This window comes from Lissotriton vulgaris, chromosome 12, assembly GCF_964263255.1.
Source record: "Lissotriton vulgaris chromosome 12, aLisVul1.2, whole genome shotgun sequence".
In the NCBI taxonomy this organism is placed as follows: Eukaryota; Metazoa; Chordata; class Amphibia; order Caudata; family Salamandridae; genus Lissotriton; species Lissotriton vulgaris.
Window position 1 is genome coordinate 736,510,923 of NC_141700.1, and position 121,896 is coordinate 736,632,818.

A 121,896-nucleotide genomic window follows, 5' to 3' on the forward strand; every position below is an offset into this window, starting at 1 on the left:
TAGTGCACCAGGGGGGCGCGTTTTCATAGTAGAGGAAAAAGTTGGTGTGACTATTGAAAACCTCTCAGCAAACCCATTGTATGGAACCTTCTGAAGATAACAGGAGGGGTAGTTGGCCCCCAAGTCCCTCAATAGCCATGGGCACTTCCTCCCCCTACTAGTAGTGTGTCAGGAGGTGTATTTGCAGAGTGGTGGGGAAAGGGGTTCTGGCCTGCTGTCAGATCTCATCAATCCTGCTGTATTGACCTTACTAGAGGTAATAGGAGGGGTAGTTGGCCCCAAAGATGTCCTCGGGGCCAACTACCTCTCCTTGGACCTCCAGTAAGTCCCACACAGCAGGATTGCTGAGAATTTGTCAGAGGCAATGCCCCCTTTCTCCACCACTCTGCAAACGTGCCTCCTGTCTCACTACTAGTTGGGGGATAAAGTCCCCTTGGCTCCAGAGGTACCTTGGGGCCAAGAAGCCCTCCTGGTACCTCCTGCAAGCCCTACACAGCAGAATTCCTGAAATCTGGTCTGATGCCCAGCCTCCTTCCACCACCACTGCGCAAATGTGACTGCTTGTTAAAGTCCTTAGAAATTCACTAAAAGGTTGCAGGGCATTATAGTTAGGAATTAGCATTTAAAAATATTAGAAATTCACTGCAAAAGCCAAAGATTACAAGGACGTTGTAGTTAGCAAATACAATTTAAAATAACCTTAGAAATTCACTAAAATCAAAGGTTACAGGGACGTTATAGTTAGGGTCAGGTTTTACTCATGGAAAACCATAGAAATTCAGCTGTTATAGTTACCTGAGTGAACAATAACTTGCTCTCCCCGCAATACACTGCTTATGACTTCATTTATTACATCACTCATGACATGGTCAGTGATATCACTGATGACATCTCATATGAATCACTGATTACTTCAGTGATGACATCATCCAGTGGCTGTCTTTGAAAAGTTTATGAGTGTTCAATATATACAATGAATGGGTGTGTGAAAAGGTGGGAAGTAACCTTCGTTAAAAAGTAGAACCCTCAGTCACTAACAAAGTTGATGACATGCTTCATCATAGGGTTCCACCAAGGAGACCGAATGTCTCCCTGGTGTGCTACCACGCCTGAGTTACAATGGAGCTGGTGTGTAATGGACATGTGAAATGGTGCTCAAAATAATTGATTGAATAGTGAGTTAAAAGATGGTGGACTGATCTCCAAAGAAACTTTAATGAAGGGTCAGACCACGATCATTAAAAACCAAGTGAATCGGACACTAATGGTTATAAATTCAAACCAAATGTATCCTTTGAAGTGAATAGGTCGACATATTTCTGCTTTTAAACGCTAGCTCAGCAAAGCTTTCATCAGGACCAGAATAAAATAAAAACTCCCCATGCGGTATACGCACCCTAAGGCGTACCCTAACCTTGGGGATGTGTGTGTATGTATAGGTAAACTCACGGTGCTACCAAGTGTAGGTTCTCTCAGAATTTTCAAGGCCTACAGTTTTCTAACGTTGGATTACAATGCTACATGGGCACAGCGGCAGGGGATCTCTTCACGTCAAAGGTTATTTGCGCCTCGACGGCTCCCCACCGGCAACCTAATTATGGCACTTCCGCGGCCCGAACGATCGCGGCTCCTGGCGCACTGCTGGTGGGGCGATGAGGTCCTCTTGTGTCCTAAGGACACAAGTGGACTTTATCCTCTGAGCAGTAATGTGCCAGGAGCCGCGTTTGCAGAGTGGTGTAGAAAGGGGGTGTGGCCTTGGGCCACCTTTCTGCAATCCAGCTGAGTGGGTCTTACTGGAGGTACCTGCTGGGCTAATTGGTCCCCATGGACCCTCAGTTTTCAAGGGGACTTATTCCGCCAACTTAGAATGCGCCAGCGGTTGCGTTTGCAGAGTGGTGGAGAAGGGGAGCATGGCCTGTGTCCACCTCTCAGCACTCCCACTGTGTGGGGCTTACTGGAGGTAAGAAGTAGGCTGGTTGGCCCCTGCAGGACCACCAGCAGTGAAAGGGACATCAATCCCAATCCAAGAGCGCACCAGGGAGAGCATTTGCAGAGTGGTGGGCAAAGGGGGCGTGGCCTGTTATGAAAACTTAGCAATCCTACTGTGTGGTACTTACTGGAGGTAATAGGAGGGGTAGTTGGACATCCTTGGGGGCCAAGTACCCCTCTTGTTATCTCCAGTAATCTCACACAGTAGGATTGCTAAGTCGTCTTCGGACGCCATGCCCCTTTTCTCCACCACTCTGCAAACACACCTCCTGGGGAATGAAGTCCACTTTACTCCTGAGGGACTTTTGGGGGCCAAGAAGCCTTTCTGTTACCGCCTGTAAATCCTACGCAGCAGAATTCTTGACCGCTGGCCTTGTAATGAAGACAGGGCCTTGCTTGTATACATTGCTATGTTAGCATAAGCTTATTAGAAGTTTAAACGCCATTTTGTCACTTGGCAGCCTTTGCACATGCCACTACATTTAATTGTTGTTGTAAGTGAAACTGCTTGATTTTCCTTGCAAGAGAAGGGTTTGTTTTTCACATCCCTAGACTTACACTGTGACCTTAGTCTGTACATTGCATGCAGAAGTGTTCAAGGTCACCATAACAAGGTATGCTGTTATTTATGTTGATTAGCCCAGGCTCTAGACACAACATGCACACAGCTGCAACCAGATGAAATTCTAGTGCCTTTAATATTCCACTGCATGCATGATTTGGGCACTTGGAGAAAAACCTTTTCCAGTGACAGAGAGCTTTGCTGATCCTGAGATGTGATTCAACTCTGCTGATGTTGGAGGTATGGGGTTCCCCATTTAGGCCTAAGAGACCTTCTATTATTATTAAAAAACCTAGTTCCTAGCAGGGGTGGGTGGTTCACAAGGTGCTATAGGACTTGTTTCCACTATCATTGTAGCATGATTTGTCCCTTTGTGTTTTATGGAATTGTAACAATGCTGATTGTATTATTTCTAATCATATTCCTGCTTATGCTATCCAAAATACTGTATCTTAGAGCACATAGTTAAAAATAAACATTTTAAACTTTTCTGAGTCTCGGATTACTCACGTTGTGGACTGGTATGAGAATAAAACGAAAGAGTGTTCTTGATTCCCACAATCAAAAAAAGAATTTCCTTTCTGTGTAATACAGTTTTTAAAGCGTTAATATAGCTTGTAAACAATGACATTTATTTTGATCAATTATACCCCCGACTCAACATACATTACATTCAGACCACAGCAGAACATTGAATGTATCTAAACAATTTTTATTAAAAAAGTTATTTCCATATACTTATATAGACACTTTATCACAAGTAAAAATGGAAATCATATAGTATTTTTCCGAAAGACAGTATGCATATATTTACTAGACATAATACATGATTCTTAATACATAAAAAATATAATCAATTAAAAACAGTTTGTCGACGCGTTTCGATGCTTCGATGTTTGAAACACCTTCCTCAGGACTATATTAAAATATCTTCTTTATTTATTGCAATTTTATTTTGCGGTACCAGTTTTAATCCGGGGGTTGAGGTAATAGTAGGTACTCCCCTTCCACTCAGCTGTATCGTCAGAGGATTTAATAATATGTGCAGGACAATCCGAGTTAATAAATGGACTCCGTTAGGCTTTGTATTTGTTGTTTCCGTTATTTTATTTGGTCAGTCCAAATCCTTTGTTCCTTATGGACTTGCACGATGATCTTCCCTCTTCATTAATTTGAGGTGATCAGCAACGTCTTTCAAAAAAGACGAACGCTCCGCCTGCCCGATCTCCCTGGTTGCCCGTGTCAGATTCTGACACGGGCAACCAGGGAGACCGGGCAGCTGAGTGGAAGGGGAGTACCTGCTACTACCTCAACCCCCGGATTAAAACTGGTACCGCAAAATAAAATTGCAATAAATAAAGAAGTTAGTTCTTATGCACCTTTGGAATGAAATAAATATTAGGCAACACTGGAAAATCCTTATTCAAAAACATAAATTCATCTTTGGAGATAAGACCTTCCCTTCTCCATACATTCAGTTCGTTCTCATAGTTTTTTTGTATCCTTTTTACTTGTGCAATATTGATTTTTCAATAGCAAGCTGTATCGTTAAGGTGTCGATATGCCTCTTTTACATATTCATTTTTTTTCCATAGTACGACGTTACCTCCTTTGTTTGATTTATTAATGCCAATGGCATTGTTGTATTTTAATTTATTCTTTCGTTCGAAATATATATATTTATACTTTTTAATTCTTTTTTATTATACGCAACATCCAGTAGACATAGTTCTTCCAATACGCATACATATTCAGTAAAACAAGGCAAATTACAGTCCCAATGCATTGTCTCAGTGATTATTGAAGCACCACATTCGCGAACAGCACCCTACAAGTCTGAACCATCACCCTCCCTAGAAATCCTCTCCCAAACCTTCATCAGTCCGGAGGCTCACAAATATTTACCCTGAATGCATTCCAACGCCCCCCAGATCTTACTCCATTTTCTAGGGCAACCTCGATTGAGAAATACCGCTCTTTCTGCCACCATTGCCGTGTCCATGTTTGTGCACTATGCGGTGAGTGTCGGCACTTCCCCTGCCCCCTACTTCTGTGCAATATTTCGTTTAGCAAACATTATCCCCAGCGTGGCCCAATCTTGCCCAGGGTGTGTAAGGTCATTGTGTTTCTGAAAAACAAAAGGGACCCCTACTGAACATATGGGTTTGCTATGTGTAGGGAAATAGCACAAGTTAGGAAAAATAAACAATAGCAAACATACATTAATTAACTAACTCTAATGGGTGCAAAAAATGGATAGTGTACAGTACGATATTTTAGAAAAATATATCTTTATTCTATTTTCTGATAATTTTTTTAGGATATTTTTTATTCTTTACCATTTATAAAAGTGTCAGATGCATTTAATTACATTATTTACAGTTACTATTTACATGTATAATTCTAAACACAAAAAGCGGATATGTATGATGATGGCTAGCAGCAGAATAGAGACTACGCGCGTTTCTGCACTGCTGCCTTCATCAGGACAACGTCTTTTAGCATCATTTTTATTTAAAAACCAATTGTTTTAGCTGTGATAAAAGGCAAGAGATCAAATAGCACATATGTTGATTGACAGTATAGTTGAGTATTCAGTAATATTCGATCATTCAGTTGGTTTTGGGTTTTTCAACAGTCCCGTGTTTAGTTTGAAGTGGATTTCAATTTATCATGGGCGGATTAGCGTATAAGGTCTGAACGTAATTTAGGAAGGCTTACTATGTTGATATCAGTTGATTTATCTATGTCAGCGTTTTTAGTGCTTATCATCGATTGATGGTCCTTCTATATTTGCTCGGGGACGACTGACAATGTTATCATATTACGCCAACAACGTATATGTCATGATTTGTACCGCACTTCCACAGAGCTGAGCAGTCTTATAGCGGGCAGCTATCGTTTTGTATATGTCTAGCTCGCTCCGCGTATCTCGGGCTCCAAAACCGGTCATTGGGTTTCCACATGTTTAACAAACATCTCCTGGGCTCTGGTGTCAACGACACCTCCGTTGATAGTGAAATCGTCCTCATCACTTTTGCCCAGTACTCTTGAATCTTCGGGCATTGCCATATGGTATGGTAAAAGGTATCCTCCTCCCCGCAGCCCCGCAGGCAATATGGGTGTGACGACCTACCTATTATGTACAGGGTGAATCTGGTGTAGTAGGCCCGATGCAGAATCTTAAGCTGCACCAACCTAAGGCGTGATGGAATGCCTACCTCTCTTGGTGAAGCTAGCGCCTCCTGCCATGCCGTGTCATCAATGTCACCTAGCTCGTGCAACCATTTTTCCCTAAGAGTTGCTGTGGGATCTGGAAGGTTGTTAATTAATTTACGGTAAGTGAATGATGTGGCCTTCTTATACATACATTACGTCAGTAATCTATCTTCGAGAGGCGAAGCCTCCAGGACCTCGGTACCGGGTGGTAAGGCTGCTGTCAAAGCATGCCGTATTTGCGTGTACCTAAACTTTTCTGCGGGCACTAACTCGTATTGTTGTTGCAAGCGTTCAAATGTTACAACCTCCCCCTTGTGCCACATGTCCCCTACCGTGGAAGTTCCAATAGCGTCCCACTGAGTGAAGCCCTTGCTATTCCGAAGTCGTCCCAATTGTTTTGTGTCCCAAAGGGGGGTGAGTTGGGTTATTATACCTTGCCAGCCCAGTCTAACCTGTGCTGTATGCCATATAGCAACTGTATGTTTTGCGGGTCCTACTAGTGACTTAGCTTGCTTCTTGTCATAGAGGGCAGACAACATATTTCCTGGCCCCAGTACTGATCTGTCTGCCTTAAATGCCGGTCTGTCTGAGGTGCTTGCTTCCACTGGTTGAGTACTTTTAGTTGCGCCGCCCAGTAGTATAACTGTATATTCGGGAGCGCTATCCCTCCATCGTACCAGCCTTAAACCAACTTGGCTTGTGCAATGCGTGCCGGTTTATGTCCCCATAACAGGCTGGAAACCTGGGCCGCTATGGCTTTAAAATAGCTTGGAGGCACTGGGATTGGCGCATTTTCCAGTGCATACACAAAGCGAGGCAGCGCCATCATTTTAAACAGCGCTGCCTTACCCAGCAGCGTTGATGGCAATGTTCCCCAGTGTGCCGTATCCCGTTTAAGGCACTCGAGCAGCAGCGACAGGCTTCATTTAAAGAATTTGTCTGGGTTAGGAGTGATGTAAACCCCCAAATATTTAAATGCTTTGCTTGTGAACAAAAGTGGGCAGTCGTTAGGTAGCAGCGGAGGTGGGCCGTGTAAGACATATAGTATGGATTTGGACCAGTTAATAGTGTGGCCCGACGCCCTTCCAAAGGGCTCACATATGTTCAGGAGGACCAGTATGGAGCGCCTGGGAAGCGTCAGATATAATAGGACGTCGTCCGCATATAGCGAGATACGATCTTCCCACTCTACCGTCCAACGAATACCCTTTATCATTGTCACCCACAGAATCCATGCCACCAATGGCTCAAGTACCAGCGCAAATAGCAGCGGAGACAGGGGACAGCCTTAGCGGGTGCCCCGTGCCAGAGGAAAGTCATCAGAGATGTGTTCATTAGCTCTTACATGAGATACCTGATTGGTGTACAAGAGACGAACCCAAGCACAAAATGTAGGGTCGAAGCCCAAGTGACGATGCACTGCGAACAAGAATGGCCACTCGACCATATTGAATACCATTTTAGCATCCAGAGAGAGTAAGACAGCTGGCTCCTGTGAATATGGGAACCATGCCATAACTCTGTGCAGACGCCTCAAGTTTAGTGCAGTATTCCTGCCTGACATAAAGCCAGACTGATCCGGATGGATCAGGGTTGTGAGATATGGTGTGAGTCTGATCGCTAGCAGTTTTGCGAGAATTTTTGCCTCCACATTAATCAATGACATTGGGAGATAAGAGGTGCGCTCCTCAATAAGCTTTCCTCGCTTGGGTACCACCACTATTGTGGCCATTCGCTGATCCAGCGGCAACTCGCCTCGCTGCAAACAGTCAGTATACATGTGCAACAGATGTGGGGCAATAGTTCCCATCGTCATCTTATAGAGTTCGACTGGGATGCCTTTAGGTCCCGTCGCTTTGCCCGATTGTAATGTCCCAATTGCCACCTGTAGCTCCTCGATCGTGAGGTCCACCTCAAGTGTGAGGGCAGCGTCTGGGGCCAGCATGGGCATGTTAATATCTTTTATGTAGGACAATGCCTCTTCTACTGTCATCCCGGAGGTCGACGTATAAACCTGTTGGAAATGCTGTGCCAGTCCGTGTACTATTTTGTGCGGGTCTGTTGAAATTTGCCCGTCTTCCATCCGAATCCCTGCTATCCACCTACCACTCTGTTCCCTTTTATCTAGCACGCCAGAAGCTTCCCTGCTTTATCCCCGGTTTCATATATCTTATGCTGGGTGGCCGTCAAACGCAACCTGATCATGTCCTCGAGGAATGCTCTATGCTGTTGCTGCGCTAGATGCAATTTCTGGGATGTAGCCGGTGTTGGATCTCTAGAATGTTGGGCTTCAGCTTCATGTAATATCAGTTCTAAGTCATGCAGTTCCTGTTGTTTCTCCCGTTTAGGCCCCGCAACCGAGACAATGGCCTGCCCCTGAGGACCGTTTTATATGCTTCCCACTAAGTGGTTGGGGAATCGACTGACATTGCATTCTCCTGGAAGTAGTGTTTTGTCGCTGAAATGACAGCTTTTTTGATTTGTGGGACCCGCAAGTAGCCCGGAAAGATGGGGTAGGGACGTCGCCTAGTCGTGTGATGGTATGTATACTGCAGTAGTACTGGGGAGTGGTCAGAGATACCTCCGGGCCTTATCTCTATATTGTCAATATTCCTTAAACAATCCACTGAGGCAAGGAAGTAGTCTATCCTAGATAAACTATTGTGTACCCCTGAGTGAAAGGTGAATTGTCGTGTCGTGGGGTGGTACCATCTCCACACGTCAGCTAGCCCAAGCGGTTCTATGAACCCCCAAGGCGGGATACGCCAGGTGCATGAGCCTTCGCAGGGTGCTGGTCCAGCTTACCATCCACAGTGACATTAAAGTCCCCTCAATCAGCAGTTCCCCCTCCGGAAGATCAAGCAGAAACTCGCTGAGAGCTGGAAGCGTTATTCCATGCAGTGCGGGGGGAATATAGACAGAGACAATGTTTATAGAATGCTCCTCCCATTGGCACATTATGGCTGCAAAGCGACTGTGTTTGTCCGTTTTTGTATTAATCACTATCAGCGTGGATTGTTTCTTAACTCAGATACCCACACCCCTGGAGCCAGAGGAGAATTCAGAGTGTACTATCATTTTAAACCCCCATCTGTCCAAGGCCGTACCAGTGAGGTGTGTTTCTTGCAAGAGGGCCACTGCTGGGGAGCACCGCTTCAAACTCTGCAAAACTAAACCTCTCTTAATTTTGTCACCCAGTCTATGCACATTCCAAGTAAGCAGTGTCAGGGGCGTGGGAGATTGAACGGGGTCAGAGGCTGCTTGAGGTAGTGTTATCATACTTGAGAGTAACTGCTACTAGCTCTGGGGACTCCCATATGCCCCATGAATGCTGGACAATGTGTGAGAATGCGGTATGCCTGAAAGTGCCACTAGAAACCAAAATAAAAAACAAACCTAACTAAGAAAACAAACCCATTTCCACCTCCCCGACCCCTGCCCCCCCATCAGTTGTAAGAGACCATCTCCACCTTTCATTTTTGGCCAACTCCCTCCCCAACTCCGAACCTTTCAGAGTTAACAAAAGGGCTACAAAGAGGAGCCCTTTAAGGGTTTGCTGCTGGTGTCTCTTAGGGAATGCATTGACCATACAAGATACATGCAGTCGAGTCATCCCACCTAGTACTGAGTGGGAACAGGACCCCCTCCAGTGTACTTGCAACTGTTCAAACATTACATTTTGGGAAGCCCATAAAATGTACAGAAAACCACAAATAACCAAAAAATTAGAACTTTCCCCCGTAGCCACCCTCCTCCCTGCCAGACGGACTCATAACTGCCTGCCTCCCCAACTTAGCAGAGTGCTCAGTCCCAACCCCTAAAGAGTACTTGCGTGTAGGTGAGAGGTCCGAGGACGGTCATAGTCCTTTCCCACCCCAAAGACTGCTCTGTCTTAGAGTTTTTTCCAGTTCTCGCTGTAGGTAAGTCTGTGCGTGTGCCGCCGCACCCCACCCAATCTCAGTGTCCAAAGTTCCCGCTCAGCTTTACTCTTCGGCCTCACTTTGTTGCAGATGGTCTTCACACCATTGTTGCTGTTGATCCCCGGGATCGACGGTTATCTTGCGTCGTCGTTGGTTCTGCTCCGACCGCTTGGGTCCTCCCACCCAGCGGCATCCCTCGATCTAGTTGTGCGTCTCCTCTGGCGTGTCGAAAAACCATGTTTTTCCATCCGCTACTGCACGCAATTTAGCCGGGAACAACATTGAGTACGGCAGCTCCCTGGCTTTTAGCTCCGTCTTGACCTCTATGAAGCTCCTGCGGCGCCTGTATAGTCCGGGAAGAAAGACACTGTTGAGTTCTGAATCGTCAGCGGCGGAGCCACCCTTGCCGTTTGTAATATGGCGTCTCTGTCTCTGAAATTGAAGATGCGAGCCAACACAGGTCTAGGGGGGGCCCCGGGCTTGGGCACACCCCCGGCACTCTGTGGCCCTTTCGACCGAGAAAAAGGTTGACAACCCCCTGGGTTGTAGCCGCAATTTTATGAGGTCCTCCACATACAGGTCCATTGCTGGGCTCGCTTCACTTTCGGGAATTTCCGTAATTCTGACATTGTTGCGGCAAGAGCGTCCTTCTTGGTTGTCCAGTTTTGCAGCCATAAGTTTGTTCTCCGTCTCCAGACGCTGCTCAGTTTTTTTCAGGTCCATAGTGTCTCTCGCTAGAGATTTTGTGACTTGCTTGAATTCTGTGACCCTGCCTGTGATTTTTTAAAAGTCTGCCCGCAGGAACAAGACATCTGCCGATATCGTACCCAATGTTGATTGTACACTGGTGAGTGCGGTCATTATATCCTCCAAAGTCATTTTCGGGGCACCTTCCCTCCCCCCCCCCCCGGCCCTGCTTGTTGGGTCCCGCCGCTCAGGTGGCAGCGGGAAGTCTTTTCTGTAGGCAAATTAGTCCAGTTTGGACTGGGTGGTCATTGTTTGTGGGCCTTTGCCCCCCCATATCCTCTCAGACGACTGGGGCGCTCTCCGGTACTGGCCGCCACTTGCCATGAGATCACCTGCTCTGCGTGGCCTGTCGTGTTCCCAGTGCGCCACAGGGTATTAATACAATGGCGCTGGTGAGCCAAACCAATAAAAGTGGAGCCGGGGGGCTGTTCTCTCATGCAGTGTCTCTGCACTACGCACTGCACATCTGTGTGTCTTCAGCAGCCACTGCATCAACATCTTCAGCTCTCCTGGTGAGCGTGTTTCCTGCCAACTGCTTATTTATAGCCTATCCTTGCTGGGACCCCCAGTTCCTTCCTTTTTTTAAAAAAAATATCTTTATTCTTCAACAAATCAGCAATTTCCAAAAAAAACTAGCGGCAGGATTACATGTTTCATAAAGCAAAAGAAAGGAAAAAAAGGGCACAAAAATGACATAAGAAGGGGAAAAGACACAACAAGAGGCAGTAATTACATAAGTAAAAACACTCATTCCTAATACCAAACTGAAACTTTACAATATGAGTCCCCATATAGATTTTAATTTGTTCATAGCTAGTAACCCTTTGCATTCGCCAGCATATTTTCCATTGAGTATATCTCCTTCACCAACGTCCACCATTCGTTAATCTTTGGAGGGTACAAGCTAATCCAGGCTCGAGCAAACACCAATCTTGCTATTACCAGCAGAATCAGTAATAGCCGATTCTGTTTATGACTAAACATAACAGCTACCAACATGATATCCCTCGCTGTAGGTGAAAAATTGATCCCCAACTTCAGAGAACAAATTTGACCTATCTGTTTCCAGAAGTCATTCAGCTTAGGACACTCTACAAACATATGTTTCAAATTCACAGCGAAAAAAATCACATTTAGGGCATTTTGTACGTGTACTAACTGTCCCAGTAGTGACCCATTTAACTATTTTCTCTGGTGTGTAGTACAAAGTACATATAGTACGAAGCTGCTGCATTTGTAAATTAGTAGCATGAACAGATTTCTTTACTGCCCCTAAGCTTTGCTCAATACTGTTTTCCGTAACCTCCTCCCCCAATATTATGCTCCATTTCTGGGCTAGTCTTTTACCGTCCCCCTTTCTAAAACTCGCGAGGATCTTATATATACGACTGATCATAGATTTAGCTTTGTCCTGATACAATAGATCCCATATCTCTGACTTAGCTACATTAGTCAATCTTAGGTGGGTCAACAAAAAGCTCTTGAGTTGCAAATATTAAAAAAACATATGACCTGGTAGCTTATACATGATTTGCAGCTTTTCAAATGAAACAAATTCCCTGTGATGAAATAGATCCCCAAGTGAAGAGATCCCAAATTCCACCCATTGTTTTAATGTATTATCCTGAGAAGTCTCAGGGAAGATTGGATTTCCCCACAGAGGAAGTTTATCATGGTAGTACGATAGATCATGGCTAGTAAGAATAGCTTTCCAGATGGAAATAGTGTCCCGCAGAGTCTTAAATTTTACCCGTTTGAAATAGTTTGGGTCAGTAGTTTTATAAATATACATCAAACTATTTTCTGCCAATAAGAACTGGTGGAAAAAAGTGGTACATGAAGGAATTAATAAACTCTGAAAGCGAGCTGCGAATGCAGACCAAAATTACATTTTAAAATCTGGGAAGTCTATACCCCCCTGTTCATAAGGGCACTTCAGTAGGTCCATCGCTCTACATACCTTCTTATAGCCCCATAGAAAACTACTAAAGAGACCATCTATTCTTTTAAAAAAGGTATTAGGGACCCGTTGAGGGATGGATCTAAAAAGGTACAGAAATTTTGGGAGTATTTTAATTTTAATTATGTTAGCACGGCCAATAATACCGATAGGTAGTTTATGCCATTTTTTTAACAGGGTAGCTATTTCCTTAAGCAATAATTCGTAATTTAATGGTATTATTTGGCTTATCTGTGATGATATTCTAACCCCCAGATAGGTAGCCACAGTGCATACCCCTCTAGTATATTCCCTAGTAGTAAAGATTACCAACATCTGCGTTTTATGTGTGTTGAGTTTATACCCGGCTACTGCTCCAAATCTAGCTACTTCTTTTTCTATTTCTTCCATTGCGCTAATTGGTTCAGGTGAAAATATAGCTACATCATCTGCATAATCAGGTACTTTTAATGAAATTCTGCCCTGCCTAAGTGGAATGATTTAAGGGTTAAGTTGTAGTGAAAAAAGAAATGGTTCAATATAAAGGGCAAATAATAGAGGAGAAAGTGGGCATCCCTGTCGTGTACCACGATAGATTGAAAATACTTCTGACTGTGTTCCTGAGTACATTAATTTTGCTTGCGGTTTACCATATAGAGCCTGGATCCACCTTTTAAAGTTTTCCCCTATTCCTACTTTTTCCAAAACATCCCATAAAAACTTCCAATCCACCCTATTGAACGCTTTTTCCACGTCTAAAAGCAGCATACCTAATTGACTCCCATATTTTTCTGCCAGATCAAAAGCAGTGATTGCAGTGTTTATATGGGCTGTAGTCTCCCTACCTTGAATAAAACCATGTTGGTGAACTGAGACAAGATCTGGCATAGCCGGTGCCAATAGAGTAGCCAAAGTTTTAGCGAATATTTTTGCGTCGGAATTAATAAGTGAGATAGGCCTATAAGAGCCACACTCATTAGAAGGTTTATTTTTCTTTAGGAAGAAGACAATTCGTGTAAAGTTCTAAGATTCTGGTACTACACCGTTATAACCAATATACTGAATTACCTCTCTAAATAGTTCGATTAAGTACTCCTTAAAAACTTTGTAAAATTCCAAAGGTATTGAGTCTTCTCCTGTTGCTTTTCCCGAGGGGATCGCAGATTTTGCTGATAGTATTTCATCATTACTAATGTCTTGACCCATAATAACAGTATCTTCTTCTTTCAATTGTGGTAAGTGTATATTTTGAAAGTACAATTGTATGTCTTCTTTATTAGATATAGTTTAGGAAGTGTATAGTTTCTGATAAAAAGAAGAACATTATTCTAAGATCCCTTTTTGATCCATATACCTGGTCCCATTTATGAGTTTGATTTCTTTAATGTAGCTTTTAGCCCAATCATCTGCTACCTTATGAGCAAGAACTTTACCCATGTGTTCCCCAAACTCGTACTGTATAGAATGATATTTATTATATCTATTAATCATTTTTTCCCTAAATACCTTTTTAGCTGCCGTCCTCCGATCAATTAAATCTCGTAAAAGCTCTTCCTGGTTGGGTAAAGCAGACCATACCCCCAGTTCCTTCCAAGCGTTTCAGCTGCCACCAGCCTCCAAATTGCGTGGGGGGGTGTATCCGACCCTCCATCGGTTAAGGAGCCATTCTCCCGTGGTGTCAACTCACTGGGGGCCCTCCACCCCTATGTCCAAATCGACCACCGGGCCCTCTCTGCAATTGAGGACCCGGCTTCACTTCAATGCGCGGACCGCACTTCACACCTGTCCCCCGCGGGGCCCCTCAGCCGTGAGAAGAGGTCCTTCCCACTTCTGATCCTCATGGCCGGCCGCCCCCGCTCCACCGCACTCACCGGCACTCGCAGCGCAGGATCACTTCTGCCCCAGCTGATTGCGCCCAGCGCCTCCTTGCTCCGGAGGGCGCCGGGGTGGGGAGGGGAAAGACGAGCCGCGCTCCTCACTCCCGCACTCCCACGAGCCAAGGCCGGAACCAGCCCTCACCAGCAATGCAGTTTCGAGGCTCCTCTCTGCCCCGTGGGGCACGGCACAGCGCCGCTGACAGGCTCACCACTAACTTTACATCCCGGCTTCAGAAGGGCTTCTGGGCCACCGCATCTCCGCTTCCCGTCCGTCCTGCCAGATATCCGATTTGGTCCAGAGTTAGTTCTACAGATTCTGCCTGTATTAAGGCGTCAGCAACAGTCTTCGGGTTATAATTGTGTCACGGATTATGAGCCGGATTGGCGTGGGAGCCTACTGAGTCCTCAGAGCTCTCTTATGCAGCAGCCATCTTGCTCGGCTGCAAGCCATGCCTCCTCAAAATATTTTTTTGTTTGATACTTAGGGTTAATTAATTGTGCTTGAATTTTTTGTTGGAATTTCTTTAGTTCTTCCGTGATGCGGTCATGAACGATGTTAGTTGCATCTCGGGCATTAGTAGGGACAAAAGTAGCGACTGGTTTGAAGGGACTATAACCTGGTTTAAGAATGTTAATCGCCTCCACATTGGCTATCTCCTGGGTGTTTACAGTTACATCATAGGCTTTACAAAGAATATGCAAAGTTTGAACAAGCGGCATGTCTGTAGCTTGTAATCGACTAGTGTGAGTTGTGTTATTACGACATTCTTCTTTCTCGTTAATAGTATCTTATAGGTTGTTTTAGTTGGTAAAATATTTTCTTAATTTGGTTTTCCTTACAAACTTGTAAACATCAACATATATATATATAATTTTTGTATCATTAATAATGCTCAAATATGTAATGTGTTTGAAGTGAAGTACCTTCCATAGGGTTTGATAGACTGGAATGGAAATAGTAGATTTATCCCTGCCAAAGTCCAATGCTTTCCATACTGCTGCACTCACAGGAGTGGGAATACTGAATTGAATTCCTCCGAGGTCCAATGCTTTCCATACTGTTGCACAGACTGGAGTTGTAATAGTAAATGTAACCCCCTCCGAAGTCCAATGTTTTTTCTATTGTTGCACAGACTGGAGTGGGAATAGTAAATCTTTCCAATCTGAAGTACAATGGCTTCACTACTGTTACACAGACTGGAGTGGGAATAGTACATTTTATCCCTCCTTAGTCGAGTGCTTTCCCTACTGTTGCAAAGACTGGAGTGGGAATAGTAAATTAAATCCCTCCTGAGTTCAACACTTTCCCTACTTTTGCAAAGAGTGGAGTGGGAATATCAAATGTTACCCCTTCTGAGTCTAACACTTTTCCTACTGTTGCACAGACTGGAGTTGGAATAGTACATTTTACCCCTCTTTAGGTCAACACTTTCCCTACGGTTGAAAAGAGTGGAGTGGGAATAGTAAATCTTACCCTTCCGAAGTCCAACACTTCCCTTACTGTTGCACAGACTGGAGTCAGAATAGTAAATGTAACCCCCTCTGAAGTCTTAAGCTTCCCCTACTGTTACACAGACTGGAGTTGTAATAGTAAATGCTCCGAAGTCCAATGTTTTCCCTACTGTTGCACAGACTGGAGTGGGAATAGTAAATCTTCCCTTTCTGAAGTCCAACGCCTTCACTACTGTTGCACAGACTAGAGTGGGAATAGTAAAACGTACTCCCCCTGAAGTCCAGTGCCTTCCTTATTGGTGCACAGACTGGAGTGGGAATAGTAAATGTAACCACTTCGAAGTCCAATGTTTCCCCTTCTGTTGCACAGACTGGAGTGGGAATAGTAAATCTTGCTCCTCTGAAATCTAGCGCTTTCCATACTGTTGCACAAACTGGAGTAGGACTAGTAAATCATATCCTTCTAAAGTCCAATATTTCCCCTACTGTTGCACACACTAGAGTGGGAATAGTAATTTCAACCCTTGCACAGATTGGAAATAGTAAATCTTTTCCCTCTGAAGCTTAACACTTTCCCACTGTTGCACTGACTGGAGTGGGAATTGAACATTTTACCACTCCTGAGTCCAACGTTTTTCCTCATGATGCCCAACCTGGAGTGGGAATCATAAAATTAACCCCTCTTGAGTCCAACACTTTCCCTATTGTTGCACTGACCAGTATGGAAATACTAAATGTAACCTCTCCTAAGGACAACACTTTGTGTACTATTGCACCTACTGGAGTGGGAATAGGAAATGTTATCCCTCCTTAGTCCAGTTCTTTCCCTACTGTTGCACAGACTGGAGTGGGAATAGTAAATTAAAGCCCTACAGAGTTCAACACTTTCCCTACTTTTGCGAAGAGTGGAGTGGGCATAGCAAATGCTACCCCTCCTAAGTCCAACACTTTTCCTACTGTTGCATAGACTGGAGTGGGAATATTAAATTGTACTCCTCCTTAGGCCAACACTTTCCCTATGGTTGCAAAGGGCGGAGTGGTAATAGTAAATGTTACCCCTCCTGAGTCCAACGCTTTCCTTACTGTTGCACAGATTGGAGTGGGAAGAGTGAATTATATCCCCCCAGAGTCCAACGCTTTCCCTAGTGTTTCATAGACCTGAGCGGGAATAAATGTTACCCCTCCTGAGTAAGCATGGGCGGAAAATCCGTTTCGCTCGCGGATTTTGCGGATTTTCGGTAAATGCGCAATCCGCGAGATTTGCGAATCTCCCGCAAAATCCGCAAATCCGCGAGCAGCGGATTTCATGGCTTGCTCGCACTGTTCGCGTGAGTTCGCGGCTTCCCAGTACAACTTCGCGCCCCGCGAATAAGCGCAAAATTGCAGAAATACGATCTTAGCAAAACTGAAACTACTTACCAGGTTCAAAAGTTCAGGCTCATCATTAGTAGCCATTTCCTGTAGTGCTTCCTGAGGGGCCCCTCCAGAGTTCAGTTGCCAGTTGCAACTATTATGTGACCCTGCTCTGAACCTCAGAATAGTTACACATATGCCACAAAGGTCCTGAATTACAGCTAAGGGAGACAAGCAGGAGCCAGGCTGGAGGTTCAAATCCATTAATCAGCCCCTAATTCATTATTGTCAGTTGGGGCAGGGCAGGTGTTGTAACTAATTTTGCAACAATGAAAGCACTTAGCAAGTGCAAAAGATCACTAATCAGGAAGCACTAAGGAAGCAGGTGCCAGCTAAAAAAATATTCTGTGACACATTAATCAGCCCCAAATTAATTCAGGTCACTTGAGGCAGGGAAGGTGTGCTTGCGTTGCCACAATAATGTACACTGACTGGACAACCAGAGGGTGCTGTGATGAAACAGAGGGAGGCATGGGTGGGCCAGAGGGTGGCATGAGTAGTCAGAGAGTGGCAGTGGTGACAGAGAGTGGCAGTGATGAAGAAGAGTGTCCCAAACAGGCTGGACACGTAGAAACAACAAGTTCGCGAAACTTGCGACCCGACAGGTAAGTTCGCGTTTTGCGAAATTGTACAAAACCCTCGCGAACTGGCAGAAACCCGCGCGAACACAAAAAGAAAAAAAATCCGCAAATTCGCGAGAATTCGCAGATTTTGCGGATTGCGAGTTCGCAAATCTGCAAAATTCGCGAACGCGAGATTCGCAAAATTCGCCCATGCTTACTCCTGAGTCCAGTGCTTTCCTTCCTGTTGTTTTTACTCGAGTGGGACAAGTACATGGTATCCTTCAGGTGGTCAATGCTTTTCCTACTGTTGCAAACACTGGAGTGGGAGTAGGTAATTTTACCCATTTGGTGTCCAACATTATTTCTACTGTTGCATATACTGGAGTGGGAATTGTATATTTATAATTCTTAGTGGTTAATAGTTTTCATATTTATCTATACATTTATGTGATTTTTAAAACATTTTTTGTAAAATGTATTTTTATCCATTGTTCGCTTTTTATGTACAATTGAATTGGAAATGCTTTACTTTTTTTGCAGTTTATTAGTTATATGGATTATTTATTTGTGTGTATATGTAAATATATACATATGTATAGTTGTTATATTAGTATATTTAAAAACATTTGAAAACTAAAACAGATTATAATTAATGTATTTTTCAAAACATTTTATATTATATATGTGAATGTAAATATATACTCATTCAAATATATGTGTGTGTTTTTCATAAATAAATATATATTTATATATATATATATATATATCTTTAAATATTAACTTAATATATTTAGTGTACATGATATTAATGTTATGTCTTAAATTATTTAATATTTACTATTTTTACTGTGTTAACTATATATATATACATATATATTAAAAAACATTATTTTTGTATATATTTTTCTATATTAGTGTAAAATGATATTTTTCTTCGATATTTTTGTAGTTACCAGTATATGTTTTAAAAAATGATATTTTTGACACAATATTTCTATATCACAATATTTTTGGCTTTGATATTTTGTCAGAGAACCGCTGTGATCATGAATCATAAGGAATTATTTATCCCCTGGCGTACATGACGAGGATATTACAAGTCACCTCAGAGTTCCATAACCTTATAAAGGAACTCAGCCTCCAGACACGTTCCTTGATATGGTTATGGTACTCCTCAGTTACTTGCAATATCCTTATGGTGTACAGCAGGCGGGATGTTATTCTTTATATTATAATTTTTTCATATGTTATGTTATCCTACCTTATGTTATGTTATTTTGTATAGCACACTATTCACCTGAGATGGTATCCAGGTTCTTGGGTTCTTGGTGAAATGTAGGAGGATGAGCGACATCCAGTTTTGCCTTTGTGGATGCGGAGACTGTGTGCAAGTGAGAGTGAGGCAGAGTGTAACTATCTGGTGGGTTGATAAAAGTGTTTAGGTATTTTGGTCTTGTGTTGTGTAGGGTTTTGTTTGTGAGCGGGTGAAGTTTGAATTGGCTGTGCTTTTGTAAGAGGAGCTGGAAAAGCTTCCTGAGGTGCAGTGTGATGTGTTCTGGATGGTCTGGAGTCTGTGTTTGAGTTGTTTGGAGATTCTGGCATAGACAGTGTTGCCATAGTCCCAATGAGTGCTTGTGTGACGGTCCATTTGGTGCTCTGATACAACCATTTGAAAACCTTTCGCAGCATGCATAGGATGTTGATGTAGGAGGTGCACACTGCATTGGCTTGAGTGGTCATGTTGAGAGTGTCACCTAGGATGATCCATAGATTTCTTGAATAGTCTATAGCTCCTATAGCCACCAGGTGGGATCCTATGGATAAGTCTTGATGTGGAAGACCGGAATACCTGTTCTGTCGGAGTTCAGCTTTAGGCAGTTGATTCTCATACAGTCTGCTACATGGCCTTGTAGTTTGCGAAGTTGGTTCTGGTGATGTTTGTCTTGTCTGTAAGGAGAGGATGAATAGGGTTTCATCTGCATAGGAGATGATGGTGATGTCTTGGGATCCGATGATGTTGGTGAGCGGTGTCATGTATAAAATGTTAAAATGGGTGGGGCTGAGGGGCGATCCCTGTGGGGCACCGCATGTCCGTTTTTTGTTCTCTGATGTGAAGGTTAGCAGCCTGATCCTTTAGGTTCTTCCCATAAGGAATGACCTGATCTATTTGAGAGCGGATTCTTATATGCCAATCTTGTGGAGTCTTCTGGTGAGGGTTTTGTGGGAGACAGTGTTAAAGGCCACGGAGAGATCGAGCTGGAAGCAGGCCTCTTTTTCTCCTCAGTCCAATTTCGAATGTCGTCGGTGGCCTCAATGAGTGCCGTTCAGGTGATGTGGTACTTTCTGAATCCTGATTGAGTGTTGTCTAGTGGATGGTGAAGATCGCGGTGGGTTGTGTTTTGCTTGTTGATGATCTTCTCAAGCACTTCAGCTGAATATAGAAGCAGGGACATGGGTCACAAGTTGCTCAGTTGATTTGGGTTCTGTTTGGCCTTCTTGAGGATGTTTTTCATTTGTGAAAATATTCATTCATCTTGGAAAGTGAGGTAACTGATGTAGTTGTTGATGTGGATTAGGGTGGTGCTGATTTGTGAAGTTCCCAGGACGTAGATGTGGTAGTACATGGGTCCATCGGGGCACCTGAGTGAATGGTCCTCATGATTGCCGCCGTGTCATTTCTAGTGAGGGTTGTCTATTTGGACAGCAGTTGGCTGTCTTGGGTGGGGGTGGGTAGGTTAGCAAAAAGTTATTTGGGGTTGGTGTGCAAAGTTACTGTAGATGTTTGCGATTTTGCTGGTGAAGAAGTTGGATAGGTTGTCGCAGAGTTGTTGGGAGGCAGACATTTTGTTAACAGTGACTGAGGGTGAGGTGAAATCCTTTGTGATCTAGAATATCTCCATGCATCTGTTAGATGTTCCTTCGGTGTGGTCCACTTGTTATTTTTTCTTGTCTTCTGTAAATATGTAATATAGTCATATGTAAATTTGTTAGGTTTCTATGTGCTGATGTATTGGTAATACAATTACTATTACGTAACTATTTTGAAGTGGGATTTTCATGTTGTTGTGTTATTGCATATTTAACTATGTTGATACTTCTAAATGATTTAGAAGTTTACTTAAAGTTAATCCAGTCTGCTCTGTACAATAGCTACCAGGGGAGAAGAGGTTTAAATTATTTAAACCTTATACAGGATTTAACAGGATAGTGACTTTTATTACTTGTGGTCGCACCAATTCACCACAATTAATATATCACTTTCTTGCAACCACCTTAATAGTGCAAGTCTTGCACATATTCATAGCACTAGCTTGTGAGTCGTCTTTTATTTTCCATGGAAGCTACAAAATAAATTGCTACAGAATCAAGTCAGAAATTGTGAGCAGGGGTTCCCTCTCTCTGGATTCAACTTGCTCTGCCTAAAGTTCATTCATTAACTCAGAGAAATTCAAAGCTATATTTTCGAATTATAAACACCTCGCACACAGAAAACAGGTGCTTCGCAGATCATCATGTGCATTGGCAGTGATGTGTTGGGAAATGATCCTATAAGAAAAGCAGAGACTGTTGCAAATTGACCTGTGCAGTTACTCCAGGCAGCCCCCTGTGCATAAGTCATCACTTTGATTCAATTTCCCCAATTAAGTCCACATTTTGTAAATTAGACATTGCATCAATCATGCTAAGCACTAGCAATGAGCAATTATATGCCAAGTGCCTTCTTTTACACCCACAGGGATACTGTGATGCCAATCCCTGCATAGGTCAGAGACTTTATAAATGTCAACTAAAACCAGAAGAGATTTGCTCTGTGCATCTCACACTACAGGAGGGCAGACTTCAAACCCTGTAACCTGACCAGGCTTTTGGTACCAGGATACTATTCCTGCTCCTGGAAGAGCTCTACTTTTGTTCACACTGTCCAGGTAGGTCTGCAATCAGGGACAAAAAGAAGGGACAGTGTTTATTGTAATAGTAATACTTCTGCAGCTTTTACTCCCAATCATTGGCTTACATCCAGAATGAAGCCCTTGTAAACGTGGTGCTCTTGATACCTTGTTTTTCATGTTCTACAGAATGATTGCAAGCAATGGTAGGTGCACTGTTTTTTGCGGTAAGTAGTTTCATGTGTTAGCATAGTCTTTGCGAGATAGCTTCTAGTGCAGCACTTCGCAACCCATGACCCACTTTGTAGCATGTAAACGTTTGCGACTCACCACACTTTAACAAAGATGAGGCGGGTCATTTTTTTATGTAACTAAAGCATTGTGTGGTAGCGTACTACTGTTTATAGCCAGCACACTTGCCAGTGAAATTGCCACTAAAATGTGCACCTAGAGGGGCATATTATCAAGGAACGGTGTTAAAATTATCGCCGTTTTATCGGCAGGAAACTGCTGATAAAACGGCGATAATGGGCTTGATAATACGCCCTTGTTAATTCCCATAGAAGCCCAGGTTAACATCAGAACATGGGCTTCTATGGAAATTGCCAAGGGCATATTATCAAGCCCATCATCGCCGTTTTATCTGCAGTTTCCTGCCAATAAAACTGCGATAATTTCAACACCGGTCCTTGATAATACGCCCCAGAGTTTTACTGATAAAACAATATTACACACAAGTGATAATGCTTCCGTGAATGTTTAACACTTGCGCATCACCGAGTAAAGATTTCTTGATCTATTTTGATCCGAATGAAATCTTTGTACCATCACATTTCAGAATTACAAATAAAAGTGCTTAAATGTTTGCTTTTTTAACTTCTGAATGTGTACAGTTTATTTACAGGTTTTTACATTTCGTTAAATGTTACACAAAATGGCATCCTATAGCCTTTCCTTTCAAAAACTCTGTACCCCAGCAAGATTGACACACCATTAATTTTACTTGTCTTTCTCTGACTGCAAAGTGAGAGGAATTTGTAAACTCCAATCCACATATTAGAAAAATGGGCATCAGTTTGCAAGAAGAAATGTTCTTTATTTGACCTCTGTCACAGAAGCAGCAAATGTGACAAGATAAGCACAGAGTTTAAGGGCATCTTTATTCATTGCTTGGACTGTCATGACTTACCAAAAATCGTTTGGCGACACACATGTTGGTGCAACCTAAAGTTGGGAAATATTGGGGGATATTAATAATGAAATGGTTCAGCACTGCACTGCAAGCAAATTAGCTGCGCCGAGCAACATAATTAAAAAAACGCAAGGATGCTCCGTATTAACCCCTTCGATGCTGGTGACAAAGCCAGCTCGTCATGGGCATTACCTGCGCTGCGCGCATGACGAGCTGGCTTTGTCACGTAACGCGCGATTTTCAAATTTCAGCGCGCAGCGGGAAAACCCGCTAGCGCGCATGCGGTTCATAAGAATATGGCGTGCCCCTTTGCTCTCCCCTGTACCGGCACTAAAAAAGCTGCATAGCGCATGGTACAAGGGTGCCTGAATTGAATGGATGATTGTGTTTGTGCAGGAAGGAGCACCTTCCTTCAAAAAGAACAACCATTGAAGGTGAGTTGCTCCTTCTATGTGTGCTGCATAATGCAGCACACACAGAATGAGCAAAAACAAGGAAAAATAAAAATATTTCCCCTCATTGCGCCACAGTAACCCCTCCTTTTGAAAGGCATTTGTTTTTGGCCCTGCGTAGGAACACCCACAGAAACACCAACTGCATGCCCCTTTGCCACAGGAAACTGTGTTGAGCAGGACCATATTTAGAAGGCAACGTTAAGCTATGCAAGAGTCTTGTAAATAGAGAGCAGGGAAGCGCACCACCGGAGCATCGGAAAAAGTGATGTTACAGTGGTGCAATGCCCTTGTAAATATTCCTCATTGTTATAGTGGATTGGAGAACTGGGACTGTTCTCTATAGAAGAGCCAACTGTTACAGTTGGCAGAGCCTTGGGCCATTACATTCTGGTATTTTCAGGTGCCGGGCAGGTGTGAGCTCCTGTTTATAAGCTTCCAAAAAAGTACAGTGAATTCAGTAAACCTGAGATTTCTTGGAGTTAGTGCTTTATTTTCAGAGAGCAGAGCTCAGAAACAGAATGCAGAGTACAGAGCTGAGAGCCTCTTTTATGCACCGACAAGGCGTACTGTGAATTATTGTAACCTGATTTTTGTGTGATTGGAGGCCATATGTCCAAAGCATTTTTGGAGGTCCCAAATGGGCCAATTCACAGAGTTTGGCCATTGGTGGCTGCAGAAAGGTATTTTTAAATGTACAAAAGCCAAATTGTGATTCGTCATTTGTTATCAAATCACAATTTGGGCTTACAGTTTGGTACTTGGAAGGGGCATGTTTGGGGCATCCCTTCCAAATACTGATTCACATGGTATATATTGATGTTTTGCAACTGAATTACAATTGAAAAGCGTTTTGGGCCATATTATGAGTTTGGAGGTGCTTGGAGCGGGACTGCCCCACACTACCAAACCCATGTTTGAACCACCCGCCAGATTTTTCTCCTGTCTGGTGGGGGTGGTAAAGTGGCTGGACCTTCTCGAATTTTACAAGACCTTATCTAACCTGCTTGTTCTGGTCCTTCAGGACCAGTTTAACCCCTACCCTGCTGATGACGGAACCGCTCCGTCATCAGCTGCGGTGGCGCTGTGCTGATGATGGAGCGGTTCCGTCATGGCCCGCCCGACGCTCCTGCATGGCGCGAATTCCGCGCCTGCGCTGAGCGTTCTATTGTGCGTGCGGGGCCATGATGGAACCGGTCCGTCATAAGCACAGGGCAACCGACGCTGGTGACGGAGCGGTTCCATCACCAGCATGCGCCCACCGCTCTTCCGCACCGCCCCCTTAGCACTGCGGCGGAATAGCCGCCGCAGTGAAGGGGTTAAATATTCTGACTCCTGGGCAGGGTCCATTGTTCCTGAGGCAAAACCAGATTGGCTAACTTCCCTAAACAAGGGAAGGATACAACGAAATGCAGTCCCTATCGGTCAGTCTCCTTGCTCAATTCAAACTCACAGATATATACACAGATTCAAGCTAATAGGCTATCAGATGTCATGTTCGATCTAGTGGATCTGAACCAGCATGGTTTTATCCTGGGTAGGAACACAACTGCACATGTAAACACTATGATAACCATACTGGAAGTGGCATCAGTGGAAGAGGCCCCGCCCAAATGATTCTGGTGTAAAATAGTTTCTCATCCATCCCATTAGGAGCTCTTCCTGAAGGTGGAAAGATACACCAAAGAGCCAACAGCATGAGGTAACTGAGTAATACGTGCATGAACAACAATTCACCAAAAGGCCAGGGGTAGTGGAAGTAACATTGCATGCCATTTCATCTTTTCATTCACTCACACACACATGCTTGCACACAGACATACAAACACTTGCTCTAACTTAAACAGACTCTCACCCTCATGCATGCACACAACATATATTAAAAAGCATTTTTACTTACCTCAGCAGCCAGGGAGTTCATATTCCAGCTAATTGTAATCCATTCTTTATTACACTAATAGTGAATAATATTACTCACTATTAAGGAATTACCAAATTGACAGAAAACAAGAAAGTGGACCCCCAAGTAGACCCCAACCGACGTCCATAAGGATGAGTTGCCTGTGTGTTCCTGGTACTGATTTTGCCACCTCTGATGCCAGGAGTCGCAAAGGCAGTGGCATGGATCACAAGGGGCAAACTAGGGGTCGCAGCTGCCGATCCTGATGAAGGTCTTGCACACAAAAGACATAAAGGAGACAGAACAGCAACATTTTATTCAGACATTGCTAGTATTGAACAAACAGTTCCATGGAACCATGACCTAGCTTTTTAATACTATGCTGAGTTTGTGTTATCATACACAATTGTTTGCATAGGTGCGCCATATTATATAACGTGCCCCGGGGCGCATAAGGTGTTTGTTCCAGCTTTGCTTGCTCCCCGGGGCACTTTGGCAGACGGGGCCGCAGACACTTGTGCAACCCCTTCTGTAATACCAATAGCGCTGGCACACATAAAGCGCCAGCACCATCTTCAAGGGGGCATTCCCTCTTTTGCATGGGGTCTGAGGTAATCCCTTTGCCTCTGCACCCGAGCCGTATAACCAACAGGGGTGCAAAGTGGATATTGGCTCTGCATTTATGTTACACAGTTGCTTAAATGAGCCATCCATGTACATGATTCATGTCTGCTACTATGTCTTTGTGACACAGACATAGATCAATTTTATCCTCCAAAGTGTGTCCTGCAGAAATTCAGTGAGGAAGTACGTCAGTTTCGTGCTCGTAAGATATTGCTCTCCTGGTCAATAATGAGCCATAAGTTGCCAGTTGTTTTGTATAATTATGTTGGACAGGCCACACTAACATCAAGCACATGACCAACAGCATCCCCATTGATACCATACCCACACACCAGATCCCAACTACATGTTCCTCCTTCAAAAAACCTGTCATACTTATCAAACCTACTTTAGTGAAGGCCATGTCCTAAGAAAACAGTTTCATTCCATATTCACTGGAAAAGGAGCTATCCAAAATGCCCCACCAGAGAAAAGGCTAATCTTTACACCAATGACGCCTCAGATTTTATCAGAACTTGCCATTACTGTAAAAAAACACTGATAAGACCATCACCACCGAACTATAGAAAAATATCAGGAAAAACCTTCTTTAGGAGGTTTACCAGGATGAAGCGATGCCTCATTGTGGAGAGGATGTAGCCTAATGGCTACAGCGGTCACCCTCAAATCTTGGGCTCCCAGTTCGAGTCTCAGCAACAGTGCTCAACATCCTGTAATCCTGGGCAAATCACTTAATCTTCCTGTGCCTACCAAAAATGAATGTGCCCTCATGTAATGCAACTGGTGTGCGTGTAAAGTGCTCTGATACCCGATTTTAGGTCAAGTTTGCGCTATATCAAATGTAAAAAATATAAATTGTAGGCTACAGTACAATCCGTGTGCTCAAATATGCTCTTGTGTTCTTTGACAAGAACAGACCTTGTTTTCTTGCCCTGCTTGATCTTGTCTCACCGTGCAACCCTATCTAATAGCGAGTGCTATGTGGAAATGAACTAGGGACATCGCAATTTGGGTAAACTCCTGTTATTTAGGTACAACATTATCAACCCCATCCCTGCCAACCTCCACTCTGTTTGATTGGGAACATTCCTCAAGGGAGCTTTCCAAACTTACCAATTCTAGAACCTCACAGGACCACTATAAAGGACCATGTGCAACATACTACACACCTCCCCCATTACTATAATGAACAATTAGAACTTTTATAGTTTTTTAAAAACTTTTTTAACAAAGAAAGCTAATACATGCTATTGCTAAAGCCAGCAGATTAATCGCTATATTAACATATGTTACAGCAGGTTTCTACGGTACACACAATACTGCAGATGTGCAGACCTCTTATGCCAACTTTTCCTTGTGCCTGTTTGAAAATTGCCTGATTCAAAAAAGGGGGTGGTGATGAACAGAGTGTCTGAATTAAGCAGACCACTCTTGCCCAGTCCAAAGATCAGGGCTTGATCCATCACCGTTTTTTAGCTCACTGCACCATCCCAGCTCAGAACTTGGCTATATGCAAATTAGTCTGACCCTGGCCCAGTGCATCATGGGAACAGGGCAGACCAAACTACCAAGCCAATTCTTATACTGGGAAGGAAACAAGCTTCCGGGGACCGGTTTCTGGCATTTCAGCCGTCTTCGGCCCGGCTTGCTTGAATCCTGATGGTGCAATGAGCAAGGGACTCACATCTGAGTATACCCTTCCACGCTTATGGTGGACAAAAATGATTCAAAAGAGGGGGTGGTGATGAACAGAGTGTCTGAATTAAGCAGACCGCTCTTACCCAGTCCAAAGATCAGGGCTTGATCCATCACCGTTTTTAAGCTCACTGCACCATCCCAGCTCAGAACTTGGCTATATGCAAATTAGTCTGACCCTGGCCCAGTGCATCATGGGAACAGGGCAGACCAAACTACCAAGCCAATTCTTATACTGGGAAGGAGACAAGCTTCCGGGGACCGGTTTCTGGCATTTCAGCTGTCTTCGGCCCGGCTTGCTTGAATCCTGATGGTGCAATGAGCAAGGGACTCACATCTGAGTATACCCTTCCACGCTTATGGTGAACAAAAATGATTAAAAAAGGGGGTGGTGATGAACAGAGTGTCTGAATTAAGCAGACCACTCTTACCCAGTCCAAAGATCAGGGCTTGATCCATCACCGTTTTTTAGCTCACTGCACCATCCCAGCTCAGAACTTGGCTATATGCAAATTAGTCTGACCCTGGCCCAGTGCATCATGGGAACAGGGCAGACCAAACTACCAAGCCAATTCTTATACTGGGAAGGAAACAAGCTTCCGGGGACCGGTTTCTGGCATTTCAGCCGTCTTCGGCCTGGCTTGCTTGAATCCTGATGGTGCAATGAGCAAGGGACTCACATCTGAGTATACCCTTCCACGCTTATGGTGGACAAAAATGATTCAAAAGAGGGGGTGGTGATGAACAGAGTGTCTGAATTAAGCAGACCACTCTTACCCAGTCCAAAGATCAGGGCTTGATCCATCACCGTTTTTTAGCTCACTGCACCATCCCAGCTCAGAACTTGGCTATATGCAAATTAGTCTGACCCTGGCCCAGTGCATCATGGGAACAGGGCAGACCAAACTACCAAGCCAATTCTTATACTGGAAAGGAAACAAGCTTCCGGGGACCGGTTTCTGGCATTTCAGCCGTCTTCGGCCCGGCTTGCTTGAATCCTGATGGTGCAATGAGTAAGGGACTCACATCTGAGTATACCCTTCCACGCTTATGGTGGACAAAAATGATTCAAAAAAGGGGGTGGTGATGAACAGAGTGTCTGAATTAAGCAGACCACTCTTACCCAGTCCAAAGATCAGGGCTTGATCCATCACCATTTTTTAGCTCACTGCACCATCCCAGCTCAGAACTTGGCTATATGCAAATTAGTCTGACCCTGGCCCAGTGCATCATGGGAACAGGGCAGACCAAACTACCAAGCCAATTCTTATACTGGGAAGGAAACAAGCTTCCGGGGACCGGTTTCTGGCATTTCAGCCGTCTTCGGCCCGGCTTGCTTGAATCCTGATGGTGCAATGAGCAAAGGACTCACATCTGAGTATACCCTTCCACGCTTATGGTGGACAAAAATGATTAAAAAAAGGGGGTGGTGATGAACAGTGTCTGAATTAAGCAGACCACTCTTACCCAGTCCAAAGATCAGGGCTTGATCCATCACCGTTTTTTAGCTAACTGCACCATCCCAGCTCAGAACTTGGCTATATACAAATTAGTCTGACCCTGGCCCAGTGCATCATGGGAACAGGGCAGACCAAACTACCAAGCCAATTCTTATACTGGGAAGGAAACAAGCTTCCGGGGACCGGTTTCTTGCCATCAACACTGGAATCCAAAGAGCAAGATACTACCTTGTTCTTGGCTACAGTGCCACTAAGAACATGCTCAATGATAGTAGGGGAATCACTTGCTTGCTGAACTGCGTTGGCAGTAGAATGACCGTCCATTTTTCTACACAGTAACCCTGCCCAAATTCCAAATCCAGTGATCATCATTTTTTATTGCATTTCTGAAAAGTTTAATAACCCTAAAAGTTAGTAAAAAAGTTCTAACAGACCCCTTATCCTCAGGTTTGTATCCTGACCCAATCTCCAACTTTGTCCTTAGTCTCCTTTATTGCTATTCTTTTGTCAAAATTTTCTTTTCTCTCTCTCACTACCTCTTTTTCCTTATTCACCATTATCTCTTCACATAGCTCTTCACATCCTCAATTCAATTTGGACTCCTCTTGAGGAATGAGGAGTCAAACTGTACATACAGACCTTCCCCTTAGGTTTATCTACCCAATTGATGCCATTTGACACTGCAAGCTGAATGCACTCCTTTACAACCTTGTCTAAATGCTCAATCATGCCATCAGTGGCTGGATAATATAAGGATGTGGTCTTCTCACTCAAGAATTACTCCAGCACCTTAGCTGTAAGTTGTCAGATGTCAGCTGTACTTCATAATTGGTTAGCAACGACACAGAAAATCCTTTCCTTCCAAACATCTCTTCTAAAAACAGAATCACATCACAAGTTTCTATAGTGTTGGCCACTTTGAGTTAAAATCATGTCACTTCCATTGTATTCCATACATTCACATACCACCCTCTCAATCAATAAATCCATGCCTGGCCACCAATAAATCATTCTCACCTTCTCCTTTATATTGCATATTCCTGGATTACTCTGATGAGCATTTTCGTGCTTGCATCTGTCCTTAAAATAGTTTTGACACCAGGCTCAAAAATACACAGGTTAGATGCTTTTGACAGGTGTTCTTTGACATTCCCAAACTCCTTCATACATTCTTCCATCCATGTAAACTTCACTGCCCTGTTCAGCAACTCTGCCATGTTACAACAACTCTCGGCAAAATCAGGGATGAATTTACTATAGAATTCCGCTGTTCTCACAGATTTACCTGGTATTCCTTAGAATTGGGAATCAGGATCTCTTTGATCACACTAATGAGGTTAGTCTTGGGGTTAATACCATCAGCGGTTATAAGATGTCTGAGCTATGCTGTTGCCGTCCCGCTGAATCCACACTTCTCAAGTTTCAGGGTCAAGTCACTAACACTCAGTCTTCTCAACACCTCACATACCTTGACATCGTGCTTCTTGTGAGTTCTGCTATAACTTAATATATCGTCTTGATAGACTTTTACCCCATCAGCCCCTTGCAATATACTTTCCATGGCTCTTTAAAAGACTGCCAACATAGAAATGTAACCAAAAGGCACCTTCATGTACTTGTTAGTGCCAAAACAAGTAATACATTAATTCAATTCCTGTGATTGGGGATGCAACATTATTTGATTGTATGCTGATGTGAGATCCAATGAGGTGAAATACTTTTACTAAAAACTGTACAACCTCTCTGTGAGATTGGGTAAGGGATAACGAACTGCTACCACTGCTTTGTTCAGTTCTCTCATATCCACACACAGTCTAGCTTTTCCATTAGCTTTTTTTAGCCATGACTATAGGGAAAACCCATTCTGTCGCTTCCACTTCTTGAATCACACCACTACACTGAAATTTGTCCAGTTCATTCTTTATAGCCTCCATTACCATTAGAGGAACACTTCTTGCATTCCCAGCCTCAGAAACCACTCTTGGTTTTAGCTTAATATGATGCACCTAGTTTTTAACATACCCTAATACCTTTTGGAATACCGAAGAGAAAAGTGATTTATAATCATCAAATACATGCGTTCCTAGTACTTCAGACACTGTGATTTTCTCTTTTGCAACCCAACCATCTCTTAGTTTCACCAATGGTGTTCCGTTTGGATCTAAACAAATTACAGTTAAATCTCTCTGGTGAAGCCAACTAATCAAAGAGTCATCCCTATATGACACCTATATCTTAGTGGAGATTAACTTGTTGCAAAACTCAATCGTTACCTAAAAGTAACCAATAAGCTTGATAGGCTGTCCACTGTAAGCTTTAGGCTTGACGTCTGGCTTCCTTAAAACAACTGAATTCTTTAGGCATTCCTCATAGAAATGTATGTGGAATCAGTATTATTTTTGCCCCAGAGTCAAAAAGCATTTTTACAGAAGGACCGTTTACATGGACTGTCTCAATTGGGGCATCCGTTCCCCATTTCCTATTTGCAAAACAATTTTCTCACACTATGGATCAGAGTCACAAATGACATCTCTCACTTTCTCCGTGCTCCGACCTGACCTGAAGCAAGATGTAAAGTGACCATTTTTACCACAGGTTTGGCATAAGGGCTTACATCCTTGACACTCTTTGAAGTTAGCTATATGCCCACTATTTCTACATCTAATTCATTTGAATCCAGGTTTCTTTGTCACCTGTTGTTCTTGCTTCTCCAAGGCAGCAGTGAAACTCTTTGTTTTCATACCCTGTACTGCTTCTTTCCTTTCGTCCCCTGGCTTATTATTGCATATGGCATTGACACATGCTAGAGAATGCTTACAGGCCTTAGCTGTTGTCACCACCACAGAGAGAGCAAGGTATTGCTTCAACCAGAGAGCTTCCCTTGCAACCTTTCATCAGTTGCCTGCCAAAATTGCATGTGACTGCTAGTTTTCGCAATGCTGTTATATACGTCTCAACCGATTCTCCAACATGTTGTATTCTACGACCAAAATGATAGCATTCAAAAATAGTGCTGATTTTTGGCAAGTAATGGAAGTCAGGTTTTTTAAACACACTTCATATTCGTTTAGAGGATTTAGACCATTGGCATCCTCTGGAGATAATTCTGGCAGGAGCTCGAACACTTCTTGTCCCAAGCAGTGCATAAGTAATGATATTTTCCTCTCCGCTCTCAGGGAAGTCCCACACAACCTGGCATAGTGAGTGAAAACATTCTTCCACCTTTGTCACAACAGTATTGGTTTACCCTGAGGAAGAAAGGCGGAGCCGTTGCATTCTGCATACTTACAAAATGAAATGGTCTAGAGCAAAATTATGCAAAAAACTCACAAACGAGATTGCTACTGGCAATCAAACACAAAATATAGCATTTCTATTGCTGAGTAAGACTTTTGGGTAATACCCAGATTCACCCCAACAGGCAAATAATAGCGGGCGCTGATGAGAATCTTTCAGCATGCACGCCACACAGCTTGCCAATATGCCAAGACTTGCCTCAACAGGCAATTAATTGCGTGCCTGTCGCTGACAAGAATCTTTCAGCGTGCACGTCACACAGACTGCCAGTTAATGCCAAGACTTACCTTAACAGGCAATTATTAGCATGCCTGTCACTGGCGAGAATCTTTCAGAATGCACGCCAAACAGCTTACCAGTAAATGCCAGGATTTACCTCAACAAGCAATCAATAGCATGCCGATTGCTGATGATAATCTTTCAATGTGCTCATCACAGAGATTGCCAGGAGCCTTTCCAACTTCACAAACAATCAGAAATTAAGTGGTGATAACCGATAGACTGGTTTGCTTTCCCAAAAGATGGACTCCCAATGTAAACAGAACTTGATTTCTGCAGCAGATAAGGCTTGTTGAGAAGTTAGAGCTCACACATCTGTTGCATCACAAGAGGGGATGGAGTCACCAGAGGATATACCTGAATAATGCTGAAGCAGCACAAGGCATGCTGGGGTGCATGAAATAGCTGGGGGCTCGAGGGATAACGCTAAGACATAGCGTGACCAACGGTTTGTGGGAAAGCTCTTCAGGATTCAAGAAGTGGAAGCAACAGAATAGTTGTCTCTGTGGTAAAAATCCTGTGTGTGAATATGATAGAATTGAACAAAGGATTGGTGGCAGATCGCTAGTCCTTACCTAGTATCACCTACTACTTTGTAGTACATGTATTTCTCCCTGTCAAAGACTGTCCTCTTAACAAGTGGTGTGCCCAGAGAGTCCTTCTGGCAGGAAAGATACTAGTATTCCTCAATATGCAGATTATAACCACCTTTACCTGAACCCATTGTCTGGCCATGATATCTACTGACTATTGGACTGCCTCTACATGACCGAAGCAGACATATCCAAGGCCCGTCTCAAGCTGAGCCCGACTGTGACAGAATTTATGCTCTTTACCAATAGAAATTGGCAATAACAGATTCAGGAATGGCTTGCAGGTATGCTACTCGATGCTTCACTCATAAATTAAACACAACCAAATCCACGGGCTTCTACACTAACACCATTCTCAGCTTCTGGGCCCACTGGCACTGCCCTGTCATAGTAATAAATATAGAACCCTTGCTCCCAAATTGAGGCTTCAAATAGGTTGCCTTATCCGATGTCACCTGGCCCTCTGAGAACCATCTGACAAACTGAAAGGCTGAAGTTCATGCCTTGGCGGGTCTCATAAAATTATTTGGAAAATACAACTGGGTCAAAATGACTCTTCTCACCCGCACAAACTTCAACCCCTTGCTGTAACCCAGATGAGGTTTTTTGGACTCTGCCTGGCAGAGATGAAGCATAGGCAGTGGACACAGCATTATTCTTTTTACCTGGGTGCAGGCTTACTATCAAAATTGATGTATTTTTTACAAAGTGCAGAAAACTGATGGTTCAGGCTATGGTTATTTAGGGAGAGTGTGAACCTTGGGTGGATGTGAAGGGGAATTATTGTGCCAGCGAAAGCTACACAGAGACTATGCCATCATCACAGAATGTTGGACTGTTGCTGACTCTCTGTGTATGTTTGTGAGACTAATGGGATTCAGGCAATCACTAAGAAGAAATTATTACCAACAATTTGGCTAAAGAGCCTTCATGCATGCATCCCCAGCTAAACGTTTGCTGAAAAATCAACGTAGGGCCTCTCTCATTCTTGTTCTGGAAGAGGACCCACATTCCTAGAATTTTGAGCACATTTCAGTGATGTCAAACCCTTATGTACATGTATTTATATATAGCGCAAATCACTGACCCGGTATCTAAGCGCTTGCTTAGGGAACCCGTCCTGGTATTCCCCTGTGAGATAACCCCGGCAGGGTATCCACAAGGTGAAAGCCAGGCATCCCGCCACGAGGGGCCGTTGTGGAGATTAAGTAAGCTATTGCCCAGAGTCACAGAGTGTGAACCCATAAGTCGAGTAGGCACCGGAGCGAGAAGTGTCGAGTCCGTGGACATTTTAGGACTCAAGACCCCGCAGAGACGGGAATTGAACCCTGGTCCCGGGCTGACCTCTGCTTCCAGGTCTGCTTGCTCTAACCAGTGAGCCACACTTCTCCACAGTGCAACACTAATGATGGGAAGTGGAGTCTGTAATTATTGGTCAACAGGTGGACCATGGTGATGCTACTGTGGCACTGTTGGACGGTTTAAACCCCTGACTCTGGATACATGAGTTCAGCTAGGATTAAATGAACAGGAAAATACCTGGGGAACACCATTCAAGGATTAAGCTCTTTAGAACTCTCATTAACGCTTCTCCCTTCCAGGGACATCATTTTATCAGACTATGGTCAGTATACCTGTTTTGTTTGTCTCATAGGAGCCATTTTCCCTGTTGTAAGCTTTTCTCAAACTTGGATTGTACCTTGGTGCTGTATGTTGAGAAAGATCAGCCTACCATATTCTATAGGTACTTAATGGGACTTGACTTATGTTCCTTTATCATACAGCTAGACATGCTCCCAGTATGTGCTGCTAATATTATGTTTTCATATCTCTGGAGTTGTCCAGGGTAGTTTGGATATGCTGCACACATACTCAAAGCTTTGGCTGTGCAGGGAGAGTTATGATGTACTTCTAGCAAGTCTGTCTGTTCTGGATACCTGGAGTCTGAGTTGCCCTTGATCCAACTCCTCCTGCTTATTCATCCAGTTATAGACTGCATTACTATTAGTGGTTTGCACATACATGGTCCCTCAAAACTAGTGGGCTGCTACCCGTGGAACTCTGTCCCACCAGGACTCGTGTATGTGCCTTTTTCTGCTCATGGGTATGGTGATGAGCTGAGAAGTTGAGTGAAGGTTTGAAGGAATTTTGTATGCATCTGCAAATGTAACATGGCATCAATTGTGCTCCTGTGCATCATCACTGGATACTGGAAAGAGAGCTGTCTCTCAAGTGTGTTTTAGTCATATAGCACCATAGGCACTGCCAAGATTTACCTCGGGTTATGTCTACCTTGCTTCAACGATATCTCGAAATCTCTTGGTTTTCTCTCTGGGGAGTGTCAGAGTGTGAGTGTGCGTGTGTCAAGAAGGAATACTGGGGACGATTGAGCCACAGGAAGAAGTTACAGTGGGAGTGTTTTTCCAACAGAACTTGACATCAAAGCAGTGCCACATTGAAGATATGCATAGGCATTAACCAACTTTAGATGTGATATACCATGTCCACCACTGCATTGCAGGAGGGAAGCTCAAAGCACTGCTGGAAGAGGTAATGGTAGTTCCTCAAAAGGAGTGGAGTCTGTCAGTGAAAACGCTTAAGATAGAGTATAATCTTCCCCTCTTAAATGATCTTGTCCTTTGTCTAGAGCTCAGAGAAAATAGAGGCTCAGAGGCCATGTTCATGGTGCTGATAGAGCGCGGGTTTACCTGATCGAGATTTTGCCATACTCACCTGGGCCCATAAAAAAAACATTACATACTTTGAACAGGTAAACCTACGCTTTGTCAGATTGTTTTAACCATTCAGGACCTATACCATTTGACTTACCAATCCTAGTCACCGGTACCTAAAGTCCTAAGGGATCAAGGGTGTTAGCATAATCACTCATAAAATAACCACAAACTCAGACAAAGTTTTAAACATTTTATCTATGTAATTTTAAGTATCAAATGTCCATACTAAATCAGTCAAAGTTTGTTAGGATTTTAAAGCAAAACTGATGCAAAAATATTTAAGGAGACTTTCTTTAAGCATAGAATTATGGGAAGGGGAAGAAAAGGAAAATAGTTCAATAGTTGTGTTCACCCTATTTCATATTTACCTAGAATGGTGTGAAGACCCACCCTGGCCATGGGCTGGGATAAAGAACAGGAGCCCCCCGATAGTACAGGTGCCAACAGGATAGAACAGGTGCAGACCAGAATCAGGACAGGTACCGACCAAATTCGGATCAGAGCAGTACCACCGCAAGTCAGGACGGGCACCCACAGCTAAAGTGCAACGCAACCCTCTCTGCAGCTAACATTTGGGCCCTGATTGGGTTATCGAATCTTCTGACAGAGTGCTCCGCCAGCACCTCTTTGCTCGATCGCCTATTGAGTGCGTTGGGTCAGTGACAGGTCAGCTATTCCGACAAGTCGGACACACTAACTAGCTAAGCCTACCTTAGATATACCATTTTCCAGGGCAGTGTACCACCCCCCAATGTTGCAAATGTGTAAATCCCACAGTTTGATTGGACAAAAGACGAGGAGAGGTCATCACACCATATTGATATGAGGTAACTTGTATTCCGTATTCAAATTACGTTCCCTCCCATAACTTTATCTTCCCATGCACTTTTATTCCACCCGGCAGTGAATGTATGAATATCTATAACATTGTAATAATTTTGTACATTTCAGCTTCCTCTGGCAGGGTGAAGGGGTCATGTTCCCATAGTTTTAACAGTTCAAGTCTGATGCTTGCATAGATGCAATGCCAATGATTCAGTAGTTTGAGTTTCTGTGCACAGGTGCAGTTCCTTCAAAGATGGAGTTCAGAAGTACATGTCAGGCCCAAAGTACGATACATGCAAAAATAGAAGAGAAACAATTTTAGAACAAGAAATAAATGAATACACTGTATACCACTTATCTCTACTCTATTCCCAATATTTTATTTTAACTATAGTGTTACGGATTAGGCAGAACAAACTATTTAACAAAAGCAGCGATGCAAGCTTTAGCACATTTAAAACATAGAGAAGCCATCTTAGTTCTACTGCACAGAAGCAAAAGTTTCCCATCAAGAGGAGTAATACGTCATGTCAAGTGAGTGTGACATACGCATGCGCAGTAGAAATCCTGCGTTGCGCGGCCATTTTAGTGCTATAGAGTTACAGTTAGTAAAAAGCTCATAAACAAGCTTCCCCTAGATACTATACATGTTGTGTAATGCAATTATTAGTAAACAAAACATATTAATTAGTATGTTAATATTATTTTCGAGAGGGCTAAATACAAACAAGTTGCTTTACGAGCGCAACCTTGCTCCATCCGTGAAACCATGTGTCAAACATGTTAGCACAATTTTAGTGGATTAATGACGGTCAGCATCATCTGCCAAAGATATGGTAGATCATACAAGCAGCATCATACAAGGGGTTCTGTTTGAATCAGGTGTTATTCATTTATTTTAATGACATAGCTGGACTAGTTTGTGTTCAGAGACGTCTGACCCAATCTATGCAAAGATGTTGCACCTGTATCAAGGCCCTCATTAAGAGTGACCCAGAAATGGGACGTTATTCCTCCACTTCAGGAGGTACAAATAACAAGGGTACCAGACCCTCAAGGGCAAAGGAAGGTCCCACCCTTATTGCTCTGTTCATTAGCCACTGTTAGATTTTACTTTTGATACTTGTCTTAGACTATTTGACATTTTTAATAAAACTTTATAGAGTTGTGCTGTTCTTTCTCTCCACAATAGAATCAATAAATCATGTATTATGTAGTAAATATGCCTCTATTTATGTTATTTAAAAAAACTCAATGTGTTTTCAATTTTATTTTAAAACAAAGACATTGATTTAAGGTCTGTTTCTTTGCTTGAACACCAGAGGCAGAGATTCAACTCTAATATTATGCTGACAATTGTAGTAATTTTAGTAGATGTGAAAACAATTTACATGTGACAAAATCCCTTCTCCTACACCCCCTGATTATTAGGGGGCTTCTATTCCATCAACCCAGTGGAAAGGGATTTTCTTCTGCCTTTGACTGAAGGAAATCTCTGAGCATTTCCTAAGAGATAAATGGTTGGTAAGGAGCTTCAAGTAAAATTTACCAGGTTGAAATAGATCTATATCTTGTAGGTCACCTTTTTTGAATACCCAGTAGTCATGCATTCTGTCATTTGTTGTTCTAGTACTTGCGGAACCTAAGTAATTTTGCGTATTAGGACCCATGGATTATAGAGCTACTCTTCCAGCATCAATTCATCAGTACATAATCAATACTATTACTACAACAGCTGCTACTACAACTACAACTACCACAACCAACACTAATAATAATAATTTTATTATTAATAATAATAATAATAATAATAATAATAATAATAATAATAATCATAATAACAACAATTATAACAGCAATTATGTATTGCTTTATTTCTTTCATTTACAGCTTCTATGTTAGCTGCATTTTGTTAGAGGGATACGCAGGACAATGTATGAGAACTCTTTCTCATTGTCAGGACGCACTAAAAATATGGATCCAACAGGAGCAATGGTAGTTTCCATAGTACAGCCAACTCCATACAGATATAGTGGAGTTATACAGTAGGCTTGGAGAAAGGGAAACATGATAAGAGATACACAGGATATCATCCCATAGATTTCTAGTAGAAATGCGGTTTAAACATTGAAGTATTGTCTAAGATGTGAATTGGCTGCTGACACTCTCTGCACTTCCACTCTATTTCATAGTTTTAGGAAATGAACTTTGTTTTGGTTGAAATGCAATTAAATTATGCAATAGCAAATACATTGCAATCAGGACTGAAATATATTTGTTTGATAATGAGGGCTACCTTTATTGTTAGGAAATCACTTTTCATGCTTGATTTAAGTTCAAGGTTACAAATCAATAATGTTACCATGAAAAACCTTGTTGTTATTGTGCACTTAGTTTTTGTCTCTGGTCACATACGTATTAATTATCTTTAAGGTCAGCGTATCTTACGACAATACCTCTGTGCTAATGTACTTCCATTGGAGTGCACAAAAAGTTCTTAACCCACTTGTGTAATTGCTTGTGAAACAATCAGTACAATAGTGTCTGCAATCCCACACTCGACTCTGGATTAAAACAACAGGTGTGATAAATTCATAATCTTAATTGATGACTCTTTGTGAACAAATAAGTGATACACAGTTCATAATCCCTATTTATCACTCTTTGAAAACAAATTAGGGCAAGTGATGGGATTCCAACAACAGTTCCTGCCTGTTGTAACTACACGATTTAGAAAAGGGGGTGGTGATGAACAGAGTGTCTGAATTAAGCAGACCACTCTTACCCAGTCCAAAGATCAGGGCTTGATCCATCACCGTTATTTATCTCACTGCCCCATCCCAGCTCAGAACCTGGCTATATGCAAATCAGTCTGTCCCTGGCCCAGTGCATCATGGGAACAGGGCAGACTAAACTACCAAGCCAATTCTTCACCAGAAAGGAAACAAGCTACCGGGGACCGGTTTCTGGCATTTCAGCCGTCTTCGGCCCGGCTTGCTTGAATCCTGATGGAGCAGTGAGAAAGGGACTCATGTCTGAGTATACCCTGCCACACCTATAGTGGCCAAAAACGATTTAGAAAAGGGGGTGGTGATGAACAGAGTGTCTGAATTAAGCAGACCACTCTTACCCAGTCCAAAGATCAGGGCTTGATCCATCACCGTTATTTATCTCAGTGCCTCATCCCAGCTCAGAACCTGGCTATATGCAAATCAGTCTGTCCCTGGCCCAGTGCATCATGGGAACAGGGCAGACTAAACTACCAAGCCAATTCTTCACCAGAAAGGAAACAAGCTACCGGGGACCGGTTTCTGGCATTTCAGCCGTCTTCAGCCCGGCTTGCTTGAATCCTGATGGAGCAGTGAGAAAGGGACTCATGTCTGAGTATACCCTGCCACACCTATAGTGGCCAAAAATGATTTAGAAAAGGGGGTGGTGATGAACAGAGTGTCTGAATTAAGCAGACCACTCCTACCCAGTCCAAAGATCAGGGCTTGATCCATCACCGTTATTTATCTCACTGCCCCATCCCAGCTCAGAACCTGGCTATATGCAAATCAGTCTGTCCCTGGCCCAGTGCATCATGGGAACAGGGCAGACTAAACTACCAAGCCAATTCTTCACCAGAAAGGAAACAAGCTACCGGGGACCGGTTTCTGGCATTTCAGCCGTCTTCGGCCCGGCTTGCTTGAATCCTGATGGAGCAGTGAGAAAGGGACTCATGTCTGAGTATACCCTGCCACACCTATAGTGGCCAAAAACGATTTAGAAAAGGGGGTGGTGATGAACAGAGTGTCTGAATTAAGCAGACCACTCTTACCCAGTCCAAAGATCAGGGCTTGATCCATCACCGTTATTTATCTCAGTGCCTCATCCCAGCTCAGAACCTGGCTATATGCAAATCAGTCTGTCCCTGGCCCAGTGCATCATGGGAACAGGGCAGACTAAACTACCAAGCCAATTCTTCACCAGAAAGGAAACAAGCTACCGGGGACCGGTTTCTGGCATTTCAGCCGTCTTCAGCCCGGCTTGCTTGAATCCTGATGGAGCAGTGAGAAAGGGACTCATGTCTGAGTATACCCTGCCACACCTATAGTGGCCAAAAACGATTTAGAAAAGGGGGTGGTGATGAACAGAGTGTCTGAATTAAGCAGACCACTCCTACCCAGTCCAAAGATCAGGGCTTGATCCATCACCGTTATTTATCTCACTGCCCCATCCCAGCTCAGAACCTGGCTATATGCAAATCAGTCTGTCCCTGGCCCAGTGCATCATGGGAACAGGGCAGACTAAACTACCAAGCCAATGCTTCACCAGAAAGGAAACAAGCTACCGGGGACCGGTTTCTGGCATTTCAGCCGTCTTCGGCCCGGCTTGCTTGAATCCTGATGGAGCAGTGAGAAAGAGACTCATGTCTGAGTATACCCTGCCACACCTATAGTGGCCAAAAACGATTTAGAAAAGGGGGTGGTGATGAACAGAGTGTCTGAATTAAGCAGACCACTCTTACCCAGTCCAAAGATCAGGGCTTGGTCCATCACAGTTATTTATCTCACTGCCCCATCCCAGCTCAGAACCTGGCTATATGCAAATCAGTCTGTCCCTGGCCCAGTGCATCATGGGAACAGGGCAGACTAAACTACCAAGCCAATTCTTCACCAGAAAGGAAACAAGCTACCGGGGACCGGTTTCTGGCATTTCAGCCGTCTTCGGCCCGGCTTGCTTGAATCCTGATGGAGCAGTGAGAAAGGGACTCATGTCTGAGTATACCCTGCCACACCTATAGTGGCCAAAAACGATTTAGAAAAGGGGGTGGTGATGAACAGAGTGTCTGAATTAGGCAGACTACTCTTACCCAGGCAAAGATCAGGACTTGATCCATCACCGTTATTTATCTCACTGCCCCATCCCAGCTCAGAACCTGGCTATATGCAAATCAGTCTGTCCCTGGCCCAGTGCATCATGGGAACAGGGCAGACTAAACTACCAAGCCAATTCTTCACCAGAAAGGAAACAAGCTACCGGGGACCGGTTTCTGGCATTTCAGCCGTCTTCGGCCCGGCTTGCTTGAATCCTGATGGAGCAGTGAGAAAGGGACTCATGTCTGAGTATACCCTGCCACACCTATAGTGGCCAAAAACGATTTAGAAAAGGGGGTGGTGATGAACAGAGTGTCTGAATTAAGCAGACCACTCTTACCCAGTCCAAAGATCAGGGCTTGATCCATCACCGTTATTTATCTCACTGCCCCATCCCAGCTCAGAACCTGGCTATATGCAAATCAGTCTGTCCCTGGCCCAGTGCATCATGGGAACAGGGCAGACTAAACTACCAAGCCAATTCTTCACCAGAAAGGAAACAAGCTACCGGGGACCGGTTTCTGGCATTTCAGCCGTCTTCGGCCCGGCTTGCTTGAATCCTGATGGAGCAGTGAGAAAGGTACTCATGTCTGAGTATACCGTGCCACACCTATAGTGGCCAAAAACGATTTAGAAAAGGGGGTGGTGATGAACAGAGTGTCTGAATTAAGCAGACCACTCTTACCCAGTCCAAAGATCAGGGCTTGATCCATCACCGTTATTTATCTCACTGCCCCATCCCAGCTCAGAACCTGGCTATATGCAAATCAGTCTGTCCCTGGCCCAGTGCATCATGGGAACAGGGCAGACTAAACTACCAAGCCAATTCTTCACCAGAAAGGAAACAAGCTACCGGGGACCGGTTTCTGGCATTTCAGCCGTCTTCGGCCCGGCTTGCTTGAATCCTGACGGTGTTGGATCTAGCCCTGATCTCTTGACTGGGTGAGAGCTTTCTGCTTAATTCAGAGACTCTGTCCCTCACCACCCCTTGTTGTAAATATTGTTGTAACTACACATCACAATTTACTGCAGGGACACCAAGGGCCGGATGTTCCCATTTCTCATGCACCGCAGTGCCGCAGCCACAGAATGTGTGCTGCGCTCCATTAGAAGGAGAGAGCCAAATTTACTGAAATATGGCACTCTCCTCTCATATCCCTTGCACCGGAATTAGCTGTCTTTCGCCATGGAGACACTGTTGCGCCATAGTGCAAGGGTGTCCCTGTGAGTCAATCATAGGTTTTGTACTTCCAATACAAAATACTATGCTTAGACAATTTAAAAATGTTTCCTACTTTGTGAGTGTGCAGTACAGTGCAGCACACGTGCAATGTGCTGGCTGAAGGGTGCTCTACTTTCTGACTCTAAACCCTGTCTACTTTATTTAGTAAATTGGGTTTAGCGTCAGAATCCTTGGGTGGTTACGTGGAAACACCCATGCACCATTCATGGCACGCCCCCTTGGAGCTAAGTAGTGCAAAGCAGCTGTATGAGCGGCTTCGCATTACTTTCATGGTATTTCCAGCGCTATTCAGCTTATCACTAGAAAGAAAATCAGACGAAAAGATTTTGCACCAATTTGAGTTACATTTGTGGCTACTTGGGGAATTTAGTCATTCTTGTGTTTACCCCAGATGTTTCATGACTGCAAGGCTTCTGTCTAGGGAGTGCCCAAACCTTGAGCACCCTTCTATGCTCTTCTGTTCCTGCCTTCTTGTATTTACAAAGTCAATAAAGAAAGATTCCCTTTGGGCAGATACACGCTAAAACATTCCTTTGTACATATACATAATAAATTAAAAGGCAAAAATATATCAAATAAACAAATGAAACAAACAACAAATAACAAATACAAAAGACGACTTATATAAAAAGACAATGCAAAAAGGCAACATGTATAGAATTCATGTCTCACAGTTTATTAAAACAAATGCAGTAAGAGAGGTCATAACCAATATGGTTTATGCTCACTAAGTCTTTCCACAGTAAGAAGATTACAATTTTTGCATAACAAATAAGGGGATAGATCAACATAAAGGAAAGATTAGTTCCTATTTGTAAACAAGGAGATACATCAGTGAGATCAATTTAGCTTCACATCAAAATTGTTGTCTCTTAATGTTTAAGGTTTTCCTCCTTATATTTCAGCATCAAATTCTTGTATTTACCCCAGATATTTCATGCCATGCATCCTTCTGAGATACAAGGCTTCTGTCTAGAGAGTGGCCACACCTTGAGCACCCTTCTATGCTCTTCTGCTCCTGAAGACATGCATGCTCATGAGCATTGGAGTAGCGCACCCTGCATGACTAGCAGGCAATGCTAAGTGAATCTTGTGTAGCATTATGACCGTGCCCCCCAAGGGCTGACATCCTAGCTGTGGAGCTCCTGGTGCATATGGGTGAAGCATGAATAATTTATTTAGCAGGCAGACAACTTTACAGTTCAAGGCTGGGTACCAGGACTGTTCCTCTGAACCACACCACTTCTAATCAACCAAATATTGAAACTATCTACTTACAGGTCAAGGCCCTTAATCTGCTGTACTTCATACACTTTCAGAATGAATCTTGATTGTTGCATTTTGTGCGCAAGGTGTGTTTTACAGAATACGTTTTTAACACGTATAATTGAAGCACAGGATGTATATCTTCATAGACTGTGTCAAATTCAAACACAGTCACTGGATTCTCCAAATGTTCATTGGTTAATGGAACCTCAAATATAAGTAGCAACATAGGGGCTGATTACGATGGTGGGGAAACTGCCACTGGCAGGCTGCCGGTTTCACTTCTCTACCCTCCATATAATGAAGGCGGTGGTGTACTGGCAGACGCAAAGTCCGCTCGCCACACGGGTCCACTACAGGCAATCATTATGATTGCCTGGCGAACCCACCTGCATCTACAATATGGTGGTGGTGCCTAGCAGGCAACGTCCGCTATATTACAATGCTTTATCCCCACCAGCCGGTACATGGCGGTGAAACCGCCATTCACAGGATGGTGGGGATTGCAATTGGGGGCCTGTTGCGGGCCCCCCTTGTGTTGGGGGAGGTGGGTGTGCAGTCGGGGGTACCTAGAGTACCCCACTACATTTCCGCGTGGTGCCTGCGACATAGTGCAGGGAAAGACACAACATGATTTTTTAAGTTCAAGTACAATTTTATTAGGAGAAACAAAGTTGATATTACAAAAAGCAAAATGAAATACATCATCATCAAAAAGGATAATAAACTAGGTTATCACAATAAATATCATATGATAAAGAAGGCAGGGGAGGAAAAAGAAAAAGGAAGAAAAATAAAAAGCAAATGAACAACATGATTTTTTGACATTGCGGCGGGTACTGCTGTTAGCAGCACCCACTGCAATGTTAACCATGCACGATGCGCCTGCCACGGTGGCGGTCGCATTGCAATCAGGGGTGCAGGACCGCCGCCTTACAGGCAGAAGGTCTCAGTTCCTGCCTCGATTCAAGTCCACCAGCCATTGTAATGACCCCCTTCAGATACTCTCTTTAAATACACTTCTTTAGTGAGTAAGTAAAAATTTCTACTAATTAACTATTTAAGTGCTGGAAAAATGTGTCTTTTCAGAATAGAGCTTATAGCTAACTGGGTACTTCTTGTATAACTCCTGTGCTGCCTTCCGATCTTTTCGTTTATTTAAATGCTTATTTCTGCGTTCCTGTCTCTTGTCTGAAGACACTGGCATGGTAGAAAGTAGTATTCTAGGCTAAGTAAACTTAGAATTGTATATTATGTCTAATTTCTGCTAATCACAATATCTTTGAGTTTGATTTAAAAAAAGAAACATTTCTATAATACTAACATGATACATCGAAATTCTCTAGGAACAGCTAATAAAATAATAACAGTAAAATATTTTAAAAAGGAAAGCTGCAATCCAAAATAAAACATATAAGCAACACCAACTTATTATAATTGCCCAAATGAAAATTATTACTCTGAAGAGTTAGCACGAGACAGTTACAGTGATTAGATTGTAATAGAGTTAATACATATTACTGTGTGACTCATATATTCCCTGGTAAAATATGACCAGTTGTTAATACAGTCTTGTTCATAGTTCATTTCTAAGTTAAAATTGTCAGTTCATAACACGCTAAGAGTTTGCGTTAGCGTGCTTTCGTATGTTATTTATATTGTGGACTATATGTTTGTTAAGCTTATAGTTTAATATTCTCTTATACTCATCATGTCTCTGTGTATTATACTCTGCTGCTAGCACTTCACACACTTTGTTTTTTTAGTTGATTGGATTTTTTTTTTTACCTCTCCTTAGGTGATTTTTTTCTTGGGTTGATGCCATTTTACCAGGACGTCACTCTCTGGTCATGCTTTTCTTAGCTGTCTTCATGTCAGTGCCCTCGGTTCTGTTCCATGTGGACGCCTTGCAGTGCACCCTGAGGAGCCTCCCTGAGAACCTCTACAGAACAGAAGGGGATATACTGATTGGAGGAATATTTGCCATTAATGCTCAGTGGCAGGAGCCAGCCAATCCATTCAGCGAACCGCCTCAGACTGTCATTTGCAGCACGTGAGCTCCTAAGACCTTTCAATACCAGATATACATGTTCTAAAGAATTAGATATTTGATTTTAGATTTTGATGCCCAGGTGGTTTAAAAATACTTGTAACTGTGTGCTGCTTTTACTTCACCATGTCTCCTTTTAACATGAATTGTCGTTTTTCTGAATTACACTTGAAAAGTTGCTTCAAATCAATCTGGTTTAGGTGTGATTGAAATAATTTTAGATGGAGAATAATATTGTCCCTGTCATTGATACCCCAAAAGGAACAGGGTAGTGAAGATGACACTTCACACTAACACCTGCTGATATCCCAAAATTGACCCATTGTATATTCCTATGGCGCTAAACAGCCCTTAGAAGGAGGTATTTCATGCTCCTCGAGTACTGCTATTGATTTCAGTCTCATCATTCTCCACTGTTATGGCTTTCTCTGTGTTTCATCTGTATGATCATGGAGGGAGGATGCTAACTTTGATGAATGGGAAGTGAAATGTGTAATGTTACGAGAGGTCGAAATCATTTAATGCTTTTGAATACACATTTTCTTTGATTTTAATAACATTGTCAGCAAAGTTGAGTTACAGAAAATTACATTCCGTGTAGCACAGTGGACCTTTTGGCTAAGTGACCATCACTTGAGCAGAAGGTTTAACTTCCTATAAACACCTTTGAGTACAGCCTTCTGTGTAGAAATCCCTATATCATTAAATCAGAGACTCCTAGGGGAACACAAATTCAAGAAAGACAATAAAAAGACTAGGAAAGTCATTACTGACATTCAGGTGCAAAATGAGGCAACAAGAGGACAAACCCTGAGAACCCCACCAAAGCGCACAAGAGATGTTGACCACATTACAAATAGGTTCATTTGAAGTACTTACTCATTTCACAAATGTTAGGCGACAATATTGCATTTGTTGGTGTAGAATTTCCCCCAAACCATTCAAATTTACATGAAATATACTTTGCTAGTATCCTGTGTAAAATTTGAGGTGTAGTCAAATTTGGAAATTCAAAAGTCACACAAAATACTGGCAAAGAAACACAATACTTAGCACTGTCTTGTATTACCCTATGTCAGGAAGAAGTCACATGCTGGAGAATGCATGTACTGCAGCCTCACCACAGCCTCACTACTCCAGCTGGGAGCACTGCATCATTGTTGGGGACTCGGAGTCCCAGCATCCTTTGTGCTGCCAGCCTCCAACGCCGCGCACAAAAGCGCACCAGGAGTCCCATGGCGCTGTAGCCGCAGCCTCACTACTCCCACTGGGAGCACTGCATCATGGTTGGGGATTCAGAGTCCCAGCAGCCCTTGTGCCACCAGCCACCAACGCCTTGCACAAAAGCGCACCAGGAGTCCCGCGGCATGGGACGCGCATGAAGCCGCGCCCAAACCACGCACAGGCGAAGCCCGGGTCATCGGCGTGCCCGTCCACACCCATCAGAGCCCAAAGGAGGCTGGGCTGCAACCCCCTCTAATGTCCTGCATCTGATTTAAGGTACTGTTTTCACTTCTCCTTCTATCGGTTCTTCATCAGTATGGTGAATGGGAAAGTCACTATGGAGTAAGCGGGTGAAGGGACTGGAACAACACTTGATGCGTTCTTGACCAGAGAGAGTGTCCTCACTCATGAAATCCAATTGACAGAGAGACGCTTATCCATGGAACCTCTTCTTTTTCCCCACAGGTCACCAACAGGGAATGTCCATGAGAACGTTTTACATACTCCGTTGACACAACAGGTAACACCTAGCGCCCTTCCGCCTGGCCAACGGGAACATTCAGCTGCTATTCCAGCCCTACCCATCACTAATAGGAGGGGCGCCGTGCCTTCACCCCATACTCCCTCAGGCACTAACCCTCCAGCAAAGCAACCTAGGGGTGGCAGTACTTCTAAGCCCAAGCCAACTAAAACCATTCGTGCTCCCAAAGCCAAGGCCGCTCACCCCAATGTCGTCATAGTTAGTCCATCAACACCATCAATGACATTAATTGCAAATACCGCACCCCCACACACAGTACTGGATGACGCATTATGGGCAGAAGTAAGCAAAATGATGACCCCCTTACTGGACCCTATCTTATCTAAACTAACACAGATCGAAGAACGATTAGCCAGTCTAGAGTCACAGAACATACCTGCCCCACCTCCGATGGAGACTCAGATTGCTGACCCTATATCTTCAGTTGCAGATAAAATTCCATCTCTTGCCCATGATGACCGGGTTACAACTGATCTATTGTCTCTGGATATTCCATCTAGCATTGTCACTCGGGTGGGTTGTTCCCTACAGTTCACGGCCATTCCAACATACAGCCGGAGGTTCCATCACTACAACTTTTGGACTTAAGGGACACAGCACACCAGGCACCAGTAGGACTGGGGGAACTAAGAACGGCTCTCCAGCCATTAGGAACACAATATACTCCTGTGGTCGTTGTGGACAACCATTCACACAAGTCCTCCACCTTCCATCAGCATCCTACCCCCTAGTGCTGGTGCTGGCAAAAGTTCCTCCCCTGCGGGATAAACAGTATGAATTTACTTTGCAGTTAATGACATATGCCTACATTGGCTTTTACATCATATTCTGGATTTGGGAATGAGGTGCCATCAGCTACCTAACAAAATCATTATGGCTAGGAGAGTGGGGTGGGTGGGCAGCTCCACTAAATCCATTGCTGGAGACTGTGTGGTGATAAACTTTAAGAAAGTACATATGCGTACCTCTCTCCTCAAAAATCTCCAGAGAACATCTGTTAGGAGTACCCAGAGTACACAGTGGTAAAGTAATCCTTTACCACTGTAGCATTTCTTTAACAGGATGTGATGTCAGGAAATGGTCAGAGGGGCAAGATAAGATCAGGCAAGTTCACTCCTAGATATGCAGAGGGCCCCAGCACTATTCTGGGGATTAGGCTAAATAACAGACTTGCTCCCCTTTCAGATCTGGAATCTTGCAACTGACTACCACCATCTATCCATCCACCTGCTAGGAGAGTTCCCATACCAGCCAACCTGGTGCTTGTTACACAGGAGCCCCCTATGATTTTTCTATTCCAGAGAATAGCTGACAGAAACAAGATTAGCCTAGCATTGAGGAATGTGGCGGGAGATGCCTCGAAGGACATAACAGGGACATAACATCCAGCAATCGATGGAGATTATTTGCTTCCAGGAGACATGGGCCAAGGAGCTAGTTTTCTTCCCAAGGCTGTTTGGCTCCCTGAATAACCATTTCCACATTGTCCAACTGGAGCTTATAAATGAAGGACATTGATTTAAATTAATTATTATGATAACGAATTTGGGGGAAATATGACATCCTATATTGCCTGGCCAAGGTGTCCTCTCCCTCACTGCTAGTCACTCAGTCTAGAGTCCTTATAACAAAATTAAAAGTGGTACTCACTCATCTTAAGCAGGTAAATAGCATTCTTCCCAGTCGCTTGTTCAATCCCCCATTTTTCTTACCTACAAGAGCCCTTATCAATTCTTTTAAAATCCACCCTAGAGACACAGCATTGATAAATCACTACGTAGCGACCATAAGCATGCCAGAAGTAAACGAGTGAAGGATATAAGGGAAAAGGCCTGGGATGACCTTGAACAAGCTGCCTGCTCAGGCAACAGCAGGGAGTTTTTGGAAAGTTATAAATGCCCCTTATTTTAAAGACTCCAAGGATCCGTCCCTGGATTCGCATGTAGATGAGGATGCATGGGTGGGACACTTTGAAAGTATTTTTGGACTAAACCTCTCAACCTCTTTCAGGAAAACTATGCCATATGGGTACCCCTACTAACAAATATGTTTAATAGCATTGCGGTAGAGGCCCCCACAATCCTGGAATTAAAGTGAAATAGTTCCAAACTATAAGAAAGGAGATAGGGCAGCCCGAAGAACTACAGACCCATCTCCCTTCTGGACACCACTGCCAAGCTCATGGGCCAGCTGTTATTAGCTAGGTTGGAGGAATGGGGGCAAGAACATAACATCCTGATGCAGGTGCAATATGGTTTCCAGAAGGGGAAGGGGACTGTGGATCAATGCCGCAATCTCTGCATAGACAAATACACTAAAGCAAAAGGCAGGAAGATCTACATGGCCTTTATGGACCTGTCAGCAGCCTTTGACTGTGTGTCCCATCAGAAGCTGTGGCATATGATGGAGAGGATGGGGGTTGACTCCCTTATCATCTGCTTCATCAGTCAGTTATATGTTAATGCCACTGCCTGTGTTTGATATGGCATAAATGGGGAATGAACATGTTCATTTAAGATCAAGAAAAGAGTCAGGCTGGGATGCGTCCTTGCCCTGTTTCTTTTCTCCATCTATACAAAAGGGGTAGAGGCGGCCCTGTCTGGTTCGTCCTTAGACCTGCCTAAATTTGACAACATCCCCCTCCCAATATTGGCGTATGCTGATGATGCAGTCCTTATTGCTAGGACAAGGGTAGCCCTCCAAAGCCTTATAACTTCATATGCTTCATTCATGGCTTCATTAGATCTTAGAGTGAATGAAACAAAATCTTTCATCATTAAAGTTGGAGCTCCTAGATGAGCAAAATCCCCTTATTTCCATCTGGCCTCAAAGAAAATCTAAATGATTGAGTCCTTCTCATACCCGGGAGTCATGTTCGATAAAAAAAACTCTTGTACAAACCGGGTGGCAGAAGAGTCCTAGGTATTTAAAGAAGTCATCAAGCCATAAAAGGCTTTGCCAAGAGCAAGGAGCAAGCCCTCTGGACACAATTGAAAACATCTATCATGCAAAAACAAAGGCTGTGGCAATTTTTGGGGCCGAAGTCTCAGGGATGGCTCACATTGATCAACTCCAGAGAATGGAAGATAGCTTTTTCAAAACCAGGGTCTCGCCACCACATTCATTCCCTAACTACATCTTACACCTTGAACTAGGGCTCCCTTACCAGTCTGGCTCTATTAGATTGGTGCCAATCTTGTTGTGGCTTTCAATCCGGAGCAGGACCACTGTTAACTTAACACAACGTATAGTTGGCGACTATGGAGGGTCATAGCAAGATTGGCTGGCTCAGATATGTAGAGGCTGAACTGAATGCAATCAGCCAGAGAGAACTATTCTCTCCTGCAGCAGGGTCTCAAAACAGAAAATAACTTTCATTTTATATGCCGAGGGCTAATTTCTCCAGCAGGGAAAAGAACCAGCGCCAAAAAGCATCTATTGCATATGACCTTATCCCGCCAAGACCAAAGGAAGGCAACTCATATCTCTCCCGTACTACTATTGCCCAGCACAGATTTATCCTGATGCACTTCCGTCTGAACCTAATGTCCAGCTACCGCCAAGGAATAACCCACACTGCAGAAGTAAAGATAAGCCCAATCCCCTCCCTTCGACTTGGCAGCGATTCCTGAAAAAGGTAATACTGAAAACACCCACCAAAAGCAAAGGGAGAGGGTGGAAACGAAGAGAAGAATTCCACGTCTAGACCATCGCTATGTGTACTTCTCTAGAAGGCTTCTATTCTCCACCAGAGGGCTTCAATTCCTAATGCAAACAGAAAAAAGAACAGGAAAGTGAGAAATGTCCCCCCTGATAGAAAACTTCTGGATCAGCATGAAACAGAGCATCCCTTGATGCTTGGGTTCCCAGAGAATAAATTCAAACACCAGTCCATGCCTATGTGACAACCTGGGTTTGCACCAAAATGGTGTTCCTATCCGACCTTGTTGTAATGAAGAGAAATATCTTTATTTCTTCTGATTACTTCAGCACACATACAAAGAGGAGTAAGCCTGTAAGGATTGTTTTTGTTCAGGAAAATATTCCTTCCTACACAAAACAAATCTACCCACAATGCAAACAACATTTCACCAGAGTGCCTGAATTTGCAATAGGAAGCCACAAGTGTGTCAGCACAGTGAATGACCTGGACAGAATCCCGGATTTGTGTAAATTGGTGAAGTTCAAGATCTCTCCCCTTCACACAAGGCAGCACAGCAACTTTCCCTGCTGCATCATGTTGTGTAAACGATTAGTAAAACGAAGCATTCTGCAAGACAATTTCTGATATTACCTGTCTCTTGGTAATGAGAACACATCCAATTGGGACCAGAAGTTGCATATTCACTCCGTTACTCAACCCCAATGGTGAGACATATGATATTGATGAAGGTTTGTCCCTCGTTAGGTGACCAAAGCAAAATGTGAATCAGCTTCAGTTTTTGTCAAAGTGCTGTTGTGTCATAGGCCCTGAATATGGGTGCCCCAGGGGGATGCAATATTGATAGCATCTGACAAAATCTGATACCACATCACAATAAATATTCAATATTATATGGTAAGACTTTCAAAATGGGGATCAATTTGTGGATTTTAAAACATTATTTAAACAAAGTCATCATGTCCCACAATTGTCAATGCATTTTCCCCAAATAATTTTTGGCGGTGCAAAGACAGAATATCGAGTAAAAAATATCGAGTTGCACAAATATCGAGTCATTAATGTCGTGGGTCCGAAATATCGACAGCAAGAATATCGTGGTCAAGAATATTGACTTAAAGTAAGTAATATTAATTTAAAAAATATCGTACTGTTTGATATTGTTTGCAAAAATATAGGGGCCCATTAGCATATCGGGCAGATCGCCACCGCCGTGATGGCGGTGGCCACCGCCAGCCAGATTCTCCCTTTGCACCCCCTGCCAAATTAGAATGGTGAGAGGCACCACGGTGGGCTGAAAGATGGTCCCCCGCATTTCCTCCGGTCACATTCCTGGCTGGGAGGAAAAGGCCCTCAAATGGCACCGCCATCCATATTAGGATGTGCATATTTAGAATCCTTACCATGGTAGAGACTCTTCCATGGAAAGGCATGAAGTGATCACTTTTGGGGGCCTGTTGTGGGCCCCTGGGGAGCTGAGGGTGTGGGGGGCTGCACTTGGGGTATACCAATAGTACACCCCTACATTGGCATACACAAGTTGGCAGGCATCTCACGGTGCCTGTCAAGTTGTGCATGCCAATGCACAACATGCATTTTGTGCATTGCGGCGGGTGCTGCTGACAGAACCGCCCGCCGCAATGCATAATATGCAGGATGCTACAGCCAGGGTGGCGGGCGCATCCTAATTGCCACAGCGGGACTGCTGCACCTATGGCGGTCGGTCCCGTTTACCATTATGGTTCTTCCGCCCACCATCATAATGAGCCTCATAGTTGTTAAAAATATCATTTTTTTATTAATGTTATGTATTTTGGTATTTATTTATATGTATGTGATGTATGTTTTTTATATAAGAATTGTTCATATTTTTAATAAATGTGTTACATTTTTAGTAGTTATTTATTTCTTTTTATTTGGATTTTGCCTTTTCTAGTTCTGTAGCGGGTTGAGGGTTAATAGGGGAAGATGGTGGGAAGTAATTTAATTATATTACATTTTTTGATTATATTGTATTTATTAATATTTGTTTAATTGAGATGTTATAGTGATAAACATGTAAAGTAATTTATTATTAAATAATACATAATTGGTTGTTAATTCATTTTACTTAATAATTCGTAATTAATTATAATATTTGTATAATTAATTTTAGGTGTGTGTTGTGCTGTTTATAGGTATAAAGCGTGGAAAGTAATTTACTTTTTAATTTATGAATTCATAATTGGTTGATCATTAATTTTAATCAATTAATTAATTGGTAATTAATTATTATTAATGTGTAAATAATGTTAGGTGTGTGTTGCGATGTTAATAGGTTCAAAGTGTGGGAAGTAATTATTTCTAATTTATGAATTAATAATTGGTTGTTAATTAATTTTGGTGATTGTGTACTAACATCTAGGTGTGTGTTGTGGTGTTATAGTATAAAGAGTCGGAAGGTTGGGAAGTAATTTATTTTTAATTGATACATTAATAATTGTTTGTTAATTGATTTTAATTCATTAATTGGTCATTAATTATGGTAATTGTGTCATTAATTTTTGGTATGTGTTCTGGTGTTTATAGGAGTAATGGGTGGGAAGCAATTTGTGTTTATTTAATTACTATAAAGTTATTAATTAATGTTAATTATTTGATATTTATTTTGAGTAATTGTTTATTTTTGTGTGTGTTGTTTTTACTTTTAAAGGGGTAAAGAGTGGGCAATAAATACATGTTACTTATTTAATTATTATATGTTAATAGTATTAGTTGTTAATTTAAACATTCGTTTTAATTGTGTTTTATTATTTTATAGTTCCATTTAGGTGTGTGTTGTGGATATTATAGTGTTGAAGTGTGTTTTTATTAATAACATTTTTTATTGATTATTAATGATATTAATTATGGAAATACATTTAACAAAAAATGTTGAAGTGTTTTGATATTGTTGTGGTGTTATAGGCTAGGAAACAAAATAAATATATTGATGTTTAATACATTTTTTTTGTAAATATTTTCTAGTTTAAAAGAATGATTTTTAATTGTTTTATTTATTATTTGATTTTATATAATATTTGTTGGGTTTTTTTGTAATTCATAATAAAATATGTGTGTTTTCTATATGTTTATTATATTGGCTTTTTTATTTTTTAATATTATTTATTTATTTGTATGATTTTTTTTTCATCTTTTTGAGTGTGAATAGTATTTTTGTTTCTCCGCTATCCAGCACTTTCCCTACTGTTGCATTCACTGAAGTGGGAATAGTAATATTTACCTGTCTGCTGTCCAGCACTTTACCTACTGTTGCACTCACTGGGGTGGGAATAGTATTTTTTTATCTCTCCGGTATCCAGCACTTTCCTTACAATTGCACTCACTCGAGTTGGGATAGTTATTTTTACCTCTCCGCTATCCAACACTTTCCCTACTGTTGTACTCACCAGAGTGGGAATTAAATGTTTTACCCCTCCGCTATCCAACACTTATCCTCCTGTTGCATTCAGTGGAGTGGGAATAGTAATTTTTACCACTCCGCTATCCAAAACTTTCCCAACTGTTGCATTCTTTGGAGTGAGAATAGTCATTTTTGCCCCTCCGCTATCCAACACTTTCCCTATAGTTGCTCTCACTGGAGTAGGAATAATAAACATTACCCATCCGCTACCCAAAACTTTCTCTACTGTTGCACTAACAGGACTTGGAATAGTAATTTTTACAACTCCGCTATCCAGCACTTTCCCTACTGTTATGCTCACTGGAGGGGGAAAAATCGTGTTTACCCCTCTGCTATCTAGCTCTTTCCCCCTCTGCTGTCCAGCACTTTACCTACTGTTGTACTCACTGGAGTGGGAATAGTAATTTTTTATCTCTCCGCTATCCAGCACTTTCTCTACTATTGCACTCTCTCGAGTTGGCATAGTAATTTTTACCTCTCCGCTATCCAACGCTTTCCCTACTGTTGTACTCACCAGAGTGGGAATGAAATGTTTTATCCCTACGCTATCCAACACTTATCCTCCTGTTGCATTTAGTGGAGTGGGAATAGTAATTTCTACCCCTCCGCTATCCAACACTTTCCCTACTGTTGCATTCTTTGGAGTGGTAATAGTAATTTTTGCCCCTCCGCTATCCAACACTTTCCCTATTGTTGCTCTCACTGGAGTGGGAATAGTAAATTTTACCCATCCGCTATCCAACACTTTCTCTACTGTTGCACTAACAGGAGTTGGAATAGTAATGTTTAAAACTCCGCTATCCAGCACGTTCCCTACTGTTGTGTTCACTGGAGTGGGAATAGTAATTTTTACCTCTCTGCTATCTACCTCTTTCCCTACTTTTGCATTCACTGGATTGGAAATAGTTATTTTTACCCCTTTGCTATCGAGCACTTTCCCTACGTTTGCACTCATTGTATAGGGAAATGTAAGTTGAAATTTTTTTCGAATAGTTTAATGTATTAATTTATTATAGATTTTTCGTTTTCTTATATTTTAAATCATTAAGATATATTTTTCTTTTTTATATTACTTTAAACTTCCAACATAAATTAAAAATAGTAGTTTGTTAATTGTGGTGTCCGATTCACACAGGGCTCCCCTCAGAGGTGGGGTGCACCTGTAGTAGAACCTCATTCCACCTCAGGTGGTTCTGCTGAACTTGTTCCTTTGTCTGACCAAACTGGTCTTGTGTAACCCAAATCAACGTGCACTGGACATTGTGCCTCAGGGAGGTGCAGAATTGGTGAGTCTACATTTTGTGGGATCGAAATTGCCTGTTCAACCTATAGCAACGTGTAGCAGTCATTGTGCCACATTTTTTGCAACTCTTTGTGTGTGTGACCTGAAGTTCCCAGTGTGACTCAAACCATTGCGCTCCAGATCATGTGCCCGGACTGCCTGGGTATGACTCTGATAAACATGTACCTTACTGTATCCGAACGGCTCTCCTGCATGATTCCCCATTCATCATTGCTACCTTCTTTATTTTCATCATGGTGGAGCAAATTGCCTCTCCTCACATGGCCCCTCTCAAAGACATCATGGTGTGAGGTAGTAGCAAGAGAGATTGACTGGGCTGGAGGGATGCTTCCAATGCAGTTCGGAAGTGGGTCAAGAGACTGTGTGACTTCTTTTTGTTTTGACACCTGAAGGTGATTTCCTGAGTGGCAGCCAAACCCCTGTTGTTCACATCTACCTCTTAATTAAAACTAGTTACTTTTTCAACTTGTTCCTTAGAACCCAAACTAAGTGGGACCTGGGGTCCTTCTTTCAGGGTAACAGGGCAGTCGGAGTTAACTGGCAGGCAGAGGCAGGTACGGACCTGGGCAGGGTTGGGGTCTGCAGAGTGTTATCACTTGACCTGCTGAGTATGAGCTCACTACATTAGGGTGTTGAGTGCATATGAGTGTAAGAACATTCTGTACAAAATGCTGATACCAGTGGCATTGCGTAGTGGTGTGGAATGAGTGAGTGTGTGTATGCGGGTGCGAACATACGTGTACCGCCGGTGTTTCACAACATTGGCTGGCAGTGTGGTTTAATGCATGGCTTTCATACCAAAAGCACTTTACATTTAACCTGGCTATTTTTAAAAGCACAAAGACATGAAAAACAGGGCATGCACATTATTGTAGGGGTCGCAAGTAGTATCAGCTGCCAGTCCTTTCCCCCTTTATGACCTCTGGCACCTATCATGTGATACATGGCTCACCCTGTGCCTTAACAGAACGTAAATATGCTCTTTTAAATTGTCCAGTAGTCCAAGCAGTCAATAGGAGACTGGAGGTGGTTTGATGATGATACAAGAGGAAAGAACACCCTATTCTTCTTTCACACTTAGTCCCTCAAAAATCACTTTTTTCCCCTATCAATTTCCCCAAGAATTGCTCAACAAGCTCGACACAGAGAGGACAGAAGTAGTAATCTTCAGCTCCCTTTGACTCCACGTGGCAGCCTGTTCAACTGAGACTCCCACCCGGAGTTTGAAAAGTGCCTTTTTGGTGGATTGGGTGGCAATCAAGCTTTTGAGTCTTTGAGTTGTGGGTGATATGAGTTTGGGGTGGGAGAATGAGAGCGAGCTTGGCCTGATGAATTCTTGGGAAAGTACTGCAAGTGTTTATCGAGAACCATTCAAAGATTTTCTTGAGCATCTTGAATGTGTGAAAGTAGGAGATTGTGTTCACTTGGACGGTCATGGTGAGTTGGTTGTTGATTGCTATCACGAGGTTCTTTGTGTAGGTTGCCGGGAGGGTTGTGAGTTCGAGTTCGGCAGCCCACCAGGTGGATTCACAGCGGGTGTCTAGTCTAGTCTGGTCTAGGGTTTTTGTATAGCACATGGCTACCTGGAGGTCTCCAACAGAGGTTCCTTTATTGTAGATTGCTATTTCTGGCTTGTCTGTGTTGAGCTTGAGGCAGTTGATTTTCATCTATCTTTTAACTTTAGTCATGCATACAGAGAAATTAATTCAGGGTTTCGCTGTCTTGTCAGATATGGTATCGTCAGCATATTATATGATGTTCATTCTGTCAGCGCAGATGATGCTAGCAGATGGGGTCATCTAGGCATTAAGAAGCGTGAAGCTGAGTAAGGATCCTTGTGGAACTCCACCGATGAGGTTGTCAGCGTCCAAGATGAAGGGTCAGGCTGACCGAATGGCTGTGGCCTTTCAGGGAGGAAAAAATCCTTTGATGCTGACATCGAGCAGTGTTGGATAAGGATGGGGTGGGAGATGGTGTCAAAGGCTGCAGAAAGATCTTGTAGGATGAGAGCCATGGCCTCATATTTCCAAGATCATCCGGATGTCATTTGTGACACTTATGTGGACGATCTTTGTACTATGGATTGGACTGAATCTGGAATGAGTGATGTCAAAGAGGTGGGGGTTTGGTATTTGTTTAGCATCTTTTCCATTACTTTTGCCAGATAAGGTAACAGATAGATAGCTGGTAGTTGGTAAGCCTCTTCAGATCGGAAGAGGGTTTCTTGAGGAGGGGTAGCACTGTGGTGGGTTTCCAGGTATCTGGGAAGGTGACTGTGATGTCCTTTGATGAAGACGTGGTGAGGGCAGGGATCTGAGAGTCTCCAGAGCATATGGAGGTCAAGGTCATTGTGGTTTCTTGAGTGGTGATGGTAATCCATGTGCCAGGGTGGGACTCTGGGAGTTGGTAGATGGGCAACTGGGCTGCGAGGGTGGAAGAGTGTGGGCAGGGCTCAAAGTATTTATAGATGCTGGTGAATTTGCTGCTTAAGAAAAGGGACATTGGCCACACAAATCTCAATAAACCTACCAGACATCTCCATTTAAATGGACTCCTACTTGCACAAACAAAACCAGATCAGGTGGTCGTGCCTTCTCCTATGTCGTTGCTAAAGACTAGACGACCTGATCCTGCACAAAATGAGCTTCCTCCTCAGTTCCTCGTAGATAGCTACACACAGTAGAGACTTTAGGTGTGGCCGGTTGGGCCATTACTGACAGGATGAGGAGGGAAGAGCTGTGTATATCTTTGTTTACACGTGAAATGGCTGTGTCCTGCTTCCATACAAAGAGCTGCACAACCCCTGTAGTTAGTCTGGAACCAGGATAGGTAAGGCAGGATGCCTCAGAACTGCAACAAGAAACCTCTAACAGCTTATCTCATCTTCAAATGACACAACTGGGTATAAATATTGGACCTCTGGCACCAACTTTTACGTACACTTCCGGAACTCTGGATACTCTGCCAGGATAAAGGCCTGCCACTCCGCCGGAATGCTGCTCTGGAGACCTGCTGCCTTACTTTGCTGATCTGCTGCCTAACACCACCACAGACCACAACCTCTTCTAAACCATCGCTTTGCAACGCATGCTTGGAGCTGGCCCTGACATCCCTCATTGATGGAAGCCTTGCCAAAGTCACCAGATTTTGCAATGCAGCCTCGCGCATTCTCGGAACCGATGCATCGCCTCGACTGCATGACACATTGCCGCCGGAATTCGCATCGCAAACCCTCATTGACAGAATCTACAGCAATGACAAAGATCTTGCAATGCAGCCTCAACACACCTCGGAACCAGTGCATTGCCTCAGCTGTGTAATGCATCTTCAATACGGATCCTCGTTCTGCGAAGCATATCCCAATTTAATGTACTTTGTTCATCAGGCCTAATTGGGTTCCTGTAGAGGTCAATTGCTTCATCACAGTTGGACTGAACTTGTGACTTTGACCCGGTCCAGTGTGACCAGATATCCACAGTTGGCACTTGGTGATTTTTGGCTCTATTTTTATTCAAATCTTTAAAATGTAATCTCTCCGGTTCTACTGATTGGATTCAAGTTATTTTGGTGTTATTCTATTTAGTAAAAATGAATCTATGTTTCTCAATCTGTTCTGGGTTCCATATGTGGTATGTCTTCACTGTGTTTACTGTTTGGAGTGTTGCACAAATACTTTACACATTTCCTCTGAATTAAACCTAACTGCTTTGCTCCCCGAGGGTTGAGCTCAGGTTCATTTAGGGTTTGCTTGTGACTTCACCCTGAAAAGAATTGTGGTTGCTGCTTGGGAAGGGTTTCACCCCCCCTCATCCAGTAAACCAATTTCTGACAGAAATGTAATTGAATAAATTTGTCAAGGAGGATTGTAGGCTATGCCACAGTGGCATAGAGGATGGCAATTTGTTTTAGTAAACTATAACCCATGCTTCAATATGCCTAATGTATAATGCACAATGTTCATAACTTTACTTTGAATTAAACTGAGAGCCTATGATAGGCTGAACAGGGTCCCCCTGCCTGATTTTGCACTGTATGCAGCGTCATAATGATTTTGTTTTGAATGTCAACTACATGTGCCCTCTCGGGCCAGGAGCAGCCCCCCTTTTTCATGGCAGGCTCACTGCCATGGAAAGGGTTGTGGTTTGGCAACTACTTATATACTTGGCGGTGCCGCCAGGGCACCACCAGCATATTACTATGCCTCACCACTGCACAACCGCCGTGGGATCCTTGATACCTGGCGATCACAGTGGTCCTGTTGCGGTATTACCACCACACTCATAATACTGAGGGCGGGCCCACAGTGTGACAGTATTAGGACTGCCACCACAGGTTTGACGATCTTATGGATTGCCATACTTGTATTAAGGCCCTCAGTGTATTTCACAAAAAAAGCTGTCTTAGACCAAACCTACAAATTAATTGGTACCTGGTGTGATCCCTTTTATTGGTCCGACAAAAGAAGCTAACAAATTGTGTGGTTTGCACCCAAAGAAAATCTCATTTTAGCCTTTAAAGCTCATGCATTAATTAGTATGTGTGTGTGTTTTCTTGCTACAATAAATGGCATCACAACTTACAAAATGCAGAATTTCAGTTCAATTAATTATATTTGTACAGATGCATGCTATAGCATGAAGCTGATCAAGCACTAAACTTATCACACCCTAGACTAGATGTCTAACATCCTTACTACCCCTCTAACTTCAGCTCGGTTTACCGCTGAACATTTAAATTTGATTATATACCACCAGGCAGGTAATAGACAGTTAGGCCAGGCTTGCAACTGTTGATTCTGTTGCTTACTATGTTCTGTATTTTTGTAGGATTTTATTTATTCACATATAAATAATTTTTTTATTGAAGGTTTTATGTGCCTTTGCCCCTTCAGGTTTAGTGTATGGTCCTATGGTTTCGCCCTTGCACTGGTCTTTACTATCAACGAAATCAACAGAGAGCAGTTACTCCTCTCAAACATCACATTGGGTTTTCTTATCTATGATACATGCCAGTCACTGATAAGGACTATGCAGGGCACTCTTCAGATGCTGACTGGTCCGGAAAAGCCTGTCCTGAACTACAACTGTGAGCAATATTCACGTCTGGCAGCAGTGATTGGGGAAGCCCGTTCCACTGCATCAATTTCTATAGCCAGACTCCTGGGACTTTACAGATATCCTCAAGTAAGTGATAGGGAGCAGAGAATATTGTTACACTAATGGGGAAACAAGCATTTATAAAATTCTGTTTAATGTGACATGTATAAAGCAGTGGTGTGTGTCAGTCGATCATTGTGCAGTACATAATTGAGTAAATATCTATGCAAGTCCATGGAAGTGTAAGAATCCACAACGTTTCTTTTTTTAATAATAAAAATACGGGCCAGCTTGAATGGCTCTTTTTGCCCACAGGAATGCATCAAGAGGAAAGAGGAAAGAGATGGACTTGGTCTACTTGGTCTACTTGGCAGACATTCCCAGTGCTCTGACCCGCATGATGTCTCCCCATGTTCATCAGCCTGCATCTGTCAACTACCATATCAGCCCCTTATCCACCCCACCAGGTTCTCTGAGTCTCACACAGCTCTTGTGCACTGTCCCGAACATCCAGACTCCTAAAATCACATAATAAGCTTGCCCAATTCCTAATATTCATTTTGTCCCAATGCTGCTTTCGAGTCACAGAATATCCTGTGATGACACATCCAGTGCACCATGTGCATTTTAGGAGACTGCAAAAAAAGGACAGAATGCGGCTGACCACGGTTAAGCACATCAATTCCCAGGTAGAGATAAACAATTAGAGAGTCTGTGCAACTACTTCAAGAGCTCGCCACACTTCCACTCCACTGGAAAACTGAGAAGCAAATTTGTCTAAGAGGGAAGGTGCACCAGAACAAGGTCAGTGAACTCCAAGTACATCCAAAGTATCTTTATTGTTGTTGAAGTTAAAAATTGGACATCAGCCAACGTGTTTCGTTCCACAGCTGGAACTTCATCAGGGCTGAAAAAACATATATTCAAAACAATACTTAAGTCACGCTTAAGTGACGTAAAACAAGAACACAGAAAATACATACACCATATATATATGAGAAGCATACAGACAAATCAATAACATTAACTGAATGGCACAAAACATTTAAGCTACACAAAGCATGTGTATAAAAAAGTGTATGTTCTTGCAGCCCTGATGAAGTTCCAGCTGTGGAACGAAACGTGTTGGCTGATGTCTAATTTTTAACTTCAACAACAATAAAGATACTTTTGATATACTTGGAGTTTACTGACTTTGTTCTGGTGCGCCTTCCCTCTTAAACACATTTCAGGAGACTTGATTCTCCCAGTGTGATGGCGGCTCCCTGCACTGCATCACTTATTCAAATGTACCACCTTTCGTCTACCTATTGTCCTGGTTTTCCTTTGCCTCAGCAGAGGCAAGAGCTTCCTGCAATGACTTAGCAAGTCCATTGGTCAGATTCCAAGCATATCTTTACTTTCCTTTTCAATGTATTTCACATCCTACACATTTTGGAATGATTTAATTATTTTCTTTAAAATAGGAAACTAATCCATTGGCACAGTATGTAAGAAAAGTGTGGTGGTGCACACGTGATTCTCAATTCAATCTTGTATCATGTTTTAATAGATTATTATTTTTTATTATCCAATATTAAACATTATCCATGAGTGTCGAATCCCCATGTGCTTAACTTAGCATCACCACCATCCTTCTCCACCTTTCTGCTGATCATGGCCAGATTGGCCATAGGGGGCATCGGGCATTTGCTCCGGAGGCTGGAAGGGTGGGTGCCGGTTTTGGAGGGTGGGAGCTGGTTTCACTACTGGTGGACGGTTTTGCAACAATGCTGTAATATCAGCCCCAGTAACAAAAGCAGCAGTGCTGGGGTCTGGTTTTGTTAAGCAGTAGTGCTTTACTCAGAATGACCGAGCCGTATGGAGCAAAACCATACGTCTCTATGGGCCGTGTTTCCAAATGACCGAGTACAATGCTGGATTCGGACAGCCTTTCCTAATCATGCCTTCAGACTCAAATCAGCAGTTGTAATCAGACTTTGTTGGGCCATAGTGGGCCCCCCTGCACCCGTAGCCTTCCCATTCGGGCCTGTGGTGGTACTCATGGGTCTCCCTTTATCAGCCATGCACAGGGTGGCAGGCAACAGGGATGCCCGATTTTCCCCAGCCACTCCTTTCTTCCTGTCTTCAATGGGAACCTATGCATTCGGTAGGAACAAAGGCTCCCATTGAAGTCAATAGGAGTCCAACCCAATCGTATCTGGAAGCATCTGGATGCATCGTTCTCGGTTGGTCGGACTCTCCCAATCCGAGTAGGTCGGAAACCATAACCAAATTCATTCGGTCAGGAAGATTTCCAAACCTCATCAGTATAGGGCCCTAAGTCTGATATCACCAGCAGCATCTTGGTTTTATTTATATCAATATCCCTGTATTGTAGATTTCAGGGGGTTGGACTGTGTTCTCAAGAATGGCGCGGTAGCCCTGCAGCCATTGAGTTTTGTCCTATTTGATATTCTGGAAGTTTTTTTGACATATAATTTATATCTTAGGAGCTGAACGGCCCCATTTTACCTATTTTAGCTTTAAATTCCCTTTATTGTTTTGCTTTTTAAATTCTCTGTGAGATTTATGTTCACATGGGCATGGTTATTTTGACTTTGAGATCGTTATTTTAGGTTTCTTCATTGCATTTGCATTCAATTAAATTTCGATTCAGTAGTCCTTTATTCGGTTAAAATTATGTAACCATAGAAAATAGATAAACACAATTCATTCTTCCGACAATCTATTAAAAAATTTCATAAAATAGAAGACAAAACAAAAATGTTATAAAATCGCTCAGTACAATTCATAGACTGATGTGAATAATTAAGATCCAGTGTGTCCCACCAAAGGTCTTCTTTGTTTAAAAGCAATATCTAAATACACCATTGAAAAGCATGTGTGAGCATCAGTCAATAGTTGCAAGTACAATAAGGCTGGGTGAACCTGGATAAAACTCTCACACATCATAAAGTGCATTGTATCTCGAGGGAACATGTGATCACAAACACAATTTCCATGATCTCTTTCGTCCTTACTAAGATTTGGTATCAACAATAACTGATGTACCAAATTACGCCATAAGTTTGTAAAAAAAAATGGTGATAACCATTAGAGACAAATAAAAGATTTGGTGCCATATAAATATTTTTATGCAGAAGGACATAACCCCTAAATGCGGGTATAATAAGCTTTTCATCTTCTCTTAATGTTGCCACAAAAAGAAGTGTTTAGGGAACCACATACAGTCCGCCTTCACAATCTCATTAGGCTTATCAAAAAGTTCTCACTCCCCATTTGACAAATTGAATTGATGACATACCTCAGCCAGGAAATGGATTTCCATCTTTTCAGGGAAATATGGTCCCTTGAGACCAATCTATTTAATTACATTCTGGTCTAGTCCGGATTGTGAGCCACCTCATGAGCAGACGAAAACCTACAATGTCTGAAAGATATTAGAGCCCTACCTCTCCATGAGCTATGTAGAATGGAAATACTGAGGGACGCTTAGCAGACTTCTACAAAATGTTAACACACTACACATCACCACCATGCATTGTGCCCAAAATGCATTTTGCTTGGTACAGTTTCAATAATACTCCCAAAAGCTTCTTACCTAGCCTAGACACAAAACTATACATAGCAGTGATTGACCTTGAAAAGGTGTTTTTCTTACTCGTACTAAGCGGTGAAAGGTTACCTACACGATCAAAGATGACACCTAAGTAAGGAAAGGATGTAACCCTGGCCTTTGATTTAAACTGCCTTGTTTTAGTAGATTTGGGGCCCAAAACCATCAGAAAGGACCTATTATGGTGGATAAATCCAGAGCTTCCATAGAGACCACAAAGGAGTCTAATCGATGCGGTTCTAGATATTAAAACAGTGTCATCCTCATATAATAATGTAGTTATAGGGTACCTGTCCACCGTCAGAAAGTCAGCTTAATTCAATAACAGGTAACTTCCTATGCTATTAATGTATTAAGTAAAAAAACAACTCTGATATATTAGAATTCAAATCTGTAAGAATTATCACAATATGATAGTCCACTCCCATTGATAAGAGAATGCACTATAGCTTCACTCAATTGACTCTATGAAAGACTCACATAAGGTCCATGAAGAACAAATGTAGTGACCCTGACCTAGCAACCCCATATTTACTAACAATAATGTTACAGTTCAAGCTTTGATCACTCGTACATGAGCCGTGACTAAACCCAAACTTTAAGTCAGACAAAATACCATTCTTCTTGACCCACACTGTGAGCCTGGTGAGGATTACCATCACCAGCTCCTTCACAACAGAATACATTAATGAGATTTAACAGTAACAATAAGGGGAAGCCTTATCAATCTTTTTAATAATGGGAATAATTGTGGAAGTTGGCTATGAAGTTAGAATTACCCCCACAATGACTTTCTTGATAATATGGAATAACAACAGACCCACAGGTCTGGTTTACTAAAAAAAAAAGAGATCTGCCGGAATCCCATCAGGACTGGAGACCCAGTTGAACAAAAGCCCTAAGATAGCCAGTTTCACCTCCTCGTGGATGACTACCAAAGTAGACACACCTTCTGGCTAGGGATCTCAGCATGCCAATCTGCACAATCAAAATTATAAATCCCTTCAAATTGATTTACCCAACTATCTGGGTAAATGTGAGTGGCAAACGATCCCAAAGCAGTGATGACAAAAAATGTATAGTTAACTATGTCCAAGAACATAGAGTGGTGTTGTAGGTATTTTCCTTGAAACAACTCATCCCATTCCCAAACCTCTTCGCTGATCACTATCTTCCTCTTTTCGATCTCTATTTTATGAATTATGACCTGTAAAAGTTGGGGGAAGGGCACTTAGCTAATCTAAACTCAACACTTGTGATTGTGATTGGGTTCTTATATAGCGCGCTACCACTCCAAGGAGTATCTTGGCGCTACGACTCCAGGATGTTAAATAGATATGAGAGGTAATGATGTTTTGGTGAGCGTGCAGGGAGGGGATCATAGCAATGCTTTATAGTCTGATTCTGACAGGGAGTAGATCCAGGTTTTTAGGTTTTTCCTGAAACTGAGTTCCGTTGTATTTTGGCGTAGAGACAAGGGGAGGTTGTTCCAGGCCTTTGCTCCGATGACTGCAAGAGATTTTCCTCCCTTGGTCGTTAACCTGAATCTAGGGACTTTAAGTTGGTTAGTGGTAGATGACCTGAGGGTTCGTTTCGGCTGATATGCTTGAAAGTACTTCCTCAAGTACAGCGGGCCTAGGTTGTGGTAGGCTCTGTAGGTGATGGTGAGTACTTTAAAGAGGATGCGTTTATGCACCGGGAGCCAGTGCAATGCATCCAGTGCTGCCGATGCTGAGGACCTTCTGGGTAGTTTCAGTACAAGCCTGGCTGCTGCGTGTTGGACCATTTGCAGTCTGTGCAGGGCCGATTTATTCAGCCCTGCATACAGACTGTTGCAATAGTCCAGTCTGGACGTTATGAGCGCTACAGCCACTGTCCGCCTGGCACTTAGGGGAAGGAAATCAAAAAATTTCCTAAGGCTTTTGATGGTTCTGAAACAAGTCCCAGCTACTTCTTTGGCTTGTAGACTGAAAGAGAGGGTATTGTCGAACTTGATGCCCAGGTTTCGAACAGAATTAGTTGTCTTGGGGGGGGGGGGGGCTTCCACCATTCCCGGCCACCAGTCCTTTGGAGAGAAACAATTATTGAGGCCAAAAGGAACAATCTCAGTTTTGGCTGAGTTACATTTTAGATGATTTTGGGTCATCCACTCAAAGGTTGCTGATAAGCACTCTTTCAGAGTTTGTTCAGCGTCAGTTTGATTTTTGTCAAGGGTCAACACGAGTTGGGTGTCATCGGCATAGGCAATAGTACTGATGTTAAAGGTGGAGATAAGTTCCAGTAGCGGTACCATATAAAGGTTAAAAAGGGTTGGGCTCAGGCTTGAGCCCTGCGGCACCCCAGATGTCAGGAGCTTCTCCTCAGAAAGAAAGTTGCCTAGCATGACAACCTGCCGTCTCTGCTCCAGATAGTTCTTAAGCCATTCGAACACGGTTCCTGCTATGCCAGCTTTGGTCAGGCGGTGTAGCAGGATAGCATGTGACACCGTGTCAAAAGCCGCAGAGAGGTCTAATAGGATCAGGACAGCCATTTTTCCCTGATCTAAGGCTGCTCGAATAGTTTCAGCTGAGGATAGTAGCGCTGACTCAGTGGAGTGGTGAGCCCTGAAACCGGCTTGGCACGGATGTAGTATATTGTTGTTTTTTATGTGGGCCATCAGTTGTTTGTTGACAAGGGATTCGGTGATTTTGCATACTGCTGGGAGGAGGGAAATGGGGCGCAGGTTAGACAAAGTCGTGGGGTCTAACTGCGGCCAGTTTCCATTGTGAAGGAATATCCCCTGTTTGCAGGGACGCATTAATAATAGAATTAATGCAAGGGTTGTCCTCGTGTATTATAGTTCTCAGAAGTGTTGGGGGACAGGGGTCAAACGGGGAGCCCGATTTGGTGGCCAATATCCTTTGGTGGGATTCTTCCAGCGTAATATGGCTGAACTTTGTTCACCAAGGATGGGCTGGATTGGAGCCAGGATTTGCCTCAAAGTTTTTTAGGACTGGTTGTGGGAAGTCTTTCGTCAAGGTGTCGATTTTTTGGGCAAAGTAGTTTGCGATGTCGTTGCACAGGGTCTGGGACGGTGGAATTTCTCGTGATAGAGCTTTAGGTTTGTTGAAGCTGTTGACTATTTTAAAGATGTCCTTATGTTTGTTTTTGGATGCTTCAATGTATCATGTCCCAGGTCACCTGTAATCCAGTTATGCCATACTGAGAATTGAAATCAAGCTAGATTGTACCCATTTTCTTATTATTTCACCCAGCAATATTTCAGTTAATAAACTTAATGCTTCATTTTGGCACAGTTGCTTAAGTGGGAATTGAGGTCAGTGCAAGAGTGGGGGAGAAGTTAAATAGAGGCAGTTGCGAGAAAAATAAAAAAAATTCTCTTAGCAGAAAGCAATACTGGTATTTTACTGACCTCTGCTGGTGGTTTTCTATCAAGACAGTTAAATAGAGGCAGTTGAACAGAAAAAAAGTTTCTAAGCGGAAGTAGACAAGTCCTAGGGCTGATTTCCAAAGCCCACATAGTACATTTATTTATTTTATCTATTTATAATGTTGAAGTTTTATAGAGTGCGACATGGCCCGTTAGGGTTTCAGAGCGCTTTACAGGGATTAACATGTTACGTAGAGGTTAGGCATAGGCAAAATACAAGGAATGGGGTTAAGGGAATTGAACACAATAGGACAAACGCCAAAGTTATATAACAATATTCAGTGCAGTACCAAAATCAGCGAGCGACAGTTCAGCGAAAATGATCAATTGTATACTAGGGGACACAATCATAGGAAAAGGCGGAGAGACCCGGCAGAACATATGAAGGGGTGAGAATTGGTACACAGGGAGGGCCACGCAGTACAGGAGATTATCCACAGAAACAAAAGCCATGATAAAAGGCGGTATTCATGACAAAGGAGAGTAAGAGGAGGAATTTGCTCTTTAGGAAGCTTTTAGCTTCCTTTTTGAAGATTGACAGAGAAGGCATTTTTCTGATAGAGGATGGTAGCGAGTTCCACATTCTTGGTGCAGTGTCAGAGAACACTTGGTTATATGTTTTTTCCTTGGGGAAGTGGGGTGGCTGGAGCACAAGGTCTCTGGTGGACCAGGTACCACATTTTTCTGGGTGAGATATGCCGGAGAGTTCATATACAGGGCTTTGTGTGTGATGCAGGCCAGCTTGAGCTGAATTCTGGCCTCAAGAGGAAGCCAGTTCAAGGCCTTCAGATGTGGAGAAATGTGGTCAAATTGCTTTAAGCCAGATAAGATTCTAGCTGCTGCATTGAGGCAAGCTTTAGAGGGGCCGTGGAAGTCTTTGGCAGGCCAGATAGGGTAGAGCAACTGTATTCAGTTCTGGAGTTAGCTAACGCCTGAACATACACATATAAGTATATAATAAGGATATACTAAAGTATATACTAGAGGTCTTGAATGCTCGAACTAAAAAGGAGATCTTCAGACCCTGACACCCAGATGCCCTTCTGCTCAAGGTCTGCGCTGCTTGCTGAGATGAAGTCCTTGGGGGGGGGGGGCAACGACCCCTCCTGTTACCTCCAATAAGTCCCATACAGTGGGATTGCTAAGAAGTCTTTGGATCCCACGCCCTCCTTTCCCCACCACTCTGCAAACACTCCTCCTGGCACACTACTAGTTGGGGGATGAAGTCCAATATACTACTGAGGAGCTTTAGGGGCCAAGAAGCCTTCCTGGTATCTCCTGTAAGTCCTACGCAGCGGAATTCCTGAGCGCTGGTCGGAGGCACAGCCCCCTTTATCCACCACTCTGCAAACGCGATTACTAGTTAAAGAAGCATTTCCAGTGTAATAGGTCTTGCATTTGTGAAAGTGACGGCTATTGGTATTGTAAATGTAAAAGTTTTGTACTAATGTTTTTTGGGAGTGGAGTGGATGTATGTTGTGTTTAGTGAAATTATACGGTATGTTGTGCAGTGAAATTATGTTGATTGAAAGTACGTGGTATTTAGTGAATAAGAATTATATAGAGTGATATTATGTGGTATGGAGCGTAATTATGTGGAATGGTAATCCGTGTTGTGTAGTGGTAACCTCAGGTTTAGTCTTCTTTATTTCCATAGAAGATAAACTATGAACTTGATTAGACAAAAAAAAGAAGGAACCACTGAGGAGCACTTCTGGACCTAGTCGGAGGTATGAGCATTTGACTGTTAGGCTGCACCGATTTTCGCATAATTATACAGTTTCCGCATTTGCCACATTATCCATTGTCTGCTGCATAATCTGCAGATTTGAACCAAAAAAAATAGTTTTTAGCTCAAACGGCTCAAACGTTACCAAAAACGCAGCGACAAGTTTTACAGCGTAGTGGAAGGCCCTTTGCAAACCTGGAATGGTCACCTGTTACTTATTGCTAAATGTGGGTGTTAAATTGGTACTAATGGTGCACAAACCACTCTTTCTGCTTTCTGTGCCTCTCTTGCCTCTTTCTGCATTTCTCTTGCTTCTCTGTGCACCTTTCTTCCTTTTTCCGTACTTCTTTTGCCTCTATCTACACATCTCTTTCCCTTTCTCTACCTCCCTTCATTCTGCACCTCTCTTCCTTATTTCTTCTGCACCTCTCTTGCCTCTTTCTGCACCTCTGGTGCTTCTTTCTGTATCTCTATTGCCTCTTTTTGCACCCTCCTCCCTCTTTCTGAACCTCTCTTGCCACTTTCTGCACCTCTCTTGCCTATTTCTGTACTTCTCTTGCCTCTTTCTGAACCTCACTTGTTTCTTTCTGCAGTTCCCTAGCTTCTTTCTGCACCTCTGCTGCTTCTTTTGAGATTGACTACAAACTTTATCGCGCTAACGGGTGCACTAGTGACGCATTTGGGACTAGTGTTTTAAAATTGTAATTTTTTTAAAATACAGAATCTTTTAAAATTGTTTGAGCACTTTACTTGAATAACTGAATTACTGTAATTGGTCGCGCTACTCCCCGGTCCACCGCAGCGATCGTAGGATGTTTGCGTGGAGGGAGGAAAGCGCTAGTGTTGCCGGATCACTTCTTGGTGGGTAGACATTTTACCAAGGGCGACGGTCTAGTCTCCCCGCACCTCCCTGACTACAAAAGGGCGGGACTCCTTAGCGCTCGAGAGATTGACTACAAACTTTATCACGCTAACGGGTGCACTAGTGACGCATTTGGGACTAGTGTTTTAAAATTGTAATTTTTTTAAAATACAGAATCTTTTAAAATTGTTTGAGCACTTTACTTGAATAACTGAATTACTGTAATTGGTCGAGCTACTCCCCGGTCCACCGCAGTGATCTTAGGCTGTTTGCGTGGAGGGAGGAAAGCGCTAGTGTTGCCGGATCGCTCCTTGGTGGGTAGACATTTTACCAAGGGCGACGGTCTAGTCTCCCCGCAACTCCCTGACTACAAAGGGCGGGACTCCTTAGCGCTCGAGAGATTGACTACAAACTTTATCGCGCTAACGGGTGCACTAGTGACGCATTTGGGACTAGTGTTTTAAAATTTTAATTTTTTTAAAATACAGAATCTTTAAAAATTGTTTGAGCACTTTACTTGAATAACTGAATTACTGTAATTGGTCGCGGTACTCCCAGGTCCACCGCAGCGATCTTAGGCTGTTTGCGTGGAGGGAGGAAAGCGCTAGTGTTGCCGGATCGCTCCTTGGTGGGTAGACATTTTACCAAGGGCGACGGTCTAGTCTCCCCACACCTCCTAATCTTTATTAGCCTCCATCCCCAGCGCAGCGGGAGCACCTTAGACGCGCCGAAGAGGCGCCAAAGAGAAGCCAGTCTGCGCCAGTCCGTGTTCAGATGCTTCGGGCTTCTTGGCCAGGCATTATGGTAGATCTGCGCATTTCTTACAGTGCTTCATCGTTGCACGCCCTACGACCCACTTTCAATCATTGTTGCATTAATTCAGTCCCTCCTTACCCCACTAATATACGCTCCAAATCTTGTAATTGGAGCTTACCTCCTCCGAGCACAGGCAAACAAGCTAGTAAACATCAGTCCTCACATATTATAAAAATGCTGCTTCTTAACTGTCGCTCACTCCCTAAACATCATATAGAACTGGCACTATTGATCGAGGAACACAATCCAGAGGCCCTTTTTTTAACTGAGACTTGGTTCCAGTTTCAAAACGATCCAACTGTAGTTTGGGCCATCCCCCAAGGCTATACCATTAAACGCCTTGATCGCCAGTCAGGAAGGGGTGGGGGACTGGCTATTATTTATAAGGACATTTACAGCTGTCGTGTTATTCCCTCGACCTCTTTAACATGTGAAAGTTTATATTTTTCTTTATATTTTTCCCCCACAAGCACCTTCTCTGGAATCTTGGTCTATCGACCACCGGGCTCTCCCGGCGACTTCATTTCCGACATAACAGACTTGGTCGCTAATTCTGTGCTTACCTCAGCCAACTTCACTCTGTTAGGTGACCTAAATTTATATTTAGACGATCCCCTTGATACTGCTGCTAACAATCTTCGCCTAAATCTTCAGGCTATTGACCTGACTCAAAAGGGGTTTCAGGCGACACACAACAGGGGTTATCTCTTGGATCATGTTTTTAGCAACCTGGATAAGCTTTCAGTAGAAATGCCGGTGCCACTGCCTTGGTCGGACCACTTTTTAGTCCCCCTCACATGGTCTATTAACACTCCTATAACCGGTCAAACCCACGACAGGCATTGGGGTAGGAAATGGAATGCTCTTCCGCTTCCTATATGGGAACAGGCCCTCTCTGAACAGCCGCCCCGAAAAACTACGAATCCTGATCTAGCAGTTCTTAATCTTCACAACTGGATCTCAAGTACACTTGATTTAGTCCTCCCGAAGTGTTCTTTGCAAACAATAAAAAGATCTAAAGTCGCTCCATGGTACTCTCCTGCCCTTAGGCTGTTGAAGCAAGCCTGCCGGAAAGCAAAGAGAGCATGGAGGAAAGACCGCTCTCAACCTAAGAGTTCAGAGTACAGATCAGCAATAAGGCACTATAAGAGCCAGATAAAACTTGCCCAAGCTGAGTTTTATGAAATTAAAATTAATATGGCAGCCAACTCCCCGAGGGAAATTTTTAAAATTGCAAAATCTTTGATATCCCATCCATCTGAAAGACCACCATCAGAGAGCTCACAGGCCCGCTGTGAGGATCTTGCCACCTTCTTCTCTCAGAAGATTCAGGCCATCTATTTCCAACTAGCGATAAATGGCGATGGCATATTCTCCCCCTCTGTTTCAGACTCTGACTCGCATGTACCATGCTCTTTGGTCACGTTTCCACACCTGGATTCTAATACCTTAGATACTTTGGTCCAGAAGGTCACCTCAGGATCCCCAAATGACCCAGCCCCGCCCCAGACCTTAGTAAAAGCAATGGACGCCATTCGCCCGTCTATGCTGGAGGTTCTTAACACCTCCATTACCTCCAACTCTGTCCCATCTACGTGGAAGTGTGCGTTGGCCAGGGCTTTGCTGAAAAAGCCGAACTTGGATTCTAACAATCTATCCAATTTCCGCCCTATCTCGCTGCTTCCGTGGATGAGTAAGTTGCTGGAGAGACATATCAACAAAACATTAGGGGACTACTTGGAGTCCAATAAACTTCTACAGGTCTCCCAAACAGGGTTTCGTCCTCAGCATGGCACTGAGACCGCCCTCCTGGCGGTCACAGAGGCTGCCAGAGCAATAAAGGACCAAGGTGGAAAAACTGCTATCATACTTCTGGACCTCAGTGCCGCGTTCGACACTGTTAACCATGCCACACTACTACATCGTTTGAAGGGCATGGGGGTGTCGGGCGCGGCCCTGAAGTGGCTGACCTCTTTTTTAGAGGAACGCTTTTTCCAGGTATTTGAAGGCGAGGTGGTATCATCTAAGCATCCGCTCAGCTGTGGGGTTCCTCAGGGCTCCTCCCTGAGCCCCACATTATTTAATGTTTATATGCAGCCTCTAGAGAAGATAGTTCTCCCTTTTGGTGTGCGGATTGTCACCTACGCTGACGACACCCAACTTGTGGTCTCTTTGGACCACAAGGAGGGTTCGTCTAACACCCTGGGCCCGTGTCTAGAGGCTGTTGCTGAGTGGATGCAACTCTCCCATCTCAAACTTAACGGGGAGAAGACCGAGATCATGTTACTAGGTAACCCCTCTCCTACTTCCCTGTTGTTGAACTAGCCTTCGTGTCTCGGTGCTCCCCCTCCCCCTAAAGACCAGATAAAGAGCTTAGGAATCTGGCTGGATAGAGCACTGGATTTCTCGGTCCAAGCCACTAAAACAGCCTCTGTATGCGTGGGGCTAATGAAAATGCTCAGGAAAGTGCTCCCCTTACTTCCATTCCAGGCGAGAAGGGTCATGGTACAGGCCCTGATACTCTCTCGCCTGGATTATGGAAATGTTTTATATCTAGGGGCTCCGGCAACAGTGACAAAAAAACTCCAGGTCACTCAAAACTGTGCCGCGCGCCAATTGTTTAACATCCCTCGCTGGCAGTCAGCGAGAACTGCCCTAAAAGAGCTTCATTGGCTCCCAATGGCTGCCAGAACACTGTTTAAGGCTATGTGCATTTTGCACAAATCTTTTCATCAAACTGGCCCGGCAGTGCTGTACCCCCTAGTGTTGCCTTATGCGCCGCCTAGAACTCTTCGTTCGGCTTCATTGCATTTGGCAACTACGGCAAAAATCAAGAAAGCCCGTTGGGGTGGCCGTTCATTCACTTGCTCAGCGGCGAAGGCATGGAACTCCTTGCCTCTACCCCTCAGACAAAACGACAACCTGATGTCATTTAGGAGAGACTTAAAAACCTACCTGTTTTCAAAAGCGTACTAATTTTACCCTGCAGCCGAACACAGTAACTGCAAGGCCTCCGGGTAGTTATGCGCTATATAAGTGGAATTTTTCATTTCATTTCATTTCTTTCTGCACCCCTTTTCCCTCTTTCTGCACCTATGTTGGTTCTTTATGCTTCTTGCTAAATTGAACTGTAGCACAGAGGAATAATTTCAGAAAGAGAAAACTATTATGTTCAGGTGGTTCAGTGAGAGAGGATACAGCAGAAAAATTATAAAACAAGCAAAAATGATAGTGGAGGCAGCCTTGAGGAATGAGTTACTGTCAGGGTTGTCAGTAGCACAAGAATATAAGATATGCCACTAACCTTTCTCGGGTGACCAGCAGAGACGGTGATAGATGAAAGCCCCCCAATTTCCTTGAATGCAACCCCCAGCAGAGGAAGGGAAACCTGCGGCGTGAGATCGTGACCAGGGGAAAAAGGGAAAAGGACAAAACAACAAACTTGCGGAAAAGCCTCTGGTCTCTTCAGGGTATTGACTTGGAGACTCTACGGCACTCTTGGACATGTACCTGTAGATCAGGATGACAATACAACAAGCATGAGGAACTCACTCTGCTATCTAAACAGGTTCTGTATATACATATAACTCTACACCCACTCACCAGCAGTTCTGCCGCTAAGATGATATAAATAAAGAATGAATGACTTCCGGGACTAGTAAGGCACTCTACTAGTAAATTCCTAGAAACAAGAGACTAGGACGTCTCGCTTTCAATATGCAGTGACAAGTAATAGGAGACTGTTTAAAACATACTTTATCTCTAAAACTCCACAGTCTTCATGAAGACTCTTAAGTGCCAGGTAAATGTCTAAGAACAGACAAGGGTCAGCTACAGACCTCAGGAAAAAAACAGCACTCGTGTGCGGGAAAGAATATGTCAAAAGCCGAATTTCTAAGTCCAGAGCTCATCAACCAGGTCATTTGTTGCTCCTGGGGGATACTTGAGGCAGGGGGAGCCACAGGAGGAGTGGGTGAGATGCTGGTGGAGAGGAACAGTCCAATGAGACTCTGCGTGGGCTACTGGATCTGCTCTGGTACTATCTCCCTGTATCAGAGGCACACTGAGAAACGACCTGTGGCCCTTTGTGGCTCTGAAGGCCTGATTGAGAAAAGGCTTGTTAGAGAAAATCAGCACGTTGGAGGTAGCGCTAAAGTTGGCAGCTGTCAGATGGACTGAGTTGGGAGAGCAGAGTGAGGGGGTGCACGTGCACCTTTCCTTTGAGCAAGACGATGTCTGGTGGAGCCATATTGTCTCGGGAGGCTAAAGAAGCATGAGAAGCCAGTGTGGGTCCACCTGGAGTCTGGCAGCAGTAACAGCTTAAAGACCACAGTCTGGAGTGACACGATGGCACTTGAAGAAAGACTGCACCACAACAATTGGAGACAGGTGTTAAGACGGGATCGAATCCCCCCATTTTTTGGAAGGTAGCATGAGGGAGCATTGACTGGAAAATGGAATGAGGGGCTGGTACTAAGAGGAGATGGCAGCTGGCGCCATCTGGATTGGGTCTCCAGACCTTTTGACCACAACACAATTCATAGCCCAGGATGAAAGAATAAAGGTTGGAGAGAGAAGGCACATACAGTGGGGGACTTGCCCACAGGTAGGAGAAAGGCAGAGATGACAGCTATTGAGCCCTGGGAGACGAGTCCCTGATACCTTCCTGACTGTGGGGGGCTTACAGGCCTTGCAGGCGAGTAGGTGGACTTTTGGGTAGGAGCTGGTAGGCATGCAGGTTTGAGCAGAGAATGGGAAGAGTTGGGCAGAGGCCAGGGACGATGTAGAGGTCGACCATGGGCAAAGAGACAGAGCCCACGTCCACCCAGGGGAACACTATGATCCAGTACACACCCCTGCAGTTTGTCACACAGAGGAATATGCACTTGGAGGAAGCTCAGAAGTTCCAGGGCCAGCAGTAGTCGCTGGAGGAACCCTCAAGAGCGAATCTGCTAGTGCCGATACATGGTTACTAGACGGCCCTTGTTGTCAACCTCCTCCATGCTGATCTATATAAAGTTTTAGAGAGAGTCTACTCAGTTGAGGACATGATCACAGAATTGCAAAGCAAGGTAAAATTATTGAAAGGCCAAATGATTAGGCTGACTACAGTGACGGGGACTTTATAAGAAAGGGCAAAGTATGCAGAAAACGACTCCAGCTAAAACAACCTACGCTTTTTGGGGATTCTGTAATGGGTGAAGGGGGATGACTAGGAGGTCTTCTTGGAGAACTGGATGAGGAGAGAACTTTGACCAAAGTGCTTCTCACAGTGGTTCACTGTGGAAAAGGCCCATGGGGAGTTGGCACCTTTGCACCCTCCTGGGGCCCCTATGAGAGCCCTGATTGCACAAATCCTGAACCACAAAGATCAAGGCTGCATTTCAAGAACTTCTAGACAAGTGGGACAAGGCACCTCAGAGAACCATGTCATGTTTAAATTGAATGTATGACATTACAATGCATACAATTGCTACGCATGCTTTTACAACTCAGTTGTTACATCGCAACATCCTTTACAACTCATCATTTTACATTGCATGCCATTACAAAGCATTTTTTAAAACTACACGTACAACGCATTCCATTACATCACATCATTCCATTACAACGCATACCATTAGAATGCATAGCATTACATTGCATTTAAGGTAAGTGTTAGCTAGTGTAGGGGTATAAATTACTATTCTAACTCCAGTGGGTGCAACAGTAGGGTAAGTTATTGTTATTGTTATTGTTATCTGAGGTTTGTATAGCGCCACCTCACTGTCAGGTCTCTAGGTGCTCATGACAGAAGCAGTAACAACAACTGAGTAGGTAAACAGGAGGTACAGGTATAACAACATTACTCAAATTGAACAGAAAGCTTCCCTAAACAAGAGTGTTTTCAATGACTTCCTAAAATGAAGAAGATTTGCTTCTTTGCGGAGGAACTCCGGTAGTTTGTTCCACATCTGTAGGACTTGGACAGAAAAAGATCTCCCACCCTTGGTTGTCATTTTGAAATGCGGACAAGACAACAATTGGGAGGTGGAAGACCTCAACGTTCGTTTGGGATTATAGACCTCAAGCCGTTCTTTTATATAGGCAGGCGCGTGCCCATAGATTGCTTTATGGGCAATGCATAAACTTTTAAATTCCACCCTTTGCTTTATAGGAAGCCAATGTAGCCTGCGCAGTAATGGGGAGGCATGGGTCTGTCTAGGTAATCCAAAGATCAGTCGTGCTGCGTCATTCAAAGTTACCTGCAGGCGATTGATCAGGATTTTTGGCAAGCCTAGGTAGAGCGCATTCCCATAATCAAGCCTTGAAATGATTGTCGCTGAGACAATGGTCCGGAGCATATTTAGGGAAAGTAAGGTAACTAGCTTGCGTAGCTGCCTAATTAGGTTAGTACAGGTCCCAACAACAGAAGATATCTGGCTAGCCATTGTCAGCACATGGTCGATCTTAATACCAAGGCTTTTTACATTGGGGCATGGTTTCGGGGTGGGGCCAAGCTCTTGGGGCCAAAACAAATCACTCCAGGGCCAGGCAGTAGTTGAAACCACCAGAACCTTGTTTTTTTCGGGATTTATTTTCAGCAAATTTGCCGTCATCCAGCTAACCGTATATCTAAGTATGTTCTGGGCCTGGGTCTGTGCAAATGCTGTGTTGTCAATACTCAGTAACAACTGAGTATCATTGGCATAGTTAAAAATTCTGCAGCCCATGCTTGCAAGGGAGTCTATCAGTGGTTGTAGATAAAGATTGAATAAGAGTGGTGACAATGCAGAGCCCTGCGGGATTCCGCACTCAAGAACACCCACCTCAGATATACAATCCCCTAATTGAATCCTCTGGGTCCTCCCTGACAGAAAGGATTTTAGCCATTGATGTGCTAGATCCTTTATCCCAACGGCGGCCAGTCTGTCCAGAAGCAGGGCATGGCTGACAGTATCAAATGCCGCTGATAGATTTAAAAGTATCAGGGCACTTTGTTTCTTATGGTCAGCCATGCCTCTAAGCTCATCCAGCACCGAGAGCATTACTAACTCGGTGCTGTGATGTGCGCGGAACCCCGCTTGACGTTCCTGGAGTAGATGGTGTGACTCCAGGAGCAAAGACAGGGACTTTAGCACATGTTGTTCCAGGATCTTAGAAAGGAAAGGCAGCTGGGATATTGGCCTATAGTTTTTCAGAATAGCCGGGTCCGCCCCCGGGTTTTTTATCAGGGGCTTGACTCGTGCCTCTTTAAAACTAGCTGGTAGAAGGCCAGTGTCTAACGAGTTGTTTAGGAGGGAGATGATATGGTCCTCTACAACAGGAAGCGTCAGACAAGTAAGTGTTGGATAGTGTAAGGGTACTATGCATTGTAATAATATGCGTTGTAATGACATGAAATGTAATGCCTGCATTGTAGTGACATGCATTGTAATGACATGCTTTGTAGTGACACGCAATGTAATGGCTGCGCTTTAGTGACATGCGTTGTAAACGATGTTGCGATGTAATGACTGTTTTGTAAACGCAGTGCGATACAATGACTGTTTTGTAAAGATTGTTTCCTGTTTAAATATGAAGACTATACTAGACTGCTGCAAACCTACATGAAAGCTTATATGAAGGTGAAGCAAAAACGTAGAACCCTGGTTCTCAAATAAATGGTGCTGTTACCAGTATGCTTTAAGGTACACACACAAGGCAAGAGCTATTTTCTCCAATCCCCAGAGCAGGTCTGGGCCTGATTTTAAGTCTGGGAAATGGGGTATACCGGCCTGGGGGCAGAAATGAACAGCCTTCGGAGCTGACCTGGAAAGACGGGGGAGAAGGCATGGTGTCTGGTGCCAGCTGAGAACCCAAACTGGGGACAAAGACTTATTTCAAGGATCACAGTCCAGGAGGATGGGACTATGTCCAGGGAGGAATAATCTATGTCAGAAGACCTTGAGCCATCCAGGCATGTGACCAGCCTGTTGAACAGCCAAGAGATTGAACATATGGAGGGGGCATGCCTCTTAAGTTGTACATCTGCATGCCACTTTCAGTGTCCAGAGTGGTGAGAGACTGGAGTCACAGAGGCTGAGAGTTAGAATATGAATATGGACTGTATGGGCATCTGCTATGAAGAACTCATGGACACAAAGAACCTTCTTGGGGTCTCGATATTCACTCTGGTCAACAAGAGGACTTCGGTGGTGATTGGAGAAAGTACTGTAACTACACACTTGTTAGGAGGTGGCTTGGCAGCCTAGTTCTGCCCCAATTGGAGAACTCTACCTGCGCCGTGTATGGAGGAGCACAGGTGGTGGGTCTGCATTGGCTGGATAACCCTTTTTCAGGGTTTCCTGGGTATACAGCAGGCAGCATGCAAGAACTTTACATCATGTGATTAACTAGTTGTTTAACCACTTCGATGCTGATGACGAGCCGCAGCAGCGATGCGGTTATTAGTTAGTTCCTGGGTTTCCCCCCTTCTGCTGATTGGGAGAAGGCTGGAATCACAGCACAGACATTTGTGGGGGGGACTGAGTACATGATTGCTTTCTGGCCTCAAATGCATTGGCGATACACGTAGGTAGACCAGGTGTTACGGTAGTTAGGAACTGCCTATTGGAAGGGGGTACTAGAGGGGGTTTGTTCTTTGCAGGACTATTTATCTGTTTTGGTCTACTCGTAAAAAGAGCAAAGACAAATACAGAAGTGGGGTGCTAAGATGGGAGGTAGAGAAGGAGGGACAGGCGGGGGAATCGGTGCAGAGCAATCTAGCTTAGGAGCTCCTCCACACAACTTTGAGGATCATGGCTAAAGTACAGTTGACCTAGAAGGTGCGGGCCCTAATGGCTATCCAAAGAGATAAAGAGTGTTCACCTACCTCAAGAGATATATGGTTCATATAGCTATGCTGCAGGAAACATATCTGCTTCAGACTGAGGTAGTGCAATTGGGCAAACGAGGGAGGAGCCACTAGCATGCAGTTACATATTCTAATTATACTAGAGGGGCGGTGACATGGATACTGCTGGGGGTTCCCTTTGACAAAAGAATTGTACATGCAGACCCTAAAGGTAGATATCAAATAGTTGTGGTGTTACTGGATAGATTTGAGACCTGTCTGATGAAAATGTATGCATCCAATGTAGATGGTGGTTTGTTATTCCCAGAAGAGGTATGAATACTAGCCACATGCACAGTGATGCATGTTATTCAGGTGAGGTACTCTAGCATTGTGCAAAACTGGTAATTGTACACATTCCCACCATGAGAGGGCCTTAGTACAGGAAAAGCAGACCTGCACTTATTAGATGTCTGGATAGATCAGGACCTAGGTGATAGGATATTCTTGTACTATTTTCCTGTACATAGAGGCTCTAGCCGCATAGACTACGTGCTGGGAAGGAGGGAGGACCTGTAACCCTATGCGTCCTCAGCCCACCTAAATAGATATCTGTCTGACCACTCATCCTTGCTCCTGACCCTCCGGCCTGGGTGGACTAGACCTAGAATCATACTGTGGAGAATGAGACCGGATGTGCTAACCGATAGTGCCTTCCTTGCACATGTTAGAGAGTACACACTTATTTGTGATAATCGAGGCTCCTCGGAAAGTAAAGTGGCGCCAAGGGGGCGGTGCTTGGCTTTGGTAATAGTTGAGCAAGAACTAACTGACCTGGAGATGGAAAAGGCACAATAAGGAAACCAGTCTGGGAAGGACCTAGAGAGGTTTCAGAGACTAGTGGGCATTACCAGGCAGAACTAAGAAGTGTAGATGCAGCTAGACAAATATATGCAAACACAATGCACACAAACTTTTTTGGGAGGTAGGTAAATCTGGCAGATTATTGACTTGGTTGGTGGACAGAGAGAAGCCGCATCAAGAAGAGGCCAGGTAGCCCTAATAACCAGGGATCAGATCATTATGCTTGTAGTGACTACTTTTGGGGGAATGATTCACCAGAAAACTTGGGATGGAATAGGCCCTAGACCAGTTCCTAACCTGGACAGAGTTGTTTGGTCTTATGGGGGAGCAGAGATGCAACATCAATAGCCCACTAATGGGACAGGAACTTAAGGTACGGTGAACGGCATCAGGAGATGATGGGTTATCATGCACTACCATCCTCACTCCTTGAGATGATTCTGAGTATGTTTGAGGAGCCAAAGGAGAAAAGGGTGCTACCTCAAACCATGAAGGAGGTGGTGATGGTTTCAATTCCCAAGGGAGTTAGGGTTCCAACACCTCACCTATAGACCATTGTTATACAAAGTGCTGGCTAATAGGCTGCTGTGGGTGGTATGTGAGTTGGTCCTCCTTGAACAGGTGGGCTTTATCCCGGAAAGCAGCACAATGCATGATATCAGGCAGCTGTCCCATGTTATGCACTCTGTAGTAGAATCAGGAGAGAAGGTGGCATTGGCTGCTCTAGATTTGGCATGTGCCTTTGACACAGTGAACTGGATGTACATGTGAGCGACTATGTGCCAAACGGGCTTTGGTCTGGGGTCATTGGATGGGCTAAGGGATTGTACACTGAGCCGGTCACTACAGTCCGAATGGAGAATATAATTTCTCGAACCATGGAGATTGGGCAGCGGGCCAAGACAGTGATGGCCCACTGTCATCAGTCTTGTTTGTGCTGGTGTTGGACCTATTCACCTTTGAAGGTCTTTGGGACTGTGTGGCATACAGATTGTGCATACTGTCCATGTAGTTTCAATGCATGCAGATAATACACAGCTCTATCCCTGGGATATGAAGCACTCAGTGCCCTTGATGTTAGAGGCACTGCACAACGTTGCTGTGGTGTCTGAGCTACAGACCAAAAGAGAAATGTAAACGATTCCTATTGGATGGAGTGGGACGTGAAAGAGCAGTGCTGCCCGAAGGACTGAGATTAGGGTGGGAGTGTGACACATTTAAGTACCTGGTGATATGGGTGAAGTGGGCACAGTAGGAACACTACAATTTGAATATGGGAAGGGTATTGGAGGGGCTTGCAAGGTCAGTTGAGTTCTGAAAAATGCTTCCACTGTCAATGATTGGGAGGAATGCCCTGACACAAATTGTGGTTTTGCCACTGTGCTTGTATGCCCTGTAAAATTAAATGTGCCCAGTGCCAGTGTTGACATTTGTCTGATTGGATAACCTGCTGATGGATCTGTTGTGGGTGGGGGAGATAAATTGGGTGTGCTTATCCAATCTGAAGCTCCCAGTGTTAGAAGGTGATTTGGGGTTGCCGGAAATGTTGCTTTATAACACGGCTGTGCAGTTGCAGCATACAGTGCATGGGTAGATGAGGGTTCAATTTCGGAAAAGACACACCTGGAGGGCACACATGACTCCTACATGCTCCCGGAGGCACTCCCAATGGGAGAGGGTGTACTGAGAGAATTCCCATGTTTGATTAGGCAAGTGGCAGTGGTGTGGAGCATGGGGGTTCTCAAGGGTTTTTGAAGGGGCCCTTTTTCAGTATATTCCCCTCTGGGGATGCTACGGCCATTTTATAATATAAACAAAGACACATTCTGCATGGTATGGTGGGAGGGGGACTATCAGATGGTTGGAGACCTGTATTTTAATGACCACTTTGTGACCTTGCCCAGTCCCAAGAGTGTTATTATGTGGGAACTATTAAATATTGCTGTTTGCCACGATTGCACACACTACGCAAAGGATTTGGTCCCCTTTCCCGTCAAGTCACGGGAACATGAAAGGGTGAGGATAATGATGGAACTGGTCAAAGGCTGCCAATTTATGATACACTTGTGCGCTTTCTTGGTGGTGGAGGGGAGGGACCCACAGACAGGGTCCGGGAGCAATGGAATGTGAATTGTCCAGACGATTTGACAATGAGAATTTGAAAAATGATTGCACACAAGCCAAAAAAGGGTCACCAAAGGCACAATTCAGACTTAAACATTTCTATTATTTACACAGGACCGATTTGACGTCACTGAAACGTACTAAGATATATCCAGAGTTGCCAGCGGTGTGTGGCATATGTGGCCTACTTGTGGCGGATTTCTTAAACATGACTTGGTGGTGTCCCTTCATAGCAAAATTCTGGAGCTATGTAATATTGTATGCAAAGTGAATAATGGAGTTGAGGTTAAACTGTCTCTTGGGCATTTTGCCATGGTGGCAGCAGACGAAAATGGAGGCCAGGATGTTTGCTCTTGAAGTTGTGCTGGCAAGACAATGAATTCCTATACAATGGGTGGCTACATGACCCCCAAAAGTGGTGCAGTGGAAAAAGGTTTTATTGGAATGGGCAATAGCTAATTAAATAGATATTAAACTTACAAGGCGAAATGAGGCAGTGGAGGATGACCTGGTGTCATGGGGAGAAATGAATAATAGGATCTCAGAGTCCCCAAATGATAGACCTCTATGAGATAATGAGTGGAAGAAGGGTGGGAGGGGGTGGAGGTTGGGAGGGGATGAGACACTGAAAGTACAAGATCTGCATGCTTTATGTTCAGTGTGATGGCAAAGATGTCTGATGCACCATTACTGTCCATATTACACCCACTGGATCAGTACGTTGCTTTGTTGTTCTTGGTTGTTTACAAATGTAACATTTCCAATTAACAGATTTGTTTTTTTAAATGTAAAGTATAAATGAGATAATAGTATAAATATATACAATTATTTATTATACCCTGAGAAAATGTATGTTAAAATATTGTTGAAAATATGTGTGCAAAACAATTTAAGAAATGTTTTTAAAAAGTTAAGCAATGGAAAAGAAAAATGAAAAATGTACAACATACAGTAGTATTTAAATATAATTATCATTTTTTAATTTAAAAATATAGAATCAATAAAAAGAATGTATTTACTTAACTATATCTAATTATTTTGTGATATGTGTAAACATTTTCAAATATACAATAAATAAACTTTGAAAACATAAATAAGATGAGAAAAATGTGTTTCATGTCTCTATTCTTTAAAACTTGTATTAGAATATAATTGCTTACAAACATACAACTAACTATTTTCTATTATATGTCAAAACACTAAATACGCTGGGGAAATAACGGGAGCGCGAGCAGCAACAAACAAAATGGGTGCCCTCTACTTTTCCTCCACGGGAGCCAAAGAATCTTTTCTTCAAGGTTAGGTGGTTTTGGCTTGCCAAGTGAGTGTCCTCGGCTGAAACAGGCGTCGGAAATTACAGGGAGTGGCAAGGTATGTTTTTTGAGCCTAAATTGGCTTTTTTCATAGGTTTTGCCTAACCGCTTCTGCTTTGTCAGGAATCAAGCTGCCATTTTGAGTTGTTCACAGTCTGCCTCAGAACTACAATGGCATGACATATTTGCAGATATCTTCTCTTTTCAATTTTAATGGCATACATGGCTATTATCCTGACAGATACCTCACCATCTCATCCTACGTGAATGTTTTTGTGAATGCTTTCTTATTACTCAAGTACACTTTCATTGCTGTTACACCTTGGTTTCCTTAATTACTAATCCTCGCTGGATGACAATTTCATATTTCATATTGGATTTCAAAATGGATACTTCTCATTCCTCTAATAATTTGGCTTCTTCTGTTTCAAGCACTATGGTACGTAAGGAACCTGAAAGTGGCATGATAAAAGAGTAAAGAAAGACCCTTTTTCGTCTGATTACATTTCTTAATTTGCACATCCCTAAAATTGATGGGTTGAAATCTTTGGTGGTGCTGAATACCCAAAGAGCTTATATATAGGATTGGCCTCTTTTCCTCTACAACATCCAACAGACCTAGAGGGATTATTGCTTTGTTTTTACAACATTCTGATCTTATGGAAGTTCTTTCGATGACCAAACAACATAAACAGATGCTCTGGTCGGGGCAAAAAAGTTTTTTAGTCAGGCTGTTTCTAAGGTTACTGCTGCAAGCCGAAAATAGTTTTTGGAGTTGAGACATGCTTAGAAATCCATGAATGCACAGTATGGGCTTATCCATCTATGTTTTTTGAAGATCACTTACAAAGACAAGACGACTACTTTCGAAGATCCCAAGGACCTAACACGATTCATCCATGAGCATAAGAGAGAAGATATGCAACTCAGCAAAACTTGACCTATGTAATTCTTATTCTTGTACTTTCTGTTTTTGATGTCTCCTACACATTCTACATTTCTCTGGTCTGTTGGATCGTGTTGTGATGCATGTTGTTGACCTGCCACTTTCAGTCTTCAGGTTTTGTGTACACATGACCAAGTCCTTTTATAAAAAGGTTTGTTCTGTGCCCCTTATTTATTTGGATATGTTTATTCTCTCCTTTAGTAGTCCTGTATCAAGCCTCTGCTCCTGATCTCATATGTTGTTATTCTTTCTCCTAATGTCTTCCCTTTCAGGCAGGACATCTTGTCCTGTCCCCACACTCTTACCCGGTATTTTTTCCTATTGCTCGTTTTTGTTTCAAAGATATTACTGAAGTCTCTCGACGTTATGTCATATATTTGATTTTTTTATACACTGGGGAGGTGTTTTTTTCACTCTCTAATGTACTTTGTTCCCTCTATATCTGCTTTCTTTCCTTCTATTCTCGTCTTTCCCTTTATATTTACTAACTGTGGCTCTTTTCTAACTCTTACACATATTCTCATACCCCTGTTTATTCCTTCAGTTTACCTTAACTTTTACTTATTTGGTGTCAGGTTAATTGTTTCAAAACGTATTCTTGTACCTCCATTTATAAGTAAATGTTTATTTTCTGTGATGAATTTGCGTGTTGTTTCCTGGAACGTAAAACGACTTTGAAATCCTGTTCAAAAATAGAGGAAGGATTTTGACCCACCTCTCTAAGTTGAACTGCCAGACTGCTTTTCTACAGGAGTCACATCTTAAGGAAGAGGACATTGAATGGGTGGGTTCTCTCTACTCCTCCCCTGCATTTAATAATAAGAATGGTGTTTTAATTTTAGTTCACAAATATCTGAATATTCAAGTGATCAGTGAAACCAAAGATGATGCTGGGAGGTGGTTGCTATTGAATGTTAAAATTAACAATCCTCCTTTTTCACTATGTAATGTTTTTACCTCTACAGGAGTGGATCTACACTTTTTGGAACTCTTTTCTACTCTCCTATCTGATTGTGCTTCAGACAACTTAATAGTAGGTGGATTGTAATCAATTAATGGACCCCTTTAATGTCCACACATCCCGAATTAGATATAGCCCTAATAACATGCAAAAATCTTTTCAGAGGACTATTTCGTCTAGAGGTTTAATTGATGCCTGGCGAACGTTTCACCCAGAAGTGTTAGAATTCACTTACTTCTCTCCTGTGAATGCCTTTCAATCCAGAATAGATTACTTATTTGTCACACAGAATATTCTCCAATCAGTTTCAAATGTTGAGATTGGTTTCAGTCTGATTTCCGACTAAGCAACTGTTATTTTAGACTTAGATACTCCTAACAACAATCCCCAGTCCAATAGATGGAGATTTTTCAATGTATAACTACAAGACAAAGTTTACAGATTCATTTACAGATTTGAATAAAATAAATTTGATGTCAATCTTATTGTTGATTCCCAGATTCCTATTTTTTTAATGGATATAAAGCGTCTGCCAGGAGTTTTATTATAGACTACGTTGCAGTGAAGGAAAATACATCAATTAGGATTCTTTGCAATTACTTAAACAAATCAAAATGTTGGAGCATGAATATTTTTATCTAAAAAAAAGATACTCTGCCTAAATCAATTCAAGCTGAATTACAGTATAACAAACAGTCTTGTAACGATGCATGTGGTACCTTTTTTTAAATTAATGCAAACATTTTTGGTGGTTGTAAAAAAGCAGGGAAAATGTTGAGTAACTATTAAAAAGCAAAAACAAAATTTCACGTTATCACAGGCAGAAATGGATTTAATCATGCCACTGATACAAAAATGCTAGAATGTTTTATACAGCCCTACCCTAAACAATATTTAGCAGAGTCTTCTCCTACCACTGACCAATTAGATGCTTTTTTCCATTCTATCCCTAAGTTGACGGATCATACACTAGACCTCTCTGAATTGGATGCAGATATAAGACGGCGTTCAGAAATGCTGTTCTTCAACTTCTCAAAGATAAAGCTCCTGATCCTGATGGTTTTTCCATTCATTTGTATTCTCATTTTGCACCTTTCCTACTTACAAAACTAGTTCTCTTAATTTCCAATTTTGTCACTTAAGAGTGCACACAAGGAACCTTTTCACAAGCGATGCATTGCCGGCTTCCCAAGAAAGGCAAAGACTTATGAAAGTGTGGGAATTACAGGCCATTGTCTTTTATTAACACGGACTGCAAGATATTTACAAAGGTCCTTGCAATCCGCATCAAGCAGGTTATTCTGTATTTAATAGGCATTCATCAATCAGGTTTATGAAAGGTTGTTTTATTTCTGATAACACCCGAAACTTTATCAGCATCATCCATATGACCTCTGGATCTGACATACCCTGTGCGGCTATAACTTTGGACGCTGAAAAAGCTTTTGACCGCGTTAATTGCGATTTTATGTTTGGTGCTTTAAAATGGCATGGTTTTAGTGTCACGTTCTAAGATATTTAGTTAATGGTAAACAATCCTCATATTTCCTTCTATTCAGAGGTACCAGACAAGGATGTCCTTTATCACTTCTTCTTTTTATTTCATCCTTGGAACTAAGCATGGGCGAATTTTGCGAATCTCGCGTTCGCGAATTTTGCGGATTTGCGAACTCGCAATCCGCAAAATCCGCGAATTCTCGCGAATTTGCGTTTTTTTTTTTTTTTGTGTTCGCGCGGGTTTCTGCCAGTTCGCGAGGGTTTTGTACAATTTCGCAAACGCGAACTTACCTGTCGGGTCGCAAGTTTTGCGAACTTGTTGTTTCTACGTGTCCAGCCTGTTTGGGACACTCTTCTTCATCACTGCCACTCTGTGTCACCACTGCCACTCTCTGACTACTCATGCCACCCTCTGGCCCACCCATGCCACCCTCTGTTTCATCACAGCACCCTCTGGTGTACATTATTGTGGCAAAGCAAAGCACACCTTCCCTGCCTCAAGTGACCTGAATTAATTTGGGGCTGATTAATGTGTCACAGAATATTTTTTTAGCTGGCACCTGCTTCCTTAGTGCTTCCTGATTAGTGATCTTTTGCACTTGCTAAGTGCTTTCATTGTTGCAAAATTAGTTACAACACCTGCCCTGCCCCAACTGACAATAATGAATTAGGGGCTGATTAATGGATTTGAACTTCCAGCCTGGCTCCTGCTTGTCTCCCTTAGCTGTAATTCAGGACCTTTGTGGCATATGTGTAACTATTCTGAGTTTCAGAGCAGGGTCACATAATAGTAGCAACTGGCAACTGAACTCTGGAGGGGCCCCTCAGGAAGCACTACAGGAAATGGCTACTAATGATGAGCCTGAACTTTTGAACCTGGTAAGTAGTTTCAGTTTTGCTAAGATCGTATTTCTGCAATTTAGCGCTTATTCGCGGGGCGCGAAGTTGTACTGGGAAGCCGCGAACTCACGCGAACAGTGCGAGCAAGCCATAAAATCCGCTGCTCGCGGATTTGCGGATTTTGCGGGAGATTCGCGAATCTCGCGGATTGCGAATTTACCGAAAATCCGCAAAATCCGCGAGCGAAACGGATTTTCCGCCCGTGCTTACTTGGAACCCTTTCTAGAGAAAATCCATAGATCCTCTGCTTTTTTTGTATTCAAATATAAGCATTTGGAAGTTAAATTCACTGCGTATGCAGATGATGTGTTACTATAAGGGGCTGATTCTGATGCAGGTTGGAAATGCTTCCCGACTGAATCGGGTCGAAAATGGTTTCCAACCCACTTGGATTGGGACAGTCCAACCGATGGAGTACAATGCACTTCCCGATACAATTTGGTTGCACTCCCATTGACTTCAGTGGGAGCATATGTTCCCAACTGCATCATAATTGGGCCCTGGGTCGTTCCTGATCCGATTTGAAAGGAGCAAATGACATTAGGAGGCCTTCCTACCTCATCAGAATCAGGCCCTAGGTGGGAAAGCTTTCCAACCCGCATCAGAATCAGGGCCCAAGTAGCAAACCCATTAAATACGATTCCTGCTTTATTACGTTTATTAAATTATTGCTCCTTGGTATCCGGTAATAAACTTAATGTAGAGAAGTCAGAGGTATTGGCAATAAATAAGTACTGTCTCCCTGATATGTTCAAGGATACAGATTTTATCTGGACCTCAAATGTTTAGGCATTCTATACTTTAACGCCATTAAAGAAACTATTCAAACTAATCTACAGCAGGATAGATTAAAAGTATCCAGTATGTCCCTTGCTTGGTCTCCTTTGTTTTTATCCTGGCGGGGGAGATTAGCGACAAGTAAAATGATGATGTTACCAATTATGAACTTTTATTTGTACAGGCTTCCTGTCAAGCTCCCTCTGGATGTTTTTAAGTCTGGTAATCGTTTACTTCAAACCATCGTCTGGAACAAACGCAAATCAAGAATATCTTTATTAAGGCTTCAACAAGCTAGGAATGATGGTGGTGTTAATTTCCCTGATCTCAGGAGACACCCCTCTGCCCTTTCTTGGAAGCAAAATTTGACCTCTTTTTCAGTTTCCGCTCTCGACGATTGTACAGTTGGGGATGAGTGGAACAAGTCTGTATTGCCCCTTTTTCACTTATGGAGGCAGCTCACATCTCTCAAGCCTCTAGGACCTTGTGTACTCCCCTACTTCATCAATCTCTGAACTGTTTCGCTACTTTCTTCAATAAAGAATTATTAACAAAAAAAACTAATGAAATAACACAAAATATTTCTACTTCATACAAATAAAATGTTAGGAAAGCATTTAACAGTAAAAACATAAAATTTAAATAATTACACTCCAAATGATATAGTTTATAATGAAGTGTTGGATACTAAAACCTATATCAATTTGGAAAGGTGTTGAACACTAAAAGGGTAACATTTAATATTCTCACTACAATCTGTTCCAAATTGAAGAAGGTTTGGGGCACGAACGGGGTGAAAACTACTATTCCTACTCCATTCTAAGCCAATATGAGGAAAGTGTTGGACATTAAACTGGTGACATTTAGTATTCTCACTCCAATTTACATTAATTTGGAGACATTGTTGGACATTGAAAGGGTGCCATTTACTATTCCCACTCCAATCTATACAAATTTGGGGAAGGCGCTGGACACTAAAAGGGTAACATTTACTCTTAGCACTCCAACCTATGAGAATTTAAAGGCGGTTTGGTACACTAAAGGGGTGAAAAATGCTATTCGCATTTCAATCTAAACCAAATTGGGGACCTTGTTGGACACTAAAGGGGTGACATACTTTTCCCCGTCCAATCTAAACCAATTTGGAGAAAGTAGTGGACACTAAAAGGGTGTTATTTGCTATTCCCACTCCTACCTATACTAATTTGGGGAAGGTCTTGGACACTAAAAGGTTAACATTTACTATTACCACTCAAATCTATACCAATTTAAAGAAGATGTGGGACACTCTAGTGATGAAACACGCTATACTCACTCCAATCTAAATCGATTTAGGGACAGTGTTGGACACTAAAGAGGTGACATATACTATTCCCACTCCAATCTAAACCAATTTTGAGAAAGAGTTGGTCACTAAAGGGGTGAAATATACTATTCCCACTCCAATCAAAACTAATTTGGAGATAGTGCTGGAAACTAAAAAGGTGTCATTTATTATTCCCACTCCAACCTATACCAATGTAGGGGACATATCTGGTCATTAAAAGGATAACACTGACTAATCCCACTCCAATCTATACCACTTCGAAGAAGTTGTTGGACACTGAAAAGGTGACGCTTCCCACTCCAATCTAACCATATTGGGGGAAGGTGCTAAAGTCTAATTAAGTTACATTTACAACTCTCACTCCAATGTACCCATATTGGGAAAAGGTGTTGGACAATAAAAGGGGGACATTTACTATCCCTACTCCAATCTAAGGCTACTTGAAGAAGGTGTTGGACACTAAAAGGCATGGAATTTACTATTTCCACTAAAATCTAAAATATTTTAAGCACGGTAATGCACATTAAACATTTTATATACACAAGTAATAATTCATAATGACACACACTTCTTATTAAATATATTACTTTATTTATAAAGCATAGTAACAAACTACAAACATATATTCATAATTAAACATTAACATATATGAAAGTATAGTATTAATATGACTTATTATATACATTTTAAAAATATTTACCTTCACTCCTAAACTTTAAACCATAAAATAGAATAATAAATCATAATCCCAAATTAACAATCATAAAATATTAAAATATATAAACCTCATTTATAAAAACAAAATGCATTTTTTGCATAAAATAATATTTTGACAATACATAATATTAAAATGTATTTTACATACAGCTATATAATTTAAAACCTTTATAGAGGAAATTCTAATTAGATTGCATTATTAAAATACATTCTTATATATTTTTAATTTTTACATAATTTTTTATAAAATTCTGTATTTAATACCAATATTATATTTTTATATACTTTCAAATAATTTTTTTAAAAATATGTTAATGTAAGAAAATACAATTTTAAATTAAAAAAACATTATTTTGCATATTATTATAATAATTATTGTAAAACTTTATGCATTTTTAAAAAAATCATCCCACCCTTATCCAATAAAAGGCCAATATCCAGTTAATAAAAATGTATGAAACCAATATTGATGCACATTTATATAACTAAATAAATACAATTTCGTAAATGTCATAGCTAATCAATTTTCTTAAAAAACATCAAATACAGAAAATTAATAAACGTAGAATCAAACACACTACAATAAAATACATACTAATTAAGACATAAACAATAATATATACAACACTAAAAACAATATGTTTACCTTTGATATTCCTGTTGACTATATTTTTGACATCCCAATATTCTTGACAATATTTTTGTCTCACTATATTTATTTAGGAACAGCTTGTTTCTATTTCTCTGATTACAAAAGAAGGATGTACTATTAGTACAATAACATTATACTAAAACCAATATAAAAGGCTAGATGACCTAAAGGTGAAGGTATTCTTTTTGAGACAATAGTCTTGAGACTTGGGATAGAATTGTCAACAGACTACTGAATTCCTTAACAACTATAACTCCAATTCTCCTGTGTTATAGGGTCTCCCAACAGTATAATAAAGCATACTAATTATAGATACCCATTACTAAGACTCTTGATCTGAGTATCAACTCACTCACAAATCCACAGTTTATAGATCATTTCCTAAAACCATTTGTCCAATCAGTAACGTATGTGAAAGAAACAGCAACAATGATAAGTTCAGAGGAGAAAGAAAATCTCTGGTCAACCGAAGATTGAGTCCCAATGTACAAAGATGCCACAGAGGGCAGCTATTCAAGAAACAAGTACATTATTTTCTTGTACAAGGAACTACAGGAGACAGTTTCCCTTGATTGTAAGTGGATTGGAGATATTCACCATAGAAAACATCTTTCTGATTAATTAATTTTACATGTCAAGAAAAGGGGTATAACTTTATCAATATGTAGTAAGTTTCTAGTACGATATACACAGGGTTTTGGCACTGTTTCCTTTGCATGTCTTCTTGCTTCTTTATATTATGCCAATGCAGTGGAAGAAATTAAAACTTACACTGTTTGGCAAATTTAAAAATGTTTATCTGATAACAGATTGAGAGCAGCATCAGGAGTATAGAACTATGGCATCTTGTAAATCCGCTATTGCTTGGTTCTCAAAATTGTTTGGGAATTCCTTTTTGTTAGAAGTCTTTCTCTGTCCATGTACCTGAGGGGATATTTGGCTGGTTTAGATTTACAATGGCCATTGGCTGATTCAGTACTCTAATAGATTATGTACATAAATAAAACTAAATAATGAACAATGCCTTTTGCAGTAAAGACACTTCTTGCTGTTCCTAGAGAGGCTTTATAATATGGAAGCTGGGCTGAGTAGTCCTTTAAACAGGTTTAAACTGCTTTCCAATGTTCTCATTAAGAAGCCAGAAAAAGAAATAGGTCTCGCATTACAGTAGTATTACCCAAATGTATGTCTTTGCAAATGGTTTTTACTAAGGCTGTCCCGTATCTGCAAAAGAAAAAGAAAGAAATGCTTATCTGCCAATGTGTAACAGCATTAACAAAAACCAAAAAAACACCACTGCATGACAACATATCCGTGTGTCTGTGTCAACATGCCTGCGCCCTAATGTGTCATGGCATATTGGTCTTTTTATTCAATTTTGTAACTTTTATTTTACCATTCCAAGATGGCAGATGCCAGTGTTGCCAGTGTTAGAGGAGTAAATTCAAATAAAACATATCTGCGAAAGTACATTAGGAGAAAAGTGCAGCCATTAGTAAATTGAAGCTCCCAGGTGTTCCAAAAAGAAAAGAAAATGTCAAAAACCAACCAAACATGATAGTGAGGGCCATGGGTGCGGTGAAGTCACAGGTATAAAGGTCTGGAGGTTTTTGGGGAAATGAAAAATAAAATAAAACAGAGACTGGGAGGGTAAGCAACAGGAGATGAGCAGGGGTTGGTATTCAACACAGACTGCACAGGGTGATAGGCAGTGGATTTATCGGGGGAAGCAGTACACAAGGGAGAGAGAAAGAAAAGAATTGCATTCTCCTGGGCTGTTGATGAGAAAGCAACAAAGTAGTTCTTAAGAATGTAAGCAATGGCAAGATACAAGTCATTCAATCATCAAGATGTTAAATAAACTATGCTGCAGGGATGGATAAACACAACAGAAAGAAGAAAAGCCAGCAAATAAGAAGCACATTAGGCATTAAAGAATGCTAACCAATAGTGAGTAATAGATTGACCCAAAGGCCACTGTAAATATTAGTATTGTTAATAATAAAGCTTCGACGCCAGACAGATTGGGTTGTCTTTAAGCTAGACCTGAAAATATGTACTGTGTCTCTGAGATCATAAAGTAATTGCCACAGGATTGAAGGCAGTTGTGTCAATCATTTTCATCACATCTCTTCAAGTAGTACAAGCTCTTTTGATTAGGTCTGTATTTCCTGTGAAATAAGTGTTTTTCTGTCTTCTCAGAAGGTGTTCTTTTTTCCTAGGTAAGCTATTTTTCTTCAAGCCCCATGCTAAATGATAAGTTTCAGTTCCCTTCATTTTTCCGCACCATTCCCAGTGATATTGACCAGGCCCTTGGACTGGCCCATATGGTGATTCACTTTGGCTGGACCTGGGTGGGGATAGTGTCCAGTGAGGATGACTATGGCACACTTGGATCTCAGCTCTTAAAGGAGGAGCTCCTTAAGTCTGGAGTCTGCATTGCTTTCCACAAAGCCTTGCCAATCGTCCCTTTGACCATGCAAATCAGAGACAATTTGGATGTGGTCAAGACCTCCTCTGCCAACATCATAATTGTCTTTTTCCCTGGACTTTTTCTGCCACCAGTATTGGAGGAGCTAGCTAGACAGAACATCACTGGGAAGGTGTGGATTGCTACTGATGCCTGGTCAACCAGTCCCAGTATTTCTAACATGAAAGAATTGACCCAGATGTTGAAGGGAACAATTGGTCTAGCAGAAAAGGAAGGAACTATGCCTGCACTTAAAGAATTCCTTCTAGGACTTCGTCCTTCAACCTCTCCAGATGATATATTTATGAAGACGTTTTGGGAGCAGTCATTCGGTTGTCAGTGGCCTGACAATAAAGACAATGTGGAAAAATTGGGATTCAATAAAACAGAAAAGTTTTGCACTGGATCAGAAAGGCTTCAACAGTTCAAGAGCCAGTATTCTGATGAATATGATCCAAGAATCAGCTATAATGTTTATAATGCTGTTTATGCAGTAGCACATGCCCTACATGATTTGCAGTCTTGTGTGCCAGAGCATGGCCCATTTGCTGGAAAAACATGTGGAGACATCATGAATATAAGACCATGGCAGGTAAGCATGTGAACGTGTAATTCTGTTAATAGCCCAATGGGTTAGTGTGTGTAAAATCTGCAGTTCAGAGTTAAGCATCTCAGTGGGAACAACCTATTCTTCAGAGGGTGATGCAAATGCATTGTATTACTCATTGCCTATTGTGTATTTATTTTAAATTCTGTGTTCCTTTTTTGACACGTAGGGCCTCTATATGATTTCGGTCTGAATGGCTCCGATCGGAAATCGGATTTTCCTTACCCATGTCAAATCCCATGTTTCTGACAACTCGTAAACATTTCCGTCTGACCTATTAGGATGGAAAGGTAACGGCTTGGTCTGCCTGACTCAGTTCCCACTGCCATTCAAAGACTCTGAGTCAGTTGGAGCTGAATCATACAGCTCTATGGACCGCGTTTCTGACAGATGTATTACGAAATCGGATTCAGACAGCATTTCCAAATAGGTTTGTTCGACACAGAATGACTATGGGAAACTGACTTTGGGGGGTCCGTAGAAGGCCCCCTCTTCACACGGAGGCCTCCAGTTAGGGCCCTTGGGGGTACGTAAGGAACCCCCCTTTGAAACCATGCACAATATGTCAGGCCCCATTTGGTGCAAGCCATAGGCAGTGTGCAAGGTTTTCCACAACCACCATTTCCTTCAATGGCAGCCGGTGGACGTTGCAAAAAGGACACGCCCATTGGGGTCATGGAAATAAATAAAGTCAAGGCAATGAAATAATGCGAGCCTCTGATGTGTTATTTGGCAGCCCAAGAAGAAGAGGCTGATATGCAAATGGCGAATTGCGTTGAGCGGCATGAACAAGCCGGAGTGCGAGGGTGCAGTTGAGTGCCTTCTTGATGCTTTGGACACCTTTGTTGAATTATATAATAATATATATATATATATATATATATATATATATATGTATATATATATATATATATATATATATACATATATATATATATATTGCCTCGTCTCTTCTCACCACAACTGTCATGGCTGAAGTCACGGCACAGCAACAGTTTATAAATATTTTTATTTACACACCATGTGCAAAGTAAGCGTGCATCAAATAACGGACGGCCATATATGCATATATAAAGCGAACACAAGGAGATGATGGACAGAATTCTGAAACTTTTCAGACACTCACCCCCGTCACAGATCTGGGTTGAATCCAGTCTCATTCTTTAGCTCACTTCGCCACCTCAGTTTAGACCAAGCTATAAGTAAAACAGAATTGACCCTGTACCGCATGGGAACAGTCCGGCCCGAACTGCCAAGCCAGGTCTTTCCTGACCGGAAACAAGCATCCTGGGACCGGTTACTGGGTAACACCCTTCATCCGCCACGCTAGCTTGAATCCAGTGACAAAGTGAGCAAGGGACCCTCGTCTGGGCATACTTAGCCAACTTACGGTGAACAAAGTAAACACAAAGAGATGATGGACGGCGTGCTGAAATTTTTCAAACACTCACCCCCAGTCACAGATCTAGGTTGAATCCATCATCATTCTTTAGCTCACTTCGCCATCTCAGTTCAGACCCAGGTATATGCAAATCGGTCTTGACCCTGTGCCTCATGATGAATTCATTTCTACACCCATAATTTGATTTTTGTTTCAAAATCTCATTCCGAGTTAAAATAGCACATGTAAAATAAGCAAAAGAAAATAACTCCAAGAGTGAAGCCTTAGAAAGAGAATACTCATTAACAAGTAATACAAGCATGGGAGACAAAAGCAAATGTTCTTTTTAGACAAACTGGAAAGAATGAGACAACAGATAAACAGAAGTCAAACAGAGGGAACATTTAAGGAGCAAACAAATTTATGGAACATAAGAAAATTCAGGAATGATACAAGATAGACATTTCAGAAGAATGTGAATACATTGAACTGCAAAACTGATACTGTGCACTTTGAGTCTGCTCCCCACTCCACCCCCGGCACTTGCTGTGGCAAGCCCCGCCCCTCCCCGCACCTTGGAAAAGAAGAATAAAATAATATTAACGTTTGGGTATTATCATTTTATTTTTCCTCTGCACTGCTGTTTAAGCGTGGGGCGACCCTCCTGCGCCTTAGCGGAGGAGCTGCCCCTGTATATATTGTAGGCTTAGCTCTTAGCGCCTGAACATAGACACATCAGAAGGTAAACAAATTGAAAGTGAAGTCTAACTTTGCTCTGGTTATCCAGCTTTTTACTAGAGATTACTTTTTATGAATGGGCAACTAAAGAGATTGATAGTATGAAATTACATAAAAAAGAATATATTATTAATGCATCACAGAAGTAAGAATAAAATCGTTGTAAACAGATAAATGTGTCATTATTACAAAATATGATAAAGAGGAAAATGTGGTAATATTGATGTTCATTAACTATGAAAAAGAGAGACTATATAGTTGTCAAAAACACTAAACTCATAAAAATCTAGTAATGCAGTGAAATAATCAAGAGATGGTTTAAAATCTATGTTCATTGGATGATGAATATAGTATTTTTGTATTTTTATTATAGAACATTGTATCACTCCAATAATATTTTTCCTACCAATAATGCACAAATTTTCCTCCTTGCCACCGAACAATCCCTAACGGAAAAATATGCCAGAATTCCATCATTGCAGCTGCAGTATGGAATTTACTGCCTTATCTGAAAACCTCCCTAAAAAATGCTAGTACAATAGCAGAGATGAGATGGAATAACACCTATACACTAGTCTCAGCTGACGTGTAATCAATATACCATTAAAGGACATGCATGAGATAAAGATGCCGTAAGGACATACTTGGAAACTAGATCTGCCACTTTTTAAAACAATTCTATTATGAATTTTGGAATGATAATATTCATTCTCTACAACATTTTGTTTCTGAGCAGGAACTGATTTGGAATGAGAGTATCAATGTTTATCACAAGGTCTTGATTTTATTGTGGCAAATTCATTGATGGTATCATTTCAATTTGGAATTGTATACATGAATCATTGATGCAGTTCTAATCATAATCAAATAACAATTATAGCAATTGATAACAATATCAAGGTGTCTCTATATCTAATCAAGCAGAAGATAGTGATTCTGGATGTGGACGCTTATGTAGATGAGACACAGGGAAATTATAGAAAAATCTCTATAGAATGCTCACCACCACCAACAGTAAACTACAGTTATGGGGGGATATTGAGAACAAGGAGAAAAGAAAGTACAGTTCAGACATAGACTTTGAAAATGAAATAGAGGCCATAAAAAATAAACAGCAAGATTCATGCAAACAGGATATAAATCTAAAAACTCTAGACATTGCAGAGAAAAGTGTAAAATGTTAAAACAAATGATATGCTGTATAAAAAATCAACCTGGTGAAAAGAGACAAAAAAGTAATTTGAGATCTATAACAACCTATAAGGCAGGTAGTAAAATCACCTCTATATTTACAAAAAGATGTGCTCATATTGAAGTTGAATGCTAATGAAACACCATACAAATAGTTGTTAACTGTTAGGAAACCAAGTACTCTCAAAACATTCAAATGAAGTGTGATACAATACAATATATAAATAAGGAACATGAGACACCAATGGTTCTAGGGAAACATAAAGGTTTTTACAGATGTAGAGAATGTAATTGGTGTGATTTGACATTCAATAAAGTAATTTGACATTTGAAATTCAAATTTAGTGCTTCAGACCATAGGGGAAAAATTGACACTAGGGGCTCCATTAGGATGGCGGGCGGATTGCCCCCGCCAGCCTGGCGGGGGAAATTCTCCCGCCATCCTTCCCTGTATTCCCCCCTGCCATATTAGAATGGCGGGGGGACCACGGTGGAGCAAAACACCGCCCGCCACTTTTCCGCCCCGGTCGCCTTGCGGCCGGGGCGGAAAACGAGTAACATGCAGGCGGTGTCTGCAAAGCATTTTTAGTATTGTGGCGGGCGGAGCACAGAGCACTGCCCGCCACAATACTAAAAATACAGGATGTGCCCGCCACAGTGGCAGGCACATCCTAATGGTGGTTGCGGGACCCCCGCCCTTAGGGCGGGCAGTCCCGATTTCCGATAGGATGGCGGGCGGGCAAAGCCCGCCCGCCATCCTAATGGGGCCCTAAGCATTTTTTTAATTGTAAATCTAAATTGTGCCATACTTATTTGTGAAATCATTTATGTGGGTTCTTCAATAAGAGCTTTGAAAATGAAGTGACAGGAGCATTTATGATCTTAAAAAAACAAAGAAAATACATTTCCCCTTGCTGGACACCTTAATAAGATCATTTATTGGAACAAAATAAAAACCTCACATTTTTTGGTATTGACCATATACAACCTATTGAGGTGTAGGAGCAGGGCAAAGAATATATGCTGAGATTACAAGGTGCAATCTGGATTAAAACATTTAATAGTGTTTCAAAAGTTTAAACTTGGAACCATTAATACTATGGGGCTGATTACGATGTCAGTTGGAAAGCCTCTGACTTTTAGTCGGTAGCTTTCCGACCGACACTGTCGGTTTGCGGTCGGATTGCCTGATTAGGATGTGCACGATCAGAACATAAACTGGCCGAACTTTCAGGCTCGCTTGCCACCGGGTGTCGAAATCTGCCGACCCGTCAGAATCGCATCATAATCCCTTATAGACGGCGTTTTCCGCTATCAGGATTACAATGTTTGTTTCCCACAGCCTTTCTGTGCCAGCCCTTCTAACATGGAAAGGCTATCAGACATCGACTTTCGGGGCCCCCAGCAGAGCCCTGTTGCCTCCGGGGCCACCAGTAGGTGGGCGAGGGGGTACCTAGGTTACCCCCCTGTAAAACCCTGCACTATGTGACAGGCTCCATGGGGTCCCCACCACATGATGCAGAATTTTACAGTGTTCAGTTGCATCATATTCAGGTGTTCAGAACCACCGACTAGAGGTTGGTCGGTCCCGAGACTGATGTCCGTCAGAGGCAGCTCCAACTGACATCATACTCAGCCCCTAGATGTTTTATCTACAGTCGATTTGACCATTGGACTCCTTCAATCAATGAACCATACATCAGAATGCAGCTGGCTTCATTGTGACAGAAAGCAGCACTTGTTAGGGCGGGCCTTCTAAAGCTTATTTTTAGGGCTACAGTATGCATCATGGTCCAAAACCGGACAATAACAAAAATGTCACAGAGAAAAATCATTGCACATTAGAGGCATTACTTGCTTTTTTAGTTTTCACAAACATCTCCTGTTTTAGTGGTTTACCCCACCCCCAAAACTATGATACAGAGTGTGACACTATTCCTGCTTTGCAACACATTCAGCTCTGCTTGTTCTTTGTTTCATAGCTCCTCCATTATATGAAGAGAGTGCGGTTTACAAACAAGATGGGAGACAGTATGTTCTTTGATGATAATGGCAACCCCCCAGCTGTGTACGATATTTTAAATTGGCACCTGGAACCTGATGGAAAAATTGTTTTTGCTAAAGTTGGAAGCTTTGATTCCAGAGCACCAGATGGGAAGCAACTATCCATCAACAGCAGTGCTATACAATGGAACATTCATAATACTAAGGTACCAAGTGACCCATAAATGATAGGCAACAAGCCACCAATTATCTGCCAACATTAAAGATATATTGAAAGCATGCAAAATGTGTTCCTTTTCATAAACATTGTCTTGAATATAAGCAATGCTTGATGTTCAAAGTTAGCAGTCTCAGGGTTCAATGCCTTGGGATGAAAAGGCACTGGCTGATAAAAGGCTAGTTATCAAGCAATGATGACTCTTTTGAAAGTGTAGATGAGGGTCATGCATTTAGAGACTGCACTGAGCAGCTAGTGCAGGCCACCTGGCATTAGCACATTGCTGAAATCCACAGGGTAGTCTACCATTTTTATACCCCGCACTCTGGTAAATAGTGGTAAATACTGCTTTAAAATAATTAATAATCATTGATACCTACAATAAGATAATTGGCTGGAACGTCTCGCCAGACATTCTTCAATCCTTCAAAATGTGATGGGCAAATAGGAACTCAGCCTCTAAAGCAACAAACTGGAGCAAGTACATCCAGTAAAAGAGTTTATTAGTTCCCATTATCCAATATGTCAAAATATGTAGAATTCAATCTGACTCAAGGGATAGTCAATTCCTTCCAGAACAGTAAAGCAAGAATCAACTGTTCTTATTGTTCCTTTCCATTTAGAGTAGTATTTTCTAACAACGTGCCAATCTGTTAATGATAGAGAACTTGGAGACATGTTAAATGGCAAAGTGGAGGCAGAGATACTTAATTGAGAAATACTGTCTAGGGAAGGTTAGAAAATTGGTGAAGCAGACCATGCATTGATATTGCAATCACTGTGAAATTAGTTTGTCAAGGTAGTTTTTGCTTTGTACTTAGCAGATGTAAGCACAGTTTTTAGGCCATTGGGTGCTTTGAGGTACAGGATAGCAAGCACATTTTCGGAATGTAGTTGTGGATGGCAGGAGTTAATCAAGATTGAGAGTAGACCACTAGCAAAGTTCAAATACTGACTGCAAAATGTTTTAAATAATATGTAACCCTCCGTCTACCCAACCACATAACGCCCTTTCATCCTCCCCCTCACCTCCGACCCCAATCTACCCCAGACATCTCAATCGCTAATGTAATCTTCCAAACACTGACATCCAAATTACTCACTCGCCCTAGCGACCCTCCCTCCCCCTGACATCTTAACTGTACACCCAGTCTCCCAAACTCACACGCCCTCTATTGACCGATCCCCTGCAACCCCTAATACTACCTATAACCCCTCTCCTTCCTCCTGGCACCCCCACCCGGATTCCCCTGCTGTACTCTTACATGCCCCATCATCTCCCTCTCTGAACGCATTATTTCCGTCTCTGAATTACACACCACCCCCGAACCTTGATGTGATCTCTCTCCACACTCCTCACACCCTCTTAACATCTCAAACCACTTCTCCTGATGACATGAATCTCCCGTCCCCACCACGTCCCTCCCTTTGTCCAACAGCCTGTGCACTCCTCATACCCCCCTCCTGGCCTCTCATATCCTCCACACAACAGACTTCCCTCCGCGGTAAACACAGAACATACCTATCCCCCTCCTCCCCAACTGTGTCACCCCTCTTGCTAATAACCCAGACACTACTCAACATAGAACGCAATCTCTCCACATTGGCGACCAAACTCACTCGACTTAGAGAGATAATTTCAATGCCCTCTGCTCCAGGACACTCCTCAATTGTTCAAATTCCTGTGACTGGTTTGAAAAACACAACTAATTACAAACATTGTAGAACTACTCCTCTCTACTGCCATATTTGTAGGGCTTGCGGCACCTCAAGCTATCTCTCCCCTTCCGACCTTTTTGACCTATGCAATTCTTACCTTATTAATTCTTCAATTAACGATCCTCCCCCACTCTAACATCCCGTTATTCTGGGGACAACCAGAATCCCCTCCTCTCTCGTTTCCCCCAGACTCCCTTCTCAATTCACCACTATCCACTCTTGCCGACCCCCAAAAACATCCCTAAACCCCTTGTCTGCATGCTTGTGAACTCTCAATCTGCTGTCTGACATGCAACTGAAATTTCTGAAACCATCCTAAGCAAATATTGACATTGCTTTCCTCACGGAAACCTGGCTAAATGACCACTCAGCGAGCATGCTTGACTTACTCCCCCCCCCCCGGTTACTCCATCATCAGAAAAGACATACGTGACGGAATAGGGGGTGGTTTAGCTATAATCTTCAGATATGAACTTCAGCTCTCCCTTGTTAAAAATTCAGACCACTTTACCTTTGAATACCTTGAAGCCGAACTAAAGGTGCAGGGTTCTTACCTAATTCGACTACATAATATCTATCACCCTCCTGGAGATCCTCTTCCCTTCATGGAGGAACTATCCTACCTTCTGACACAATCCTCACTATCCAACTAAAAAAATCTCTTCCTTGGAGATCTTAACCTCCACTGGAAGGATAATGAGGATCCCACAATCAACCTCCTCACCAATCTTCTTGAGACTAATGACCTCAAACAAGTGTGCGAGTCCCCTACCCACACCAAAGGGGCAACTCTTGATGTCATTATTACCAATAATGACTTGGCCTTCCTTTCCAACATCATCCCCATCGACTGGTCTAACCACCACCTCATAATGTTCACCATCGCTACCTCAGCCTCACCCCACCACTAAAAACATTAAACCTATGGAAAGGACCAGAAATGTAAATCTTATCCGCCCTGGTGAACTGGAGTCTAAACTCCCAGGTCAACTTCTTCTCACTCCTCGCTCCCAAAACACAAACAAGCTTACCAAACACGTTAATAACACTGTCATTGAGGTCTTAAACCAAAGTGCCCCTCCTAAAACAAAGAAATATCCTATCCAATTTGTGGCTCAACTCAGAGCTCAACAATGAAAGACGCTCACTAAGACTGACGGAAAAAACATGGAGACAGCATCCCTCTCCCTCACATCTCGCACTCCTCAGATCAGCTAGATCTAGTGACTAGAAACACATTTTCAATGAAAAAGCATTCTTCTTCCGTACACAACTTGATTGTGCCAAAAATAGATCCAGAGAACTGTTTAACATTGTTCGTAACCAAATATCCTCCGACCCCCCAAAGCTGACGGCCGCTACTGTTAGATGCAAAGAAATTGCTAACTTCTTCTTGGAAAAAAATCTCCAAAATAGATCAGTCCTTCCTTTTTACTCAGATCCCATCCAACTCCCAATACACTGCTGATGTTACTGCAAAAGCTCATACCTTATTAACCCTACCCCCTCACTCTGTCTCATACTTACCCGCTACTACACCTCCCCCTGACTCCTACTTGCACTTATCTACTACTATACCTCTTGCAACCAACCACTTTAATTTGCAACTAAAAAAAAATGCCTCCTGGCGTAATTTCCACCCTGTTATTGTGCTTGAAGTTTTTAACATCATTGCTAAACTAAAACCGTCTTCTCACACTAAAGACCACCTCTCTTCTAACCTTGTCCAAGAATTAAAGCACATAATTGCCCCATTTTGGACTATGATCATCAACTCCTCCCTTGCCATGGGGTGCATACCCAACTCCCTCCAACTCGGACAAATCACTCCCACTATTAAAAACCCTAATGCCGACCCAAATAACCTTAACAATCTCCGCCCCATCTCTAACCTCCCCCTTCTTTCCAAAACCCTCGAAAAATTTGCCCTGCTCCAATTGGACAAACACATAGATACTTCCAACCATCTGGAACCCTTGCAGTCAGCCTTCATAAAAGGCTGCAGTACAGAAACTGCCATGTTAAGCATAATTGATGACATCCACCGGGAAACATCCTTTACAACGCAACTTTTACCACGCAGTGCCTTTACGACACAACTTTTACAACACAAACCATTACAACGCATTGTGCTGGGGGGCGCTCTAGGATAGGGAATAAGTTTAATTTACTATCCAACACCTTCACTAGTGTCCACGGGGAGTGGAGTTGGAATAGTAAATTAAACTATTCACTATCCAGCACTCCAAAGCGCTATGCGTTGTAAAGGTTTTCGTTGTAAAAACCGCGTTGTAAAGGCATGCGTAGTAAAAGCATGCATTGTAATGCCATACATCCACATCCACCACTCCCTTGTGAGACCTGCCTACATATTCTCCTCGATCTCTCCACTGTGTTTGATACAGTTTACTACTCTGCTCTACTTAATGTGCTCAGAGATTGCTTTGGCCTCAATGGTCCTGTCCTTAATTGGTTTCTCCAACACCGAACACAGCAAATCAAAATCTTCAACTGCCTCTCAAACCCCACACCGGTCTCCCTAGGTGTCCCCCATGGATCTGTTTTCTCTCCCTCTCTCTTTAACCCCTCACCCTCATTCTTAAACAAGCTGGAATCAACTACCACATCTATGCCGATGACACCCAACTTTACTATAAGATTAAATCCCACTCTAATGTTCTACACCTTAACAATACCTGACTAAGATTCAATCCTGGTTCCATTCAAATCATCTCAAACTCAATTTTAGAAAAACGCAAAAAAAACCTGTCTCCAAACGTGAATCTCTGACCTCAACGCCTTCAACTGTTTGCTCTCCTTATTCAACTCAGTAAAATCTCTTGGTATCACCATTGACAATAGCCTAACTCTCAATGTCCACATAAAAAATGTGGCTAAAGGTGCACTTTTCACTCTCCGTCATCTCAAGAAAATCAAACCCTTTATTCCAAATGATGACTTTAAATTAGTTGTCCAATCACTGGTCCTCTCGAGAATTGACTACGACAATGCTTTCCTCACCAGAATCCCCAAGGTCCACCTAGCCCCACTCAAATCTGTGCGCAACTTAGCGACCAGGCTCATCACCGACTGCAAATGTTTCAACCACATCTCCACTGCCCTCAAAACCCTTAAATGGCTTCCCCTCGAAGGCAGATCCTCCTACAAAACTGCTTGCATTACGCACAAAGCCCTTCACCAAAATACCATGCTGTACCTCTATAATAAACTCAACAAAGCGGGCTGCTCACGACCGATGAGACGCACCAACGCTCTCCTCCGCGTCCCACCCCTGCTAAGAAAGAAAAACACACAATCTTGCTCCTTCTCTGGAAATTCCCTAATCATTTGGAATGCCCTCCCTAAAGACCTGCGATGTAACCCTTCCTATGTCAGTTTTAATAAAGACCTTAAAATGCACATCCTCCACAAATATTGGGGTCCATAACACACCCCTCGGACCCCCCACCCTGCTTCCACCATTAATGTCCTCCTTTCGCTCCTACTGTCTCCCCCCTCCCCCTTCACTGGTTCCACTCCCTCCTCCACCTGTTCTCCTCTGCTCCATCACCCAGGGGCATATTACCAAGCAATAGCGATAATTATCGCTATTGCTTGGTTAGAGACAAAAATTTACCGCTGAGCTGCGGCGCTTTTTACCGCAAATAAACCTTGGTATTACCAAGGTTTACCGCAAATGCGATAAAAATCGCTGCAATTCATGAATATCGGTGAAAAGTCTGCGATATTCATGCATTACCGAGCTAATGCTCTTAGCCATGTTATCCACCTCCCATTGGATAACATGGCTAAGAACTGCTCAGGGCAGGTGTTAGCTTTTGGAGATATTTGCGCTTAGCGCGAATATCTCCAAAAGTTGGTAATAGGAGATAGCGATGTTAGCGACTGTTTCCAGTCGCTAACATCTTGGCACGCCCACTTTGCATGTCATTAGTGATAAATATCACTGACATGCAAAGTGGGGCTCAAGATGGTCGCTATCTCCTACTAGCTGTCGCTAACTGGTGTTAGGGACGGCTAGGTAATAGGGAGATAATTTTATCTCCGCTTTCTTGGCTTTTAAAGCCAAAAAAGCGGGGATAAACCCCCTTGATAATATACCCCCCAGTCTTTCCCATCCTCTCCTATACCCCCTCTCCATCTGCTTCCCACCCCCTACTCATGCCTAACTACTTACTGCCTGTAGTACTTCATGCCTATCTCCATCTCATATCATAGTTTAAAATGTGATCTCCCATATCTATGTTATCTATGTAAATAGCTCTTGTTTCATCTATCAGTTAATTTGATCTGTACAAATTCTAGCCGTTCTTTTTTGTTAACCTGTCGGAATGCTATGTTATTGAAGTATTGTTATGTCTTTATTATCTTCATGCTCATGTAAAGCTCTCTGATACTCCCGGGTCTAGCCAACTCCATATAAAATCTTTAAAATAAAATAAATAAATGTATTAAGCTACATTTATATGGGGGCTCATTAGTTTAGGATCTCATTTAGGACAGTCTTGGATGTAAGTTATTGTTGGGACTGCTTAATTTATACTAAGCTCTTTGATTCACTTGCAATCCATTATAAAACCTAGATTAAGAATGGTATGCCAATATTTTAGTACAGCTTCATTAATGCTTTTATGACATATTTTAAATATTCACTTGTGCATGTCCTCCTCAGGTTCCCATATCTGTGTGCAGTGAGAGCTGTAGCCCAGGTTACAGAAAAGCCCCTCAAAAAGGACAGCCTCACTGTTGCTTTGACTGCATTTTATGTTCAGAAGAGGGAATTTCAAATGAAACAGGTACATCGTTAATTGCATCATCAAGATGCGTATATTTAAATTTTTCAGTGACAACTTACATCTGAGCATGGTTATTTTATTGTGTTTGCAACATGTGTACAACTTGTACCCCTCAATTCTCACGCATTAAGTATCTCAGACATTGCTTACCTTGATATTTCTGTAGGCATTATTGTAGTCTATCACCTCGTGCTGTGGTTTTCCTGTATAAGCAATGTTTTTTTTGCCAAAGTCCTCATATGTCATACGTCTGGCATCTTGACACATGAGCTTCTTGGAAATTATATTTCTAAGTGGAATTTCCTGGTGAGGCATTTTGATTAAATATTTTTGAAGATTCCATGTTGACAATGAACTTTTCAGCATCTCTAAATCCCAGCTTCCCCCCTGTAACCTACACTTTTAGCTACCCTAATACAATGTATTTTCACCTTTCAAATCTTGTTCCACATTCTCTTTCACCAGCACTCATTCATTTATTGTATCCTATATGTTCTGTCTGTTACTAGTTATCCACCATTTTCGCTATCTCACGAATCTGACCACCCTATGGCTAAGTCAAAGCCTCCATTTCTTTCCTTCACATTCTATAATTCTCTTTGAGAAAATAATTATTTGGCTTTCCTGAATTTGATAAAAATATTAAAGAAGAGCAGCCACTGAAGTTTAAGGTTTGCAGTCAAAATGGTGGAAATAGGGCTTGGAATTCAGGGATGGGCACCCTCATCTCTTTTCTTTTGAGTGGTTTCCAAGTTAGCAAACACAGAAAAAGAATATCTTGTTTGCATTTTGATACAGTTCTTTTCTTGAGGTTGCATGTTCTGTTTGATATTGAGACCGATGTATTACAACACGGTGGGGCAGTGGGAATCCATTGAACTGGCAATACTTCCCAGCAAGACAAGGAGGATGTTGGTTTGGAGTCTCGCTTAAAAATGGGGCAAGTGGAACATTGGTCAAAGACTGGTGAAAGCACAAAGAAATTGTATACTACTAGCAAGAAAATAAATAGGAACTTGAGTAAGGAGTTTAGTTTTAGGATTATGTAGGCTGAATATGTTTTCAATAATAAAACATTTAGGGGCTGATTACAATGTAGATCGAAAAAGCTCCCAATTGGATTCTGGCAGGAGACGACCATTACAACGCGGTCTTTACACCGCGCTACCATTACGACGTGGTCATCAAAACGCAAGTCGTTACAACGGCTTGCGCTGGATGGCGCTATATACCAAGGAATAGTATGATTTACTATTCCAACACCTTCCCTACTGTTACGTGGGCTGGAATTGTAATAGTAAATTATACTATTCCTAAGTCCAGCGCCACTAGCACAAGTCTTTGTAACAACTTGCATTGTGATAACTGCGTTGTAATTGTAGCGCGGTGTAAACACCGCATTGTAATGACATACATCCGATTCTGGCCTGCTGAATCCGATTCGGAACCTGTTTTTCCAACAGATTTGGAGAGCTTTCGGACTGACCAATTACAATAGTCGGAAAATGTTTCGACTTTCTGAGTCGGTTCCGAATGGCATTCGAAGGAACCGAGTTGGTCGGAGCTGTATTGTACAGATCGACGGACCTCGTTTCCAACCAATGTATTACGATATCGGATAGGGACAGCCTTTCCGAATCGGTTTTTCTGACATGGATTCTGACTATGGGGTGTAAAGTGGGCCCGCTTCACCCGGAGCCTTCCGAATGGGGCCTGTGAGGGGACCCAAGGGACCATGCACATTGTGGCCAGCACCAAGGGGTGCCTGTTTCAGGGTGCAGGATTTTCCCCAGCCAACCCTTTCTTGTATTAAGGAAAAATACATTCACCCAAGACTGAAACATGCTTAATACATGTAAGATGTATGCTAGCATTATAGGACACATGAAGGTAACTGACCATGAATATACAAGTGGACAATTTCTTTGACCACTGTAGTTATTCAAAGACTGATACATTTTTTGTATTTTATTAATCTGTTGTTAAATAGCAGAGACTAAAACTATAGCCTATTTTAAGTGAAATGATTCACAATGCACTTTTCACAATGACTGGTTACTGTTGTGCTGGCTGAAGATTAGTCTGAGTATCCCATATGAAGTTAAATTGAGGTATATTTCAGGAAACATTTGAAATTGGCATCTGTACTTCTAACTTGGAAAGCATTTTAGTAGATTGTTCTAGGCCAGGTAAAATCAACACACATTTCTCTGCTTATGGTAAACAGAGAACAAATTGAATTAATAAGAGTGCATCTTAATGGATTGATTAGAAGACTTATGTAGCAGTATAGTTCAACTATACAATATGAACTGGACATTACAAAAACCTCCCTTTAGGGGGCCATAGGGAATGACAATGTGTTGAATTATAGTACCTACAAGCAGTGCTTGTATGAGGTGGGAAATACAATTGGGAAGCATCTTACCTGGCAAGGTAAGTGTTACTAGGCTCATAATTATACTACTAAATGAAGCATATGGTTGTATTGGAAGTATTGACTTACCATGATAACATAAGGGCCATATTTATTTTATATTATCAACCATTGTTCTTGTAAGACTCTATTCTCCAGCCAGGAGTGTGGCAAGTACTTCTGATAACTTGAATTTTGACTGATTAAAAAAGGGATAACCTTCTAGTAGAAATAAAATCTTATGCATTTTTAGTAGTGAATAAATCTTTGGTGATGGGAAGTTCCTGAAATTAGATAGCATTGACACATAATAGTAAAGCAAAAGAATATATTATCCTTCAAATGATTTTCTTTGTAATAACATTAAGGAAGTCTCCAATACCTGCAAGGAAGATATATTGATAGTATTCCCCTGGTCACAAAAAGATATAGGGGCCTATTAGGATGGCGGGCGGACCTGCGTCCCTCCGTCACCCCCGAGGTGGAGGGACCGTCCGAAGGGGCAGCGGCGGTCCCTCCGGTGCAATTAGGATCCTGCATCTTTAACCTTGCGGCGGGTGCTGCTTGAAGCAGCACCCACCGCAAGGTTAAAAATGCATGTATTGCATTTACATGCACAAAGCGGCAGGCACCGCACGGTTCATGTAAATGCAGGGGGTACCATAGATACCCCCCATGTGCACCCCCCACCCCCTGACACCCTGGGGGCCCGCAACGGAAAAACATGTTTCCTGACCCATCCTAATATGGCTGGCGATGTCTGATAGACACCGCAACCATATTAGAGCTTTTCCACCAGGGTCGGAAGGCGACTGCGGCGGAAAAGTGGCGGACGATTTTCCTGTCCGCCGATGACCTCCTAGCCATCCTAATCTGGCGGGGGTCTTTGGAGGCACTGCTGTGGTGATTCCGCATCCTCCGGGCCGGCGGATTACAAGATTTCCATAGATTATATCCATCAGGTTGAGGAGTGTAAGCAAAGAAACACTATTTGACTGAGGTGTTGGTAGCAATATCATTAAATGCTGGGAAGATCTTTGACCTGGTAAACTAAGTATTTTGGTAGTTTGTTTTCCCAATTGACCTGGTTAAGGAAACATCTTTCAACCGGTGCAGGAGCTCTGCTAATTATTAATGGTCATAATTCAAGTGAGGTCAACATCAATTTTATAATCAACTAGCAGCCTGCCCCAGCGTTGCCTGGTGCAGAAAGGGGCTGGGGGCTGGAGGCAGTACACCCGCTTCCGCCCCGACCTCCTCCCGCACCGACTCCCTCCCGCCCAGACTCACTCGCGCCCCCCTCCCACCCAGACTCAGTCACGCCCCCCTCCCGCCCAGACTCACTCGCACCCCCCACCCGCCCAGACTCACTCGCGCCCCCCTCCCGCTCAGACTCACTCGCACCCCCCTCCCGCCCAGACATTTTCATTTACTGCTGCCTCCTTACCTGCACTGCTCAGCCGCTCATAACTGCACCGCCCTCCTCCTTGTCGTCATCACGCACATCGCGTCGTGCCCAGCGCTAGGTCCCGGCCGGCGCTACTTTCAGGGGACTACTTTGTTTACAAACGTAATTTTTTTAATTTAATTTTTTTTATTTATATAGCCTATGTCCATCTACACACCCTGACATTTTCATAGATGTATCGGGTGTGTAGATTGGCGCTGTGGTTCCCGAGTTTACCTGGCCAAAAGGTGCAAGTTCTCTCTTTATAATAGTAGTATAGATTATGCAAAGAGAAGTAATCGCATATTCTGGCAAAATCCAAATTCTGCACAGGCCCAGCACAAAGAAAAGCAAGACACATACTTTAATTAAGATAACAATATCATTACTGCAAATGACAGCCTTACACAATAACACAATTATTCAAACAAAATATACAGTATTGTCACACAATTTAATATAGGTATTTGATCAATTAATATACATTTTCGCTATAATCAGAAGAAAGCATGCCGTCTTGGTTTTGACACCGTGTTTAGGCGATGAATCTCCTTGAAATAAATTATTGACTGCACACTTTTCTACAGACACAAGGGCTTGGATTGCATCATCATGTTACTGCATGAGTGACACACACTTCCATTTCAGGGCGATGCATCAGTGAGCACGGCCGTTCTAGAGATGCGCATGAACTTCCAGTAAAAGTGACGTTACTGTTCATCAAATTTCAGATATCAGCTGATTCATTACGGCAGGTGGGAAGCAGCAGAAATTAAAACTTGTAAACAAAAACGAGGACTCAGCTTTGCCGTGCAGCAAGCTCGGTTTTCAAAGGCAAAGCAAGGGCAAAATCCTCCACGAGAGAAAGAAATGTCATTTTCAAAGTGAATGCGATCTAAAAAGAGCCGAGTTAATTATTCAAAGCAGAGGTCCATGAATTCTCACAATGTAGTTATCCCACGCTGACACTGCTCGGGCCCGGTATACTGCGCCTTATCACCAAGGCTGTGATAATTGGCCGCGACATATCAAATAAACTTTCTAGAGAATTCGGTAGCAAGCAGGTATGACATTCTAATAGGAGGTTTATTAGGCATTTCTCTGTGCAGTCCGGTATTCGCAATCACTGTGACATTTTTTGCTCTAAGGGGATTCAGCCAGGATCTCATTTATTTTACACTTGCTGGGAAATAAATGTATTCGTGGCTCAGATCTAATCCAATATTCCGCCTTGGTTTCTAAAGCATTTGCCAGTTCGGAATTAATGGAAAGTGACAGTGTACATCATGAAAGAAAATGCAGTGCTGCACAGCCGCTCGTAACTGCACCGCCCTCCTCCTTGTTGTCATCACGCACGTCGCGTCGTGCCCAGCGCTAGGTCCCGGCCGGCGCTACTTTCAGGGGACTACTTTGTTTACAAACGTAATTTTTTACATTTACTTTTTTTTATTTATTTATATAGCCTATGTCCATCTACACACCCTGACATTTTCATAGATGTATCGGGTGTGTAGATTGGCGCTGTGGTTCCCGAGTTTACCTGGCCAAAAGGTGCAAGTTCTCTCTTTATAATAGTAGTATAGATTCCCCAAATCTGAAGCAACTAAGTTCTAAATGTGCCCTAAAATCTGAGCTCCTAGTTAGACTGTTGGTCCTATAATTAGTTCCTGTTTTCAGCTATTGTAAACATGTAATTGCTCCATTAGTTAGTCTCTGGCAAATTAGTCTATAATTCGAAATCAGGGACACTGAAATGGAAAGATTATGGGGCTGATTCGAGTTTGGCGTTGTGGGAGCGATCTGCCATGTAGGCGCCCCACTCCAACACGCCCAAACTCGACGGCCAACCACCCACCGCCCACCAGATTACAAGTTTCCCCGTGGTCTGGTGGTTGGTCTTTTAGAAAGGCACCACAACGGTAGCTCTAAAGCCCATTCCTGCGTGGCATGGACTGCGATGATATGCCATGCAGAATAGGGGGTGCATGTACACAGGGGAGCACACCATGTGCCTTCCTGCATGTATCCCCAGGCCCATAGGCAACAGGGGGTCCTGTAGGCCCCCTTAGTTTCCTCACCTCCAGCATTTTCATGGTATGAGTACTGCCAAGACTGCTGCTCCACCGGCATAGATCGTGGTTCCACAGCGGTTGCTGCGGTCTAATGGCGGTCTGACCACCAAAGCAGTAATACGGCAGTCAGATCACTGGTGCGATGTTAGCAACACCGCTACGTCACCCTGGGTTTGGCGGTCCAGAGCCCTATGACTTTCCCATTGTTTATGAATGCAACAAATAAACATGATGTTTGTCTATATTAGGGTAATATGCCCCACAGACATTTCAAAGGTATATGATCTAAATCTTAAACATCTAATAAATAAAACCTAACCCCAGCTAATGATTTGGGAAAACGCCCTCTGACTGGTTGCATACATGCAATAACAATTAATGTAGTCATTTGCTTTGTATTAATGTTAATTCATTTCTTGGAGCAGCAAGCTGTAGTCACAAAGTTCATCTGATCAGACAAAGAGCTTGGGTTATTGGTCAAAATATTTTATAGAACTATATGGTGAAGGAAGACCAAATCTAGAGGGATACTATTATGCATGAGCAGAGTCCAACAAGATCTTCAAAAGCAAGCTGAGCTCTGAGATGTGACTTTAACAATTACAACTTATGACCAAACATCTTAGATGGGAGATTTTCTTTTTAAATTTGATTATCCAAATGTTTAAAAATAAACAATTAGATGTGTTGGAAATTGGGTTACAGGCTGAGCTGGGTTAATTGCTTCTCAAGCAGAAACCTCAACCTCTGTCAGAATGAAACACAAGCAAACCCCAAATTAACCTGTGCTTAACCCTCAGGTAGCTTGGTACAAAGCAGTCAGGCTTAACTTAGATAGAGCATTTTTTTTAAATTAGTTTTGAGATTTATTAAGCGCTTAAATACCCGAGGGTGTCTCTGCGATGTGGACAACGGCATCTGCTAATGAACGAAGTTATTCATTGTATTCATTCATTGTATAACCAGATTTTGGACATTATTCTAAAGATTAACTAGACTGATATGTAGTGGGGGAGAATTCCAAAGTCTAATAGCTGAAACAACAAAGCGCTTGTCACCCCATGTAGCAGTCTTGACGCGAGGGACCTTCATCAACAATGCAGTAGCAGAGCGAAGGGCTCTGTTAGGAGTGTAAATAGCTAGATCTTTTAATAGAATGAGCCAGATATTGGGACCAAGTTAGGCCAGCTGAACAAGAGTACCTTAAATCTGGTTGCAGGGCGTTGTGATGTTCTACGTCAAGGATGCGTCATGCAGCTGAGCAGATCTGAGGTTTTGGTGTACCAATGTATTACACAGTGGTAATTCCTGGGCACTGTGAGGGGGCGATGAAAGGCCCTGCGTCGTTACCAAGATGACAATGTGGGGTTTGCTGCGTCTTGTAGCGAAGAAGCATCCTGAACCGGCTGGTATGGCCTACTCTAGGGGTGACATATGTATTCAAAATTATAGGTATGGGCCTGATAAGAGGATTACCTTCCCAAGTCAAAATGGTAGTTTAAAACTGCACACACAGGCTGTAATGGCAGGCCTGAGACATGGTTAAGGTGCTATAAATGCTGCAGGCCGACTGATAGCATTTAATCTACAGGCCTTGAATACATGTTGGCTCATTGTACTAGGGTCTTAAAGGTAAATTAAATATGCCAATTGGGTGTAAGCCAATGTTACCATGTTTAAAGGAGAGGGAACAAACACTTTAGCACTGGATCAGCAAAAATGGAAGAGGAAAGCAAAACATTTGGGCGAAGACCACCCTAAGGCTGTCAGGTCTAACAGATGCATTATTCTTATCATTATCAATCTTCACTCTCATATGAATGGAATACATTCCTGGCATAGATAAAACCCAATTCGGGATAACGTCTGGGTCCCAGAGGAAACATTGGCACTGAATTTAGTTTGACAGTTATTTAATGTTGTTGTATTCAGACACCTTTAGCAAAATATCAATCTTGGAATTTCAATCGACTAAAAAATTATTATGATAATACCAAGATTTTAACAAAATGAAAAAATAATAATAAAATCATTGTCTTTGACAAATATAGGAAAGACACTTTGCCTTCAACACAATAGGTAATAATGAATTCAGATTTGCACTGTGTGCAATATCCTGAGATGTGTATGCTCTTTTGGCCGGTATTCAACTTAAAACTATGTTTCCTGATACTAGTTATTTTTGTCCGTACTGTAAATATACAATCGTAGAATGGGAGCATATGGGTTTCGAATGTCCAGAGCTCCACAAATTAAACCCTCTTTATGCTAATATATTCTGAGACCTAAATATTGCTATTAACTTGACATTTTTCAGAGTTACTGCATGTGCTGCAGGCGTTGGAGCTTTGAAACACGAAGAGGTAATTACTGCCTGCGTTTCCGTGTTCAGCTGCCTGCAGAACATGAACTATTTCAGAATTTTCAAGACGACCCCTCTGTGTCTGTGCAGTGCACTGATAGGAATCCAGATATGGTTTCAGTTGTTTACAGAGGACATATCTGGAGAGCCTGGGACCAAATGTGTTGACAGGCATGATGTTGACCAATAAAGTGTGGATGAGGGAGCTTGAAACCTATCCCTTCCCCTTTTCCTCTTATTAATTATTTGTGCCTGTTTTCTTTGTCCTCTTGTTTTTTCTCTTTTCCCATTCCATTCAGCGTTCTTACTTCTTTCCTTTCCTTCCTTCTCTGCTCCCTCTGATTTGCCATTCAAAGGCATGGCCTTCAGAACTTAGGGCACAGACTTACTTCTATTCATATGGGGGCAGATTTACGAGGACTGGGGAATCCCTGCATATTTGCAAGGAGGCCCCAGTAAAGATGCGACACGCAGGAATACCCTTGCGCCACCACAGATGCGTTGCATTTACAATGCGACGTACTGTGGTGCAAGGAGAGCCAGATGCGTGTTGCATCTTCTGGAGTAAGGGCAGAGTATTGCTGTAGTTGTGTCGCAAGCGCGACGCAACTCCAGCAATGCTCAGGGGCACCCTGTACCTAAGATGCTGCGTCACTCCTTATGCCTGCTTCAAGCAGGCATAAGGTTTTGGCGCAGTATGGACGTAAAAGTGACTCAGTGAAATCTTGTAGATTTCACTGCGTCACTTTTACTGGGCTTCCTTGCGACGAAACACCCACCCTGCATACATTGTACCTGATGCAGGTATAATGTAGCGTAGGGCTATACAACGTGACGCATCTCACTAGATGCGCCACTTTGTAAATCTGCTGCATGGTGGCGCATGGTTTACGACGCCGTTGTATCACAGAAGAAAATCAACAGTGTCGTAAACATGTCGCAAGGGACTTGTAAATCTGCCCCATGGTCTCTAAGAAACAAAGACTACCTTTGGCAGTGCAACAAACCCCACTATGGACATAGCAAACTTTCTACAGCCTTTGGACATGTATAGGAAATTTTGATTACAGGCCCTTTTCCCAGCCACCATGTGTTCATAACCTACTAAACAAATCCCACGGACACACCCTGTAATCAATCCCCATTTGGATGTTATTCATTCCAACCATCTGGACTTAATCCAGATAAAAGCCTACCGAACAATGTTTTCGCTCCCGTCTCGTCCTATACATCCCCCGCCCAACTCAGGCTGGAATTTGGACTACAAAAACAAGCTCTTGCAAGACAGGGAGCTTACATCATTTGCTGCCACAAACTTCGTTCTGCTACTACTAACACTTTAAATGAGCTGTTATGGCAAGACATTCAAAGCAGGGACGCATCTCAGGCAAGATCTTACCTGAAGACAGCCTTGGGGGCTACCAAACTAACTGCGATTTGGGATATGCAACTCGGCCACAAAGCATTAAAAAAACTGGTTTGGAAAACTGTCAAAACTCTTTCACTACTAGAGGATAAAGAGTCATTTGCTAAAAGAAACCATGCATGGATGACCATAAACACATATAAATCCCTGACACCTCAACCATACTTCAGCCAGGGTTACCCCAAGACAATAAAACTGAAGTTTCTGAAATACAGACAAGGGTCTTGCCTACTAGAGAGCATTTTTCACCATGACTCAGGAACAATGGCCACAATGCCTGCACTTCTGCAATACAGAGAAGGGCGACATACTTAACATGACTTGTCTCTGCCAAGATTTCAGGCCAGCACGCCAGCTGTTCTTAAAGGACCAGCTTAAACCGATAGGAACTCGCACTAGAAGGCAAGCAGTACTGGCTTGTCTTAACCCTGCAAACACAAAACTGAACTGCAGGTATGTAAAGTTCCTTGCGCTAATTGAGCAGAAACTGCCAAAAAATATTAGATAGTAAACATATAGACGCCAATTGAACTCAATGACACCTGCTCTTACCCAAAAGTAATGCATCTGGAACTTTGTATTGGGCTTTACTGTTTGCTCTTTTAATGACGTTTAATGATACAACTTCTTTTATGATATTTAAGCTTTTTGTAAAATGTTTGCACTGGTTTTAATTAACTATGCATAATAAAAATTACCTTACCTTACCATTCCAACCATTCACAGTACGAAAAAGTGACTGGCACATTTGAGTATGCATTCACATTGAAAAAATATATGTAATTTTAAGAAATTGACAGCTCAAGGGTACTATAGTTACCCACTGACAGTGATGTCTCTCAGATTGGCAGATGAGAACTCTTGCTTTAGAGTTCCAAAAAGAACAAGATGTAAATTGTGTTCTCATCCACAAAGTCTGCCTCAATTTAACCCTATTAATGAAATGTAAATCTGTGTATGTCAAAAGTGGTCAGAAACGTTATCTAGAATGCAAAATTCATAGATTTGCTGTACCTAAAACATACACATTGTGAGGACATCCAGCTTTTGATGATATTATATGTCCCTCCATGCATCAATGTCATTTCTCTTTCAGATTCTTCAAACTGTTGGCCGTGTCCATTGGAATTGTGGCCCAATTTGATGAGAACTGAATGTGTGCCAAAAACCATAGAGTTCCTTCCATATCAGGAAATAATTGGCTACCTTCTTGTTGCTGCAGGAATGGGTTGCTTCCTTATAACTGTTCTGATTCTACTCATCTTCTACGAGCACCGTAATACTGCACTTGTAAAAGCCAACAACCGGGAACTCACCTACCTTCTTCTGGGGGCTCTTGCGCTCACTTTTCTATGCCCTTTCCTCTTTGTTGGAGAACCTCAAAAAATTGCCTGCCTACTCCGTCAGCCTGCCTTTGGCATCATATTTGTACTCTGTGTGTCTTGTGTATTGGCAAAAACCATCATGGTTGTCATCGCCTTCAATGCCACCAAGCCTGGCAGTAACATGAGGAGGTGGCTGGGCCTCAGGGTTCCTTTATATACTGTCTCTTGTTGTACATTACTTCAGATATTAATATGTGCTTTGTGGATGTTTCTCTGCCCTCCATTCCCAGAGAAGAACATGAAACTGAAGACTGGGATCATTGTCTTCCAGTGCAATGAATGTTCAGAAACTGCATTCTGGTGCATGTTGGGATATATGGGCCTGCTGTCATTGGCTAGTTTCTTGGTGGCATTCCTGGCAAGGAATTTGCCTGATAGCTTTAATGAGGCAAAATGGATCACCTTCAGTATGCTTGTCTTCCTCAGTGTGTGGATGTCCTTCGTCCCTGGCTATTTAAGCACGCAGGGCAAATACATGGTGGCTGTGGAGGTCTTCGGGATCATCTCTTCCAGCGCTGGAATTCTTATTTGTATTTTTTTCCCAAAATGTTACATCATTTTAATAAAACCTGAACTGAACACAAGAGAACATTTGTTAGCGAAACGAACTGATGCCTACATAAGATGAAGACGAATATATGACGTTACAGCGCAAGCAATTACAAAGCATGCTTTTACATCACAGTTTTGACAACGCAACTTCCATTACATCGCATGATTTTACAACGCGTACCATAACAATACATGTTTTAAAATTACCATTACAACGCATTCCATTATAAGGCATACCATTACAGCGCATACCATTACAACGCATAATACTTTTAGTGCAACAGTAAGGTGAGTGTTGGACAGCGTATGGGTAAAATTTACTATTACCAACTGCTCCAAAACCTATACCCACCCTACAACTTAAAAATCTCCATTACTAACCTTATAATCTGTTGTGATGGCATGCGTTGTAATGGCATGTTTTGTAATAGGATGCGTTGTAATGACATGCGTTGTAATGGCATGTATTTTAATGGCATGTGATGTAAAGGCACTAGCATAGTAAAAGTTGTGTTGTAAAGGCATTACCATGTAATGCCTGCGTTGTAATGGACGTTTCCCGATGAAGTCTATTTAACATCTATGCACATCCTGGAACATTGAATATCTGCTCTGTATCACTCACAAATTTAAATATACTTAGTGCTTTTTAGACTATTTGTATATGAGATTACAGAATTTTCCATATTATTGTTAAACTAGGCTCGGTATGTTTGCTACAAATATTTTATTCATAATTCACAACATTTACTTTTCCAATCCACATAAAGTCCAGTTATCAATGAGAGAACATCTTACCACCAGGAAGTGCATAACAAAAGTGCCCAAAAGATGTACAATTAATATGACAATAAACTCATTATTGACAATTTGAAGACTATGATTATGATATTGCCTATTTGGGAAGAAACTGCTTAATTTAATAGACGTCTTTTGCACTTTGCTTCTGTCAGTCTCTTTATCATATTGCCAGGTCAGCTGTGTGTTAGATTGATACATAACCATATGCAAATGTATCTTGATAGTGGTAAAGGAATAACCTTTGGTACCAGTTCATGCAGGGATATGTATAGAGGAGGCTTGTTTAGTCAACTAAGTACTAAATGTAATTTACCTCTTAATGTCTGGATAGACTTAGAACTATATCCTCACAGATAAGCATTAGGAACAATATACATCAGCATGCCCTCTTAGTCCAAACAGATGTTAAAAAGGTGCTGTCTTGGGGCTTCAGAGAATCTAAGACTTGCTCAAGTGGATGTCTTTCAAATAGAGGATGACATGACACTGAAGGCCCATGCCTTCTCCAATATATTCATGGGAACTGATTGGGAGCTTCTAGTTCCCATATAGATTGCAGCAGTTCTTAAGTGTGTAGTCTCTAGTCTAAAACTGTATTATATGATATTTATTTATGAAGGGCAGATTGGAATAGGCCATGTACTTGTGTCAGTAATGGTATCTCTTGACAAGGGCATCACTACAATTTTTCCTACTATCTTCAGTGCTTTTTTGTTTGTGGTATCTAGCTCAGCCCAGAGCTCTCATCCATATATCAATCAGAGTATTTCACATATATGGGATCCAGGGTTGTTCCAAAGCTCAAATGGGCCTGCACACGATATGCAGCCATCCTGAAAATCTTTGATGTCTGAAGTGGGTCAACAACAGACACAATGGAGGATTGGTTTTGTAGATGTGATGTCTGTTTTGCATTTGTCATCAGGTTCTTTTCTGAGACTCATAATGGACATTGATTTGGGGAGGCTGCATATTCCTAGGAAATCATTTTCCAGAGTTGTCAAGTAATTTAGAATGGCTGACATCCAGGACTTTATAGGACACTTGTCTCCACTTTTGCTTTAAACATAGTAAAAACTAGTTCAAGGTGCCATATCTGATTTGAACTTATTTAGAGGAAGCAGAGCGGTTTTCTAGAGCTGGGGGGACATGACAACTTCTCCCTGCACCACCCATGGCATCAAGGGGCCGCCAACGTTCTCGTTGCACCTGGAGGTGCATAAAGCCCGCGTCTTGACCCCGCAGCCTGGAGCAGTTTTCCACCGCCGGGGGGTGGGGTGGGGCATGACCACTAGTCCCAGCACCTTTGTGGCAGTGAGGGGCCACCAACGTTCTTTTCGCACCTGGCAGCAAATAAAGCCAGCATATAGACCCTACAGCACTGGAGTGGTGTACCAGAGCTGGGGGAGATGTGACCACCAGCCTCAGAACCACCTGTGCAAGCAAAGGGCCATCAATGCTCTTTTCGTGGCTGGAGGCACCTAAGGCCCGCATTTAACACTGCAGCACAGGCACATACCTGAATGAAGAACGGGCCCATCTGCACCTGTCCGCGGACAGAGGAGGCTGAGCTGGGCCATATCTCTTTTGTTTGCACTTGGCCACAGTTCAGAGAGAGCTACTGTTGAGGTGAGTGG

General features: G+C 42.6%; 1 protein-coding gene across 1 annotated transcript; it reads left to right on the forward strand.

Moving 5' to 3' along the window:
• Positions 1–61,179: 61,179 nt before the first annotated feature.
• LOC147678451 (extracellular calcium-sensing receptor-like) lies at positions 61,180–119,534 on the forward strand. Its single transcript, XM_086946582.1, has 5 exons — positions 61,180–61,392; positions 94,877–95,716; positions 101,024–101,251; positions 107,675–107,798; positions 118,618–119,534. The coding sequence occupies exons 1-5, from the start codon at positions 61,237–61,239 to the stop codon at positions 119,532–119,534; spliced, it is 2,265 nt and encodes a 754-aa protein (XP_086802708.1). The 5' UTR covers positions 61,180–61,236.
• Positions 119,535–121,896: the final 2,362 nt, after the last annotated feature.

What these genes read in the sequence shown, in the direction of transcription:
- LOC147678451 (XM_086946582.1), top strand. Translation starts at nt 61,237, where the DNA reads ATGCAGGGCACTCTTCAGATGCTGACTGGTCCGGAAAAGCCTGTCCTG. An exon ending in TGAATATAAGACCATGGCAG is followed by an intron (nt 95,717 to 101,023) that starts GTAAGCATGTGA and finishes TTTGTTTCATAG; the next exon opens with CTCCTCCATTATATGAAGAG. An exon ending in GGAACATTCATAATACTAAG is followed by an intron (nt 101,252 to 107,674) that starts GTACCAAGTGAC and finishes TGTCCTCCTCAG; the next exon opens with GTTCCCATATCTGTGTGCAG.